This window comes from Phalacrocorax carbo, chromosome 4, assembly GCF_963921805.1.
Source record: "Phalacrocorax carbo chromosome 4, bPhaCar2.1, whole genome shotgun sequence".
Lineage (NCBI taxonomy): Eukaryota > Metazoa > Chordata > Aves > Suliformes > Phalacrocoracidae > Phalacrocorax > Phalacrocorax carbo.
The window spans coordinates 38877872-39022050 of record NC_087516.1 but is presented as its reverse complement, the minus strand read 5'-3'; positions in this window follow the sequence as shown (position 1 = coordinate 39022050).

Here is a 144179-nt window from a genome sequence, read left to right as displayed (position 1 = left end):
TTCCTCCTTTGCTGCAAAGGCACGGACTTCAAAACCAGATTCAACCATTGGACAACATTATCAAGCTTGCAAACATAGACAGTGAATAACAGGAATGTGGTCAGATCTGCAGGCTACAAACAATAAATAAATGAGAGGTTTTAAAAAGTAGAACAATGTGCAAGCCAAACCAAGCCAAAGCTCTTCATCCAACTAAAAATAGAACATACTTTAAAAAAAATCCAAACATGTAAAGGTAGAATGCAAGTAGACCAGAGAGAGCAACATTTGCTGCTTATCTGCTTTCTTCTCTTTTCAATTCTATCATGTATGGTGTTACATAACAAAAATCTCAAGTGAGACACTTGGCTTGCACCTAGCATTCTCTAAACTTCTGAGCTCTGAAAGGGCAATTGTCATTTCAGCTTTCTGCTACCTGCTTTGCAGCTTACTGCAGAGTTCAGGAGAAGATGGAGGAGCTGAGAAGCCCTGCTGCCTTACTGAAGCTACTCCGTTACTAAAGGAGGATTTACATGTGTTGGACCTTGGCAATATACTACTTCACAGGGATTGCATAGGCATTGTAAGTATTTTTTGACTCTGCCTAAGGGCATATCTCTACCCAGTCCTTCCTACCAGTGCTTGCACTTGCACCACTGGCTGCATGATCTCAGTATTCTCTGGTCTTGATCCTCCCACTTACGTGCTCTATGCAGAAAGAATGGAATACAATGTATCTAGGTGCTGTAAATATTATTTTTGTGCCTCTCCACTGATTTTGGGGCATACGTGGGAAGTTTGGGGGAATTTCATCTGTGGTGATGTTCTTCTTTGTACACTGTCAAAGACTCTCCCAATTATAGACCTGTCTTTGGGTGTAAGATGCAAGTATTGTGACTGGACTGACTGACTTCACAATAATATGTAAGCACAAATCTGCCTACTGTGCAAGTCTGAAAAAATTTAAATGATGGGAAAGTGATAGAACGTGTGGCTGGAAAGTGTCCGAGGGGCAGATTGGTTAATCCGTTCACAAACTGGTCAATGGAATTTGTTTACCTCAGGAGTTTTCACAGGGATTAATAAGTGCAGACAATTTCAGCTTTCAGTAACTTCCCATGTTAGCAGATGTCAGACAGCAGAACAGCCCAAATAGTTTGTAGACTAATTAATAGTCTCATGTTATTGAAATACTTTTCTCACTTTTCTAATTCACAGAGGTTACATGGATCGTAAAAATGTGCAAGGAAAAAATATCTCAGTTTTGTGTCATTGAGGGAGTGGTATGATTACCTGATGCCAATCAGAATTATAAACATAATATTATGTGATGTTTATTAATGAACATGAGAGGCAAAAAAATATTTTCAAAATGCCTTTTAGCTGGCGACTGTTAGTCAAGAATGTGTCATGATATAGGAGTAAGGAACAGGTTGGTGTGAGCATCTTAAGCTGAAATAATATTAAGAGAAGTAAAAACCTGAAATCATTCTCCATACCTGTCCCAAAGAAGCAAGTCTGGGCTGCTCTCTCCTTAAGTCATTTAACACATAACAACCACTTTAAATGTACCCTCTGTGGACTTTGTCTTCGTGTTCCTATGCTTCTCACTATATCAAATAGCAGCAACAACATGTACTTCAGTAAAGCTATTTGAATTCCCCCAATGAAAACTCATGTGCATCATGAACGTCTGTGGTGGAATCCAGTTGTGTCCCATTTGCTGTTCCCTCTGTCTGTTCTTACCAAGACAATGGAAAGATAAGGGGAGAGAACCACATACAACTTCTCCTTATTCATATCTTCCAACATAATACATTATGTTTGTTTTGAATTTTACCATTATGTTACATCATTTTTTCAAACCTAACGTTCGTCTTGTTCCTCTCTGCTTCCTTATTTTCCCTATCTACAGCACCTCAAGAATAAAATTTTCCTACACAGATAATTTAGAATTGCCATCTACAAAAGACAGTGGTTCAAGTACAGCAGAAATCTGTACATTAACTTTCTTCTTTTACTTCTCAGTGGGAAAAAAAATAGGAATCAATGGGAAATTCACACCAGGTTTACTATTTCCAAAATGCGTCCCTCTGATTTAAACATCTGTAGAAATAATAGTGTCCCTCTAGAAAGACCCAATAGGTTTCAAAATTTCTTTCAAATCTTCTTGACGTAGAAAAAAATTATGAGATTACAAAGAAAAATTCCACACAGGAGAGCTTTGGTGCTGCCACTGTTCTTGTAAGGCCAGAACAAATGCATTTCAGGAATTGCTCTAATCTGTCCTTTTTTGTAAAAAAAAAAATGTGGATCTTCCTAAAGTATTTTTTTTTAGTACTTATTCTCATTATTGTGTGATTCATTCATTCACAATAGGTTGTCTTATTCATGTACTGGATTAAAGTGTGTCGTGGGATAATTCTTATGTAGAAATAAAATATCAGTTTTTACTACAGTTGAGAAATTTCATATAGAATGAGTGCTCCACTGAATAAATTAAATCATTCAGGATTAATTCATTTTATCATAGTTTGCCCCTCTTCTTCTTTGATAATCATAAATAGATATATCTATGTACATAAGAAAAGAGAAGAAGACACAAGTAGCATGACCGATGTGCAAAACATGAAGAGGTACATAAGCAGATTTTTTTCCCTTATGTCCTCCACACAGTTAATTAGTATGACAAAAAAACAACTTCTTTTCTTTACAATTAAGAAGAAAAAGTCACTAAAAAGAAATGGGTATCTTAGATGAACTGCCTTCCTCTTTTCTGTTTGGACTGGAGCACTGAGAAAACAAAACCTGTGAGACAAAGAAACTTAGAAAATCTTTGTTAAATATAGTTTCTTTGTATTTTTTCAAGGCCTCCACTTTAACAGCATGGAATAAAAATTATCCAATTGTATTTGCCCACACAAGTGTGATGAGGTTTGATTTTTCTCCAGGTTACTCATACAGAAAAATGGGTGGCTCACATTCTGACCTGAAGTGGGACAAGTACACATTCAAATTCTTTTGAGCGGTGTTGAATTAGAATTATTTTCATCTTCCTATCTGTAAAAAAGGAGAGAAGTTTTCACACTGAAAAGCTAGGGAAAATCCATCATGGATCTTAAAAGAGTTTGGTGGTACCGTTTTGGGGATATGCTTGGTACTGACTGCACACAGACCTACGTGCTTATACACTCACAGGAACTTAAAATACCACCTTATGAATGAAGCACAACACCCTGTTGTCTGCCTTTCTGAGCCACACTTAGACATTTGGCTTAATTCCAAGACTGAATGGAAAGTAGTTCAGTGACAGCCAGGGGATTTTTGAGGAACTTGGCTTAGGTTTCGGGTTTGTTTTTTTTTTTCATTTTCTGAAGTTATATGTTATTTAGCGATAATAATAACTGAAAATGTTACTTAGCATGTTAAATTCCACAATTTTCCATGCTTCAGAATTAAAATGACAGAGATTTATTTACTGTTATGGGAGACCTGTTACTACTATTGTTGAGCATATTGGAGGAAAATAGTGAAAAGGTTCACAAATGAGTAACTCAAGAAAAAAAAAAAAACAAAAAAAAAAAAAAAAAACAAAAAAAACCACAGAAAACAGCTTTATATGTGCTAAATATATCTCGAGCAAACCAGGGTGACCAGAACACTTTTCCTTCTTTCTCTTGTGATTAAGGTGTCAAAGCAGCATGCGGTAAAGGAGGTCATACAGCAGTTAAGTACTCTTGTTATCAAAGCAAAATTTTAAGCAATATTTTCATATATTACATTGTAAAATAAACAATAATTCAGATTCCATTGATCTAGTAAAAAACATTGTTAGTTTGCATTTTTCAAGAAGCAAGTCACAAAATTACCAGCTTGTCATGAATTGTGAGGACTGGTAGTATACCTCAGAAACATACAATGACCTGAACGTATGTGTTGCACTTGGTCATACTTTTGGACTGGTAAAGAAGTTTTTACAGTTTGAAGACAAACACAGTGAACAGAAACTTGGGGAAGACATGGAAGTGGCTGAAACATGAAAGAATGAAAGCAAAGATCCCTTCAAATACCTGCAGTCTGTTATCTATTTTTGGTTTACTCCACACTTTCCTTTCTTCAGTTTTAGGTACCTGTTTGTAGATACTTGAAAGAGAGTTATCTTTAAGCAGAAACACTAAGAAAAAACATTTAAGGTATAAAAAATTACAAAATAATTATTTGTATTAATACCTCTCACAAACCATCAAAATGTTAGCATTTATCTCTACTTTGCATAGATACACTTCAGACAAATCTATGAAGCATTATGAACATTGACATTTTTCTCTGCCAAAGAGTTATTTCTTCACTGACTTATCGAAGCATCGTCTGTATTTGCTTTTGGTAAGAAAGAAATAAATATTGTTTCGTTAATGCACTGTAGCACCAGGACTCAAATTTTTTTGACAGCTCCTCTTTTAGCAGCATTTTGCTCTTTCCCTCACTTCTTCCTTTCCCTGGCCTCCCTGAAATCCTTAGATACCTTAAATCTCTACATCCCTAACTCATAACCTTGAAGGTAATAATGTATTGATCTCACATTCTCCCCTCCCCATCAAAAAAAGAGAGAGAAGGAACCCCACACACAGAGACACTATTCATTTATACCCTTACCCACATCCTGAAGGGACCCAGCCACACACACCTGCACAAACCTCTGAATTCTGGATTTCAGCAAGGACTCCTTCCCTGTCCATGCTCATTCCCTGTTTCGGCAGGGCTGGCTCAGAGAAGTCCCCATTCCTGCAGGTGCTCCCATCCATCCCCCAGTCTGTCCCAGCCCTGCTCATCTGCCCTGACCTATACTAGACAACTGGGTTCTTCACACCATCTCGAAGACATAGCTTAGGTGGTCAACCTTATGTGCCACGCTCGCACAGACCAGCTTGCTTTGCAGGGGTAAGGGAAAGTGTGAGGAGGTAGTAGACCTCTTCCCAACATTTTGTGTACATGCAGCCCTCACCAGCCACTGCCTTTGGTACCCTTGCCTCTTGTCCCCTCCAGGCTTCAAGAAAATGTCTTCCAGACTGCCAAAGAAGCCAGAACTTTCAGAGAGATCAGAAATGGGGGAAATAGAGAGGAAATGGGAGTGAGAAGGCAAAGGCTTTGCCTAATTTTCTTTCACTCTCTTAAGATTCATTCTGCATTTTCCAGAGGGCTCAAATTTAGTCTGAAAACTGCTGTGTAATATTATGTCTCCTGCTTTCTACAGGTCAGTGACACAGTATTAGCACTCAGATAAAAAAATTTCCAAACCAATAGCTTTTTCAAATGAATTGCTAACAAGGGTTGTAGGGAACTAATGAGACCTGACAGATTTTTTTTTATTTTTAAGCAAAAGGGATTTTAATTGAAACAGGAAACATTCCAAACCTGCTCATGTCATAGCCTTACTATAAACATATTATGAGAGTGAAGTGACAGCTGTTTTGTCAGCATTTATACTTAATACTGTCTTTAATGTCTCTGTTAAAAGATAGCTATTTTAACAGAATTGCCCCAGAATGAACATACGGTGCTGTTCTGTATTCTCACCAAAATTTTTAGCCAAAGTTTGGGGCCATGTAGATGAAAGCATTTAAAAAATGGCAGTTTCCTGAAAGGAGGAATCAAAAAAGAAAAAAAAAATATTTTCTTCCACTCACAGCTCCATTTCCTATTAAGAAAAAAACCAATATCCATCTGGACTAAATATCTTCTTTGCTTTTTTTCTAGTATGTTCCCAATGATTGATCATGTTATACCTGGTGCCCTCTTTTCTCTTCACTTTTCATCTACTGTACAGTTTGCAGTTCATAGGATTTACCCAAAAGAACTGGTGAAATAATTTTCCCCACATGTGCCTTGCCTGTACTTCAGATCTGCTTTTCCTTAAACCAGAACCTTCAGTGGTTTCAGCTACTTGGTGCCTGAAGTAGATTAATAAATGTTTATTAGGCTTGAATGGAGTTTTGGCACTGTAGGCAGGATTTCACTGAAAAACACTACTTCACTGAGCCCCAGATTTCTTGTTTTTCATAGCCTTTTCATGAGCTGGTCAGAAAGTTAATGTGTTAACCAGGCCTCCTCCTGTATGGCTCAGGAATGAGCTTTCCAGGATGTCACAGCTCCATAGCATGCCCCACAGTCCACTAGAGATTCTTCCATTTCCAGAACCTCAATATGATTGATAGCTTGTCTGATTTAGACGCCTGACACCGCACACTTAGAAAAGCTCTTCAAGAACTGCAAGCACCAGAGATGCCATGATTGCTTCATACAAGTGTCTTACAGAAATTTGTCAGCATCTCACCTTCCTATTTCCCTATTCACTTCTCTGTGACTATCAGAATGGTTTCATCCAGTCTAACAGTATATCCTTCAAAGAAAACCAGGTTGGCCTGGATGTTTGTTACCCCTGCAGATGCTGGTGTAAATCCAAATTTGATTATGTCAGTAGATACCTTTTATGTGCACTCCTGTGCTAGTGAAGATTAGGTTTGAACTCTCTCTAACAAAGACAATTCATTTGTGCCTTTGAACATTTTAATTTCTAAATCCTTGCCATATGGCCTAATTCTAATTCTTCCATGGACATGCATGTTGCACTTCTGCCACCCAGCTTTGATTGCAATTTTTCTTATCATTTGCCAAGTACAGCTTTGATTTCTGCATACAACATTGCTTGGTCAGGACATTCAAGCCTGTTATTATTTCCATTTCAAAGCACCTTCAGCAAAGTAGCAGCAGCAGCAGCAATTCATCTCTTCACAGGATGCCATCTCTGTCTGTAATGACTGTTTCATCAATGTCCAGGACAGAACATCTATAACCCTGATCAGTGTTTTTCTTTCCTTCTTCTTTCACTTTCTCCTGATCTTGAATTTTTGCTTCACACCTGAATTCATATTAAGGATATGGTTTTATTCTAAATGTCTTTGGTAAGCTACAGAATCTTGCTTGTTTTAATTCGACTTTCAATCATATAGGGATGTTACATAATATGATGAGTGGTACCAGTATGATTGTTTTTATCTGCTAAATGACCAAACAAATGTTACTTGTTTTAGAATAATTTTTCCCTACAAAAGGTATGAACACTAATGTCTTAAGCTGATAATACCACTAACCAGGTACAAGCAAAATTTTCCATAAATATAATATCGAATTCTTTTTTACTTCTAGTGGTTTGATCACTTTCCTTGTCATACACTTTATCAACATATTATATTGATTTGACATTGTGATGTTGTGTGATATTATGTTTTGATTACACACAATGATTAGTTTTTATTTATATATATTTACACATAACTTTTCTATTTTAATCAATAGAGGTTTGGTATAATAAACACACACTAGAATATTATTTTAAATGCTATTATCATCACTAATTTGTACTTATTTGGGGAAAAAAGTGCATTCATTGGCTCTGTCTTTGCAAAAATTGATATCACAGTTAAGAATTTTTTTAAAGGTGCTCTATTGAATATTAATATCCAAAGTGCAATGATTGTGAAAATATCCTATATATAGTGAACACAATAGTAAGGATTAGATCAACAAACTCTTTTATACTCTAAATCACTAGTACAGGAAGATTCTTAATCACGTTTTTGAGTTTAAGGATATTAAGACATCAATTACAATACCATAACAGTGTCAAAGTTTAATTGTATGCTTATTCTCTTTCCTGAAACAGAAATGTTTGCTAGTTCTTTGTTTGTTGTGGGATGGACCTTTTTGGAGAGCTAGCGGGAATATATATTGCATTTCCTAAGTTTGTAAGGATTTACAAGGTGCTCCACTGAAAGGAATGAGAAAACAAGGTGTAAGGAGACACAATGGGAGGGTCATTGAGAAATCTCAAAACACATCCACACAGATTTGTTCAGGGCAGCAATTTCATAGAATCATGTAATTATTTACGTTGGAAAAGACCTTCAAGATCATCAAGTCCAACAGTCGGCCTAACACTGCAAAGTCCACCACTAAACCATGTCCTAAGTGCCACATCCAAATGTCTTTTAAATACCTCCAGGGACGGTGACTCAACCACTTCACTGGGCAGCCTGTTCCAATGCTTGGTAACATTTTCAGTGAAGAAATTTTTCCAAATATCCAACCTAAACCTCCCCTAGTGCAACTTGAGGTCATTCCCTCTTGTCCTATCCCTTGGTAATTGGGAGAAGAGACCAACACCTACCTCACTACAACCTCCTTTCAGGTAGTTGTAGAGAGTGATAAGGTCTGCCCTGAGCCTCCTTTTCTCCAGGCTAAACAATCCCACTTCCCTCAACTGCTCCTCGTGACACTTGTTCTCCAGACCCTTCACCAGCTTTGTTGCCCTTCTTTGGACATGCTCCAGCACCAAAATGTCTTTCTTGTAGTGAGGGTGCCCAAAATTGAACACAATATTTGAGGTGCAGCCTACCAGCATAGAGAACATTCATCACTTCTGATGGCCTTCTTGGCCACCTCGGCACACTGTGGGCTCATACTCAGACAGCTATCAACCAACACCCCCAGGTCCTTTTCCTCCTGGGCAACTTTCCAATGAGTCTTCCTCAAGCTCGTACTGTTGCATAGGATTGTCATGATCCAAGTGCAGGACCCAGCTCTTAGCCTTGTTGAACCTCATACAACTGGTCTCAACCTATCAATGCAGCCTGTCTAGATCCCTCTGTAGAGCCTTCCTACCCTCAACACACTCCAACCCAGCTTGGTGTCATTTGCAAGCTTACCGAGGGTGCACTCAATCCCCTCATCCAGATCATTGATAAAGACATTAAACAGAACTGGACCCAACACTGAGCCCTGGGGAACACCACTTATGGCTGTCCACAAATTTAACTCCATTCACCACAACAATCTGGGCTCAGCCATCTAGAAGGTTTTTTTACCCAGCGAAGAGTACACCTGTCCAAACCATGAGCAGCCAATTTCTCCAGGAGAATGCTGTGGGAAATTGTGTCAAAGGCTTTACTAACCCTAGGTAGACAACATTCACAGCTTTTCCCTCATCCACTAAGTGGGTCGCCTTGTCATAGGAGATCAGTTTAGTCAAGCAGGACCTGCTTTTCCTAAACCCATGCTGACTGGGCCTGATCACCTGGTTGTCCTGTATGCCATGTGATGGCACTCAAGACGATCTGTTCCATAACTTTACCCAGCACCAAGGTCAGACTGACAGGCCTGTGGTTCCCTGGATCCTCCTTCCAGGCTTCCTTCCAGATGGGCATCACATTTGCTAACTTCCACTCAGCTGGGACCTCTCTGGTTAGCCAGCTGCTGCTAAATGATGGAAAGTGGCTTGGTGAGCACTTTTGCCAACTCCATCAGTACCCTTGGATGGATCCCATCCAGCCCCATAGACTTGTGTGTCTAAGTGGTATAGCACTACATTAGTGCTAAAGGTCCTACTTACGAGTTACTTTCCTTGTCAAATTGTCAGGCTTGCATTTGCAGATGTCACCTTGTGAGGATATCACAGTGTAGAATTCTTATGGGATAATTAATCAACACATTTCAATGTAATTAGTCATTGCAATATGACATATTAATGTATATTTATAATTGAAGTACTTGAACTACTGTCAGGTCAATACATGTCATCTACTATTTTTCAAACCATTCATAAGTTTCAAAAATGACGGTAGCAAAATGTTACTGCAAAGCAGAAAAATTATGATAATCAAGAAAAACTTTGTTAAGATCAAAAATGAGAAGTATAATATAATGTGATTTTTCAGGCTTTAAAACTATTCTGCATCAGTTATAAATATTCATTCTCACTAATTTAATTGATGGTCCAAAGAAAAACATAACCAGAAGTCTGGCCCAATCCTTGCTGAGAAGGATAACACAGTTAAGTAAAGAATCAATGTTTGTCGTATTTTAACATGATCAATGTAGGATTCACTACTAAAATGTCAGCATTTGCCAACAATTTTCACAGTTACCAAAGGTACTTCAGTTATTTGTCATTCTAAATAAAATTTAAAAAAATAAGATGTCTTATAACTGTTAGTAAATATTGACATCTTTATTGATGGCTATGGACAAAATCTTGTTCCTCTGAAGGTCAATAGAAATTACTTCTGTTAAGTTCAGTGAGACCAGATTTTCACTCCACGTATGTGACATTTCACATAACAGCCAAAATAAATTACTTCAGACTATAAAGCCCAAAACCTGAATAATATTTTTATGTGATGAATGTAATGTATAACAGATGAAATAGAAAAATGTTGACTAAAAAAAATCACCAGTTTTCATGTAGTACAACTACAAGGAAAGATTATTAAGTTGTGGGTAGTGAGAATTCACCATTAAACAAACTCCTGGCAAATAAAAACCCAGAAACTCATTTGATGATTCTGTAAACAAGAAAAATCTTACTAGAATCACGTTTGGTAATCTTTAAAGGAAAGGTAGAGGCATCATTTTGTGGAATTGCAGCTCTTGATCAAAATGCTATTTTAATCTATGTTCTCGTTCTGTAGAGAAAATAATATTTCACTCTATTTTTAACAGTGTTAGCATAAATGAAACAGTATGAATGAAGTTAAGCCATGCAACTGGTCATATAAACCCTTTTTATTAGGATGCTTGGTTTTTACTTTTAATATTTTCTAATTTTCTCTCTTGATTCTTTCCTTCTATTCAGAATTGCATTGCTGGTACATACTTTCACTCAATTTTTATGAAAAGAAATATTGCTACCCTAATCTATCCCTCAGAAAGGAAAAAAAAATCAACATTATTTCTGTACAACTCTCTCTTGAACTTGGGGACTTGTATTACATATTTGGCAGCAGAGCTGTAACAGATGCCATCTGTAAGGTCTTGAACCTCAAATTTTGGAATTTATGTCTTTCCAAAACAATAAAATGTTTGGTTTGTCACTACAGTTTCACACAGAGACTTTTTTAGCCAGTTTTTCAAGCAATAAACTAGATATTCTTTTTTATTCTGACATCCATCATCTTCATGTAAATCCTCTGCAGCCTGTTCTTTAATAGTTCTGTGCTATAAATTTGAATCCACTTCAAGCTTGTATTGATCTTTTTAAACATTTATTCCCAGGAACAATATTGAAACTCATACTGGAATGTCATGTTACAGCACTTAATAAGCCCTAATAAAGGGTTGAAAGGCCTCAGATCTCCTATCAGTTCTTTGGTTTTAAGTGTATATTTTACTAACCTGCATTCTAGTGTTTCCTACTTTATGTGAACATTGGACATAGGCCGCAGTACTATTTGAAACTGTAGTTTTACCATCTGGGCCTAATTTGTTCAGGAGTACAGGCAAAATGAAGCTGTTAAGAGTATGAGAGACAAGCTCAAAGCTTAATCTCTGTCAAGCAGTAGAGGTTGGTTGAAAAGCTCACCAGCTGGGGCTGCCACTTCCCTACCTTTTTCATCCCTCTGCACCTTCAAGAACTTGTCTCAAATTCATTCAGAGAGCTAGGAATTTACACAAGGCAAAAATGCTCCTTCCACAAGTCCTTCCCCTCATCTCCAGTTAGTTGTATTTGAAAGAGGTATCAGGTGTATGGTCACTTATTGTGCAGTCCGCTACTCTTACCAAATTATTTGTTTAGGAGCTCAAGCTGCTTATTACCCAACTCTTAATGTACCCATGTACATCTCAAATTATGGTTCCTGAGCAGAATTGCAGAAACCCCATCAAAAATTTATAAATCTGGCATTCAGTTTTTACCCTTGTACTTCAGGGCTGTACTTCAGGGCACAAGGTGATCTGTTATGAATCCCAAGAAATGGTAAGATTCTTCTAATTATGTTTCACTGGAACTGTTTAACAAGCAGATGGTGGATCCTTACTGAGTCAGGAATGCAACACTCATTGACCTCAGTAGTGGAAATAGTGGATTAAATTAACTTTTGAAATCCATACATCCCTTTTAAGATTCTGCATCTTATGCAAAAAATGCTTTCATTTTTGTAATGTTTTTGTAACGTATACTGACTGTAGAACTGAAATGTATTCTGATAGCCAAGAGGTTGTCATGCAATGCATTTAGAAGTACTACACAGCTCATGAAGTGATGAATGTTCTCTATGCTGGTAGGCTGCACCTCAAATATTGTGTTCAATTTTGGGCACCCTCACTACAAGAAAGACATTTTGGTGCTGGAGCATGTCCAAAGAAGGGCAACAAAGCTGGTGAAGAGTCTGGAGAACAAGTGTCACGAGGAGCAGTTGAGGGAAGTGGGATTGTTTAGCCTGGAGAAAAGGAGGCTCAGGGCAGACCTTATCACTCTCTACAACTACCTGAAAGGAGGTTGTAGTGAGGTAGGTGTTGGTCTCTTCTCCCAATTACCAAGGGATAGGACAAGAGGGAATGACCTCAAGTTGCACTAGGGGAGGTTTAGGTTGGATATTTGGAAAAATTTCTTCACTGAAAATGTTACCAAGCATTGGAACAGGCTGCCCAGTGAAGTGGTTGAGTCACCGTCCCTGGAGGTATTTAAAAGACATTTGGATGTGGCACTTAGGACATGGTTTAGTGGTGGACTTTGCAGTGTTAGGCCGACTGTTGGACTTGATGATCTTGAAGGTCTTTTCCAACCTTAATGATTCTATGATTCTATGCAGAAGAATACTTATGTAATGTTTATCATTCTGTGTACTATGCTGTTCTTATATTCTTCTACATCTGCATCTAAGCGAAGAACAGGTATATTTCTCTAAACAGACAAATGACATGCTTTCTTTCATGGTTTCTGGAACTACCCTGTTAGCATAGTGCTTTTATTTTCAGTTTTCAAAAATTCCTTTGAAAGAAAAGTATGTACCTGATCTGTGGCAAGGTAGGCTTAATATCAGAGTTCACTCTCAAGGGAATAGCTCCAGTAGAGAGATCACAATAGGCAAAGTCTTGGTAGAAAGTGCAGCTTCTTCGGCAATATTAAGAAAACCACTACTACTCTTAGTTTATTTGATCTTGGCCTGTAATTCATCATGTGTTTCTGCTGTTTCAGCATCTAGTCTCAAACATATTGTAAGCAGAGTTTGAATGAATTGGATATATTTGCTTGAAGAGAAGTTTTGCCAGCTGGTTTTCATACTGCAGCTGGGTCAAAATGCTTTGGCTTTCAAATAAGGACTGAAGTATCCACTGATTCTCCAAACCACATCCAACAGAAAGCAACAGCTGCTGAGTTTATCTACTAAACCATGGAGCAAGTGGCAATTAAACCACCAAATTCCAGGCATTCAACTGGAAAGTTAATGCACCAAAACTATGTTAGTATCCAAGAAAAGGAGACTTATACTGGAAAGGATATTGATAACTTTGGCATGTTGAGTTTATTTGAAAGTAAGAAAAATCACAAAAGACTTCATATTTCAACAAGGGTGGTTTTACAAATAGGAAACACTGGGTATTCATGGCTCTTCATGTTTCAGCTACATTATCCCTTTTATTATTCTCAATCTCTAGTATTTTAAAAAGAACTCGGCATTAATATTCTCAGCCAGAATTTCCCTGGAATTCATCTCCCATTTTCAGTGTCAGAATAAGAGGTCTGTTTTCAGAAGACTTCAGCAGATTGGATATCTAGCAGTTTTGAAAAATCAGACCATAAAAACCTAGCCTATAATAGCATTGGATCATTTCAAAATATTTTCCCAGAGGATGACTCCAAGCAATTGGAAATATGTGTCAACCATGTCAGAAGCCACTTACAAATATTTGATGTTGACTTCTATCATTACATTTCTGTAATTGGAGTAATAGTAAAGTAGAGACTGACAGTGAAAAGCCTAGGAGAGCAATACATTTAGTTAATTATTTTCTTTAGTAGTTGGAGAAAAAAAGATTGGAAATAAAAATAATTTATTTGCCATATAGCTACTGAAGATCAGATTCATATTACTTTGTCCACATTAAAGATACCTGTCTAGCTCCAGCGATAGGTGGTGAAGGAAGACCCACCATAGAGTAGATGCTGAACATAGTAAAAGCCACTCTGGAAAATGTTTCTTTCCCTGTCTTGATTACAGAAGGATCCTAGGCTCTGAGCTTATATTAGACATTTAATTTTCAGATGGATGATGTTAAAGAAAATAAACTGTCTGCTTGTGGGCAGGTTGCCCCTTTCTGTGTTTTGTTTTCCTTGTCTGTTCACAAAAGTGTCATGGAGTATAGTGAATTAACGTTTTAAAATGAACTGAGATTCATACATGAAAGTTGTTAATTAAATACAGAGTATTATTATTATTACACAACTATTACACATTATTATTATTGTTATTACACTACGTTTACATTAGTGTAATGCTTTGTACCCCACGTTACACAAAGACAACAAGGTCTGAGTTGCCTAGAAAGAATCACTGGATTGGGGATACTGTAATGTGTGATAACAGACAGAGCTAAAAGACAAACACCTGACAACATTCTGCAGACATGTTTGTCCTCTGTAAAGTGAGATGGCTACTGGCCTTTCTATACCACTGGTTTTTTCCTACTATGCACTTTTTTAGGAACTAGTTGCATATATATGAGTGCTAATGAAAAATTGTGCCATTTCAGCTATTCTCTTTTCCTAATCCTCATTTGACAAATTCAGAGTCCTCTGATTAATTTTTTTCCCAAAGCTCATACACAATGAGAAAATTATGGAGATTGGGGTATTTGAGTGGAATAGGTTCCAGTGGCGGTTAACACAGAACAATGTGGAAATATAAGGGAAGTTCTCTACTTTTATATTCAATTTCTGAATTTCTGTGATGACCTGAAATACCCTTTTCTACTTCTATCTGCTTCTTCTTAAGATTCAATCTGCTTTGAAAACAGCATTACTCTCACATCATTTGAACACCTCCACAGTCATAGCTTAAAACATTAAAAATCAAATGGAAGAGGGAAACTGGAAGAAAATGGGAGGAATGCATTGTATACATTCTGATCTCTTACGGAAAATCTTAGCTAAGCCTTTTCAAAAAAATCACATCCTTTTCTTAAAACGGAGAACTTTTCTATGCAAAGGAGTCATTCTGCCAGAGGGAGATGTGCAATATTATACAACCTTTACCTTCACTTGCTATGGTCAGCTGAAACTAAAAATTGCAAAAAGATGAAGTGCTCCATTAAATCTCTATTTTATTGTATAAGTGCCCTTATGAAATTGTGTGACTATACGGTAGCATTATATCAGGCTAGAATTAAGGCTTACAACAGACGTTAAACCGCAGCATTACAGTGACCAGATGTAAGGCTTATTTAAACCGGATTTTAGAGTGAAATATTTATGAACTGATTTAAATACTAATGAACAGACACTCCTACAGCTGTCACAGTAGCAGAATGATAAATGTGTTACGTAAGAATCTCTATGTCATATAGCTGACCATTTTTCAATAGTCATGGACACATGTTTCTTAATAATACAGACAGAAAATGGGCAATGAACTAGGCGAGCAGAAAGACAAACAATTGGAAAAGTTTCCTTCCCTTTCCCTCAGTGACCTTATTGGCTTCCCGATTCCTCTCCCTTTTTTGCGTGTCTTACAGAAATTCACAGTTCCATTTGTGGAGGTGTCAATACTATCAATAGGACTTATTCCTAGTTTCGGTCAAGGCTGCAGTTTCCTTATCCGCACTGCATGAATGTTAGTCTACTCACAATATCCATTGGGAATTCTTCCCTCTAAGAGGAAACAGTGGCACAGTGGACAGGAGAGCTGCCTGCTAATTGCTAACATCAATTTTTGCTACTTCTAAGAGGGACAGCCCTCCAAAATTCCCAAAAATCTTGCACTTGGCCAGCACCCTCATAACCCTTCATAGTGTGCCCCACTCTTCTCTACACATACCTGGGACGTCACCCTCTGCTTTTGCATTTCTCTGGCACACCTTAGTACTGCCTTACTGTTATTGCTGGCACTTAGTACTAAGAAACTTCAAGCCATAGTAATGATGCCTTAGGGTTAAAGGCAAGTCACCTGGGACACAGAATAGTCTCCAGTCTGCTTTTTATAAAGTTTTCAGGCAGCCAGTTTACTCCAGAGAGTGTTAGGAAATGAGACAGCCTGCCCCAGTTTTCTGTCAGATGCAGTGCACAAAGACAATATTGACATAGCAGTAGAGCAGCAAGAACAACAGAAAGTCTAGTACAACTGATCCAGCGGCTCTGCTGTAAATCTCATCTTTGATTATGTTCCACTGTGGTAGGAGTAGGTCAATAAGGCCAAGTCTCCTCTTTGTCTTTTACTGGTCTTGATCTTAATCTTACTACTCTATGTAAATACAAAAGTGATATTTTTCAGCTGCGAAAGTAAGTAGATACATTAAATGTAACATAAAGGATAACCCCTGTGTGCGAAATGATTTAGGGAAAAATTTCAATCAAACTTATCTTTTTTTTCTGCTGTCACCTTTTGAACATTCTAATTTAAGATCACAATTCTTGAATTATAAAATTAATATTTTTTCTTTCAAAATAATTGAATGTAATTAAAGAATTGGTTAAATATTACAACAGCTATTAAATGCTTCTTCAATTCTATGATGCATCCCAGTAAAAGAAACTAATGAGTTGGTAAAAATAGCAAAGTAAGCAAAAAAATTACAAAACATATGCATGATCTGTCAAAAGCGCTAGCAGACTAATTTAAAAATTTTAACTCACACCTGGTGTCAATGACAATATACTTATGTTTCTGAATAATTTATTTGTCATGTCCAGATCATTTCCATCATAAAAATAGCTACTTTATTAAATAATGAATATAGGTAGTTAAGAACATCATCATGAGGATAATTCTTAGTGATAGATATACTGGATAAAGACTGTTAAGGAACCCAAGTGCCTTCCTAAGAGGAAGGTAATATCCTTGCTTAAAGAAGGGTATGAAAGTGTTTTAATTACTTGATTTGAAATGTAGAGCAAGGTATTTTTATATTGATCATCACAGAGATTTTGAAATAGATTTTCATAGTGCACAGCACTGCACACACACTGTGTGCAGGTTGAGAGCAGCATGACCTTTGGGCAGATGTGATACTAAAGTCCAAATTTCCAAAAGGACGGTTTGTCTTCTGCACTCTCTCGTTTAGTAATCTTATGAAATTAATTAGTTTTATTGTTTAATAGAAGAGAGTGGCCTATGATCAACAAAGTGCTGGTTTTATCTTAATTCTTGATCCTTACTCTATTAATATAGAGATTTCCACGTTCCTAGTAACTCTGCTAACACTCTTGGAATAAATTTGACATGCCTTAAGATTCTGCTAATCTCACAGGTTGCATCAGTATCCTGAGAACATACTTTGTTTAGACATTGTGGAAATGCTGCATTCTCTTTTCCCTCCAGTCTATGCTATGAAAGCACTTTCTTCATGCTAATGTTTTGCTTTTAGCAGTTTTTTATCAGTTGGTAAGCAGACACGTCTTTGTGTAAAATGCAAATGTTCATACGCAAACATTTTAAGGCTCCTGTGTAACCACTTGCATGGTTGCAAAATGGATGTGTAGTAAAGTTTTATATTATTTTGGCTACTCCATTTACAGGTGTGAATGAGCATGCAAGGGGCTAAGCAGTGGAAATACAGCATCTGGTTTAGATACTCACAGACATAGAAATAGTCACTTTTATAAATCTTGATTTTATAAACCAGGTTTGTTCAATCTTTCTGATACATGCATATTTAGTGAGTTCTTATTAATTTCAAATTAGCTTCTTTTGTCTCATAAAGTGTTCTTGTAACCCATTTCAAATCAAAACTGCATGCAGACTTCTCTGAGCAAACCAGTCACCATCTTCTCTGCTAACTGCTGGAGTGAAAATAAATCTCGTGCTGGGAAAGATACTTTTGAATTTCTGTTGTTTTCAGGAAGAATGGTGATGATTCCTTAATCACTGTTGGAGAGGAAGGGGATAGAGTACAGTGTACCTGTGTGAAAAGGGTATAACTGAACAACAAAGATGAAAGGATACATCAGGAAGCTGAATGTCTCAGCTAAAGGAATATGGGAGGGAGGGAGGAACTAAACTTAGGAATGGAATAGTTTGAAGGATGTAAGAGGAGAACTGAAGACAGGGGAATAACAGAGAAAATAGAGGTAACTACTGAAGAACTAATTAACAGGAAACTGAAGAGCATGGAAAAAAGAAATGAGACATCCAGCTCCTGAAAGACCAAGGGATACTTCAGTGGAAGCCACTCAGGCTGAAGTGCTCCAATGTATTTATATTGCTTTATCTGCCAAGTATCCCAAAGCTATTCAGAGTGCACGCTGAACAGTGAATGTTTTGGCACCGATCCCCATCACAAATACCCATTTAGCACCCCCAAGGAAAACATCTCATCTTGTACATAGGGCATTCACATGCCTGTTTCTGTACCAGTCTTTGAGAAAGCTGTCGTCTGTCACCCACTTCATCCCAAAATTGGTATCAAACTCATGTATGTGGTTGTGGTACAGCAAGAGAGAATGCAAGGAGCTTTCAACAGAGGAATGGGAAAACCTGTCATCACTAAAGCAGGGTTTTGATTCTCATGGCAGAACTATCAGGCTGTCTTACATTTTTGCTGTACTCAGCCTCGTGTCAGTCAGTCAACAGCAGGCTGAGAATAGAACTGAATTGCAGGTACCATCCTGTCTAAGATCAGGCACACCCTGTCACAGTGGATTCATATCACCATCCAGTGGTGGAATTGCATCGTCGTTGCATGTAGGGCGGCCAGCAGTTGGCTTGTTCAATTAATGGCAGAAATGGCTATTTTTAGTTCTGTGAGACCTATGTGGTGGTTGGACACTTCAGACAACCAGAGAAATGTGGCAAGTTTTCCATTAGCAAATCTGTGTTATCCACCGCCTGTGAGAAGACACAAAGGGCTAGGCATTAGTTGGCTCACTTCCATCTGGTTGTCACCTAAGATGTCCCAGCAACTTTCACTGTTTTCCACAGAAATATTTCACCAAGCTGTCCCGAAATCATCAAAGCACACACACAGTGTCCACTAGAGAGGTCCACAATTGTTACAAGTTTAAGGGGCATGTAAGTTTTCAGCAGTTATGAACGGACAATTTATATAGAGTAGCATCAACCCTGTGGCTTTTTGAAAGAATTAGATATGTTCTGAAAATTTATTCAGTTCCTTGTGAGCCATGCTGTCACCTAATTCTGATTCAGTGATAGATGGCTGTCAAGGCAATTCAGTGGAAATGGATCTTGTAAAGGAACTGTCATAAGTAAGGCCATCAGCAGCTACACTGTTAATATCACCTCCCTTTCCAGATCCAAAACTATTTTCACCTATTCATGCTTATTAATGTGAATCTCAAATCCTCTTTATCACCTTTTTTACATCTCTTTCCCTCCTGTTTCAAATATATTACTCTGGTGTTCTAACTTCCTTTTATTTTTAAATTTATTCTGCTTCTATAACTATATGTCACAGCTTGGCCATGGAAACTCATTTTGGCTGTCTTAAAGGCCTAATATACACTCCATCTCTTAAGTGTCTGCATGCCCTATAATCTAGCTTTACTTCGCAATTTCACTTACACGCACACACACACACTTTCTCACAGCTTTTTGACATACGCTTAATTGTTATTTCTTTTCTGTAGGGACTATGGGCAAATTTCAGGTTTAGCAGATGCTCCTTATCCAGGGGAAAAGACAGGTGAAAACTCGCTTTCCAAAACAAAACATATTGCACTGCAGCAAGAAGTTCTGTTGGTCAGGTGCTTCATAGCTGGCCATCTTAAATATTAACTATTTATATGCCAAATATATAAAACTGTTGTAAGCCTGTACAAGGTTGTCTCCAGGTCACTGGGAGATAAATCTTTATCCTTCACCAAGTTACTAGAATAGGTTTAGGATGAAATTGCAGGGACAGCATATGCTGAAGGAATGGAACAACGAAGTCAAAACATGCTGCCATTTTATCCTTTTCTGTAGTTCAAACTATTTCAACCCCACATAATTAAAAGAAGTCTTGTCCCATAAGCAGTTAAACATTTATTAACAACTTCTGTGAGTGTTAGATTCTTATTTGTGAATATTTCCAGACTTAAATTCACTGAGTAATTATCTTTATTAAAATAAAACATTTGCTTTGTTTCTCATCTGTTTTTCCATAAGTATACCCAAAGCTTAGAAAACAAATTGCTTAAGTACTGCGCTATTATTATAAAATGGAAACACTGTAATTTCCATGAAAATCTTCTGCTATAATGCAAATTAAAGATTTCACCTGTTTTTTCTTTCAGTGTCAGACCTTATAACTTTTGGTATTTTTGGATGATGATGTACTAATGCTGGATATGAGTGAAATAATTTCATAATTTTATATGTCAGTAGGCTTAAGGGCAAATGTCTCTTGTCATCTTTTTCAATTCCTAAATGCTAGTTCTTAAGGAATATTATTTAACTCAACTTCTCTTAAGAGGAGTTATTCCACTATTAGCTAACCCCTTGAATTTAACACAAATTTAGCCCAGTGCACAAGCAGATCTGACAGTATGTAACACCATCCCAGCTGAATTCAATTCCACTTTTCTTTTATAATTCAGAAGTAGAATAACAGCTACTGCAGCTTCTTTATTGTCTAAGATTTGTGTGAGTTAACATAATCCCAACTGCAGAATCAGCTCCATCGAAGAAAAATTCATTGACTACTTCACTGTTTCCCAGCTGCTAGGTGAGGTGCCTCACCCATGAGTGTAAAAGACAGTCCATGAGACAGAAGGCACATACTTTATGAAATGGACATTATTAGGAATATCTAGAGAAAGCGAGCAATACGTGACAGATTTAGTTTTCCAGATTAAAATTTCAAAGATTATTGCAATGCTGAGATGTATATCAATCACTTAATTTTTCTTCCACTTAAAATGCATTTCTTGACATCTTGAAATAATTTGTTTTCTGAGTGAATATATTTCAAATATTCATGAATATATATGGCCTTTGGAAATATGTCATAAACTATTTAATTTTTTCCCCTACTTTATTCATTCATTACAAACTGGTTTGCAATGTCATTGGAAATCTCATGATCACCAAAAATGACAGGTCATAATCCTTGAGTCTGGTTGAATTATATTTAGCAAAGGACTAGAAGGTTGAAAGAGTCAAAGATAGTTCAGCACAAATAACAGAACTTTCTAGGTCTCCCAAGGTACCAAGCAGTTTGCCACTCCTTCACAAAGCAGGAGAACGTCTGAAGCTGCTCTAGTTTTAGAAACCTGTAATCATAGGCTCTTGAGAATCCACTCAGAATGTGGTTCTTCAGTCACAGACCTTTACACACATGCCCTCTTTACTAGGGAACTGTAAGGCACGGGTAGTGTGCAGCCCATTGAAGATGCCAGCAGAGACTCTGTTCCAGCAGAGAGTCCTTTTCTGGTCCTTTTGGGTTGGATTTTGATCTTTTTACAGTAGTGCAAAGGAATCATATCAGGATTAAAGACCTGCCTCATTCACTTTAGTGTGTCTTTATAGTTTACCACATTTCATCCTTCCCAAGTTAGTACAGGTGCCTAGGGCAGAAACTACATCTTGCTGCTCCATTATGTCATTTTCCTGTTCTTTCAGCTGTTCTGTGGTGTTGATATTGATTGCTGCCCCTGCCTGCTAATACCCTTTTTCTAGTTCTTTTAAATGGCTTTTTCTGTATACTAGCTGGTTTCCATTGACAGCTTCACTGAGAATGGGTATCCTATGTCTGAAGTGCCCATCCCAAATTCTTCCTTTCTGTTGTAGACATGGTGGTGATTTTTTAAAAGTCTTCATTAGTTACTGGTATTTTCTATATGTTGCTCAAAAAACTTTATTGATGCTTCTACCTGCAGTTGCCTGCTTTTCTCCTGAAACAGAAAACGTGCAAACATTGCGCATCTCATACATTAGCACTGGTGTAACATTTAAGGCATGTAATTCTTTTTTTTTCATGTTAGTGCTGGCTATCTTTTTTTCCTACCTATCACTTTCCTAATACTAACATCACTTCATTCTTAACAACTCCATCAGCTAGCGCACTGCAGAACAGGTATGTTAACTGTTCTGTTTTCTCTATATTTTTTCTCCCAGTGGGTTATTGGTGCTTAATCTGTGTGTTGCAAGATTTGTCTCTACTTAACTGATTTAGAGCTTGCTTGGTCTGTTACTCCTGTCACAATGTCTTTGTTTAAAACTTTTCAGGGATGTCACTTACTGGCATAACATCTTCTAGGCACTTGCCTCTGGTCTGCCTTTGCTTTTTTGCTTTTTTTTCTCCTTATTTTTTTAAAAGCCTATACACATCTTCATTAGTCACTCTGATGGTTAAGGGTGAGTTAGTCCTATCGAGGCTTTCTTTGAAACAATAGTACCAATTCTTTGTTGCCATTGTTGTTATGTCTACTTCAATTCAAAACATTTGTTTTCAGTTTTACAGTTCTGGTCATCTGACCCATGATTTTCGGAACTGAAAATAAATTCAGTTTTAGTTGGTAAGACCACAATGTATTTTATTTATCTTTCTTTCTCATTGTGTTGTCCCAAAAACTCTGGTCCGTTACACAGTGTGTGTCGCCCAATTTACACACAGAGTTGAGGTATTTTCCTTTATTACATAAATGCGCAGATATGGGTGCAGGGTACAAACCAGCACAGAGTTGACAGAAACTAACAGATATTTATGCACAAAATATTAACATATTTAATCATTTAGTACATATTCATTATTATTCTGTTAAATGGTTGTTTAAAATCCTTCGCCTACCATGTAAATATCTATTCATGCCCACTATGATTTTTGACCTTTTCTTCCTTAACCTTTAGGGTTGGCGAGTTTCTTGAGTGGTGGTCTTTGAGTCAGTGGTCTTGATCTCCCCCTGCCAGAAATACTTTTCCCCTAGTTTCACTTAAATTTGGCAATACCAAGCAGTCCTTCACAGGCCATTAACAAAGCAGACTATCATTCAGTTTGGGGATTTGTTGGGATACAGAGATATATGCCACAGTATTGTTAGGGTAAAGTGAGCTAAGCTAATCTTTATCAATATTAATTGCACAGCTTTGTTTTCTTACTCCACATACAATTTTTCCAGTATTCACTCATTTATTTTAACATTTGAGAATCTTCCTTTTAGAGGAGAAGCTATTTCTCATATTTTGCACATTCACAGTTTATCCTGTTCTAATATATGCTGTCTTTGCTGCAGCCTAACTCACACTGGGAATTGTGTTAAAAGTCACGTGCATGATGACAAGAAAATTGTTGGCTTTTCCTTACTACTCCCTCCACTGTAGAAAACATCTGGCCTTCTATTTAAAAAAAATAACTAGAGCACAAGCACAAACCAGGGTGTCTAAATAGTTTTCTGACCAGAGATGGCATACGTTGCTTTAGTTTTGACTATGGATGGACTTAGCTCCCCCTCCCCCACCCAAGGTGCCATAGGTGGGTGTCTGAGGTGTGTTCTGGCTTGGGGTATTTTTTCTAGTTTCAAACCAAGTCTCACCTTCCATTCTAGATAAAACCAGAAAGAAATACATGAATGGCTACCATATCTATTTCAAGAAAAACATTTCAGTAAGTTGCTTAAAAGGTTATGAAAATGTAATAATTTTACTATGACTGCAGAATTTTACATGAAGGGCAGGAGAGAATGGAAAAATTTCATGTACAATTAGTTTTGGATATTCTCTTCTTGAAATCGACTGAGTAAAATTATACTGACTTATCAAGAAGCTAAGGAACATGGTAATAAACATGAGTATAATGTCTAGTTAAGAATGAATTAAATACAACTTTGCTCTCTTCTAAATTAAATTCTGTAATTTCTCTGTGATAGAACTGGAGGGCATTCCATAAATTGTATTCTCCTACTCCTATGTACATAATAATAAAATTAGAATTTATCAGTTGTCAAATGAAAGAAAAAAACCTGAAAACCAAAACCAAACATTGTTCAAAACAAAATATAAAACTTTAATTAAAGAACTCAGCAGGTTAGGCCACTTTCATGGACAAGAAATGACATAAAGGAGCTTCTAACACTTCTTATTTAACCTCACAAAAGTGCCTCAAATATTAAAAATTGTTTTTGTTAAAAACACTTAGATGAATAAATGTTTGTGCCTAAGGGATACATTTTGTTACGGACTAGTTAAAAAATGTTTTTTATTAAATAATTTGTGACAAAGAGAAACTTTTTATTGCTTTTGTCTTTCTTACTGCTTTGCAAAACGGAACTGATTAATCTGAATTTTACAAGCAGTTAAAAATAAGAAATGAAATACAATTTGTTGTAAAGCAGTAATCTATTCATAATATAAAATAGCATTTAAAGCACTTACAATGAGAATATATTGAATTATTCATTGAAAACATTGTATCCTTTGAATTTGGCCTCTGAGTGTGGTTGCAAATTGTCAATGAGCACTCATGAATTTTACTAATGCACTTTGTTATTTAAAATTCTTTGATGGATTCTGCATATGAATATATTTATGCATATAGATTATTTGTGAACTCTCTGCTGTATTAATTTATTCAAAAGTTCATTGTGCAGATTTTTTTTTTTTTTTTTGCTTTGGTCATTTACAAACATTTGTTGTTGTCTTTTATTATTGTTGATCAACTTTATAAATCAATCACCATTTTGAAAGATTCAGAATCAAATTGAATCAATCCATAAACTTTCTGTCTTAACTTGAAGGAAATTACTTGCCTTCTCTGGTTTGTTTGTTTGCTTGTTTGTTTTAAAAATAAAGATAATATAACTTCTTTACTACACAGGGCTTACTTATGAGAGTGACAGAATACCAGTATAAAAACACTGTAACCATACTTGGGGTCAAGATGCCAAAGAAATGTACTGCAGCCTTTTCTTTTCCATTAGAAGATGGGAAGTAATATAAAGACGTAGCTCTAATATGGCAAAAAACTACACACACAAACATAAAAATATCCACAGAACTAAAAATTCCAAAGTGACGGTATTTCCTGGTATGTTTTGCCATTAACTTTTAGCTATTCTTTGGAAACTGAAGGCTGGAAGAAAGGAAAACATGAATACATGTCTTGTGAAATTTATTTCTATGAAATTTTCTTTTCATAAGACTCATACAGATTTGCACCACTTACGTGGCAGACAGTCATCAGCTTTTGTCTCTGTTTTCCAGTAGTGTGAATACATGGTCTCATGGACAAGATGATAATGGCGCTGCTAGAAGCCTACAGACTTTTTTTTTTCCTACCAACTTCATTAAATGAATGTGACTTTTTTTCTTTTTTTTTTATGCTATCACTAACCTTTTGCCACAGTCATTCATCACATACAGTTAAACCATTGCTGTCTGAAAAGGCTATGCTTTCCTAGCTTTCTCAGTTTCTTTGATTGTCATGCCAGCAGCAAACAGGGGACTGGGAACTTGCTATGTTATGTTAAGCAATGACCAAACAACAACATTCAACAGCATTCACTGAACTTGTGAAACTTTTCTTTTCTGTCACTACTCTCTGTATTTTCTGTCACAAATTTTAGGTGCATTATTTGTTCCAGTTGAAGAGTAAAATAATTTTTTTGTTAAAAACTGTCACCTAAATTTATGAATTAATAATTTACATATCTACTACACACGATGTAGTCATGATACTCTTTGTCTCATTAAGGGCTTAAGTTTCCAGGTTGATAAGAAACTTGATCAATGTAATGTGTGAAATATTTCACATATCTGCAGACAGCATTTCTTTAAACAATTCGCTTCTATGGTTGTCAACATCAGTATTATGTCAGATTATTGACACAGTGGTTTTGCTTTTTTGTCCTTTTGTTTTGTAGGAACACTGCATTTATCACACAATTAGCCTCTCTTTTGGGGTTCTGTCCCAGTTTTCAGGCTCATTCACAATGTAGATATTCACTTGCTGTCAGATCATATACATCGTCTTTGTTATTTGTACTTACCATTAGAAGTCACCACAAGAAAGATAAAGATAAAAAAACCTATTCATTTATGTCCTAGATAGACACAGCCAAGCCTCTGTGTTGCTTTTTCAGTACTGTATATACAACCATAGAATGGTTTGGGTTGGAAGGGACCTTCAGAGATCATCTAGTCCAACCCGTATAATATAAAACAATATTCATGGGGTTTTTTTATGTCATACTGCAGCCAACTACATGATATTTTAAGAATTCAGACCTTTTTGTTAGTGCAAAAACTGAGTACAGTATGAGTCCCAGTAAAAACCACTACCTATTTAGTCTACACAATTGCTCTAGTCACCGTAGAGGAATAAGTCCCCCCAGAGATGTTAATACAATGCCAATATAGATGTCTCTGATATGTGGATTGAATAAGCACTCTCTCCCTCCCCCATCATAAGAACATGGCTGAATTTAGGTAAGACAGAGCACATACATAGGATTTTCTGTCAACTTTCATTATATCATACGACAGCTATTGCAGTTTACTTTTGCCTGGCCTCTGTAACAAATGGACGGTCCCCTCACTTTCTGTTCAGTACACTGCTGCTGCAATGGGTAAAGACAGCTAGCTACCCTCCGTGGCTAAAAATGTTGAACTCCAAAGAAATGAGAGAATGTCATTTCCCAGCCACTGATTTATGACCGCCTTTAAATTTTTTCTGGTGCTGGGATGTTTACTAGAGTTTTTTTGTTTCTTGGTTGTTTTGGTTTTTAGGTTTTTTTACTGTAAAATTTCCAGGATACTGAAAATTACTGTGCTTTTACCAGAGGATCTTGGGTCAGTTTAGAATTACCTACATTATACCAATTTTAGGAATCAGAGCAGGAATAATGATTGCTGCACTCCTCCTTTATATACAATTCCATTTACCTGATTTTACTTTGCCTTCCTTCCCTCCACACTTAACACATCCACAATGACCTGGTGCCACAGTCACTGCAATTTAAATATTTAGATTTGTCAAACAGTGTTTTCTAGCCACTGAACTGAATCCTAACTGATGCATTTACTTTTCACAGCCATAAAATAAAACTTATAAAGTGTTTGCAGAAAAGATATTTGGTTGGGTTTTTTTTTCTGTGGAAATAGCAGCTTGAATCTTTTTCTATCAAGCAGTCTTTACTTAAAAGCAGAAAATAAAATTAAGAAATTAAACTACCCCTATGCTTCACAGAAGACTGCAATTTTATGGCCATTTAGCATTTTTTAACCTTTTTGTTTGTTTGTTTGTTTTTCTTGCCAAGTCTTTCCCTGAGCCACAGATGCCATTTCCTATTCAGCTGTTGCTCTGTTTCTTACAGACACCCTGCAGATCATATGGGTAACATTCCAACCCAAATTGGATCATTTGAGTAAGAAATAGCTTCTCAAAATCTGTTACTGTTTCCTTTGCATTCTTTACTTTATTCAGTTTGTTGGCTATTTTGTTAGTTGGGTTTTTTTTTTCTTTTTAACCTATAGTTCAGATGCTTAATACAGACTAATAAATATATTTGATTTTAAAACTTCAGTCTCAAAAATGTTGTTATATCTAAAATGCTAGCCAACATCCAGCCCAGCCCAGGCATTTCTAATTTTTATTGTTTCATGCATCATGCCATTGCAGTTGTTCATTGCTTTAGTTTTCATTGCTTTAGCTCATTGCAAAAAGGAAAAAATGAAGCAATATATCAAGACACTTTTTCTTTTTAAACAAACTGAATATTACCACTTTAATGTTCATTGTAAAGGAAAATCTTATACTTTCTCCCCCTCATAGTATTTAGGATTTAGAATCAATAGTTCCTTTTCATGTGGCCTGAAGACAATTTATTGGAACCTTTTAAAACTCTTTATGCTTTTTTCAATGCAAATAAATAATTCAGTGTGGTAGAAAGAAAGTGATTGAAATATTGCTGGCCAAGAGCTTCCAATTATCTTTCGGCAGGCTTGAAAACTGGACTCGTGCATACTGTTTTATCAATGAACCTTTAAACCCGGAGAAGTTTGATGTAAATAAAAACACCTTGGTTCTTCATGATTTTGTTTCTTTTACAGTGTGAAACAGGTTAGGAGAGAGATCTCCACCAGTACAAAATGAGGCCAAACATGGTGGTTTTGTTGTGGTGTTTCACAAAAGCCTACCTCTATATCGCACACACATACTTTTTCACACACCATTATTACAAGTATTCCCAGAGCTAAGTCGTAAACTTACAAACATAAGCGTATTTCTTATCAAAAAGATGTTTTTTTCTAGCCTTTCCTTTGATGATTCTGAGCCTGTCCACTTTTGTTGTCTGCTGGAAACCCTGGAGGGTTTCTGAAAGAGAACACAACGGAACTTTGGGGACCAGAGCAATTTGAAGGTTTGTTTTCCCTTATTTTTCTTGACTTTCTCTGAGCTTCTAAAGCAGTGAAGTTGTTCAAAGGCCTTACAGAAAATGCTGTGTCTCAGAAGACTCCTGCTGTGCTTTAATGGCGTAAATTTGTCATGATGGTGCCTGCAATTAGTGAACACAATCTAAAATGACCTAATTCTGTAAAACCGTCTGATATATATATATATATTTCTTAACAAGCTGACCTCTCATCTGTGAAAATCGTGTTGTACTCCAGTATGACACATATGCTGTTTATATTCTTCATTAGACTTTTAAGTGCAGTATTTTAACATGGGCACTTTATACTTGTATGGACATGCACCCTAGAAAGATGAATGAATCCTTGTGGTTCATTTCAGCTCTCTGGTCACTGCTCTGTCATGTAGTATCCCTGGGGTTCAAGTGTTTCCTTCTGGCAGAGTTCTGTAAATTGGAGAATCCTTACTCTCATCTGCTCATTTCTTTACTGTCATAACAATCCCATTTTATATTGAAAATTGGTCTACTCTGAAGCTTAAATATTGTTTTATACTTTTTATGGTTTCTATATTCCAAGTGAAAACTAAGATTTATGATGCCCTGGAGAGACCACTTGGTTTCAGTCCTTCAAAGAGAAATGTTACATTAAAGACAGTGTTGATACCCCTGCAGCGTATCAGGAATTTATTATGAAATATAAACTGCACAAGAAACAAGAGATAACAGTGAACATGGGCAAGGAACAGACATAGTAGATTTATTTTTTGTTTTAATGTTGAGTGTGAATATTTATGTGCAGTTTCTAAGCATAAAAAAATTTTTAATAGCTGAGCTGCTTTTGCCAAAAGTAACCCTCCAACTCATGTCAAGATCTCAAAGCACTCTGTGTATATCACAATTCAGGAAGCTGCTAAACACCTCCAGGGTGTCCATCAGCTGTCTTGCAACAGAAAGATTTGTCTTTCTTTTTTATATATAATGCTTTAATAAATTCCACTTAATAAATGCAGGACATTTTTTAGCATCACTGTAAGAAAAAGCAGCAAAGATTTTCGATCAGTTGATACTGTGTAGTTTATCTTTCTCCAACAAAGACAGCTGCTCATGAGCATTCTTTGATTAATATGAGAAATCCCTGATAGGGAGCTTTCATCTCTGGTATCCATTAAATTTCAGGGCCATGTAGTTGGAATTGTGTCTCATCATCTGAGGCTCAAATCTGGGCTTTCAGCACTGCATCTACAGATGGACAGTCAACAGGTGCCCAAATAAAAATATCAAGGAAAATGGAAAAAAATGGCCAGACTAGATCAAATTGGCAAGTGCATCTGAAAAATAACATGTCAAAGTTTAGAGAACAAGACTGGTAGGCGTCAGAAGAACAGCCACAGAGAGAACAATTGGACACATCCATGTAGCATTTTAGAAAGATTTGACATAGAGCAGGGATCACCAGCAGCTCATAAATGTTGATGAAGACAGTCAGCGAAACTGGATGACTGACAAGAACAGGCCAAACTATGTCTTCTGTAATTATTTGAAACAGTGACTCAGGCATATATGTAGGAAGATAACTGTCAATGAATTAAGAAAATGAACAATCTTTTTAAAAAAGTTCACGGCAGTCTAGACAGCAAAGAATGTTGAAAGGCAGTGTTACAAAAATTTAAAAAGACATAAAGTAAACAGACATTGTTTTTAATACTGTGGGGAAGAAAAAGAGGGGACTGTTATGTGGATATGATGTTTTAAAAGTATTATTACACTACTGGCTCTGTTTATAGTAAATTATTGTATTCACTAAACCTGTGTCTGCATTGAAAAACTTTCTGGAATCTCATAATTGCAACCTAAATCTATAAACTTTCACACCCTCTGAGACAGTATCTTCCAAAAATTAGGGTGCAGGGGCTGTTGATCAACACTAAAAGGTTGATCATGTATATCTGACAATTATTTTGATACTTCAGAGACATGTTTAAGGATTAATGATGACTGATATAGGAAACCTGAATGATGTGGCCAAATAATACCAGTCTGCCAGGATTTTTAACCTGTTATCCCTTTGCTATATAGCTATGAAATGTATGTTAATTCAACTTCCTCTTTTATAAAGAAATTGCTTTCCTACTACCATTATTTCATTTCTTTATTATAAGATTATAACTATACCTCTTTCAGATATAGTCATAATGTGTGGAGATTCTATACAAACAGAATCAGTCACCACCATATAAACAGATCCTCTGGCTTAAAGGAGTCCTCCAAAAGTCATAGAGATCTTCGCTGTTTGAACACTGACTAGGGCCCTTATACCAATACAATTATGCTCAGTGAATGAGAGTTCAATTTCATAAGTGACCTTAAAATAGTAGGCAAAGGATTAGTTATACAATCTGAAGAGATTGCATCCTTTTTTTTTCTCTAGCCTTGTTTCTCCCAAACATATCATAGTGAACCTCAACAAAACAGTGTGATGTTAAAGAACCTCAGCTGTGTTAAATACCTCTAATTATCAGCCTTGCAAATCCCTTGTATAATGATATACTGTCCTGAGATAATAGAAAAATACCCTGATGGAATCTGGTCACCAGCTTTTACTCCCAGGATCCCATTCTGACTTCCAGAGGCACTGTGAAAGTCTCCCATACTCCACTAGAGTGCAATTCTGACCAAATATTTCCATTATTTCAGGAGGAATTCTACACGCAGAGTGCCTGCAGAGTCAGGCTAATATTAGTATTTGTAGCAAGTAATTCACCACGATATTTAATTTCTCAAAATAAAGTTTATTTAGTCTCCCCATCAAAAGTACAAAAGGCAAACATGAAACAACCAGGCAAGACTGTCATAATTTCCCCACAGACTAGTGTACGGCTGTAACACAGAAGTATTTTCACACAAGAAAGAACAAGGACAGGACCTGGTGGAAGACAGTGGAGACCAAGTGACAAGTGGCATTCGTCAGGGGTCGGTATTGCGACCGGCGCTGTTTAACATCTTTGTCAGCAACATGGGCAGTGGGACTGAGGGCCCCCTCAGCAAGCTTGCCAACGACACCAAGCTCTGTGGTGCAGTCGACACGCTGGAGGGAAGGGGTGCCATCCAGAGGGACCTTGACAGGCTTGAGAGGTGGGTCCGTGCAAACCTCATGAAGTTCAGCAAGGCTAAGTACAAGGTCCTGCACATGGGTCAGGGCAATCCCAAGCACAAATACAGGCTGGGCGGAGAATGGATTGAGAGCAGCCCTGAGGAGAAGGACTTGGGGGTGTTGGTTGAGGAGAAGCTCAACATGAGCCAGCAATGTGCGCTTGCAGCCCACAAAGTCAACTGTATCCTGGGCTGAACCAAAACAAGCATGAGCAGCAGGTCGAGAGAGGTGATTCTCCTCCTCTGCACCACTCTCATGAGACCCCACCTGGAGTACTGCTTTCAGCTCTGGGTTCCCCAACATAAGAAGGACATGGACCTCTTAGAGCGAGTCCAGAGGAAGGCCACCAGGATGATCAGAGGGCTGGAGCACCTCTCCTATGAAGAAAGGCTGAGAGAGTTGGGGTGGTTCTGCATTCAGGAGAGAAGGCGCTGGGGGGACCTTATAGCAGCCTTCCGATACCTGAAGGGGGCCTACAAGGCAGCTGAGGAGGGACTTTTTACAAGGGCATGTAGTGACAGGCCAAGGGCTAATGGCTTTAAACTGAAAGAGGGGAGATTTAGGTTAGATATGAGGAAGAAATCCTTCACAGTGAGGGTGGTGAGGCACTGGAACAGGCTGCCCAGAGAAGCTGTGGATGCCCTAACCCTGGAAACATTCAAGGCCAGGTTGGATGGGGCATTGAGCAACCTGTTCTAGTGGAAGGTGTCCCTGCCCATGGCAGGGCGGTTGGAACTATATGATCTTTAAGGTCCCTTCCAATCCAAACCATTCTATGATTCTATGAGCTGGATAATGGTAACTCCACTTTTTTCAAATGCTGGAAGAAATCCCCTGAAAAACTTACATGGTTCTAGGATTTTGCTGTTTGTGTCTCTTCTGAGAAGCTGCTAGTTCCTGAAGAGCACAACAAAATCTCAATAACTATTCAAAACAAATATGCAGACTGGTAGTGGAATATTTCAATGGTTTTGCCACTAGCTGTCAATAAAGCAAGCATTCATATTTTACCGTTTAAGTCCTTACACGGTTCAGAATTTCACCTTAAACTGTTCTGATGCTTTTGCCAACATGCTCTTTGTTTCAGAGTATTTTAAGTAGCTATCTTTTTTTGTTGTTGTTGCACATTTGCAGATTTTCCTTTAATTTCACATCATAGTTAAATTCAGATACTACAGCAAGCACAGACATTTTGTTGGTTTAGGTTATTCATACAGCCATTCAACTGTTTGAGATTATGTTATCTTGTATGACCTTACTGCATCATATGACTCAATACTGTCTTAATAGCAGTTACAGGAATTTTCATTTAGTGAAGAAGTGCAGACTGTATTTCTTTTATTTGACTAAGCTGTTTCCTATTACTTATTGTACTCTCTTGACAGTAATAAATTTCATAATGGTTGCTAGAATTGAAATCAACTATTACACTATCTAGATGGAACAGTAAATCAATAATAGATGATATACAAATCATATCTAATAGCTGGAATGCAAGGGATTTTTGCCTTAAGGTGTCACACTCGGTAATTACTGTAATATTTATTGAAAAAATAGCAAAATGCTATAAAATCAATAATAAATTGGCATGAATATATGAAGACATTTTCATAAGCACAGAGAACAGAACTGGGAGGAGAAAAGGTTCTCTTATTATGTATGCACTTAGAGATCCTTATTTTTGAAAACCTGATTAATTAGTGTGCTTTATCACATACTTTGTCTTCTACATTTCTTTTGAAGCTCCCACTTTCAAAACCAGATAAAAATGGATTACAGCTTGGTGAAATACTCAAACAATAAGTGTTAACACTTGTATTTGAATAGATCTGGGTGTTTCATAATTTTGCTTAGGAGAAGTTTCTAATGTGATAATTTCCCGTGTATTCATTTTTTATGTTCCACTCAAAGAGAAATATAACTGCACAGTAAACCTTGACATCATGGTCAACATGTCTAGGAAATTAAATATTGGTATAGACACAATAAAAATTAAAGCTCAATTCTGATTCTGTGCTTCTTGTTGCACTTATTCTTATTGGGTAAATAGGAGATTGGAATTTATAAGTAATGCATAATCAAGCCTTAGGTTGCTTATTGAAAGATGATACCTAAGTGTAATCCACTTCTCACAAGTTCATATAAAACTAGCTTGAATCTTATTGAAAACTATTGAAAACGCGTTAATATCCTGTGAGGTTCTGTAGTTCACTGAAGTTTTAGTAGTCAAATGTGTATCTTTTCTCTGTTTGTCTTTTCTTTTATCTTCTTTTCTTCTCTTCTCTTCTCTTCTCTTCTATTTTATTTTATTTTATTTTATTTTATTTTATTTTATTTTATTTTATTTTATTTTATTTTATTTTATTTTATTTTATTTTATTTTATTTTCCCCTTCTTTTGTCTTCTTTCTTTTCTCTTCTTGCCTTTCCCCTTTGCCTTTGCCTTTGTCTCATCTTTCTTTGTCTTTTCTTTTTTTCTTCTCTTGTTTTGTCCTTTTTTTTTTTTTAATAACAGAAAGAGGCACAATACTCATTTCTGTATTTTCTTCAGATTTTAAGAATATAGATTTGAGAACAAAAAAGATCAATTAATAAGAAGTTAGCCAAGGTATCCAGGGAATAAAAAGTCATAGTTTTGATATCCTTGAAACATTTCCTTCTTCATCTGGCTAAGAATCACCCAGCCTCCCAGATTAGTTATCTGAACAAAATGAAATGAGGGTGGATATAAAGCCTCAACAGCTACCTGCTGTTGTCCAAATCCCTGTTTCTCTGCTGAGAAAGAAGAAGGAGGTGTGATGTTTATGATTTATTTCTGTGGCCAGTCAGAAACGCCATAGAAGTCAATAAAAACCTTTTGTTAGTAAAACCTAGAAGCTAGTTTTCTAAGGCACAGAAAGAGGAAGGAATATAATTTTTGCAAGAAAAGTCATGAGTTGAATCATTTTTGTTGGTATGCATCTTGGAGAGGTATTGAATGGTCTGTCCTGACATGTTTCAAAGATAAATAATTTTATTCTTCCTATTCTGTTCTAGGAGCCAGTGACTATTATCACATACTAGAATAAGGCAAATTAAAGCAGGAAAAGGCACCTGCAATTAAGCAAAGAGCAGAAGAAAGTCCTATTTTGCATCAGATTTATTAAAATATATCTAATTTACTCAGGTATGAAATGTGTGTAGAAATATATAAGTTCAATGACCAGTAATGACTTTGGGGTTTTTTTTTTGCTTCAGGAGGCAGTATCTGCTACATTGATTTTTAAAATAATACACAGACTATTTATTGCACAAGATAAAGAAATATATACCATTTCACAGACTTATTTCATTTGATCATTACCTTGTTACTTCTCTCAAAATATTTTATACTGAAACAATTTGTGTTCTGTGTATCATCATATACTAGATAAAGTCTCAGAAGTCTCTTTTCTTTGAATAATCTTCAGGCTGTACAGATGAAAGCTGAGCTTCACCTGGCAGAAGAAGCTTGGAATGCTTAAGTATACATTTCTGTACTTCAAGCATCATGAAAAGAATCTGCTTTTGCAAATTGTTTGCTTCATGATATAATGCACCAAATGGCTTGCTGAAAAATTGGACAAATTCCCGTTGAACAGCCACTATTCAAATTGATAGTGACAGCTCATTCTGAAAAAAAATGTTATTTTCAAATGATTGATATGAACTCAAAGGGGTGTGAAGAACTATAGTGTTCATATTGCTCATGAGCTGTTGACAGTTTGGCATATCTCTAATGCTGATTAGCAACAAGCCAGGACACTGCAGTTTGCATTCACATTAAGCTTACAGACCACGTTAAATTATTTGATTCACAGGAACACTTAATATACTAAAATATGCCAAAATTTTCAAAATCAAATTACTTTTGTATCAAGTATCTCCATATCTATGAGGACAGTACTGAGTGATAAAAAGATAGTAGAAGAATAATAGCAGATATTAATAAAATTGAGCAAGTGACCCTGATGATATTTAATTTTCTAGTGAACTGCAGATGTTTTTAGAGATATAATACAATGAAAAAAACATTTGAAAATGGAACTCTCAAAAACTTGTGTACATTGTTCACATTTGACCTGCAAATAGAGGAGCTGGTACTTGAGAATGCTTATCTAGTGTTTATACATTTCTCATTTCACCTGTGCAAATGTTAATGGTACTAGGCTTATTTTTTTAAAAGCCCTTTGTCTGACATCCTTTCTCTATGACAGTGTTGGTACAGGCAACTAAAAGAAAGTGTGAATATAACTTCCTTAGCAGGCCATTATTTCTCAGTTGGGCTCTGCAAAATGTCAGCATCAGGAAAGGCAGCTCTCACATCCACCCTACAAAAACTTCTGGGATTTCTGTGGCTGAAGGCCACTGTGCTGTATTCTTCTCAGATACCTCCTATTTATTAGCAGGTCACTACCATTATTTCACATTGCCTATACGCACCCCACAATATGATGATCATTTTCAACCTGCGTCTGAATTCCAGGCTATTCCACGCCTAAGTGCATACCAGAGAGACTCAAACATATTTCATTTTCGTAGATGCCAGTTTTTCTAATTCTCAGTCATATAGGAAAAGAAATGCAGAGAAAATGAGATGTTTCCCTAGGCTGAAGAAGATTCTCTTCCCTCTCTAAGCACCCGGCAGATAACAACCAACCCCCAAGAGTCAGATGATAAGCACAAGAACCTGCCACCAGATATTGAGAGAGTTCAGGAAGAGAATCATTATCTTGTCTTCTTAGATGCCAAGTGGTGAAGGCAACCATCTTTCCATCTGTCAAACTTTCCAAAAAAACCCCAAGTGTACTTCTGTATCCAGAGAGACAAGGAATGGATGCTAGGACAGTAAACTTGTGCACTTTCTGTAGGGAAAAAAGAAGTATGGTGGAGGAAAATGCAAGGGATGGTGGGCTTCTCCTCTTCTTGAACAGAACAAGCCAGTATCATAACCATGTTCTCAATGTCCCAAGTGAAAAATGGGCACCATATTAATTATCAGCTTTACATTCAGTACAGCAAGGTTTGGGGTTTTTGGGTTTTGCTTTTGTTAGGAGCATGAAATGTGGACTGATCTCTGTGCTGTGAAGCAAGGTACAAGCTGAAGCTGACCCACAGATTCAGCAAAAGGGGAAAGTTACAGAATAGGAATGTTCATTCACAGATCAAATTCAGGAACTAACATAAAAAGGATAGCAGGCAAGTTACATTGACCGAGGAGAAAGTTTAACTTGCATTTCCAGTATTTATGCAACAGGTAGCACAAGCTCTCACTGACCTTGGCAGAATTATATGGATAATATGATCACTAGAGTGAACTACCACAGAGTATTGTTCAATGTACTGTATTGTGTTTTCCTTTTCAACATTAGCTGTTTTATTGCTTCTCTGAATATTGTATAATTGAATGAATTTATACTTGTTGCCACTGCATACACAATGCATACACACAAAATCTTATCTTGGCTGAATTCCTTGACATAATGTCCCTCAGGTAGAATATAAGAGCAGTGGTGAGACACAGCAATCCCAGTTCTTATTAGTACTCTTCCATACTCCACTACCAAAGCAGAGCTTTGAGTTTATACTGACCTTCTACACCAATAGTTACATCTTGTATGAGCAGACCTGACTTTATTAACTTTATTGCATTACAATTCAAAGTACATAGTGCGCTCTGTCACTTCAGACTGTAGACCCAGCTTTAAAGGATATGTGAGTAGCAGTGCAGCTTTCATGAATTTTGTGGTGCAATATCTCCAAAAGCAGCAGGAACAAACTGTTAGGACAGGAGCAAAGAAACAGTAAGGCCAGACTCTTCCTACTTGGTTCAGTGTCTACAGTAATAAAGTCTGTCAGAAAGATATCATAGTAGTTATTACAAAATCATAGATTTATTAGTGAAGTGTTATTGCTTCTCCACAAGATGAGATCTAAATACCAAAGAAATAGCTAAAGCCATTCTAAAAATTCTCTTTTCCTCCATTTAATAATTGCCAAAATCTCTTTATGACAATGGAAGATAAGTAGTGGTAACAGGCAGGTTGATTCTCTGAGAGCACCTTCATGTTAAATCTAGATGCCTAAATAAATGTTTTGATCTCTCAGATCCCTCTGAACCTTCAATTTAATAGCCGATGTACAAGCGATAACATTCTGAATCTCTTGTTCACCTGGGGTTACCAGTTAAATGTATTGCTACACAGTGTGTATAGCGGTCCTAAGTCATGTAAACAACATAAGTATCATAATGATGATGGTTGTCACTTATAGGTCAATGTTTATTAACATTTGGTTTATGAGAATAAGTTACAAGATTAATTTATATAAGGTTTCCTGTGTATAGACACCAACTGTACACACAATGTGAATTTTGTTTCAGCCTAATCCATCTTTTAAAAATTTTTATCTTCTAATAAGGTGTGTTTATTTCAAAAAAGTCCAGTTAACTTACACTTTGCAGGTAGTATAGATTTTTTTTGCCTTCTGCAGATTCTTTCATTTTTCAGTAAGAAATCACTCTGCAACTTTTTTCAAAACTGAATGAAAACACACAAAAGCTGAAAATAAATACAGAAGACACCAAGAATGGCTGATAGCTAAATATACCACAGCTACTTTTATGTGTTGCTAAAAAAGCAACAAGGAAGAAGCAGAAGTCTTTTGACTGCCTTGAAGATATCTGATGCAGAAAAAAGCAAAAGAGGTAATACAAATGTCATTTCTGTATTTTCTAGTTTTATTTTTTTCTTCTATTTCCCAGGCAGTGGGAACCTTTTCTATAACATTTTGTGTTGAAGAGTCCACAGATAATATTTTAAGGCCTCATTTTTCTTTTTTTTTTTTTATTTTTACTTACTATCAAAATATTTTGGGGGTCAGTAGGAAACTAAATTAAGTACAAAAAACCACATGCCTACAACTTTTTAATGTTTTTCAAGTTTGCTCTAAAGAACGCAGTAAGAAACTTTGACATAACTTTCCCCTGCTTTGGTTGTTTATACCCTGCTTTCCACAGGATAAAAAACAAAACCAACCCCAAATTAAAAAAAAAAATCCTCCAGACCTTTTTTCTTAATTAATGAGACTGACACTTGTTTATTTACTTTATCATATTTCCTGGCTGGGGTGTGTTTTTGTTTGATTTGTCTGGTAGTAAAATCATATTAAGTTGAACATTTTTTTTTCATTTTTACTGAAAACTTAGTTGGTTCTTTTCAAAACAGTGAAAAAATAAGGCTTTTTATATTTATTTATAAGTCTTTTTATAGACATTTTAAAATAGAAAAAGGAAAATTGACTTCTCCTGACAAAAGAAAAAGATGCTTTGTTAGTGACAATTTTTTGAAGAGAACTACTTCAATGGAGACGAGATGTCTCAAGCTGACAGGTTAAAATTGTTTCTATGTTTGATTACATATAGTACATAGCAACATTATATTCTTTTAAATTATCACAAAATATTTATTTTAGTCTGAATGCTTTTGTGCCCTGTTATTTCATCTAGAATTGTCACAAACACACTAATTGCACATTTATCTAGGAAGTTACAATAAAAGAGCTTATAAATGATGACCAAAAACAGGTATGTTCCTATCTCAAGAAATCATGATTTCACTTTGTCTACCGTCCTACAGGGAAACTCAGGCATAGCTTGGAAGGAAGCCATTGCATTCTGCAGATGTGAGCTGTGTGTGGCTATAGTCACTGAATAGTCTAAGTGGAAAATGGAATTATTCAAATACTGTGAAAGCTAATATGCCTGACTGCCATCATATTACTTATTTAGATATAAATAATAAAATCATTTATAAAGAAATCTCAGCATATCCCTGCTACTGATTACCACACTGACAGTAAGAAGTAGTTATACTGTCTTCACTGAATTACAAGAAATACGTATGTAGTTGGGACAAATTTTTGCTCCCTTAAGTGCCCTCGAATATTGCTGAAGCCAAAGGGTATGTAACCCAATACCCACAGAAAGGACTTAGGTACATTAAGAGTACTTAAAGAGGAAAACCTTATGGTCTAAACATCCACAAGACCTGTAGTTTCCAGGTTTATCTAGTAATGTTTCTCAAGGACAGTATAGAATGATCCCTTCCCTGTCTTAAAAGCAGTTTTTGGAGAACTGTGATTTTCAAAGTAGGCAGTCTTCTTTCTTTCCCTCTGAAAGTCTGAGAAGTTAGCCTGGTCTGAATAAAACTACAACATCTGAAAAGCACTGAACTCTGGACAAAATATTGCAGCTAAAGATACCTGTGTTGAAAAAAACCAAAGTAGGAGGAACTATGTGGGTGCCATCTTCCTTTCTTGACACAAAATTCTAGTTAGAGAATTTGACCTGGTAGAAGACAACCTAGATTCACTGTTTTCCTTAGCTCTTGACAGTACAGATAGCTTCCATCTTCCCAGCTGCAATGCCTTCAGCTGCTCAGCAGCAGGGACCCTAGCTAACCTGCCTAAGTCTAGCAGAGGGGTTCTTGGTCTCGTTGTAAGAGTCTCGGCTTTTGGCCCTTCGAACAAGTGCATTTCAGTCTTTATCAAATGCTTATTTGATGAAAAAATTGCACAAACTATCTTGGGGGAGAAATCCAAATCCAAGTCTATCCTTCTCTCAGGTAAGTGCCCTACTAACTGAGCTAGAAAGTTATGGTCTGATGAGTCTTAAATTATTTCTGCACAGTGGCACAGCTTTGAGAGGAAAATTGCCTGAAGCCTAATCATTAGATAATCTCCTAGGAAATGACAGACTGTTTTTTTAACATCCTAACACAGAGAAGGGCATTGAAGTGTGTGTGAGAATGGCCTAACACCAGCTTGTTCTGCAAAAAGGTAAGTTGCTCTACCATTCCTCCAAATCTTTAAAAGAAAACAGTGACATTCTGCTTTCCTGTGAAAGGAACAGATTTACATCAAGCCCCATGAAGCTGTATGAATTCTGAGCTAATCTAACAACTCGTTACAAGGTCTTGCAAGGCAATAAAGTCAGCTGCAGGAAAGTGAAATTGAAAGCCTCCTCTACCTAACACCTGTTCATGTTTCCAGATAAGATAACTTAGACATTTGATGCACTGGCTGAGAATAAGAATTGCATTGTGAGGTCTCACAGCTCTCTGCATGAATGGTCCAGGGCACTTGGAAACCTAACCTGGATGTAGAGGTTCCTTTCTGAAAAATGGATGCCTGAGAGTCAGCTGATGCAGTGCTGAATTTCACAGAGACAAGCGGATAATTTAAAAACGTTGCTAGATGCTAAGCTCAGGTGACTTCCTTTTTAGCAAAATCTGGTTCTTCATTTCCTTGAAAGTATTTCCACCTGTTTTTCTAGTTCTTCTAACTTGAGTGGGACACTGAATTTATTTAAACCAATTATATTTTTAAGATAATGCTATTACATAATATTTTATTAGGCATCTTATCTACTTACAATAGGTAAATGAATGTATAGGTAGAGTTTCAATGTCCTCTGATTACAAAGCACCAGGATGAAATCAGAGACAGGAAGAGATCAAGTCTTTGATCTAGTAATTAATTAAGTGCTGTACTTTCAAAACACAATGTGACTTTGGTCACTTTTTTCCAAAGGTTTCTGAGCATTTTATGTTTTATTAAAGTAGTAGAGTATTTCAAGAGAAACAGAATATGAGTTAAAAATGTGCTTTTGGGAGAAGAAAATAAAGATCATGAACTACTGTATGGTTTGTTCTATCATCTCTCCTGAATCTATTCCAACTAGGGAATTCATTTCCAGGAGGACAAAACCCTGCAAGAGGGTTGGCATGCTACTTTGTACTTGCGAAATACATGTTTTGCCTTTTTGCTAGAAATTACACATATTAATGTTCCTGACTATATGCATATACATACAAAGACACACAGATATACTGAAAGAAAGGCATTTAATGAACAAAGGTTGGAAGTAAAATGGGGAAAAAGAAATCAGAGAAGTGCATTAAACTGATGCTGCCTAATTTAGCTCTTTTACAAATACAGCAACCAGGTTATTTTCAAAGCCTAAAATGAATGAGCAACTTAATTTTACAGATTACTTCAGTATTTATGCTCTTTGCATTTTCCTTTCTATTAGGAAGCTTTCCTGGATAAATCTGGCAAGAAGGTACTTTCTCACACACCTCATTTTATGGGTCCATGCCTCTAAGATAGGTGTTATCTTGTTGCCTTTTACACCCCTCCAGAATAACACATAGGTATGCTGTTTGGAGAGTGTTCCTACGTTCAACTTTAAGAATGCCACACCAAAGCAATGAAGCTCTCTCTTAACCATTTACCCTGGAAACTGTTTGCATACAAAAGCCATAAAGGAAAAAGCAGTAGAAAAAGCTTACACCAAGATTTAATTTGAAAATTTTTATTTTTCTTTCTTATTTTGTACCTTGCTGACAAACTGTACATGCTGGTCAAATGCAGAAGGTAAGGTTTAGGTTCGATGTATGTTCAAAATGTCTTTTATGCAGGTTCCATTTAAAGGAGATAATTTTAGGCTGAAAACCATAGTGGGGAAGGCATTGCTGTTTTTGTTATTTTAATATAGTTATTGCTTTGTATAGTGGTTTCTGGTGGTTCGCTCAAATGCAAACACATCTCCCCAGGATCATTAATCCTAACTTATCCAAGAAGCAGTTTTGACCTTTTCTTCTTGGTTTAGATATTATTGCAATTACTACAGTGTCTTTCCAGCTATGTGAAGATATTTCTTGAGACTTATTCAAATATTATTAAGCCGTTAATCTGCTAAAAATACAATAGCATTTCATAGCTAATAAGGCAAGAGTCAGCTCCTAGCATGAAAACTTTCCCTATGATAAGTTTTAATTTTATATAAACATAAATGGCAACCATACTTCAAGCAAACACAGGAAACATGCCTGTTGCTGATTACTGATTTGCAAATGAGACAAGATAAGATCATAAACATCAACACAGATATCAATCCTTTATGGTAATGAAAGGCTAGAAGTCCCTGGGGATGGCCAGAGCTATGAGAACTTTCCTCTGTAGTAAACATTTTTTAAAAAACCCTAACATTTCACCCCGAAGAAAAGAGATGACATGCAAGTATAGCCTAGAATATTACATATATTTCAAAAATTAATTTGAAAGAATCTGGAAAGACAGAACTGGGAAAAAAAAAGAGTTCACACTTGTTTTCTTCCACAGAGGTCCTTTTTTCCAAGGCCTGATTTTTGTTAATTTGTTGATTTCCTGAGTTTCAGAAAACTCCCCAGAATCCTCCCTTGTTCTTAGGCAATTTTCTTTCCATCATAACTGAGGCCTGTCTCTCTGCTGCATTATTCTCTCAGCACGGATGCTGCATCAACTTCGTGATTCCAACTCTATACTGTGCCGTACTCACACCTTTCTGTATTTTGAGCATTTTCTTTCCAAGCATATGTAGCTGCTCACAGCTGGAATTTCACCCTCTTTACACTTGATCCAACCACTCTTCCTACTTTTCTTATTCTGTGTTCCCATAATAAAAAAAAAAAAACAACCAAACAACTGGTAGCAACCATCATGACAACACAGGGATACAGTGAAATTGCCAAATCCAAAATCTAATCTATTTTAAGACCTATGTATTCTGTGACTAAGGAAATACAGTACAGTGTTGCGGAAATGGAAAGTAAAAACATTTTAGTCTATGCTAAAACAATATTTGCCCCCTTTTGTAGCTCAGCACATGAAATTATATATTGCTTAGAAGATATCTATTAGGAAGTATGAATTATATTTTAATTTTAACAAACTTTGCCTTAACACAAACAATTCAGAGAATGTTTAGATAGCACATGTAGAGACAGAAGTACTGAATGTTATAGCACAGAGGAGGTAATTCAAAAAGCTTTTGGAACTAGGTGGTTTTGGCATTGCCAAAATAATGAATGTTGGTTGCCTAGTGCAAGAATCCCCATTAAAATATCCGTGCCACTAGAAAAATAGTGCTATAACAATTCGGGATTATAACACAAGGAGGAGACAGTATGCATCGTTCTTAGAAATGGCTATTCATCTTTGTATTTCCTTCCTACTGCAGTCTTAGGTACATTTTATATACTCAAAATGGTAAAAAAAAAGTTTTTCTCTATTCTGTGGTAAATGTTCAGTCGGCACTGTCACCCACTGTGTACAATCACTGGTAATTTCATGCGTTATTATTTGTAACAGTGTGGTAGCATAGCAGTACACAAAGTTTTTCAACCAGTAGAACGTATTTAACACAATATACAAAACTTACTGTGAAGAATTCTTCTGTGTGTTTGCAATTCCACATTTTAGACCACACTAAAGTTTTACACAGCTTCCTAATGCTCATTTTTGGAGGTACCTCTCCTGCAAACTTGCTACTGAGGAAAGATACTGTGTATCTATCTCATCCTTTTCAAACTCTTGACAGGATTTCTTGAATAGGCATAGAATCACAGAATCACAGAATCACAGGTTGGAAGGGACCTCAGGGATCATCTAGTCCAACCTTTCAAGGAAAAGCACAGTCTGGACAAGATGGCCCAGCACCCTGTCCAGCCGAATCTTAAAGGTGTCCAATGCGGCCGAGTCAACCACTTCCCTGGGGAGATTATTCCGATGGGTGACTGTTCTCAATGTGAAAAATTTTCCTCTGGTGTCCAGTCGGAATCTCCTCAAGAGCAACTTGTGTCCATTCCCCCTTGTCCTTTCCATGTGACTCCGTGTGAAAAGGGAGTCTCCATCTTCTTTGTAGCTGCCCCTTAAGTGTACATGTGTGTACATGGTGATGAGGTCCCCTCTGAGCCTCCTTTTCTCAAGGCTGAACAAACACAGTTCTCCCAGCCTATCCTCATATGGCAGGCTTCCCAGTCCTTTGATCATCTTGGTGGCCCTTCTGTGGACCCCTTCCAGCCTGTCCACATCCTTTTTGTACAGCAGGGACCAGAACTGGATATGGTACTCCAGGTGTGGCCCAACAAGCGCTGAGTAGAGTGGGATAATGACTTCTTTCTCTCTGCTGGCGATGCCCTTTTTGATGCAGCCCAGCATCCTGTTGGCCTTCTTGGCCGCAGCAGCACACTGTTTGTTCATGTTGAGCTTCCTGTCCCACCGGACCCCAAGGTCCCTTTCCACAGAGCTGCTCTCCAGCCAGGTGGATCCCAGCATGTGCTGCACTCCTGGATTATGCATTCCCAGGTGCATGATCTTACACTTTTCCTTGTTGAACATAAGGTTCTTGCTGGCCCACTCCTCCAGCCTATCCAGATCTCCCTGCAGAGCAGCTCTCCCTTCTGCGGTGTCTACTTCCCCAATCAACTTGGTGTCATCAGCAAACTTCATCGGGCTACACTTGATGCCGTTGTCCAGATCACTTATAAAGATGTTGAATAACATTGGGCCCAATATGGATCCCTGGGGGACTCCACTAGTGACAGGTTGCCAGTTTGAGAAAGAGCTATTTACCACCACCCTTGGGGTGCGGCCTGTCAGCCAGTTCCCCACCCACTGCACAGACCACTTGTCTAGGCCATAACACATCAATTTCTTCAGGAGGAGACTATGGGGGACTGTATCAAAGGCCTTGGAGAAGTCCAGGTCAACAATGTCCACTGCCTGCCCCATGTCAACCAGGCAAGTCACTTTGTCATAGAAGGCCACCAGGTTTGTCAAGCACGATCTGCCCTTAGTGAAGCCATGTTGGCTTTTCCCAATCACATGCTTCAATTGACTTGTGATGGCCCCCAGGAAGATTCGTTCCATAACTTTCCCATGGATTGAAGTAAGGCTGAGGGGCCTATAGTTACTCAGATCCTCCCTCAAGCCCTTCTTGTAGATAGGGGTAACGCTTGCCTTCCTCCAGTCCTCTGGGACATCCCCCGTTCTCCATGACTTCTCAAAAGTTATGGAGAGCGGCCTTGCGATGATGTCAGCCAGCTCTCTCAACATCCTCGGGTGGATGGCGTCAGGGCCCATTGATTTGTGGGGGTCAAGTTGCTGTAGTAGTTCATATATGAACTCTTCCTTCACTGATGGTAGGTTGGTGTTTGGTTCAATTGGCAATTTCGTTCCCAAAGCCTGGGACCCTACAGTGCTGGTAAAGACAGAGGTGAAGGTGTTGAGGACCTCTGCCTTTTCTGCATCATTCGTGATTGATTCTCCTTTTCTTTTTAACAGTGGGCTTATGTTTTCCTTCTTTTTCTGCTTATGGTTGACATGTCTGAAGAACCCTTTCTTGTTATTTTTTATGTCTACAGCCAGTTTCAATTCAAATTGGGCTTTTGCTTTTCTGACTGCATCTCTGCACTCTCTGGCTATGCCCTTGTAGGTCTCAGCGGATAATCCTCCACTTCTCCATTTCTGGTGTGCTTCCCTTTTGGATTTGAGTAGACCCAGGATGTCATGGTTGAGCCACAGGGACCTCTTGCTCCGCTTACTTACTTTTCCTTTGTAGGGGATAAATTGGCTTTGTGCTTCCAATAGAGAGTTCTTGAAGTATTCCCAGCTCTCACTAGCTCCTTTGTATTCCATGGAAGCCTCCCATCGAATCCCTCCCAACTGAGCCCTGAGTGAACTGAAGTTTGCTCTTCTAAAATCAAGAATCCTTGTCTTAGAGCTGACCTTCAGCACACTCAGCAGGATCCTGATCATAACAGTCTGGTAGATCTAGGCAATATAAAACTGGGTTTTGAAGATATCTTGTGCATATGTAGCTGCATTGTCATGGTAGCCAACACACAGCTCATACACAGAGGTGAAATGTCATTGCTAACCTTTTTCAGTAACATTTGTTTCTAAGTAATCTTTAACAGGAAATCCCAAATAGTGTCACTATTCAAATATAAAGATAACACGGGAACTGCTGGCTGAGATAACTATTTTAATGATTATCTGAACATCATTTCTTAGCACTTTTAGTCACAGTTACTGTTGGGAAGTCAGGAAGCACAAAGATGAATGCTTGTTTGAATAAATTCCAATATATATCAACAGACTCTTCTGCTGCTCTGACAGGTATCATCTAGGCTAAGAAAGAAGCTATTTTGTAATATCTTACAAATAGAACATGCATACTGTATGGCATAGCCAAGCTATTATATTCATTAATAAATACTAATCTAGTAAATAAAAGTCCAAGCTTTAGACAGTTCTATCATGTTAGAAGCAGTGTGCCTTGTCTCTTCTTGATTTTTAAAATCTTAGTTAGATTGTTTCATTTCTTAGAGTTTTGTCCCTCTGTATCTTCAAAGCAACCAAAGAACCCACATCTGTGTGCGTCTCAGGGTTAGAAGCTTTTACTTAAAGGCCATCCTTGGAGTCTTAGTTTAGAAAAAACAAATCCTCTGTCTCCTTCTGCCTTAGTCTTGAGTTGTTTTCTGACCTGAAACATTTTTCTTTTCAAACAGCTACTGAATTGTCAGGCTAAGCTTTTATGAAACTCATGAAGTTGGATATATTTTATATTTACAGTGTAGAGGTTTCCAGATATACAGTACAGTACCTACTATTACACAGATAGTTAGAAAAAATGAGGTCTTATTACTTATAAATAAGAATAAAAGAAGGAAAATATACTAAGGGACGTGCTAATAAAATTAGGGAGTGCTAAAATTCTTTAAAAATAAACACAAGTTTGCACAAAATGGTCGATCTCTCTTGTTAGTGCATCACAGTGCTTGGATTTTAAGGCCACACTGACTGAGCAAGCTGATCACTGATGGAGGAAAAGGAAACAAGTACACTAAGTCATGTTCTGTGATAGCTGTCCACATGAAATTGTATACCTACATCAAAAATTCCTTAAAGGAGAATAAAAAACATTTTAAAAGTTACTTTTATTCCCTAATGCTCTCTCCTTTACTCAAAAATTTCAGTCTTTAGGAGCATATACAAAGAAGTGTGTTCAAAAGACATAAAATACAGAGTTACTGGGTCTAGGAACAGTAATAAATATAAAAAATGTGAAAAGAATAAGTATACAATAGTTAGGAACTCAAGATGCAGTGAGCTCTGCTATGATGAATAGACTTTTCTGAAAGGCTTTTCCATCTGAAAAAAAGGAGCTCCTTTTTAATAGGAGCATGCCAGATGGTTTAGCAGAACATCCATTAGTCAATCTGAGAGCAGAGTGTGTAATTTACTGCCTGTGATGCTAACGATAGTGCCTAGATCTATGGAAAAGGTCTGAATCATTTTTATACAGAAGCTTGGTGGGCACTGAATTCCAACTGAAGAAGGGGAGAGAAAGAAGTCTTGAGATTGATGGTGTGTATCATTTTGTTCTTTCAAGAGATGATATGACCAATGTGGCTCCATTGTACTAGACTTAATGAACCAATTTATGAATTAACAAGTTGCAGCGTGAAGAAGCAGTTACTAAAATAGCATGCGTTAATCAATGATTTAAGAAAACATTTGTGCATGTGTAGAGTTAGTTCCATTCATAAAGAGCAAATCATTGAGGCTGAGTTGGCTGAATAAAGAAATCCGTATCCTTATTTATATTTGAGTATTAACCTTCTCCAAGGTGCAGAAACAAGGAGCAAAACGAATGTAGGTACAATCTGTCAATCAAGTGATACTCAAAACCCAAATTAAGTATAGTCTTGTTCTAGTAACCCCACAATGTGTCATAGTAAAGTTACCTCCACATTATAGTTATTAAAGCTGCAACCCCCTTTCTCCTTACCCTCTTCATTCTATACCTCAGGACTAAAAAGAGGCAGAAGAGAAAGAAGGTATAGATGCCTTCCACCACCATTTGCAAAGGTTCCTGAACACTGTCATTTGGGATTTGGTTAGTCCCACGTCTGTTTTACAACTGTACAATAGTAGCTATAAGAATACCCAGGGTGGGGGGGAGGGAAGTGTAATTATTGATAATTCTGTTGAGTAATTCTGAGAGTGGGAGACTTACATATATGAACATATACCTTCTGCTGCTCTCTAGAAAATTAAGAAATCTGTCCTGCTTTAAACGCTGCAAATAATAAAATATAACAAAAGCTAAACTGTGGTTTAAAACATTTTAGTTCTTTGCAAAATTGGCAAATCATTGCAAAACATCATAGATATTTTCCCCTAATCATCAGTATTAAGTCAAAGCTCCTTTTTTTGCAAAAGCTTAGCTGAACATTATAGTCATACAATGAAAACTCAAAACTAAAACCCTATGTTATCTGTCTATTTCTACATATATGACTTCTGCTGAAGTGAATAAGCACTGTACTTACATAACTGATGAGGTAATTAAGAACCTGCTTCTTTTTTTTTTTTTTTTCTGTGCCTGCTGGTTAATTCTAAGATTAGTGTTCAGTTTAATGTTGAGCTTCATATAATGTTTCAATATCATGCTGTAGAGAAATTGTTGGAGTCCCGAACATTAAATCAATAGGTCTTCTGTCTTGTTCAAATAATCAAGTTTCCCTTAGGCAAGACCCATGCTGATCCCCAGTGTGAAACTCATTATGTTTCTTGTGGACTAAAATATGACATGTTATCTAATAAATTATTAATACCACAGGTTATAAATACAAAGGAATTTACTTAATGAAAAAAGAGTTCAATTTTTTACTGTCTTAGAATTCAGTTTAAGGTAAATGTTAACTTGGGACAATAAAAGCCATTTATATTAAAAAATAAAATAAAATAAAAAATCAGAAAGACCAGCCTGGATAATGGAAAATTACTTACAAGAAATATATGTAAAAAGTTAGACATGAAGACAGCAGTTGTGCATGCAGATTAAAATTTTTCTGTAAGAAAAGCAGGACAACAGAGAGAGGAATGGAAGGGATTACAGCTAGAGGCAAGCTCTCATGCTAAACACCAAATCTGGCAAACTGTCATGAGTAGTGCTTACCGCAATCAATAACTTTTGAAGAATCAGGCCCTAGCAGAGTAAATTATTACTTCAATTATGATTAAAATAGTACTTTAGGGAGAAAAGACTAGATTCTTCATATTATTGCTCCAAGTTGGAATACAATTAAAAGCCTGAATTTTGACAGTACTACTTGCTCTGAACTCTACTAAAACTGCACTATCATCCCTCAAGTTTTGTCTTAAATATATTTATTTCTGGAAAGTTTGAAGTGAATGAGATAAAGTATCATGGAGAGAAGAGGGTACAGAGAAGAAACTACCATTTAAGAAATGGGAAGATAATTCAAGGGAAGAAGCACTGCAGAAAGGTGATTGTCAATCAGAAAATAAGTAGCTGAAAAGGAAAGAAGCTTTATGATAGTGGACATGGATATAAAAACTGATTTGGTGTGGAAATGATCCTCTTCAAATACATCTAGGGACTGTTCATAATCAAAATCTGCTATAACACTTCTACTTCTTTTTGCATTCTATTTAAGAAGTAAAGAGAAAATTATCCATAGGGAACTATTGATTCTCTGTGGAAATGGATTCTTTTCCACAGGAAAGAACACACATCCTTAGCAAAAACAAAACTAAGGATAAAAGGAAAGAGGTCATAGAAAGATGTTCTATCAATGGGAGGCAAGGTCTTATCATTTTACCATTTGAAATCACTCAAATTTCTCATGCACCTTACAAATTCTACAAGATTTGCTGCCAGTGCTCAGTTCTTAAATGTGTTATGTGTTCAAAACATCCAAGGAATTATAGGAATGCTTATCATTTCATCAAATTAAAGTAAATGAAAGGAAAGCAAAATGAGAGGCTGGATATTCTCAGTGAAGCTGCAAACAGCCACACACACGAGCAGATTCTTTCAGTGCTTTTCCATGTGTCTCCACCTACCAAGCAATTATAAACCCAGTGTTAGTACTAGCCCAACAGCGATGCTCTTCATCATAGTCTCTGACATCCATTCTAAATTTGTGACCCTCATTTTCATACAAGGAGCCATAGTCAATGGATTTAAACTGTACTGTATGTTTTTAGTAGAAGGAAGTCTCACAACCTTTTTCCTCCCCTTGCTCCCCTCCTGTTAAGAACAACAGTAGACAATTCAAAGTTGCTACTAATTTTCCAATTAAATTGAATTATTTTATCTGAGTTCAAAAAAAAGGGTCATTTGGTACCACAGTGAGTGTGATACATGGTCTGTGATTCCTTTCACTTTATTTTTGTTTATCTTTAAAACAAAAAAGAATGTAGTATACAGTGTTTTGCTCTCAGAGACATGACTATGACATTCTCCTTATTATATAACACCTAACACCATGAATCCTGGGCTACATTACGGATTTAATAATAAAACACAGTTCTGTCAATTGTATGCATGAACAACCCCATTAAAGTCAATACAATTATTTAGACTGAATTTATACAGAAATACTTGAGGATGAGAGCCATAGACTGCAAATCCTATTGAACAGAAATCTCATGAAGGTTTGTTTTTGTTGCTGCCTTAATTGACCACTCGGCTTAAAAGTCAAGCTGGTAATACATACTACCACATTTCAAATAATAAACAAAGCATAGTCAAATCCCTGGCATTTCTATTTCTCCTCCATGAGCAAGACTCTAAAAGAGGACTTCTGCTGTAAGATTACCACTTTTCACTTAATATGAAACATAAAGTGTTTGACCTCAGCATGAAGGTTGCATTTGCAAACTGATGCAGGTCTTGAAAGTCCTGAAGAATGTTGCCTATGCTGAGTCGAAATGTTGCCTTCAGCTTCTGGTGATTATATGGTTATGTTTCTTGCTCACTGCTGATGTGCAACTTCTGATTGTTTTCTGTCCATTCTGTGAATTACTATACCACTATACAGAGATGCTGGTGAGTGTAACCTGATGTTGACACAGTCAAGGTAGATACTAGGTCCATGAGCTGACTTTTGCCCACTCTGTTAACAGTGAAGGAATTACTACTCCAATAAGATCTCATGTGCATTCTCATAGGCTATTGCCTATAGGACCTTGATGGAGCAGCAAAGATAGACCTGAAGACAAAATCAAAGCTGTAGTCACAGAGTCCCTTTAGAATATCTGCTAGTAGCAAGCAGAAACAAGGGGATAATTTATGACCAGAACAGAAGAAAAAGTAGTTTCCTTTATATATAAAGCTTTATTTTATTTTAATATTTCAGACCTTTTTTTCGGTATAATGAATTTTTGCCTTATCTTACGATAGCAATATTTCTTCATACCTTCATGAATATTTACAACTTTTACTATGATTTAATAGAGTGATTGCACTAGGATTGCAGCTAGACTCTGATCAGGATTATATAGGATCAATAGTAACAAGTTGCAAAAAAGAAATATTTTTCAGAATTTTACTCTATAACCTTATGAAATGCTTCAGAGAGAATCTACCTGCTTACTTTGATCTTCATTTTTTATTGTTTACATTAATTCAATTTCTTCACAAAAGCCATCTTTTAATATCAAGGCATCTTTAATTGGCTTTGAAAGTGTATTCTAATGGAATTTTCTCAGATAACCTTTCACAGTTTAAACAGGTTAAATTTTAATGTCATTTATGTTGGAAAGGTGTTCAAAATATTATGCTATTAAATATTTAATGACATCATTATGGAAAATTTAGCTATTTCCAAACTAGACTCAGGAGGCCAACGGTATCATTCCACACTAGGTCTAGAATTGTTAAACAGGTCTACTGAGATTTGTACTCTTCTTCAAAATTTAATAATGTGGTTTAGGTTGCTGCTAACTTTGCAAAATATAGTATTCTTGCACAGATGTGACTGTTAATTAAAAAGTCTCTTGTGAGTGTGAATGGGTTTCAGGGTGATGTTTTGTTCATGTTTGTAGCATTTAGGAAAATTTGGAGTATTCCAGTATTTGTGTATCCATAAACATAATGTACATAAAAGACTACAGTCAGTCCTAACTACTGCATAGAACTATAAGAAAATCATATTTACATGTAAGTGCCTTCAGCAACTTACATCTACAATACTGTTGTCACTAAAAGAATTCATCTATGATTCTTGTCAATCAAAGAGTTCAGTAATAACACTTGTACTATAACTCCAGTGAAGCACTCTTTTTTAAATATCTGCAGACTGTGTTTATCAAGTACCCCAAAGGGGAAACAAAAAAAGTTTATTTTGTGAGTGATTGAGAGTGCTTTAAACAAACATTCCCATTTTCAATAGGGGGTGGGAATGGGCAGGCTGTTAGCAGAAATCAAAAGAAGAACACAGCTGTTATACGCTACCCTCCATTTTCTCTGAAGTGAAGAAGTAGTAAAACACTTAAAATCATAATTTAGGAATGTGAGTTAAAAATATGTTGTCACCTAAATAATAGAAACTATAGCAGAATAGAGAAACAGAAGCCTTATACATTATAGTGATTGTGAGAGAAGAAGAGAGAGATGACACTAGTTTCTTACTTCATCACAATGCATCCTTTTAAAACACACTGGATTTTCTTCAAAACATACTTCAAAAGAACAATTCATTCCCTAGGTCCCACATAACTATGTCAAAAAATAACGCAAATGTCATATTTGTAAGTTATATGTAAGCATAATGTATGTATGTAAGTAATTTGTAAGTAATATGTAAGCATATTATAGTTAATTCCTTTCAAATTGCTCCCTTCAAAATTTACAAATAAAAACACCATAATAATAATATACTGTGTTAAATTTATCTAGATAAGTTCTCCTATTTATTGATTCTTCCAGATTGATCCACCGCTAAAAGATATAATTTTTATTCCGTTATTCTAAAAAAAAAATCCCCAAACAATATTTTAATCACTATTTGGGGGAGTATTAAAGTAACATAATGAAAAATATATAGAAGAAAACACAGAAGTCATGGGACTAAGGAACTTATAGTTATTTACAAGCAGTATTTCCCCCCTTTTGTATTTCTTTCTCTGTGAGGTGAACTTTGGATTTTAGAACATTTATATGTAAACAAAGTTTGAAGATTTAGAGAAATAAATAGTCAAATCAGTGAAAATATTTACCTGTACTTAATATGCTGCCAAGTAATATATATACTAAATAATTATATATTATCAACTGCAAATAAAAACAAAAGCCTAAGCAGTCTCTGAAAAAGTCAATTTCTGTTTCTATCTGAGAAACACTAGGATAAGGGAAATGAAAATTTTCTTCTTATACCTTAGCATAACTTAAATTACTATTTTAAAAATAATTATGATTCCTTCCCCCACATAACCTTTGTGAGTACAGAAATGAAGCAACTCAACCTTTTCAGAAGAAAATGTAACTGAGAAAGAATTGCTAACGTTAATTTTACTTTGCTATATGAAGACACAGATGTGTCGTCATATGTGGAAATACATATAATTCAGAAATTGATGGCATGGGCAAAAAATGTTCATACCTGTCTGTACAATTAGTGCACTATTTTCAGTGCTGGAAATCTCTTCCTTTTTCACTGGTTCAGCTGATCAGAAAATAACTGATTTTAAAAGATTAAAAAAACAATATGGCAATTGATCAGGGACGCATGAAGAGTGTTGAATAATTTTGAAGTATAGTGATAGAAAATAAGAGCACAGAATTAAAAGTGGGAATAATGAATAAATAAATAAAGTAGGCCATGCTATTTCAGACAACCAAAATTTGCCAGTCCAGACAACTACAAGCATGCATGAGAACAAAAAGATGGCATTGCTGATGTATAAAGCAGAAATATGGCTTTTGATTTGTAGTGTCTACAAGGGAAATTAAACGCTAAATGAGTAATCAAGGTTATACTTCTGGAAATATGAGGACAGATGTTAGACACTGAGTTACTGTGGAAAAAAGCACTTACTAGGTTTTAGCATGTAGCAAAACCAGAAATATATAGGAATCCAGTCCATGTGGCACATAGAAAGCTGATGAGGAAAACAAAGCCACAGAGTCTCCTGACAATAAACATAAAGGTATAAGCGAACTGGGGAAAATCTGGGAAGAAGTTTCAGACTGGGCAGGAGACTAGCTTCTGAAGAAACTCTGTCTTTGCCTTGTTTGCCCTCCTGCCCAAGAAGAAACACAGTAAGATAAAAATTTCTGCAGAGCAGTGTAAACAGAGTATGTTAGACTGAGCCCACTGTATGATAACATTAAAGTTTCAGTGCTGTGCTAGTTTTTGTTTTATTTATAAAAATATTTCTGAGATTTAAATTATTAAAAGCAGTAGAAACAAATTCAAAGGTATTTCCTTTTGACATTTTGGATAGATAGGAAAATTCTGCAGATGTAAAGAAAGGTAATATAGTTTTTTGATAGTGATTCTCAATTTTTTATCAAGTCCACAGGGAAAACTGCAATTGCTCCCAGCCCATTCTTCAGATGTTGATATACTGTAATTACTGCACAACTCGGTGCTAAAAAATAGGAAGTATAGCAAAAGACTATCTCATCAGAACCCTTAAGCAAATAGTTTCACCAAGCTTTTACAATAACGCTACCCAGTCCCCAAAAAATTACTGAATAAATGTATGTGTTCATTTAGACATATTTTTAGTTTAGTGAACTAGAAAATTCCTTTCCTGTAAGTAACAGTCCAGTAAAGCAGTGTAATTTATGGCATTTTCCAAATGCGTAAGATTGTTTTAGCAATGGTATTCTCAGTGAGCGAGCATGAATGATAAGGACTAAGATGCTAACTTCAGTTCTTTTAGGTAAAAGAATCAAAAGCTATATCAGGACATAAAAGGCCAGTGTTGATACATTTTCCTCAACACATAGGGCAGTACTGTACTAGAAGGAACAGCGCTACTGGGTTGACCAAAAGGAAAGTAACAAAAATGTGCCATTTGTTCCTTGGATATACTGTGTAGATGGCATTTCCCCACAGCACACGTGCTACATTTCACAGAGTGGCTTACACCTCACTGTGTGTCTGCACAGCTCCTATGATAAGCACTAAGGGTTTCTCCTGCTTCTGTCTTACTAGCTTAAGAGACATTTTTTCTTCCAGAGTTAACCATCACCTCAAAAGCGCTAAAAGCCGCTACCCCCAACATAGCTAAGTCGTCTAGCTTCCTGACCCTAATTCTTTTTGATGTAACACTCAACATTAACAGTATCATAATTAAAGCCTAACTGTATTTCTCTTGAAAACTTTATTTCAAGAATTTTATATAAATCTCCCTTTACCAGAATTATTTCTCTAAAGTAAGGTAATTTTCATTTCCTGTACCATCCAACTTGACATTCATACTTTCTCAGCTATTTCGCACAGTTATTGGGGAAATATATGCCCACATTTGAGAGCAGATAAGGAGCATTTCTGTATGTGAGGACTGCAAGTGTCGCTTTGCCTCCACCTCACTATCCAGCCACATGTAGAGATTCATAGTGGTCATTGGCTTAAAGAAATGTTTATCACACATTTTTAGCATTTTACAGATAACATCTTACAATTTGAAATCAGTCAATTCAAAGAAAGTAAAGGCGGAAATTCTTTTACAATTTTAAATTATAGTTCCCCACTGCTCCTCCCATGAACGCAGGTGTTTATTTCAATGGTACTGCTTTTGTAGAGTTCATCTGCCATCAGTCACCTGTGTTTGATTATTTCTGCTTTTAGGTCATCCTCTTTCACTCAGCTCTCTCTATAGCTCAGTAATATATTACAGTCTTTTCTCCCAGTATTGATCTTTCTGTTGCCATTCTTGCATTAATGTTATAAGACCGCACAGTAAATCAACACTGAGTCTAAAATTAGTGGTGAATACAACTAACATGTTAAGCAACTTTGTACTACATCACACTCATTTCTTAAGTTACCACTGATTTTTTGTGAGTACTGAGTATTCAACATAGATTTAGAACGCTGTTAGGAGCTACACAAGTGTATACGGTTTGAGAGTTGCCTTGCTGAGACCTGTGTCTTTCCCAGCGTGATGCTGCTGGAGCTAACATCAGCAGAGTTGTCTGAAATATCTTGACAGGAAAGGAAATTCTTACCATTGAGTCATTCTTCAGTAAAATTCTTATCCATACTACCATATGATAAAATGAATTAAGAAAGTGCGTTTTGGGGACTACGTGTTACAAATTTCAATTACCAGCAGCACTGGCTAAAATATTCTACAATGACAGTTTCTGCTGCCCTGTCCTCACACCCTTCCAGGATGGTTGGGTAAACTCCAGCATCCTAGATTCAAATTCTACTACGTTGCATTACTTTGGCCTTGCCAAGAATTGGCAAAACAGCAAACATAAATGACATAAACCAAAGCCGGCTTCCAGAATGCAACGGTGTCTCCCAGCCAACCAGAAATTACAGAATGCATTACTTTGGAATGCTGCTGTGCCTTATGAAAATCTTAAACTAAATTAATGAGCTGGGTTTTGTGCTTTCCAAACAGGACATTAGACCATTTCTGCAATTTTTCTTCCTTCTGTCTTCCGCTATAATCGCTGTCTTGCAGTGCTTCAGTCTGCCATTCTTCATCAAGAACAGCTTTTCAAGAACTTTTAACCGTTCTTTTGATAGTGGCAGTCTCATGTGAGATAAAGACAAAGCAGAGCTATATGTTATCATTATAATGTGGGTACTTGACTGAATGTCACTTGAACAGTTCCTCTACTGCCTGCATGAAGACATTCAATACAACAGCCTAAAATCATAGATCTCACTTCAGAGTTCTACAGAAAAGTCTAGAGGTAGATATGCAATTTCTCATACCTGCACTTTCCTCCTCTAGAGAAGCAAGGTTCACACTGCTTTATAATATTTCCCAGGGTCTTAGACATATCTTTCAGACAAGTTGTAAGTACAACTTGAACAAAATTGTAAAGCATAAATCATCTATGATCATCTAAAATTGTCATGTTATAGTGTATTACATGATTACATGCTCTTATAGATATCTGTTATACAATGAAAAAATTGATGTTTTGTGGCAATTAGCCAAAAGTAAATAGCACATACTTGGTGTGCTGTGATTAGTTTGTACTGGAAAGGAGGGACAGATGAAGAGGAAAAGCACCATCCTCTTGGGTTGAATGAACAACTGTTTGAAGAGGGAATGAAGCCAGTCTATATGACTGCCATTTCAGAGAACTGAAACAGCTGTTTGAGAAATCTTCTCCATCCTATTCAGTGAAGTAGGAAGATCAGCACCAAAGGTTCATTCAGCACCAAGAATCAGCAGGACAGTTAAACACTATAGTTCACTGGCAGGTTTACTGAATGATGAGGGAAATATTTTTAAGGTCTCAAGAAAAGTCATAGCCAAGGAACTTGGAAGAGTTCTTCATGTTTCACTGTGTCTGTATCAACCTCCTTTTTCCATCAGCTTGGATCCAAACATTACCCTTCTTTGTTCCAGTAGGCATAGCCAGCTGGTTTCTTGCACTTAAAAACCCAATGTAGAGAAAACTGAATGAGAACTACATATAAACAATTTCTTGATTTGCAGTGTCACATTTCTGAAACTGCTGACTAGTTATACATAACACAATTCCCTCCTGACCACATGTAACGTGATAGAAACCTGCGGCTCCTACAATAAACTGAGAGTCACTTCTTTTGTTTGAATTTATCTTTGTACAATCAGGAACAAGAAGGGCTAATTTTAAACACTCTCAAAATCAACGGGAAAGATCTATTACTAGTTTCAGTCAGCCTATATTAAATACTTGTTACCATATAAAAGTGGATGAAAAACTAAGTCTGAGCAACCTCTAAAATAATTGGACTATATGAATCACCTATTGTATGTGAGATAGAGCACAATTACAGTATATGGTTACACAGTACTTTAAACTCCTACTTGCATTTAAAATCTTTAAAATTTTACTGGATACATCTGTATTTACAAATTAAAAACCAAAGATACTAAACATGTGTTTAACACACATCATACAGAACACTTGTCAGTTTAAGGTTTGAAGACAATTTGAAGCATGTAATGAATTTATATCTGGGGTATGACATCCTGAGGCACAGTTAATGAGATTGTTTTATGTAAGGCTATCTGGTAATGTGATCATCTCTAATGAGATTACTCTGAAGTAATCCCTTTACAAATTAAATTAATGAATGATATACATTTGCAATGCAAGAATACAGAACCAAAATGTGCTCAAAACATTTTAAGGTTAATCTCAAAGGATTTCTCTATCCCTCTTAGGGCCAAGTTATTATGTACATAATAATGCATTGCATTAAATCAGAGGAGGCAAAAACCAAGGAGACCCACAGGAAATAAAATATTGCCAAGAACAGTATACTGTCTTTGTGAGTATCACGTCTTTTGAAAATGACAGCCAAATAATTAAACAGAAAATAGCTCCTGCCTGGAGCCCAGTACTGGATACCGCAGGTAAAAGAATCAAAGGGAATACAGAAATTTAGTATTGAATCTGCTGAGTTGGAGAGGAAAAGCAAGGGAAAATTATTTCCCAGCCTGCTGAATGAAAGACACATAAGGAGAAGAGAAAGTATCAAAAAAGTACATTGCAATGAGAGGTTGTATTCAGCTCTATCAATCAGAAATGGAGGTAGGTTGGAGCTTTAAAATGGAAAGTAAAATTGGAGGTAAGGGGGAATAGATATAGGTCATTACTGGTATAAACCTTTTGTCTATATGTTGTTTGCTGTTATGAAAAACGAACCCGGCCATATACTTGGCTGCTCTTCTTTCAGCCACTTGATTGTTGTGCTATTAGGAACTGCAGAAGAGATCAGGCACCCTATGGTAGGGATTTTGTGAAGACCTTGTGTTTATCTCATTGATAAGACCAAGCAATCATTAGGAGCCATAGCACAAAGTGTATCTCTTGTAAATTTTCCATAATAGCATTCAATGGTGCATTTAATTGCCACAAAGGCAGAAGCCAGCGTACTGTGAATACCCTGACTCGCCTCCAGTTTTGTCTTTCTGGGAAACATTTGGTAGCATTGTTGTTCTTCATTAAATAACTGCACAAGAGCATTTCTGCCTTGTTGGGTAATGCTTATTCTCTGCCTATTTCTGTCAGACTGATCCAAAAGTGTCTGGTACTAGAGACTTTTTTCCCCTAATAGTAGAGGTGTTTACCCAGCAAGTGAGTTAATTTACCCTCCACTTGAAGCACTTGAAATATCATTTAATCTGGCTTTGCAGAACTTAAACGTAAGTATTGGAGTGATCTGTATCACATAGCCGAAGTCAGACATCTAACAGAATATTTTGGTTGTCAGGTGCAGAATCCCCTTTCTTCTCCTTGTCTTCCTGCCAGCTGCCACAGAACACATGCTCTTCCCTATGCGGGCAAAAGTGCCAGTGGCAAGCAGGACCCCTGATATTTGGCATCCCATTCAAGAGTCTCTCTGTGTAGGTGTCATCCTCCTGCCATTGCAGTTAACTTTATCCTAGGTCGTCTGGTGAATGTTTGATCAGAGAACATTGTTTGGTACTACATAAAAATAGAAGATTTTAAAAATCCCCAAGTGAAAGAAAATGTAGTTAATAAAAGCAGCACAGGGTGACAGTAGAAAAGAATATATAGGAGATAGTACCTTTTTTATGTGCCAGCTTCCATAGAATTTGATGTGTTCAGTCACTCTAAAGGGCAGGCAGAAAAGGCTAACTGCAACACTGCAATTTGGGAAGCTGAGGATACTGTTCTACACATGAAGTGAAAGATTATGTTGAGGGAAAGTTGTGAAATCTGATTGTGACTCTGAGATTTGGGTTTTCAGATTGGGCAAGGAACTTCAAAGCTTTTGTCATTGTGGAATACCATCTGAAACAAGACAGTAGGCAAAGGATGTTGCTTTCACACATTGGCATTTGGTAAAGGGTTTCCAAAAGGAGACTAAAGCAACAGATTTTACCATGTAACCATGACACCAGAGAGGAAACATTAAAGTTAGTAAAAGCATTATAGTAAAAATGGAGTTAAATTAAATCACTTCAGACTGATGCCAGCCTGGTCCTGTGGATGGTCTGCCTGTCAAAGTACATTAGGTGTGCTCCTGGAATGTGTCCTCAAGTTTAATTTCTTCCCAGAAGAATCCAGCGCATGTGCTCTGCAGCTGCTGGGTGATGTGACACAAAGCATAGTAAGTGGGATGGTGGGGATATTTGCTTCATAACTGCATTCTTGATCTCAGCTAAAACATTAGTGCAGACACACCCCCAGGACTGCTGAGGAACGACCAGTTCAGTTGTTAGCTTCTTTTCTGATTTTAATGCATTAGTAGAAAAGGAAAAAAGCACAGCGTTACTTCTAGTACAGGCAAGTGACTGACTCTATCTTCCCCTGCAATTACAGGACTATTCTGAAGTCAGTTGTGCCTAAATGGTACATTAAGCAATGTTCAGATCTTTAAGGCTGACTCGTAAGCCAATTTCACATACGATTTTTTAAAGAGAATCTGTCAACAGTATTAATTTCAATTAAAGCAGAAAGATTATAAGAACCAAGGCAGAATTTTTCATGCCTGTAAAAGGATGTTTAATACGACAGGGTGGAATCTTCTCCCTGCATAGCAAAGGAACGCACTAGGCACAAACTCTGTTTTTCTAGAGCCTGTGGCATTAATAGTACTTGTCAGTCATGACTCTGCAGATGGTATCGGTATCAAGTGAAGTCAGTAATCTGTAGATCATGTAGATCACTCAGTCCTAGGCAATAGACTACTGAAGTAGTGGACTCTTTAGGATGTGGTAGAAAATGCTAGGACCTCTCTACCCAGCTTCCTTGTTTACTGCCCATTCTATAAGCGTGAAAACATGGTAGGCATGGTAAGTAACTACACTTCTTCTTAACAGAGAGCTTTCTCTATACAAACTAATTCAGCTTGCCACAAAGCAAAGTAGTTGCCTAAACCAATTACACTTTGGCTTAATTTCTGTCCCCTTGCAAAAATTCTAATAAAAAATATAAAACATAAATAAATAAATAAATAAATAAATAAATAAATAAATAAATAAATAAAAATATAAAACATAAAATATATCTGTGAAAGGCAAAACAATAAATGAATGGCTCTAAGTAATGATCAAGAATCATTTTCTGCTTGTCTGAGAAAATCCATGTCCAACCTGCATTATTGGGAACCCCCAAGAATGTGGTCCATCCAAGTATCATACGGGGTTAAATAATTACGGATATGTTTGGTGATATTTATGGCTACTTATATGGCCTTAAGAGTTCCTGCACTTATAGAGTGTCCAGAAACAGGAGTGTATCTCAGTTCTTATTGAGTGTTACAATAAAGCAGGCATGATTATAGGGCAAATGTATGTCCTACTGCAACTGGATGGCCATTCCAACAAGCTGGATATCTTCTAAACAAACAGAAAGGAAAGTATATGCCTACACTTCTTTAGAATGAATTCATGTTGACATTATAGGGGTTTAATCCCACTTGCAGATGTTTCTTCTTGGTAGAAACTGAAATCATGGAAGATGGCTTTTGTTACAATGTGCGACTTGACAATTGGAGCCACCAAACTTCTTGAATGTCAGGATGGTACAGCAGTCACCTAAATAGACACTTTACTGGCCCTTTACCTGCTAGATTTTTTAAGATGTGATAAAATTCTCCATTGTTGTACATACCATAACATTTACACTCATGGTTCCATCCAAAATATTACTTACCAGTAATATGGAAATCATGTACCTTGAGTGTGCCAAAAAATGATACTGTAAATGTAAAATGAAATAATATTGTTTTCTGCTATAGCTCCAGGTAGCATTCATGCCTTTAATACATGTTTAGCTAGATGTTCACCACTGCAGGATGACTTCTGTCTCATTCTTGTGCACACCCCTTTGACCTTGCAAGCTGGTTTTGAATTGCTGTCCCCAGAAAGTGTTTGGGAATGCCATCAGAGAGAACTAAAACAGAAATGTCACCAGCACACTGGACAGAGTGGAAGGTGTTAAGCCTTTCTTTAGGTTGTTAGTCACACAGTGTGTTACCTAAAGAGGTCACCCCACTACAGTCCTTCCTCCTCTCTGAATTTCAAAAACACATCCATGCTGGATTATTCTCTTCAGGACTCTTGGGAAGGACTCTGCCTCCCACTGTAACAAGATTAAGCTCATTCCATAACTGTCTGGACACTACCTTGGGATCTTGGCTGGATTCCTGCCATCCCAAAATCAAGATCAAGCACCTGCTGTGGCATTATGCAGTCTTGGCATATGCATCCCTTAAGAAAGGATATTGTGACATAACCACTGGAGCACAAAAGCCCTACTAACTTAAGGACCCACAGGGCTATTGCCATCTGTTTATTAATTAGGTGCACTAGGTCCTGATTGTTACACATGGAATGAACCAAGCTGTGGGTGGCTCAGTCCACCAGAATGCTATGGTTATAAGGAAAGGATTTTCAAGAAGTAGGAAATAAGTGTCCTTGTTTGAACTGCCCAGTACAATGTCTCCCAATGTTTTAAATCCAAATCGTTATTCCACCCCTCTGCTAAATGTGTCGGATAAGCCCACTGTTCCTGTCTTGCTATAAAACCTGTATTTCATACAGGAACACCCCACTATAGGGTAATTGATAGTTTCAACTTTCTTCCTCATATTTTCATGTTTGTATTCACCATGAGATGTCGGTGGGTTTTTTTGTTTTAATCAGTCCAGACCATCATTACCCACCATGCAGGAATCTCCTACTGAAACCAATCATTCAGCAAGCAAAAAGTAAAAACTCCCTAAGAGCATCTTTGGATATTTCAATATATATCATTATATATTTTTGGTTTGAAAGATCCCCAGCAAAGCCACAAACAACCTGTGTGTCTCTTCTGGTACACTGTAAAACTGACAGTGTGATTTTTGTTAGACTGATTATCATTAAATTTAAATTCCTTATATAAGCATATAATTCTCACAGTTCATGATATACCCATTTTGTATCTTATGTCTTCTATCCCTTGTAAGAGAGGATCTCCTACTGAAGAGGATGTATCTTGACTCTTGAGTCTTTTTAGGAGCACCCTTTAGTGCAACAGGAAGGCAGTGGGAATTTCCAGTTGGCCCTTCCTCTCTGTGTCCCTTCCATGTGGCCAGAAGGTAGATCACAGAATCATAGAATGCTTTGGGTTGGAGGGGACTATAGTCCAACCCCCTGTCATGGGCAGGCACACCTTTCACTAGTTATTGAGTATACCTCTAACGCACAGTAAGAGTTTAAGAATTGCCAGGTTCTATTAATACTTTAAATAGTAGAGTACTTCCTTACAGCACCCCACTAGATAAATAAATATGATTCTGCATTACAGTTGCATAATTCCCAAATATCAGCCCATCCAATAAAAATATTTCTGCATCTGACAAAATATCAGTAATATGGCAAATACTGCAGAAAACATATAAGTTACTGTAGAAATCCCTAGATAATTCCTTCAGAATGAAGGCAATTTTAATTATTTCAATGTAAATCCATTCTGACCTCTAAAAATGGGGTGGTTTAAGATTCTTAAAAGTATTTCTAACTACCACACTATACTATTTCATGTAGGACAGATTATTGAACAAACTGATCCATACTCTACCTACAGAGTATTTTTATTTTCAAGATATAAAACTCTTCCATGGACCCTTGAGCAAAACAGAAGGAATCTTGCAATGCAGCAAGTTTGAACTTCAAACCTCTATGGAAATGAATAATGCATATGGATTGTATGTACGGTTTTAAGCTTTAGAAATAATCTTTAGAAATACTACTATTTATGATAGAGGCGTTGCTTCAGAGCATTAATGTGAGTTAACGTGAGTCTATGGGAGTTAACATTTCTAAGGAAAGGGATGAGACAAATAAAGAAAAAGTGGTAATAGATAGGCTGAGAGTTTTTTTCCTTGTGATTGGAATAGGAGATATATGGAAATAAGGAACTTTAAACAAGTGGGAAAAAAGATATCCTGCTAATTCATCAGCTGCCCAACATGAGCATGAAGAAGTTTAAACTATCCAGTTAAAAGAAATAGTCAGCACGCACTCTAATTTTGAACCAGTAAATTACCAATAAGGAAACCAAATATAGGGTTTTTTTGTTTTCTGGAGATTTTTGCAGTGAAGGAGATAAAAGTACCCCAACAGATTTGAATAATGTCTTTTGTTGTAAAATGGATGCAACTGAAATACTTTCTAGTAAAACATGAAAGATGCTGTATTGTTGTCAATACATTGAAATTTAAATAATAAGTCTTTTTCAGGATTAACCCTCAGCCTCTCATTGCTCTATCTGGCAGGTGAAAGGGAATTTTTTGCAGAGAAAGGTTGCTGTACAAGCTGCTTGTTCAACAGCCTCTTTGTTCTAATATACATTTAATAAAAATATTAATGTTGGGGGTTTTTTTTGAATGTGAATCAGTGCATGCCGCTTTTAATCAATGTGAGACTTTTCAATTTGTAAAATAAATTCTGTTCAGGCACCATGACTGGGTACAAGGAATAAAGTCTGAAGTGCCCACAGTGTACAAAAAGCAATTGTCTCAGAGCTGTGCATTTCAGTAAGAACATGGCACTGGCTTCTTTTCTTGTGACGGAGTTATCTACCTGTAGATGATATTTTCACTTATCATGTTTGACCATGTACTTCTTATCTGTAACCCAACTACAAAAATCCATTAGTGCTCAAGATTTATTCCCTGTCTTAGACTTTTCCACAGACAATTGAAGGCTGTTCTGTGTCAAACAGTCGAACTTTCCAGTCTTTAAAGTACTGGGAGAAACATTTTTAACATCCAGCAAAGATTAATACTTAAAAGCTTTATATTGCCATACCATGATACGTTTGAGAATAATGTTGTAAATTTAAAGGTATATTCTACATCACAACATGCTTTAGGCAAACTTAAGGTATTCCTTTTACTTGTAACTATTTATGCAGTTATACATACATATAACCCCTTAGAGTTTTAAAATAGATTATTTTTAAAACATTGTCACCTTATAGCAAACTAATGATTCCAGAAAAGTACATTTGCAAACCTTCTGAATAAGGAAAGCAATTTTTAAAAGTGTATTGATTTGTCTAAAGTGTTAAATGACATAATAGCCATACACTAAAGCATTGAATAATTTAAGTAAATCAATGTTTTCAGAATTTCATACAAGTACAAACTGTCTTGGGCGATAAAATAAATCAATATAATAAAAAAAATTGAGTAGTATATAATGATGAATGTATGGGCTGATAATAACACAAGGTAAAAACTCATTTTATCATCGTAACAAACAACTTCCAGTCATCTTTTCTCTATTATTCCCATCAGAAAACATGATACTCTATAGCAAATTGATTTTAGCCCTTAAATAACTTTTTATTTGAAAGACACCTCGCTGAAGTATAAGTATAACCTTTTGCAAATTATCATCCTGGATATGGAATAGTTATGCAGATTTATTACTATTAAAGTTATTTCATACAGTTTATGGTTCCTAAACAATGACATATTCTGTAGACCTAAAGGAAGCATCACTTTTATTCTTGAATGACTGCCATAATGTTTTCTTTAATTACTATCTCCAGGGCAGAATGACACTCTTTCAGATGCTATAAATTTTAAGAATATGTTGTTGTTTTGGGTTTTTTTGTGAACAATAATCTATTTCTGGCTAACTCCCAGAAAGTTAAGAGTTAAAAAAAACAAAGAAGAAATGCATACATTTTAAAACTGTTCATAGCATTAAACATAAAAAGTGCATAAATTAATTTCAAAATTTAACAGATAGTATATATGTAGAACACAGTTGACGATTTTTTGTTACAACCGTATTTATGAAACCTATTAAATTCTTGCTAAGTGATAAAAAGTCTTAACAGAAACTTCTAATTATCACTTGCATAATACTGTATTCGTTCAGAGATTTGTAGATTCAAAAGTCTTCTAGAAATATTATGATGAACTTATACACCTCTTCATACAGGTGGACATGTTACCAGAATAGCCACGGTATCTTGCCTTTAAGAACCACATCCGAAACCATGAGAAAAACTGAATAGCTTATTCTGGGAAACCATCTGAAGGAGAAGAATATTTGTTTGACTGTTTGTTTGAAAAAAGGATCAATGAAGAAATTTTCAGTATTAATACTAGAAGTAAATATAAGATCTACATCAGCCATATTTTATATATTTGAATCCCAAGCCATATAGAAGATGTAAGAGGATTTCAAACTAAGTAATTTTTGTTCCAGCAAATTTTATTTTTATAAAAGTCTAATTCAAAATTTGTTTTACAAAAATCAATTTCATTCGGAAAAATTGAATGGTACTTTTAAATATAAATCATACTTTCTGCATCATCTCTCTGTTGATCTTATAGGATTTAGCAGTAGCTAGTCACATCAGTTTGAAGAAAGAGTGCTCTCTTTTAGCTTTGAACAGAGGGAAAAGAAATACTATATAAACATGAAATCTCTCTGCTTTTTATTCTAGTTCCGTGTTCCTTCATACAGTTCAGAGCAAATTTACATCAGTAAAGATGTTATATAAGAGGCAAGATTATGATTTTAGCTTGAAGGTGTTGGAATTTATATGAAATGCGCTATTTATAAAAACAAAATATCTACAGTTATTTTTATAAAATATACTTTTTAAGAAAATATCAAGAAAGATTATGTTAAGCCCGTATAACACAATGCTTTGCTCCATAGTTTATTTTCTATGAAGTACTATTCAAACTTTTTGTAACTTCTGAATAAGGAATTAACTGTATTTTTGAAGTTGTTTCTAGTCAGAACATCGTTATAATCTTTCCACAAAGTAGTATTAGTTATTTCTTATATTAAAATCTTCCTTAACTAAATATCTTATGATATGTATGATTTTGAAAGGTAGACGTAGTCTTTTTCTTTAGATATGTGATTGCAAACTTATTGCTGAAAGATCCTGTTATCTATTTTCCCTGAATGTCATTATATTTACTTGCTTCTCTAGAATATGTTAAGTTCTGAAAAGCATTTCTTGTTAGTTTTGGATTATTGCCAGCAAACTACCATTTTTCCATTTTCTTAGCTACTTCTGCACCCAGAGTTCATGTCATCATATGGTTATATATTGAGTTTCATGTAGTTATCTCACAAGGATTTAATATATGTATGCAAATATAGAACTCCATTTAAGAAAAGGTGGAAAGTGTGTTTATTGGACCCAATTGGCAGCAGAAACAATATTACACTTGTCAAAAAAATTAGGTACTTTTCCTAAAAAGGCAGCAGAAAAATGAAGATGCTTCAGAAGTGACAGATTATAGATCCTTCTTGCTTTATCTCATCATGTAATCCTTCATAAATCAATGTTTCACAGTCAGTTTTTAATAGAGATCCAACTGAACTTCATTGTTTAAAATAAAATTTTAAAGAGCTGTAAAAATCAAAACATCAGATTTTCCAAATTAGCACAGTCAGATGGCTTCCTTGGAGATCCACTGTTGTAGTCTTCAAAATATGTTTCTCTTCGACAATGGTGGCGCCAAACCTAAAGACTTATGACAGGACCGACAACTGTGAATGGTGAAGAGTGTTTCAAAGGAAAAATGGGCTGTGTTCCTTAGTTATTAATTTTCATTAATTCTTTTGTGTGTGTGTATATATATATATTAATTTTTTTTACTTTTTATGTATTTGTATTACAGCCTTAAAATGGCATTTGAGTTTATCTTTGTTAGAGAATTATCTGGATTAACCAGCCACAAATAGTGAGAAATTCGATCAAAAACATCAGTTTGGAATAGTCAAGAAGGACTCCATACAACAGCAGAAATTCACTTAAATTATTTGCTGAGAAATTCCCTGTTCAAGTGAAAGTACTTAGTAGTAGTAGAAGACTTAACATGGAAATTCAATGTTAATAAAAGAACATATAAAACCATTATATCTATTTTTCCTGGTTATATCTATTTGTCCCGGTTTCAGCTGGGGTAGAGTTAAATTTCTTTGTAGTAGCTAGTATGGGGCTGTGTTTTGGATTTGTGCTAGAAACAGTGGTGATAATGTGGAGATGTTTTAGTTGATGCTAAGTAGCGCTTACACTGGTCAAGGACTTTTTCAGCTCCCTGTGCTCTGCCGGGTGCACAAGAAGCTGGGAGGGGACGCAGCCGGGACAGCTGACCCCAACTGACCAGAGGGATATTCCATACCATATGACATCATGCTCAGTATATAAGGCTGGGGGAAGAAGAAGGAAGGGGGGACGTTTGGAGTAATGGCGTTTGTCTTCCCAAGTGACCGTTACACATGATGGAGCCCTGCTTTCCAGGAGATGGCTGAACACCTGCCTGCCTGTGGGAAGTAGTGAATTAATTCCTTGTTTTGCTTTGCTTGTGTGCACGGCTTCTGCTTTCCCTATTAAACTGTCTTTATCTCAAACCATGATTTGCCTCACTTCTACTCTTCCGATTCTCTCCCCCATCCCACCAGGGGGGAGTGAGTGAGCGGCTGCATGGGGCTTGGTTGCTGACTGGGGCTAAACCACAACAAAGCTTTATATCTATTTTTATATGCCCAGCCACACAGGCAAGAGTCAACTCTGCAAATAATTTTGATGAATATGACACAAATGGGATTATGTAATTTTACATGTATAATGTATGGGTAAATAACAGGGATGAGAATCTTCCTATTCTAGATGAAAGTCACTACACAGGAGCTCTTGTCTTCATAGTCCAGCTTGTACTACAGCTCCTGATGAAGACTGAATACCTTGGACAAAACAAGAGAAGTACATTCTGGCAAAGATCAGATTTGGAATATCCTGCTTCCTTCTTTAATTAAACCAACATGAAATTACCAAAATATCTGATGTACTTGGTGTACCTGTATATGATGCACTGATGTATCTACTATTTTTCTCAGACTACTATATGAAGCCTTCTTTACACTGAACTGAAGAAACTGATCCTCTGGACATTCAGGATAAAATTTTTTATGCACTTTACAAAGGGAGAAGTGTGCAAAGAAAAGAAACTTTCTGTGAGTTTCCTTCCATTTGATGAATTATCTGAATGTGCAGAATAGAGGTCCTAACTTGTTACGTTAATGCAATTGCTTGATTTCACAAATACACCTTTTTGCTCAAAGAGCAAACCTGTAGAGGGCAGTTAGTATTTCCTATAATTAATTTTCTGTGCAGAGGCTGAAAACTAGCACACCATGTACATGTTCCTGCTCTGTGTTAGGGAAAATTACCCCTTTGCATTTTCCTTCCGCTTCCAAGCCCAAACGCTTTTCTTCCATATTTCTCTTCAGCTTCAGTAACGTGTCCTGCTTCCCTACATTTCTATCCTGAACTGATCACTGCAGAAACTATTACTATAGCAAGGGGATACTGCTCTAATTCTGCCTCATTTCAGCCTCTTTTCTTGGTTCATGTTGGTACCTACTGGAACACAGACTGTGCAAAGGACAGTCAAAAACATCCAGAGTGAAAGGAATGAGCAGTACATGGTTTGATTACAAATAATCTGGAACTATAAGCTTAACTACTAAAATGTGAGTAAAATTCCCAGTTCATATAAAGTTGTGTGGGTCCATAGCCTTCCCACTGGGAATACAAGTTCCAAGGCGATATTTTAAAAAATTATAGTGGGCATATTTTTAAAATGTAACCCTTAATAAATATTCACTGATTTGGGCTTGAGTGAAAACACTGCCATATGTAAACTTCTATAATTACCAAATTTTCACTACTTTGTCATTTAGTTAAAATACCACTGAATTTTAGCCTTTGCCTCTGAACGACATGTTGACTTCCACTAGGAATATCCATTATGTTGATATCATTTTATATTTGACCCATAATTTTGGTATATACTGTCTGATACTTAAGTACTGTACAATAATACTCCTTCAGTTTTCAGCTATATATTTATCTATTAATATTAGAATTATTTTTGAAGCAGCATTTTGAATTTGAATTCTTTAAGTGGAGAACTCATAAGCCTCCACTGCTCCAGGAAACTCAAAATATACTAAAAGTTTTAGATTCTTCAGTTTACCAAGTCATTAATAAAAATGTGTACTAACTGGTGTTTGACCCTAAAATATCTACAGTGCTAAAATACAAAAATATTTCTAAATATTTTATTTTTCTTTTCTCAGATTTTTCCACCAAAGTTAACCCAGTTTTCAGATTCTGGATTTGGGTCTCAGAACTATGCTGAGTTACAGTCATGAATTTTCTGTGGAAGAAGTCTATTGATTATTATATTCATTCACTGCATGTTCAGGTGTGTCTAAAAGGTGGTGTCTGAACATGTGTTCACACAGTTGGGAATTGATCTAGGGAGTAATTAGATCAACTTCTCAGAGGGACAGGTGACGTTGGAGACTGACAATAGTATTGCTCGGTAGAAGTTTTGAATCTTTTAGCAGCTATAAAAAAGACGGGCTATTAAAAGCTGCACTAACAAAGAAAAATTCTGAGCCAAATAAAACCAGGAAAAGGCACAGCTGTTATTTTTTAAAACATACTGGTCCATGGATGAAGGAGGAATTTGTTGATTGCAAGATATAGATTTGCCTTTTTTTTTTTTTTAGCCTTTTCCTAGTCCCCGATCATCAATGTAAGTTGAGTATGTAGGATATTAAAGTTCCTGGATGTTAAGGAGGGTGAGAATTGTTAAAAAGGAGTGTCACTAAACTAAACCTTTGTAAATAAACCCAAGCTACCAGCAGCTGACAAAGACAATGGGAGAAATAGACCATGTTAGCGGCAAACATTCAAGAGGAAGCGTAAAGGAAATTCATGTTCAAAACTGTAAATATACACTCAATAAAGCACAGGTGTGAATTAGCATTTGCCCACTGAAATGTCTTTTTCTGCCGTAGACTGTAACTAACTATAACATTTACCATGAGTTCCTGTTCCCAGGTGATGGCATGAACAGTTGTCACACGTAGGGTTTCTGAAATCCTGAACTGAAACTTGGTGTATGAAAGAAGGTGGCAAGTGGAAGAGGAAAGGAGTTTTCCTAAAAAAGTGTAGCAGTTATGTGCTATTGCCAATAGGAGTGTTGCTCATCGTATTCCAGTATTTTGATAAGTTTTAAAGAAAGACTGTAGAAAAACAGATTAATATTAAATCATCTAAGTACATTCATATAATTAAAAGAAGAGACACTTGTAATAATTCCCAAGCAAGTAATGAAGGAAATAAGTATTTTTAAGATTACCTTTCCATGAATAAAAAAGGACTAATTTAGGGCAGGATCCTTTGTTGCTGCCTTAATCTGCAAAGAAATTCTGTGAACAATTCTTTGAATTTACTGTATAGAAAAACAAGCATATGAGGCATACCAAGAACACATTTAGTCTATAAAATGGCTTGTCTGTACATACATAGAGGTTGAACTACTTTTTCTGGTAGTACTCAATGATATTATTATAATCCTCAGGAAACAATTCTGATTTTTTTTTTAGTTCCAGATAGTCATCAGAAAAAAAAAAATCATTTTGTAATACATATAATTCATAGTTCTTTTACAACCAAATCTATCAGTGTCATTTAAGAATGGAAAGGAGGAAGGCAGGAAAATACCTTCCTTCAAGCTTAAACCTACGTTCCTATAACTAACCATTCATGTGGCTTTGAAACTTTGAGGCAGTACTCATGGATCTTGATCTGGCTGCACTGAAATGTAGGATGTGATCATTTTATGGTAATGAAAACTGGTTTAAAAAGTGATCACTAAGCAATGTGAGCAGTAATGTAATATTTCTTACACAAATAAAAGAAAATATTTATGAACCTTTATGCACTCATGATGTGACCAGTATCTACTGCATTTTAGAGAGTTTGCCACTTATTTTTCACAATCCCTTTACTTTTATTTTTTAATACAGAATCATTCATCAACTGGTTTGACTTTTGTGTTATTATCTTGGCTTTTCAATTCCGTTGCACATTCGAATATATTATCCTAGTTTGTTTTTTGTAACACAAATACTACCAAAAGCTTTTGGCTTTGTTTTCCAAACATAATCCCCTTAAATGCTTATCATGTCTTCTTGCGCGTATCTAATTTTTTTCTGCAGGTGATCATGGAAACAAAAAAGGCTCCATGTTACCAGCATAAAAACCTTCTGCCTTGCTTTTTGTTTGTTCCCTCATGCCTTCCTTACTTATTTATTGACTCTTTACTGAAGAGTTTTATGACTTAACATTATGAATATTTATTATGAGTTAGAAAAAGGGTTGTAAATTATGTTCTTTTCCTTAATCTTTTTTTGCTTCTCAGTTTTTTACATCAAAAGTTGAATGTGTCCCTTACGGCCTTCTTTTCAAATATATTATTACCAAGAGGATAAATATGCAAGAGCATACCTAGGTACTTTTTAGTTGCCTTTATTTTTACAGATTCCTATTTGTTGGTAGTCAAATGATAAAGACAAGCTAGGTGATTAATCTTTCCACTGTGGTAATCACATTGATTTAGTTCATATTCATGACATTTCATATTGTTAACAGTCAATGACCCCAAATTAATATAGGAACAGTTTTGGCAAACCAAAGCACAATCTGACAATGCATTTACAACTGTGGTTGTGTTCTTACTGTGCTGAGACTGAAATGTCAATTTTATTGGGAATGAGGGAATAGTGCATGTATAGGAGAAAAAAATTAACATATATGATTATACTTGAAAGTTAAACTATTGTTACTCAAAATCAGCATTCTAATCATAGTGCATACAACCACTGAGAAGAACAAATAAATACCAAACACATATAATTTAGGAATATGAGAAAAAGCATAGTACAAGTATAGAACACCTATCAAAAGCCATAAAATCAACCTTAAAGAATTAATGAAGCAGTGTGCTATCACTGATCTAATGATTTGCAACCATAAATCACACTAATGATGGTAATAGTTCTATTGCTCAGAGATAAACTTTCTAATTGAGATTTTGGAAGTTGAAAATGAAATCTTCACTTTACAAATCTGGTTTTAGGGCAATGAGTCAATCCCTTTGCAGCCAACAACTGTAGAATAGCTACAACTGATTTTTGTACATTTTACTGTGGCTGCTGGTTGAGAGCTGAGATCATGTACATAGTTTTTGTGTGCATTACACATCCATCTGTTCCTCCGTCTGGCAAAGAAAAAAAAAAAGAAAAAAGAAAATAGAAAAAAAAAAAAGCATATGAGTGCTTTATAAACTCTTTTCACCAATACACCAGTTGTTAGCTTCCTGCTGGTAGCCCTGGTATAAGCTTCATTGGGTAATTATTTTTCAAGCAGGAAAAAACGAACCCACATGTTCAGAGTAATTATTAGTTCAATTAACTATCCAGAAGCAGGTGATTCTTTTTCTTAGGATGCAGAAACAGAATTATAATATTTGTGTATCTTTAATGTAAGTATTTAGATAGCATCTGTGCAATTTCATACCTGCACGAATTTTTGTAACTGAAACAAAAATTTAATATTAATAGAAATTTTCTATATAGATAATAAATTATGAATGATCACATGAACTTTCCTAGATACTTTTTGTGTCAGGTGTAATATTAGCTCTGTTGTTATTTAGCATTTTCATTAATGAGTTGATGATGAGCAAACAGCAGAACTAAATTCACATATGGTATTAAACTGGGAAGTACCCTACACTTGACTGAGGACAACAGCAGGGACATGAGAAGTCATAGAAACACAGGCAGGAAATAACAAAACAGACGTAGAAAAGCACAGGCTAATTTATTTGGGGAAAAATAAAACAAAACCAGGACAGTATGACTGGGAGGAAGTGTGAAAGCTGGCATGCTGAAAGAGATTTAGGAGTAGTAGTGGACAGCAAACATGAAAATGAATCTTAGAGACAGAAATAATAAAGATGCACCTTATCAAGGGCTGCAGTAATCTACTTTCCTTCTTCAAACAGTTAATTCCCAGCAGATACCATGTTTCTCTCCACCTACTTGTTTCTATTTTTTGCATATTACTCTGAAGGACGAAGCAACATTATTGTCAGAATATATGTCCCCATAAGGCCTTGTCTTGACTGATGCATAAAGTTTTAAATGGCGTAAGCTTCATTTTGTGGGGTCTGCCCCAAATAACAGGAGAATGAGCCAGATAATTCACTGTAAGGAACAATGTGGTATCAACAAAGAGACGGCCTTATTAGCCTTCTCTGAAATCTACAGTTCTTCATTCAGCACTTCCCCATTTCAGAAACTTGAAAACACTATTAAGTTACAATTATTTTGCTCAGCTTTAAATCCCCTTTGAGATTCTTAACCTCAGAAAAAAATGTCTACTTTCTAATGTTTTATTTGGGTTGCACAATTATAGAAAGACACTCTGATGTGTTGCTGCGGCACAGTCAGAAAAGCTTCGATTCATGTGAGAGTTTCTCTTTTCAAAGCCTCTTCTTTCTAATTACTATAAAATTATTTAAGCCTGCCTATTTTGCACCTTAGTCACCAAGTGGTCAGCATTTCAAAACACATTTCCACCTCTTGGTATTTATTGAACATTTAACTTCTGTGTGATTATATGTAATATATTAATTGGCATTGTCTTCCTAATGCTGTATAGGGTAGAAAGCAGGTGCTCCAAATACATGATGCTTTTATGGTGCAACAATATTGAATTTATTCTATTCTATGCTGCCTATCAGGTAAAGGCATTGAACAGTTGATACATACCAAACCAAACACTGTCCTATATAGGAAACTTCTTTGTTTTGAAAAACAGGTGAGACAAAATACGACTACAGGACACAATTCCAATAGGATTTGTTCTACATTGGGAGAAGGGAGTTTCTTCATACATCTGTCAGTAAGAGAGAAAGATAGGAAAAGTCTGAATAAGGGATCTGGTGCAAGATGTCACAAATGTCCTATGTATTCTAAACCATCCAAATGCAAGCAACCTCTCATCCAGAAGGTGATTAGATATACAAGTATCTAACTGTGCCTATAATGGTAAACCATCTCTCTCTAAATGATGAGACACCACTTACCATGAACTAAAATTAACTTCCTATATATTTATAAGACTGGATTCACACCTATCTAATGTGAACAAATAACTCTATACATAATCACACCGATGAGTCTCTGAGCTGAACAAGTAAGATTCCAAAATCTCAGTGCAGACATGTGCTTGGCTAAAATGTGTGTAGGAAAGTCCAAGTGACTTCTAGCATAGCATTTAAACTAATTTGGCTACTAGATGAAGTTTAGCTATAGGACTGCACAGATTCATGTGAGATACTCTAGTAAGAAAGAACGGAACTTCAGCTCTAAGTGTCAATAACCTTTAACCACATGAAAAAAGGTGAAGGTGAAAATTTCTTCTCTGTTAATAAAAAATTCCATGGTGGAATGAGGAGATTGTCATTATTATTTAATTGGGATTTTAAAATATTATTTTTAACACAAATATACAATCTGAGATTGAACTTCTGGACTAATATGCATCCTGAACTAAAAAAAAAACCTCCTGTAATTTACTGATGCACCTCTCTTGCATTCTAAACTTTTCTAGAATGGGTATGCATGTACACACATTTGTATTTAGAAAAACATGGCTTTACTTATATATTCATCACCCTATTTTTCCATCTATTTGCTACCCTGAAAAAAAAACTAGGAAGAAAAAATGTGAAAAATAAAAACATCTTTCAGATAATCAGTTTCAAAAGGATTTTGAGAAGGTAGGCTTGGAGACGGAACCTTTGGAAATCAAAAGCTAACCGCTTGCAATGGCTTTAACAAAGATCTAAGATAAGGCCCAGTCTGTTGCTTTCCTTTCTCCACATATAGTTTAAAGGGCAAATGCACATAAGGGGAGAAGCAATGCACTTGTTTGGCACATCAATCTTTATTTCTGGCTGAGGTATGCCACTACACCTTAATGCGAATTCTCATTTGAGAGGTGTGCTATTCCAAGAACCTCTCTGTTTTTGTGGGTTCATTTGTTTTTCCAGAACTATTTCCCTTCTCATCATAAAATCTTGCTTTAGGAATTGAATCCTCTGATCTCCGGACTGAAGTTTTTATTCTGTTCATCACTGAAACTAGGTTGTTAATCTTTTGTTGCTATTTTAACTGTCTGTATCTTTGCAAGACTTCACTATGGACTGGTCTCTCCTAATGAGAAAAAAACGTTTTGTAAAAAGCTCACTTACAAGCCACAATCCTGTGACATGGCTTTTTTAGCTGACAAAGCCAGATTTGGTTCCAAGTCACCATTTGATGCTTTCCATGTTTTTAATAATCTGTACCTATAGCCTTGCTTTTTGCCCTCTGATCAAGTGCACCTGGAGACATAATTACCAATATTTCCAAAGTCACATAGAATGCGTGTGTGTGTCTGCACGTGCACATGAGAATGAGGGAAAGAGTGTGCATGTATAATTTCAATTTCATCTATTCATTTTTTGCTTCATCTTAAACAGATACTTTGCAGAAATACGGGAGGAGGTAACAATTTTCATTTTAAGTCCTCCAAAAACAGTCAAAAAGGGTAGCAAGTATTTCCTGCTAATCTGTTCAATTAATCTAGACTGAGATTTAGTTATCGTAGAATACAAATGGCAGCCACAGTGAGACCTCATCCTTGTTTTAATGAGCTGGTTATGGTACACTCCATATTTTGGGACCAGAATGGACAGACTGCTTTTGCTCTGATTCTTCTCAACTATGTAGCAGATTTCTCTGGCCAGTTTTGCCTGAGTCCGCATTTGTCTTGCAGTAGCACAGAGAACATATTCCTGCCATGATCTGTGCCCTGGGGAAAATTCAGTATGACTAGAACAGATGCCATCTCTTGTCAGAGAACAGTTAGCTCTTGCCTGAGCATGAGCTCTTCCTCTCCCGTCCATCCCCTCCCAACACACTCAACTGGCTGTTCAGTTGTAGGTTGATGAGCAGATACAACATCAACTGGTGGCCAAATTCCAGTCTTCATATACAGTACTTAGAGAGTAAAATCCTTAGCTTTGTAAGGGAACCTGAAGGAGACCCTTGTGAACAACGTCAAAGGAAAGGACCAAGACCAATTGGACTCAGAAGTTACACTTTCCTCTGCAGAGAAATTTGCCTCGGCTCAGGCCTTTGGCAAGGCAGGGGAGAGAAGTTTTTGTTGTTAGTGTCTATTGGACTTTGTTTCTTAGGGTGTCAATCTTCTGACTTCCAGAAATTTATTTTAAGCTCAGAGTGCCTTTTCAAAGTCTAGATTCTATGCATGGATTGAAACATGAAGAGTTTTAGAGTATAAAATACTAACAGCGTGAAGGAGAAAAAGATACTTAACTTTTGAAAAGTACCAATTACCTTGAGCATCCTTTTATTTCACAGGGAATCCTGAGTCTCTGAGATATTTCAAAAAGGAGGCTGTGTGGCTTTGGTGTAGGAGATAACTGGCGAAAATGGGCAATAATTTTAAATTTGAAGAAAAAAGAAAACAAATGCTTCCTGTTAGTTGGTGTCACTACAATATCTGTACAGTATTTTAATTGCCATGCTCTTCTTTTGACAAATGCTACACATCATACAGGCCACCCTGGTGAGGTTGACATTGAACATCATTAAAAAATTAAAGTTTATAATGCAATAGTGCACTTAAAAAAACCCATAAAATTGTATAATTTTGTAATTGCTTAAAAATCTAATTTCTGAATTCAAGCAATAGAACATTTTCTGTGATAAATTTCAAAGCATAAGTAGTGAAATATATTTCATTGGGTTTTTATCAGGAGATTTATCCATGGTTGTTATTATACATGCTTTGTTGTGATGCCTGAAGTATTAAATATTGCAGCTGGCAAGAAAATAATGTTTAAGAAGGCATTTAGAGAAGACTACCACATTAAAAATACCATTTTACCTTGATATTACTAGTGAGATGGCTTGACAGAAATGATATTTTTTTCTCCACTTTACAAAGCATTTATGGATTGCATTTAATTGTACTGCTTTGTGCCTACCTTGCACAGAAAGACGACATTCTTTCTCACAGGCTTACAATTATTAGCAATATGTGAGTGAATTGCCAACCTGGTGCATATTGTAAAGGGCACAGTTCCTGTTCCAAAGGACAAAAAGCCTCATCATTGTATTGTGCCTTTTAAACAAGCTTTCCATAGAAAATTGTCTGAGTGCACATAGAAGCAAAGCAAACTACCAATGAGATGACAATGAGGTTCTGTGGAATCAGCTCAGCTGGACCAGGGTCCCTCAGCTGGAAAGATCATGCTTCAGATTTCTTCAGATCCTGTGGAATTCTTCAAATGAACAACTGGGGAGAATACTGCAGGCAGTTCTTCCACAGCACAGCACATTGTAAAACAATACATGTTGGTGCCTGCAGTTTAGGAGTCAGTTCTGCAGTTGTCTTGATCTCTGCTTGCCATTAGGAACATACTTTTCACTTCAAGAATACTACCCAGAGAGTCTGTGAAACCTCCACCCTTGGAGCTTTTCAACATTCACATACACAAAGCTTCAGCTGACCTGCCTGTTGTTGGCAGTGCTCCCACTTCAGGAGGTAGGCTGGAATAGGAGACCCCAGATGTCCCTTCGAAACATTTACGGGATACCATAATCCTAAATTACCTGCCTGCCGGGGATCACCAGGGTAGGTGTGCTGTTCCAAGAAGACTGAAATACGTGATGCATTCTTTTTCTTTTAAATTAAAAAAAAAAAAAAAGCTTTTATTTCAATGGCTTTAGGAAAGTCCAAAACAGTCCCTGAGGCATAAATCTCACTAAAAACATTGAATCAAAATAAGGTTTATTTTGTAATTGCAGCAGATTACTCTTTCATTAGTGATAGATGTGCTTTACAGTTTATTACAGTGAAAGAGACATACATTTTAATAATATTTTCTCTTTATAATGGCAGTATTGCAGGATTAAAAAAGAATCATACCCCTGCCTACAAAGATGTTTTGCTGAACACAGATAAATGCAATGTCTCTTTAACTCAACAGATGAACATACTGAAACTGTAGTTCAAATGACTCTTTGAGCTATCTGAAAGGATTATCAACTCTATAACTCTAAACTCTTGGACATAACCATCTCTAACTCATATTGGCCAAAGTACATTAATTGTAGGGGAAATGGGCATAGATCCCATGAATCTGCCACTGTTTTATTATGTGATCCATCCACTCTTTACTTCATTGAAAGGAATAATATACTTTGACACAGAGATTATAGCAACAACTGTAATTTCATTCTAGATCAAAAAAGTAGCCTTAAGGGCAGATACTTCCTCCTACTCTCATACCCAAAATAAATAAATGTATACCCAATTGCATGCAGAATGATCTACATCTAGATGACACTCTTTACATCTTTATGTCAACTAAAGCCTTAAGCAACTTTTTAAAAAGCAACTGTCAGATATGTGATTTTTAAAAAAAAAAGTATTTCTTTTTCTTCTTGCTTTTTTGCCATTCTAAATTGATGAACCCACTTGGGTTCATTAGGAGTTCACTGGACAAATAAACTGCTTTAGATGAAGCTGAAGGTTGAAGGTTTTGCATCATGTTATGAATTTCATTGATAACGTGAAAGTTAGGGAAATAATTAACTCTACCTCTAGCCTACTCTGGCAAACAACAATTTTATTCTTTTATAGTGCAATAATTTCATTTTTTCTAATTAACTAGATTTAATATGAAATTTAAACTAGGACAGTAGCATTCATGCACGTGACCTACTGAATCCATTAAGATTAACTATTTCTAATTAAAAAAACTGTCCAAAATCGTACTAGCAACATTACAAATTGACAACATCTGGTAAATTAATGCAGACTGATATGACACTGATAATAAGATCAAGGTTATAGATTTTGACATAAGTCCTTTATAGAGAATAAAAATAATACCGTTTAATTTATTACTAAAATCTACTGTATCTTAATACCTTTTGAATTTTGCAAGAAGACTACCATGGTACAGCAGTGACTTTGAAAAGAATTATACCAAAATTGTCATAATGTTACAGACTTAACAATTTATCATGTACTATTGTAACTTGTCTTTATATGCAGATACAGTACAAACTTTATAAAAATAAATAATTGGTCATTTCCATTTTTATCCATATTTATTAAAATTCATAAAATTACTAGCTAGTAAATTAATTTTATTATGATCTAATTGTATTAACATTTGGCATACACTAGTAAGCTTTATAAATTATTTGGACTTAGCAGGAAAAGAGTAGTAATTCATTCTCAGACTTCAATATATTTTTTATGCTAAACAAGAGCTTGTATTTGATTGATTATGATGAGATTGAAAAACACAGTTTTATGACAGCACAAGTGACCATTTTATGACCATACTTTACTGGTGAGATTTTAGCATTAAATGAGAGGGAGAAAAAACCAAACACTTCATTTCCACCTGCTGGTATTAATGTTTACCTAACAAAAAAAACCAACCATAGCTAAAAATAAAAATCTTCTAGCTTTTCAAAGCTATGTTATTTTTAAAGGTTAATTTTCAAGAAAAAAAAGTCAATAAGTAGAAATACATTCAGCTGTGCTCATTAGGTTTATACTGTCACTTTTTGAGCAGAATGCTCAATAGGAAGTCCCTTCTTCCAGAGATCATTAACAGCATGACTACATGTTGTCAGTGTTGTTACTGTAAGGTTAAAATAATCCTTAACCTTTTTGGTTATTTAAGTAAATATAAATATTGAACACAAAACCAAGGTTTCCACCAAAAAAAGTAAATGAGCGTACTTGTACCAAAACCTAAAAAGTGTGGCATTCTGTTAAAATTCTATCCGTTTACAGGATACCTAGGGCTTTCAATATTTTCAGTGTACTCTTATGAGTAATAGTAGTGCATGTGATTTTTAAATGATTTAGTAGGAATCCAGAGAGACAGGAAAACAAAGCATGCAATTAGAGGTGGCAACTATCGATTAAAAATCCTTATCCAGTTCACTAAAAGAATGGAAAATGATAAATGACACGATTTTATCATTGGACAGAATGTCAAAAAAACATTGTTGTTTCTCATATATCTCTAGTGTGAACTTCTCTGGAGAAGCTCAATGTGTTTTCTGATGTCTGAGAAAGAGGAAAAATAATGTTATTAGTGTTTCTCAACAGAGGTGTCAGAAGGTAACATGAGGTATGAAAAAAGAGGAAACTAAAGGTACAGTTGAAAGATCCATCTGATTCTGCGACCTTCTTTATAATGGCCCCTTAAATCATATTTTAAAGAAAGAGAGTGGTGAGAGGATGGATTTTACAAAATTATTGCTAAATATTAATTATTTTATTCTATTTTACAATTTTCCTAAGAAAGTTATACAGTTCCAAGAATACAAATCTTAATAATTTCTTTTCATTGTCAAAATAAGAACTCAGGAGGCCAAATTAACCTCTGGCAGAGCTTTAATGAATGCAGTGAAATTACACAAGGGGTGATTTTAGCCTATAATATTTGATGGATTTCAAATTTTGGCAAAATAATTTCTCCCAAACCTCATTTTTTGGAATGCAGAGTGGAGGAAAAAGAATAACTCCAAAAACCCTACAAAGACAAGGGAATTAGGAAACGAACCAAAGTTTTGGGTTTTGGAGTATATTACAGCAAAGCAAACAGAACAAAAAATAAAGTATGCTCCTCAGTCCTGGTTTCTAAACAACAGCAACACAAAATGGCAAATGAAATGCAAAGGAGGCAAAAAATTCAGGTAAGTTACACAGAAGTCTGGATATAGTGATCCTCTACTCTAGACTGCTGTTAATCATGAGCAAATGCTTTGCAACCAAGCAGTAAAACCAGCATAGTGGTGCAATAATCCATACAACAGGTGAACTGTAAGTCTCTTATGCATAAGTGAATCAGCTCCAGACTAAAGGACAGTCAGAATATTTCTCTATGTCTAGCTTATTAACAGTGAATCAACCTTTTTTTTTCTGATTTTTTTAATATAACATATTAACTTCTGCATGACAAGAAACAATGCCAGAGCTGAGCATAACCTGCTTCATTTCCACTTCACCTAGTGCCAAAAAGCAGGCAGTCCCTGGAATGTACATGGACAATCCACTCTTCTGGCAACCTCACAGTCTAAAAACCACAACATACTATAAAAATATCTTAGTCAAGATTTACGTGGAATTAAATGAGTTTCTTGAGTGGACTGGCAGTGGTCTGGGAACTTCTGATTTGCTCAGCAGAGGAAGCAGTTCTTACATACTGTGCATCAAGCATGTCATTCTCTACATAGTTTGGTTTGGATTTTGGGGGGGTTTTTTGATCCTTAATCTTGATCTTTGATGCTGGAGAGAATGCAATCTGACACCACAATCAATGCAACTCAGCATACTGATTTGAAAAATAGTTGCTAGTGGTACTAAAGAAGCTAATGGAGGACTCAAAAGATCTAATTTTAGTTTTATATTCTGGCAGGTTTTTATGCATAATTTCAGTGAAGTGTCAGTATTTCTGTTATCCAACTGCAAAATAGAGATAATAATACTTCTCTGCATCTTTAGAGCATTATGCAAGATTCTGAAGTGCTACCACGCTAAAGAAAAGTACCTTAAACAGATTTGGACTCTTGTTTTTGACAGGTGCTGCTGTTAAGCAAATAGTATGGAAGCCTGGATATTGCCCAGCTTGGACCAAACTTTTATCCTCCTTCCACCAGCATTCAGAAAGAGGCAGGAACTCCATTTGCTTAAAGCTGCTTTGGTTTTCACCTGATTTATTTTGGCCCTTATGAGATGCACCACTTTTTATACCCATATCTGCTAAAATAGCCTCCTGGCATCTCTCAGTCTGTCAAAAATCAAGGCTCCAGTGACCATGAAGTACAGTGACCAACAGAAGACATGAGGGAAATTTATAAATTCTTTCTCGTATACCATGTCCAAATGCATTAATTCCTTTTAATTCATACCTAAACTATCCCCTTCTCTATTGACAGCAGAAAATCATCATAGCCTCTATATTCAGGGAGAGACTTGTATGACACTGTAGCAAGCCCTAGAAAGAAAGCATGTTAGAAACCAGTGTTCATTGTGCTTTCCGGCAAAAATTTCCAACATGATCTAGTCTAGCTTTTAACTGTATGTTAGTGATTTTAAGTGCATACAGGGGAAATGGTTATGGTACAGTGAAAGCTACCATCTCACATTTCCCAAATTTAAAGTTTTCATATGGCTTGTCAGGGGAAGGTTCCAGCAAGAAGAGGAAAGAAATGCAAATACTTCAAAAATTAATAAGTTGTTATACTGAAATCTTGAAGAATATTTCCTCCTTGTCATTACCTTTAGTACTTAACTAGGATCAGGAAGAGTTTTCACTGACATGGAACAGATTAAAATTAAACTATTTTCATTGTGGTTAGAAAAAAAATCAAGAAACAATGTTTTGCACCTCTAAAAATTAGTTTTTTAAAAGTACTAGGTTATATTTAAAAACAATTTATAAAAATATGCCATATGTGATATAGTCACGTAGTTATTATTTCAGTTATGCTGTTCAGTGTGGTTTACAAGGGCAGACCCTTAGAAGCTCAAATGTGGTTCATGGGCAAAGAAGCAGCACACACTATGCATAAGTACAGCCAAAACTTTATTGTTAGAATAACTGAAACCTTAAAAGTCTAGTCATTTTTAGTCCACATATAATTGGAACAGAAAAAGAAAGAATAATCATGCAGTTTAAATTGTTATACACACTTTTTTTGAGTTTCTACTCTTTTTCCTGGTGTTTTGTTCTCCATGCCTGTACTGCTCCATGCCACACTCTGTGTCTCCTCTTCTCAAGGGCCCAATATCATACCAGGCCTGTACATCTTTACACTACATCACTGTGTTATAAATACCTTATTCTACCTACAGCAACCACTTGTTACTGCTACCTCGGTAAAACTAACCGTAAACACTGCTAACGGCATCAAACTGTGTATGGCTGTAACATAGATAGCTAAAAAGTAAAAGAAATTAGCCTTAGACACCTGGTCAATTAGAAGAATTGTTGTCACAGCTAACCCATGTAAAATGAAGCTGTGGGCAGGTCAAGAAAGTTCAAATGGAGCAAGACTGACTGACACCAGTCCTGAGGCCTTGCCAACTGCGTATAAACCTTATGACCTATACCAAGCTATGGCAGTACTGTATTACCGGGTTACATGGCTAGACATTGGTGTTTTTTGGGGGCCTATGTCTCTCTTTTCTCTATGCTAGTTTATTAGAGAACTTGCATCACATCTCAAAATGGTAAATTAATTTTCTCTCTGTGTGTCCCCCAAGTACTGCAATGTTGATTTTGGTTTGTTGTTGTTTGGGATTTTTAAACCACCAGAATGAGTGTATACACTTGTCTATACCCTTGTCTTTCTTGTCTGTACAAGAAAGTTTTATCATCACTCTGTTTTGATCTTAAAGCCCAGGACAATAAGTTTAAAAGTCAAATTGTCTTAAGGGTACCAGAGGCATGTTTGCTGAATCTAAAAAAATAGTGTGACCAGTGTGACCAGAACATAAGTGCTACTCAATGCAACTTCGAAAGGAAATTTTCTGCCAGCAAGACCTTTAACGATTAATAAGAAATGTGAAGAAGGGAGGTGGCCATGAGATACTTTACAGAGACCTGGAAAATAACATCTCCTTCTTGAAAACTCAGGTCTCGTTAACTTCAGTGAAGTCTGCTTCATTAGCAGCAATTTTTACTTCCAATGATTATAGACTAGACAGTCATGATGGTCTGTATTTCGGAAAGAGGCAAACCAGTCACAAGTCACAATTTGGTGAGTTCTTAAGTTCTAAAAATAGGAATTCCACCACACAGAATCAGCAAGATTTCTGCTAACTTTTCTTACAAAATGAAACCTTAAATTAACTTTTCTCTCTTCCTTCACATCCTTATTCTCTCTTTTTTAATGAGTTTGTTACAACTAATGATTTTGTTATGGCTATTCTATACGTGGGATCTTTATGCCCCACTATGTCACAAAATGTTTCTCTAACTGTAGGTTGATATACCACCCTTTTCCCCCACAATCAAAACTCATTTGTGCTCATACTTTTTCAAGCCTAGAAATACAAGCAGACCACTGAAAGCCATCCTTTTTTTCTGCCGTCTAGTGTATTATGCCTAAAAAGCTTCTCTTTTAATCTCCCATAGCACCCAACAAATTTTATTTTGGACACCTTCCTCTTTCTGACTCTGTCATTTGATTATCACCTTTAAGTGTTGCTGGAAGAACTTTGTTTCAGAAACACAACCTAAGTAAAAGGCAATATCTGCTACTGAATTGAAGGTATTTTCTAATTCTGAAATATATACGCAAGGTAATCTCAATATATGCTTTCCTTTGTTCAAGGATAAGAAGCAAAAAACATATTGGGACAAGGAAAATAGCCTGGGAATATGTGTTAATATTGAGTCTTATTATATGTTTTTATTATTTCTAGTCTCCCAGGTGTGCACTGCCTCTTTCAGATAGAAAAAGTGACAGACCTCTGTCATTCGGATCTTACACTTTAAATTAAACATGGCAAAGTTTATACTGCATACTTGTGTTGGGAGACTCTATGGGGAAAAAAGAACATGAAGGTTAAAGCAGTGAGAAATTATGAGCTAAGAACTTTAAATTGTTCTTGTGAGCATATTGAAAAAATTTGGAAAAAGAGAGATCCTTCTTACTTATACCACAATACAGTAAAATATCCTAAGCATTAAAAAAGAGTAGACGTTTCAAAGGACATCATGGAAATATGGCATTGATAGCTTTCCAGTAGGACTAGCATTAACTTCTTAGTTTGGATACTTGAAGATTCTTTTACAATGCAGTAAGGAAAAGGGTGGCAAAACTGGATGGGCTTAGGTACAGTGGGCTGAAACTGAGGTATACGGTGTTGTGACATCTGTGTTTCTGATAGAGAATCCTCCTCACGTCAAAAAGGTTGCCTGTGATGAATGCTCCTTTCAGCCTATACAAAGTTTCTAAAGAACAGAAATCTGGAGCAGCATGCACAGGATCTGTCATACTGCTGTGCAGTTTAAATTGAGCAGCCAATTTATGGAGGATGTCATGGCAGTATAATAGGATCTCCTATAACAGGGCATCATTAAAGGTTATAAACTGGTATCTGCAACATTTGACTGTCTTTTTAGAAGTCTACAAGTAATTAATAAGATGTAGTTTAATTAATGTGGTTCATGTTAGAAATTTACATGTTTGCATTAAGGAATCATCTAAGATAATATATTAATGGCCCAAATTATCTTCTCAGGAGCGTGTGCAGTTATGTTGGCATAAACCTGGAAGACCTTGATTGGCCTGTCAATTTAACAACTATGACTTGCTGAAATATATTATGTTCAGTTATAATTTTTGTTAATGTTTTCCTATGTCTACTTAGATAATTCCCATGCATTCATTCTTAGTCTCTTTCACATAAAAACAAATGTTGTCCACAGTGTGACCAAAGGGATTGGGGGCAGAGGCTCCAACTGAATATGGATTGAGGAGAATACAGCTAATCCACTGAAAACAAGATTTTTGCTTCTTCCATAAATAAAGCCTTGTGAGACCTAATAATCCTTATTTCCTATAACCTTCTCTTTCCTGTGACTTTTGCAAACTTCGTGCAAATATGTCTTCCATTGCCATAACTCTGAGAAACAGTAAGAGTTCTTCACAAGAATGCTTTAGACCTCATTTTTATTTTCAAGTTTTATTATTCTCTTAATTTGGGTCTAACATTACAACAAAAGAGAAGTTACATATTTATCTCTACAGATAGAAGTTACTTTGGCCCATGTTTTTTTCTGGTAGGTACAAGTACCAAATATCCATTCCTCTGTCTCACTCAGCATCTTTTTTTAATAACACTGAGCAAGCCTCATACAAACAGTCCTTCATCTGTATTGATTGTAAACTAAACAAGTTTATTAACTAAATATAACAGAACAGAATTTTAAAAAGGCATTAGTGCCTCAGCATTATCTGGAGCCCATTTGACAAGTAGCTTTATAAACAAAACCCACAGCTGTATTGATCTGAAACTCAGAGGAGGGGAAAAGAGAGGTGAACGTATCTGAGATTTCAAGTAAAAAGATGAAAGAGAAAGGCTGGCTATCTACTGGAGAAGTATTAGTTGGGTACATACAGCCTGAGCCTTTCTACAAGCAAAGTTGTAATCTTTCCCAACCTTAACTGTAACAGAAGAAGAACAGAGGACTAGATCATCCTGCAAAACAACTTGCCATCTCTGGAAATGGGATCACCCATTCTTTCGATATTAATAATACCTCCGGTATAAACTCTTCCACTTTGCAAAGGAGACTCTTAAAGCTTGACATCTTACTATTAAATTTCCATCTAGCTTGAATTTAACAACTTGCAAACTGATAATTGAAATGATAATTTTAATACAATCAGAGTGTGAAAAATCTTTTGGCCAAATCCCCTTTTCAGAAATAAGAAAAATGCTTCAGTGAGGCCAAATCATCTTTATTTTGTTCTGATTTTGAGTTATGTTTGCTATGGGAGTGATTAAGGAAGGGAAAAGAAAAAAGGGCAGAAAAAATTGTCTTAACATAATTTTGGTTTTATTTTTTTAATTTTTAAAAAATCTTTACATTAAAAAATAATATATTTTGAGATTATTATTTAGAAATAATAATAAAATATAAATATAAATATATTTTATATTTATATATATAAATAAAATAATAATAAAATATAAAATATAAAATTAATAAAATACAATACGACCAATAAAAAATATAAAAGTCAAACTTTTCTAGTGATACTAAATATTAAAAACTAAGTGGGGTCTATAAAATGTTTCCTTCAGCTGCAAAAAGATTATTTTACTCAGGGGAAAAAAAAAAACAAAACAACAAAAAAAACCCACAAATCTTTGCATTAACCTGCAATCAATATTTAAAAACATTTGGAGCTACAGTGAGCTGAAGTCCACAAGACACAGTTATAAAAATCTGTCTTTATAAGAGGTACTGTTCTCATCTGAAACACGAGAGCTACAGGAGGTACTGCTTCTCCGTGTACTCTAATAGAGAATCAACTGTACTGCCAATTAAATTCTAACTTTCTATTTGAATTTGTGTGGCTTCATCTTCCTGCCAGCTGTCTTTGTTGTGCCCTTTCCTGCTAAATTAATGAATCTTTTATTTTCACCCTGTGAAAATATTTATGGACTGTAATCAAATCACCTCTTCATTTTGACAAGATAAATAGATGGGGCACTTTCAGTCTCTCCAAATCCATCAAACTAATGTCCATATGTCTCTTTATTTACCTTATTCATTCTTTTAATGGTAATCATCACAAATAGATTTCAATATTGGCCTGATCTATACCATGTATGTATAGTAAGCCAATATATAGTAAATATTTATGTATAAATATTTAGAGATAAAACCATGTAATTGCCTTCCTACTGCTATCCTGTTTGTACACCGAGGGATTGCATTAGGCCAAGCCTATGCGATGGGACACACAAAGTGTGACACACAAACAGTTTCACGTCCTCACTGACTCCTAATTTCAGTTTATGTATGTTGCTTTCCTCTCTGAAAGTAGGACCACCACTTCTGTGCATAGGTTTCCATTGTACTATTCCTCTGCTCGTGAATGTTTTCATTCAACTACTTTAGAAATGCACTTTGTTTGGTTTGGTTTTTTAATTAAAAAATTGTTTCATGAGGTGGCCAGTGACATTGCTGTGAATATCATGTCCCAAATAAGGTCTTGGTCAACAGGCAGTCACAGCCCAAAAACATCAAACTTCAAAATTACATTAACTCCTTCCTGGCCAACTCTCCTTAGATTTGGAGAAGAGTGTGTTAATCCCTGAAATGCCATGGCTGATAATCCAAAGAAGTTACAGAAAAAATATTTACACATCACTCAATTCACAGGAAACTCAAAATTATTAATGCAAACGCCTTTCTGAAGGTTGCTTACTGACATAATTTGCTGACATTTAAAATTACAAGCATAATACAGAATTGTCACTTTTTCCACAAAAAGATTTCAATTAGAAAATGCAGTAGGAGGGAGAGTGGAATCTCAGTAGGAAGAGATAATATGTGCTGCAATGTCTCGGAACAATAGAATCCAATCTCAATAGGAAGTCTTTATTTAGAACATCCTCCCTTTTATGTGAATGTCTTAAGAATGTTATTTAAATGTTTCCCTACAAAAGGAAAAAAAATTAAAATGTGCTAGATTGGGCAAACCTATTTACTCCATTCACACAAGGAGACTTGCTCCTCTGGACGCCAACAAAACTTCTCAGATATGAATGTCCAATGTGATGTAGTCCAGAATTAATTGATTTCTTTTTCTATGGTCACCTTAGTTTGCAAAGATGTACGTTTTGGATTAAAAAAAAAAAACAAAAACAAAAACAACCACCAAGTAAAATTCAGTGTTGTTGCATATTCTGCTGTAAATGATGAAACTCCACTGAAATCAAGGATCTTCTCTGGATTTTAATCAGGGTAGTTCTGGACTGGTGTAGCTGGCTTCCCATTTCCAAAAATGTTTGGTGGAAAATGGAAACCATCAGTGATAGAAATGACAGAAGAAACAAACAGAGCAACTGAGTAAACTTAAAGCAGCAAATTGACATCACATGAAAATCTCTCTCATCACCAGAACACATCAAAGCTTAAAATTTCAAAATACGTACAATATTTTCATCATGTAGGGAAATACTAATACTTATTTTATGAAGCAGCAGTTAAATGACATGCACTTAGGAGGCTAGGTAACACACCATTAACTGGAAATTATTGGCAGAACAAAATTTTCAACCTATTTCTCTAAAGTTTTGTTTGTCTCCAAAACCACTGGATTGTCACTGCAATACTGCTTTTTAGCTCTGTCTGAATGGAGAGGCAGAAATATACATAGTTGGGAACTGTGGCCTTTGTTTTTACTGAAACAATCTTTACTTCAAAATATTTCAAACTGTTCTAAAACATGGTAATTCATCTATTTAAATATGTAACTTTAGTAGGCCCTTCCACATTCTGTATTCAGATTCTTCTTCCTCATTTTTCTCCTTCCAGTGAGAAATAAATCCATGTGACAAGGAAATTTTCTGATGCTCTTTGGTATGTTTCTGTTTTTTCTCACCAGTATTTTGCTGCTTTCTTCAGGAAGACATGTTCTCTCATGCAAATATTAGCGTATTCTTCAGGAGAAAAAACAGAAGGAAGACATGATGAAGGTGAGGCATGGGACCAAAGAAGTGTGGGACCAAATCTCACTGGTTGGCTGGAGAAATACTTTCTGAACTCATGTAAATGGAACGTAGTTGGGAAGGCAATGTGACACTTCAAAAAGTTTACGTGATTTTGGATGACTGTCTTTAAATAAAATCAGCAAGGTGTCGATGTTTTTGAAAGTTTTATGAGCTTTTTTGTGGAGGGGTGTGGTTATGGTTTTCTTGGAAGAGTACATAGAGTCCATTGAAACTATTTTAGCTGAATTTTACAAACAGGTAGGATCCTGCAGGAATTTAGTTAAAAGCTCATTGGCTGACTTTTCTTTTTAAAGACTTTGGCAGATTTTTCATCATGCGCTGATACCTATTGTTTGGCAAACATTTCAGCAAGTGGTAATTACACCTCTGTTCAGTAGATCCTTTAAATATACGAAGACAGGAATGCCCACATCAGACTAGAAGTTTACATAGCCCATAATATTATGTTAGTCAATGGGTAATGTCCAGGAAAAAGTACAACAGGACAAGCATGTAATTATATTTCCCCAGAATATACTCTCAGCATCCAGCAGTTCACAGCTCAGTGATTCTGAACAACATGTCATCCTTTTTTTTATCTTGATAGATTCTTCTTCCATAATTTTAAGCTGTGGAGACTGCTAGCACCCACATGAAGCATCTTTACAGTTCAATCACATTATGTGAAGAACTCCCTCCTGTTGTTTATTTTTAACTTATCCCTTGCTAATTGCATTAAGAGCCACCTAGTTCCTGTATTGAACAGTCAATGAACAATACGTTCCTGTTCTCTTTCTCCAAGGCTTTCATGAGTTTCTAGCTCTCTATCATGCCCTCCCATGAATCATCTCTTTCTCCATATTGAAGGGTCTGAACCTATTTATTCAGTCCTCACAGGAAGCTCACTACATGTGATCCTTTTTACCTTTTTCTGTATCTTTCCCTTTATTTTTAAATTATTATTTCTGTCTCGTCTTTCAATATGGCACACATTAGTCAAGCTTCAATTGTACAATTAATTTATTCAGTGACATAATCATGTTTCCTGTTCGGCTTGATGCTTCCTTCAGTCCTTAGTATTACATCAGCTTTTTGGCTACTATTTAAAAAACAAGCCTATATTTTCATGTTCCAGTTCTTGACTGGCAAAGTATTCTGTGAGGTATCATTGAAAAAGTTAAAGTACATGTTCTTAATAAATTATTTATTTTAAATATATTAAAGAACTAATTAAAGCTTTTAATTGTGTATAATTCTTCTGTCACAAAACAAGTATTTAATATTTTCTCACTTTTCTAATATTTGCTCCTCTTTCTCCATAATATATTTTAATTAATCTCAAAACAACAGGTCAAAATTTAGCTAAATGAAATCACAAGATTATATTGTCTTTTGTTAACACTGAACATGTCTCACAAAAAAACCCAACCCAACAACTTATTAAATATATGGTACTTAGCTTGACAGTGCTACTTTAAAATTATGCATTTGGATTATTAAAAAAACATGCTAATAGATTTACTAAATACAAAATTAATTTCTTCTCGTTAAGGTTGTTCTCAGACATAAATGTTTAGAAGTTACACAAATGGTTATTTATTCATGCTCTTTTGTACAAACTTAGTTGAAAATACTTTTAAAAAGCCTTTAAAATGTTCAAAATTATTTAATCGCTGCATAAAGAAATGACAGTCTTTTTTATTTGATATGACAGTTATGGCACCTTAACTTAAAATGGTTGGTTTATTCCCAAGTGTGATCATTGTAAAGAAGGCCAGAAAAAAAACCCACACAGAGAATAAACCACAGGCAAAATGTTTAATCCGATACCGCTGGCTTCATCGTTAATTACCTCTCAAGGGGCTAGGATGTCAATAGATAGTGATCTGGTATCTTGGAGTCTTTGCTGTTAAATGCATGATCAATACTAAATAGAATTTTAACTGCCCATGATTTAATTAGGAGTGGTTCCTTTTATCCTGCATACAGTACCAGAATCTCACTCAATAAAGTACAGAGGAGGATTGCCGTGTTGGTTGTGTATTCACTACATTCTGGGACTTTCCAAAGAAATTGGGAAAGGACACTGTGTTGTTATGAATTTGCAGTTGGCTTATAACATGGAAGGAGTCAATCTTCTTCCCTTCACACTAAATTAATTGAGACTTTTGCAAGCACAGAAGACTGAGAACTACATTTCTATATCTTTAATACTTTGCAGCTCCGAGAAAGAAAATTCAAATGGTATTTTAAATGGAGGCAATTAATTTTAAATGGAGGCTAGATGAATTTTCAAGTGGAAATAACAAATCCCTTGAATATTCACCCACTTCCTGTGTCCAAATGGGCACTGGAAAATAAAATCACATTACTAACTGTCAAACATCAGGTCTTTTACTGTGTGTAGAACAAATGCAACTAAACAAGACATCTTCCTCATCCTGCCATATGACTTATCCAAATAGCCAGCCTGTTTCTGTAGGAGGTACATGTTACAACTAAGTAAAAAAGAAGCATAGAAGAGTTACAAAAGCAAACGTGACTATCACTTCAGAAAATTGATTAAGGGAGCAAGTACTACCAAGAGAAATCCATGGACTGCAGGACCAGGGAAAACAGAAATAAGTGTGTGAAGAATATGACAGCAAAAACATACTAACAAAGACTAATTACTAGAAAATTATGGTAATGCAGTTAATGAAGGAAGAAAATAGAAGAGTTCAACATATATTTCTGTTCTTTACTCAGAAGGAAACAGCATGATGAACCTTCACATCACACAAGGAAGATATAGTGCTTTCCAGTCCACTAGTAAGCAAAGAGGTATAAAACAATATCTACATGTTGTAAACATTTAATAATTATATACATTTCTAATAAATATTGGAATACCACTGAATTTCCAGCAGACTGAAGACTGATGGTGTTATACAACAATTTAAAAAAGAAGGAAAGTGATCCAAGTAACTGCAGGCTGCTACTCTTCCATCAAGTCTGAGGAAAAATGATTAAAAAGTTAATATGAGATTCAATTAACAAAGGTTTAAGGATAGGAACTTACTTAATCTTACACAACAAAGTTTTTTTCAAAAATAGATGACGTAAAACAAAGTTAACAGTTTGAGTTTTTTTAAAAAAGAATATTACAACATTAGCCAGTTTAAATAGGTGTAGAAATAAATAATGGACTGGGAATTCTACCATGCACTTAATATTCTCCTGATTTAAAAATAAGCACCATATAGCATTTCCGGAACATTAAAAACATGAAATTTGATAAGACCTGCTAACTGAAAAATCTTAAAAGTTATTGACAGTTATCTCAATGATAAATGATAATGATATGCTGAATCTGATATGCTACATCTTTTAAAATAAAATATAAACAACTTGAACTAACTAAAACCTGGAAGTTTTCTTTCATAGAAGTACCCACATTATATTTTATTTTGAACTGAATGAAGAAAAATATTTTTAAGAACCTAATTTTTAGGTTTGGAGTTGTTCTTGAGGTTTTACAATTTCAAAAATTGAATTTCAAAATTGTATTTTCTTTATATTTTTTATTTTTATAATTTTGTTCTTGAGACTACTTGCTAGTTAGTGCCGATTGAAACACCATATCTGTTTTAGACATCTAAATGGCTTTGTTTGTCCTGCATGAAGTAAACATTACTAATTTGGTAAACATTATGACAGAATATCGTTATTTCATTCCATGACAAACATGCTTTGATCTAGAAGATGATGTCTGTCATGTACAAGTAGCAACTGTCTCTTAGTACTAAAAAAGTAAAATGTTGGCCATTATGCCTCACCAGCACTCTCTCAGTTTTAAAAAGAAATTTCAGATTCACAAATTTCTCAAGTTAATGTTCCCTATAACAAAACCTCTTTTTTCACCTAATGTCATGTAAATAACTGTGACTTAGAGATATTTGTGTAGAAGGAAATTTATATTACTCTTTTCAACTGCTTCCAGTTTTACTGGGACTCCTTCCAGTTTTAACACAACCATTTCAAATTTCAACAACTAAAGACAAGGAATGGGCATCATGTTAACAGTTTAGTATTATGTTACTCAAGGCTATATTTCTGAAATGTATTTTTATGGATTTGGTATGATTATTTGGGGTTTGTGGTCTCTTAATCTTATAACAAGGCCTAAAAAGAACAATTGACCGTGATAGGAGTTTACAGAAATGGAAGCTGGAAATACAGCCAAATATTTTTAACATTATTCTTAATTAAGAAATATAACCACCTGTTAGACTAAATGGGGAATTTCTTCCTCTTTTGACAGTAAAACAGCATTTCTCTCTGAAGGTTTGGTTTTAGACAAGTACATGCTGTGGTTTTGTCAGATACACACATTTAATACAAGTGTAGATACAAGGGTAACTGTGATATTTAGGCCCCTATTATGACAAGAGATCACAAAATTATCTATAAACCTGCCTTTACAGTCTGGTCATTAATGGAATAAACACATCCGATTAAATAGGTATGCAGGAGTAGGAAATACAGGACTTTGTAGTAGAAAGGTATATAAGAATTTTCAACTTCTGGAGGTTAAACAAAAGGAAAGACAGAAAACAACAGACTTTGAACCAGAATGTGGCTGATTAATATTTTCTAAACCTTTTCTGAAGTATTGGAAAGCTTTTATTTTTGTATGTTTTTTCAAAGGAATGGCAAGAATTGCAACCTCTGGTTGCAGTACACACAGAGTATATTGTAGGGCTGCTATGAAGTTACCCTTACCAGGATTAAGTTATATGTAGAGGAAATTGCTTTTCCAGATAGCATTTTGGTGCATGCAGGAAACTATGCAGACCTTTTAAAGGAGTACTGAATTTCTTGACACCTTGCACAAATGAGAGATACAAAAAATATGGAGTAGTCTTTTTCTGCTACTCATCCTTTTACAGTTAGGAGAGGAGATAATTACTTCTGTAGTACAAGCGATTTTAAATGCCAATTTCAAAATCAGATAAGTCACTTAAGATGTCTATTTTGTTCAATTAACTATAATGGAAGCCTAAGATAATTCCCTATCTGCAAGGGTCAAAAGAGAGTTAAGAGGAACCCTACCCACTGTGTCTTCCTAAGGTAGCTGTTAGTGCTCCCTTACAAGAGTACAGGGATATACTACCTGCTAGAGATATGCTCTGCTCTTTAATTCTACATGCTGTCTCTCCATGTAAAATTCTGAAGTTATTTTTACTGGATGCTATTGAATATTTATAGAAAACAGCTGGTCTAATTCTATTGAGATTTTTCATGAGACTGTGTTCCTCACTTCATCTGTCACATTCCCTGTGGAGCTGAAACACTAGCGGCAAGCACTGAGCTCCATCTTGGTGGTTCTGGAGCACTAGGCACTATATTATTATTATGTTTTTAATAATATGTAGCATTTGGGAGTCCTAGTTATCACCACCTACTTCAAAACAGGAGGAGGAACTCTGTACTTCCAGTATACCGCTGCAGAGTTACTTCTTAGCTTTTTCCTAATCTGTCAGGGATTTGTGTGACCACTGCCTATAAATTCAGTATTACAGAAATAAAACCAAAACTAAAACCTAAAAAAAATCCAAACAAAAAACCTAAAGGCCTGTGCTCTTTACCATAATTCAAATTAAAATAAATAAAATATAATTTTAAAGAAATCACTAGTATTGTAACCTTTTCAGAGAAGACAAACAAATTTTACTGTGTATCACAAAGAACCATAATCTTTTAAATTGGTTGATTGCAATATTAGGGTTTAATGAGAAAAATATGTAGATTGCAGTAATCACTTCATGTGTAAACACATGTTATTTCTGTGTAGGTGCTGGTGTTTATCACTTTTTAGCAAAATTTTTTCATCACCAATAAAGGAATAATTACTTGCTAATAAAATCTTTGAGAGAACTTTGACCCTGGAAATCACTACTATTGTTGTAAAATTATGCTACCTACTTCCAGAATGTCACACCTGACCATTTTCCTTACAGATATATGGTCTGCCTGTTAGTAATGTTATTCCTGTCAAGAAAGCAGCACTGCATCTACATTAACAGCCTGCCCTCCAGGCCACTGATACCAGATGACACACCCTGGCAATTTTAAACAAAGTCAAAAATTTACTGTTAGCCTAAGCCTGAACAGTCTAACCATAGAGTTGTAGGTAGCCTTGTTACAATTATATTAACATTTACTGTTCAGATTGCCCAATTATTCAGGTCATTCCCAACAGCGGCTCAAAGAAATTTATATACACAAACTTTTTAATATTGACCCCTTTCTCCAATGTTTCATCCTCCCTGCACTCCTGGGTCCCAGGAAGGCTAGCAGGAACCACAAAAAAATCAAAGTCCCTTGCTCTTCTCTGAGAGGACTTTGCTCTTAACTATGGCTGGGGTGGCCTCTTCCTCCTCTTTTTCAGGAGGACTTTGGTGTTTCTGTCAACAGTTTCTTCTTCATCAGTTTTGAAGTCAGTGTCACTCAGAGTCGTCTTTTTACAGTTGCTAACACAGATGGCATAATTTATTTGGTAATTCCACGTTGTATCCAAATTTTTTATATGTGATATGGTTTACATTTCCTTGCTCTCTTCATTACAAAAAACACCACCAACCCACCCCCCCACGCCCCCCCCCAAAAAAAAACCAAAACAAACCCAAACAGTTCCAAAGTTTGCATGTCTTTAATGACACAGTACTGACCACTTTTTAGTTACTTGTATCCCTGGGACCCCTGACACTACCCTGTGCTTGCACTTTCATTTTGGGCTATCATTTCATGTTTGTATATTTGGAGATCCTACTTACAATCCCCTGCTTTTCTTCAACAGCTTTCAAGCTGTAGATTCCTAACAGCTTTTACTAGCACAACATCATCCTACATACATCCTTTCTTTGTAGTCATTAATAGTTCCCTCTACAAGAAATGATGCACTAGAAGATACACATACATAAACAAGCAGACAAGCCCACAGCGCTGTAATAAGCATTTGCTGCCAAAATCTGTTATCTCTGTTATATTATTAAAACTGCTCAACACCAGTAATTATGGCTATATACCTAATACCTATGACTCTATATCTAATGTGTAGATCGTGATATTCAAGACATTTTTAACATTTCTTGGATTTCATAACCTTAAAGAAGATGTGTACAGGAGGGTGCTGACTACAGCAATATAAAAGATTGTATAAGATTCATAGCTACATATGTTTCACTGGCAACCACCTGGTATCGACATACTGAAATAAATCACATTTTTCATTGGTGGAGTAATTATAAGTAGACTGCAAAGACTGTCTGAGAAAATCTTATCAAATCATAGAATCATATAAAACCATTTTAATGAAATGAACAAAATGTTAGTTGTATGTAGGAGATAAAATTCACTGCGACATGATTCTTGCTGATTGGTGGATAAAAATTTTATATACTCTAAGGACTGGCCTTTCTTAGAGGAGGGCCTACTCAAAACGAAATCCTTCCACGACAAATAGAGTACCAAACCCATTATAAAATTTATTATTTTATTATGGTCACACTTTTGAGAAAAAATAAGTTTTTTAAAAATGGAAATCATTTGAATTGACAACAGACTCACATGAACCAGAAAGCATTGCATTGCCAGCAATTTAAAAGAATACAATACAGCAATTTTTTTCAAAATAAGTAGGATTATGCTTGAGAACATGCAAAAGTTTGGAGGAGAACTCCAGAACAGAACAAAGTCCAGGAAGGAAATGCATGAAAATGCATGTTGAAGGCAAGAAAAAGAATGCACCAGTGAAAAGTAAAACTTTGTAATTTGTCAGTTTTTTTTATGGAAAGGTCAGAAATCAGCTTCTGAATACCAGATCAACAAATTCTGTATGTAGCCTTGTGAAAAGACCATGGAGAAACTTGAAACTGTATTTATACTTCTGTTTCTTTTGGGGCGGGGGGGAAGAAAACAGAAAGAAACCAAAAGATTTGTATTAAGGCTTGGCTTAAAGGCTGAATGATTTCATCAGAATAAAGTTATGTTGAGACACAACTAAAACAGAGATGGAGTATGTCCTGGTAGAAAGAAATGCAAATGAAAAACAAGAAGTAAGAAACTCTTAATGCTGATGTTTAGATGGCTGGTTTTATGCTAAAAAACCAATAAGTGCTCTGCAATAAGTGCCAATAGAGCTTTAAAAAAAATACATTCTGAATGATGCCAAAAATCTGAATGATTTTTCCAAATCCAAAAGACCTCAGTGTTCTTAATGCCATTCATGATATTTGATGAAAATGACTCATCCTGCACACAGCATTTTGTAATATGGTTATGAAGTAACCTCATTACAGCTTTGTAGGAAAAAAGCCTATTAGTTAGTCAGGTAAGAGAGGCTGGAAATCTAGAGCGGAAGCTATGGAGAATTTAACGAGCTTAAGCTGTTTGGGAATTCCATTGCAACAGAAGCAGAAATTTGTGGAATAGCTTCCACCTAAACAAGCCTGTTGAGGAAGCAGAAGTCAATATATAACAACTTCACTTCGAGGAAGGAGTGCTTATTACTGCAGCTAACAGAGTTTTAATTTACCTATTCTCAAAATTTTCCTGAAAGAACTGTTATTGATACTTGATTTGCAATAGATAGAACACATAAAACTCTATATGCCTGCTTCCCAAGATTCTGACAGACTCTGCTGATATTCCAAAATTTCCCCTTGGCTCTATTTCTTAAGAAATAATTATGACTTTTATCTATTTAATTAGTTTCCATTTTTATTACAAAATTAAGTATCCACTTGAATTAATTTGTTCTACTTTCAATATATTATCCGTTTCATGATCCTGCGACTTAACTTTGCAATTCTTTACTAATCAAAAGCCTAACAAGCCAAAATTCCAATGTCAGAAAAATATCCTGTGATTCATTTCCAGTCAGCAGAAAAGATAATAACATTTCTGGATAACAAACTTATGTTTCAGTCTACCAACAACTCAATTCACTAGCTCAAGGAATCTTCTTAAAAATACAAGCAGTGTATTGTGAGTGTTCAAAGTTAGTAGAACTTGGTAGAGTCTAAACATATTAAGAATATTTATGCCAGTAGGTATACATTCTTCCATATTTCAGTATAGACTGTTTTGTTGGCAAAACTTTCACAGTATTTCAAACTGCTGATAGTTTTAAAATTATTCTTCTGCTTTAAAGTACATGCAAAGGCAGCTTCCAGTATCCTTCATAAGTTTTACTTCGAAATAACACTTTTTTTACTGCAGCTGTTTTTGAAAAATACTGTTAATAAAAGCTTGCTTTACTTTTAATGGACTGTGCATCTGGTTTAACAGTCTGCCAGGCTCTTAATTCTTCAAGACAGAAGTAGTTTCAGTTTTTCCACTAATTAAAATTCTTGCATTTTGCTTGTTTTTTCCTGTGATGGCAATGAAAGAAATGCAAAGAATTCTTTGAAATGGGATGTACCCTGGAGTAATAACTATCATTCTATGAGTGTACTTCATCCAATGTTGAATCATCATAAATTACCAGAAGTTTAGCAATGATACTTTGGGGGGAAAAAAAAAAAAAGTATAGTTAAAGTATGAATATTTTTGTCAAGAGTTAGAGCCATACCTATAGCATCAAAACATACCTTGTTCATACTAAAAAATAATATACTTGTTAATGAATGCAGTACAAGCAACTAATTGCTCTCATATTGCACAAATAAGCTAAGTCTGCAAACCCACTTTCTTGTATAGTTTACAAAATTAATAGAAATAAGCAGACAAGGTAAAAGTGGGAGGGGACATCACTAAACAGTATCTTTAAGGAGTATGCACCACTTCAATATGTCACTTACTGTCTCATCTAATTTCTTCTTTATTTTTTAACACAGTCACGTATTTGTATAATTACACAAGTAAAAAAATCATTAATAAAGTGTGTTTACAGTGAGTTTAAGTGACAGACTTAAAGAGTTAAAGGGCAATTTAGTTACAAGGTTCACTGTTAGAGTTCCCTTTAGAAGATGACAGGAAGGTGAGAACAGGTAAAAAAAATGCAAAGATACATAGAAAATAAGATCCATACTGCAGAGCAGAATACTACAGTGAGCAATTCTGTGAGTCTGAAGGTATTAGGATTTAACAGAAGTTAAAGATGGTAAAATGTTATAAAATGATGTATTAGGAATAGAATTCCCAGGAAAAAAAAACATTTTTGTTTTTAATGCCTATGTCTACCATCACCAAAGCAGGAGCCTGTGACTGCTTTTTTTGCAGATGCAGAGAACAGAGCATATAGAACACAGTGGGTGACTGGACTATCTGGGAGGGGTATGTAACACAGCTAAGAAAGGAATGTCTAGAACAAACGAGAGATCATGTGATTTCAGGCCATCAAAAATATCAACTTTATGTAAAAAGATTTGTTTGCCTGTTTTACACCTTTCCTCATCATTCCTTTTTTTCTGAGAATGTACATTTTGCAAGACAAGTGCTTGCTACACTACTGAGCATAGTGAGGTGATGGGAATGGGAAAGGCCTCTATGTAATAACAGGACATGTTCTAAAATATCTTTCATTTTTAAAAAAGATTTAAAGTCCCACAGTACGTACCACATATAGACATAGTATCATGATATACAATAAGATTTTTTTATAAATAGGAAGAGGCAGAAAGACTTAAAATACCTTAGTTGTTTTACTATTCCCATGTTTGAATACCTTCCCTACAAAAGAAATAATTTACACAGCAATTTCGATGGGAAACCAAATCAAAATACCAAAGTCTTAACATAAAACTACAGAAAGCATTCTTTCTGCAATGACTTTTAGAGGTGGCAGGAATTCTAGGCTAGACTTGCAAGTATTAAACAATAGAGGAATAAAGTTAGTAAAATATTTGAAAGAAATTCTGTAAAAAATCTGATGTTTTTCAAGATAGAGTGACAGCTATTTAAGGAAAACTTGAGAAAAGTCTTAAAAGGTCTTAAAGTTGATGGTGTGTGAAGGGGGTGTACAATGAGCTGTGAACATCCCAAGTCGTTCACCAGAGGAGTATCATATCAATGGTATCTTCTTCCTCACTTTAAGATTGCTTAGAGTCACTTTCATATGTTTGCTAACATGCTCTATGGCTTGCTCTTTTCCAGTCTGCAAGCCCATGTTGTATCTGAATTTACTATGTATGGTGCATTTTACCTATTTGGATACTTGCATGAGTCGTGGTGGTTTTTAAATCTCTTTGTGACCTTTAAACCGATTTTACACAGCTCTTAATGGTGCATCTCTTTGATAACTAGTAATGTCCATTGGACAGGGACTAGACCATACTGGCCTAATGTCCAGTATTAACTGGTGCCTGTACTTTTAAAGTTCCTGCAGTCAGCTCGTGCCTGTACTTCTCGATGCTGTGTTATATTCTAGGGTCATAGACAGTTTTTGTTACACAAAGTAAATACTTGCTATTATTGTCTGTTGGTTACAAAATATATGTAAAAAGGCATTCTGTGCCTGGCAAAATTATGGAGAAGATTATTCTGGGAGTTATTGAAAAACACCTGAAAAACAACACAGTCATTGGTCCTAGCCAGCACAGGTTCACAAGGGGAAAGTCCTGCTTAACAAACTTAATTTCCTTTTACGACAAGGTTACCCACCTGGTTGACCAAGGGAAGCCAGTTGGTGTAATCTTTTTGGATTTCAGTAGAGCTTTCAATACTGTCTCTCACAGTATCCTCCTGGACCAAATGTCCAGCACACAGCTGGATAAACACATAATGCAGTGGGTGAGCAATTGGCTGATGGGTCAGGCTCAAAGGGTCATAGTAAATGGGGTTACATCAGGTTGGTGGCCAGTGACTAGCGGGGCTCTGCAGGGATCAATTTTGGGGCCAGTACTCTTTAATGTCTTCATAAATGATGTGGATGCAGGACTTGAAGGAATACTAATTAAGTTTGCTGACAACACAAAGTTGGGAGGAGCTGTTGACACTCTCAAGGGCAGAGGGCCCCTGCAGAGGGATCTGGACAGACTGGAGGGCTGAGCAATCACCAACCATATCAAGTTTAACAAGGGCAAGTGCCGGATTTTGCACCTGGGGCACGGCAGCCCCGTATATACATACAGACCAGGGAATGAGAGAGGGACCTGGGGGTTCTGGTTGATGGCAAGTTGAACATGAGCCACCAGTGTGCCCTGGCAGCCAAGAGGGCCAACCAAGTCCTGGGGGCATCCGGCACTGCATTGCAGATGGTCGAGGGAGGGGATTGTCCCGCTCTGCTCCGCGCTGGTGCGGCCTCACCTCGAGTACTGGGTGTGGTTTTGGGCACCACAGTGCATTAAGGATATAAAGCTACTCGAGAGTGTCCAGAGGAGGGCCACGAAGCTGGTGAAGGGTTTAGAGGAGAAACTGTATGAGAAGCGGCTAAAGTCACTTGGTTTGTTCAGCCTGGAGAAGAGGAGACTGAGGGGAGACCTCATGGCGGTCTGCAGCTTCCTCACAAGGGGAGGAGGAGGGGCAGGCGCTGATCTCCTCTCCCTGGTGACCGATGACAGGACCCAAGGGAACAGCAGGAAGGTGTGCCAGGGGTGGGTTAGGCTGGATATAAGGAAAAGGTTCTTCACCCAGAGGGTGTTGGAGCACTGGAACAGGCTCCCCAGGGAGGCAGTCATAGCACCAAGCCTGACGATATTCAAGAAGCACTTGGACAGCACCCTCATAGATATGGTGTGAATTTGGGGATTGTCCTTTGCAGGGACAGGAGTTGAACTTGATGATCCTTGTGGGTCCCTTCCAACTCAGGATGTTCTATGATTCTATGATCACGCCACAAAGTTATACCAAAGTAAGCAAAAGCTAAAACAAAGTCTGTAATAATCACTTGGTCATTAGATCATGGCTATTATAAGCTAAAACACAGCTCCAAGGTGCTCCAGACAAGTCCTGATGCATTTGAAGCCTGTGTTGTTAGCTTAACACAAATCCTGTAAGCCTGTCACAATTGTACCTCAATATTCCCTGGGTTACAAGATTCTGCTTGCGCACTTGTCAAAATAGCAAAGGTCACTAACAGTGAAGGAAGTAACAGGAACAAGAAGAGAAACACCAGCAGCCTGTTCTATTCAGGAATTGGCTCTCAATACTGATAGTCTCACCTAATACTATATTGTTTTACACTCAGAAATGTGACTGCAACTGAATGTGAAGAAATTTATTTCATAAAAAATTTTAAAAAGGAAAAAATTCTGATAAAGTTGTTTCTCAGGTCAGCAAAAGCTATAAACCAACAGAAAAGATTATTTTTACTGATTATTTTGCACTGTCACATAGACACAATTATAACAGATGAATGATTTATAATAATGTTGCTACTTCATATATATGCCTGAAATTAATACAGTGGGCTTTAAGACACCATCACAGTGAACCTACCAAACTGACTTTTCAGCTGAAGTAATTTAAGACTTACTCAAATGAAAAGTGGATCAAAGCTTTGTAGGGTAAGTGAATAAAACATTACAAAGATTCATCGGAAGGATTTAGCCAGAAATGGTTTAATTCTTAGAAACTAGTAGAGTTTCAGGAACTCTGAGATAATTAGTCTAACAGCAAAGAATGTATTATAATCTTATTCTTACAAAAGATAATTTTCCTTTGAGAGTTTTATTACATCATCTAAAGAATATTAATCTCTTCATATATTTACACCTCAAGATTTGTTTTTTAATCTGACAATTTCAAAACTGACCTTTCTGTTCATAAAAAAAGTACTTCCCACATATACACTTATTATTTGTTCCATCCTGAATGCACTTTCCTTTAGTCAGCTCACCAGCTAACTCTTTTTAGGGTTAGATATCATTTCCTAAGAAAGAACACCATTCTTTGAAACTTTAACACTAACGTTAGCTAAACACAGCTCCTTTCAGTGCTTTCTAGAACTTATACATCTTTGCAAAGGACTGTTAACTTTGACATGTGAGTTTCCTTTCATTCCAACCAGTTTTAGGATGATTGGGACTACTCACTAGGAAAATACTGCTCTAAAGTAAAAGCATACTCTCCAAACCTTGTCAGTCATACTTTGCAGAGAAATGACTGGGTGCTAGTAACTTCCCCTGCATATGGCACCTTCTGACTCCTCATGTCAGAGTTGTGGACAATGTTTCAGTGCTCCGGATACCTGTAAACACTCTTCAGTATTCATAAGCATGAAACAAGGCTGGGAAATGACACATTAGGCTTTTCCCCATCTTTTACCTGTTCAGTTCACTGCTTTTCTGTCTTTTGTTGCTGTCTTAAGTCTGTTTCTATTTTCTGCTTCATCTTAAGCCTCCTGAATCCTTATTGTTGTTCAACTTACATTTAAAATTGCTTCATTTGTTAAGACAGTGGAAACTCATCTATTCTTTTTTCAAATGACTATATGATATTATCATATTCTCATACTCTAGAACATACAATGCTGTCATTATCCTCACCTATATAATACTGATCTTCTAAAGTAATTTCAAATGTATGTGCAATAATTTTCCTCCTACCGTAAGAACTTGTTTATTCATACAATACCATACCTTCAAAGACATGCGGGTGATTGAATTTGTTGTGAATCATTTATAAATCTAAAGTAAAGCCAGAGTTGCAATGCAATACATATGAATGTTATCTCTGTGTACACAGGACTCAAGCAAGAAACACCAAAACAACAAAGGCCTATGGTACTAAATAACATGGATTTTCTGCCATGGCAGCATTAACAGCATTGCCTTGTCAGAGCTGGCAATAGTTTAATCATAAAACGGTGACATTTCTGGTGGCAACCAATTTCCTCCAAAACTCAAAGTTTTGTTGATTGGCAGGACTGGAGTGCTGGTTAAAGTGAGGGTAGACTAAAGCTAAAGACAACAGCAGCAATAATAATTGAAAACTCCAAACATAATCTAGGGTAATTTTTGAAACAGCAGTTAAAGGTTAAAAAAAATCCCAAACAATATAATGGTTAAACTAAATGCAGCCCTAGCTGGAAGGCTGCTATAAGGTCTCCCTGGCGCCTTTTCTTCTCCAGGCTGAACAACCCCAGCTCTCTCAGAAGATGTGCTCCAGCCCTCTGATCATCTTGGTGGCCCTCCTCTGGACTTGCTCCAACAGGTCCCTGTCCTTCTCATCTTGGGAGCCCCTGAGCTGAACGCAGTACTCCATGTGGGGTCTCACGAGGCTTTGATCAAAGCTTTGACAAGGAAGATGTACAGTGTGGCACTTCATGTACTGCAGAAAGTTAGTCCCACAAACTCAGAGGACTGTCCTTTCAGAAAACTATAATATGCGTATCATATGTATTTTCTAAGGAAAAACAACAGAAATGTCTGTAAAGGAATAAGCAACTGTCAATTTGGCTATGTAAAATATTACTTTCCTGTAGTCTACCAAGACATGAAAATAAATGCTGGTGGGGGTTTTTTTGTTGGGTTTTTAATTTGGGGGTTTTTCTTTTGTTTGGTTGGTTTGGGTTTTGTTTTGTTTTTATTAAATAGCATGGTTAAAAACCTTACCAGTCAGAACTTACATTTGATTTGCACAAGATCTCTGTTAGACAATAATTTGGTATCATCAACAGCACATGAGAAAAGAGAACGAATGATGAATTCTAAAGTGGTTTGGGTGCTGAAAATGTATCCTTTTTTCTGGTATTCAGAGACATAACTCATTTTTGTATGAAGCATTTGATTACAGCTCCTGGTTTTTGGCAGGTTTTTATTCATAATGGTACATTTTATGTGTGAAATTAATAACATGAGTTGTCATGGATAAACAAGTGTGATCACATAAGCAAAATGAACCAAGCTGCTAAAATGGCTGGTAAGTGAAAGTAAACAATGAATGAAAGGAAGAATCTTTGCAGGAGTTAAAAATAAATGATGTGAAAGCCTTTAGAAAGCAATATAGCTCATATTCAGCAACCTGAAAAACCGTTTGATCAAAAAACCCAGCACTAAGATATCGGGTCCGTTATTAGGTGTTCTAAACTAGTTTCACAATCAGTCAGAAAATTCATCATTCTGTTTATCTGCTCCTGCAGGATCTTCTTTCTTCGTAAAAAAAATGCTTTTAGTCATTTGGGACACTGTTTTCTCAGGTACCTAGGAAATGCAGAACAGAATGCAACTCAGACACACATCCTGCATGTGTGCTTCCACCACAATTCCACTTAATAGGACTAGTTCCATGATTTAGACCACATGTCTCAATAAAGGAACAGACTTTGAAGCAAAGGACCATGACTCTTGAGCACCTTGAGTACCTAGTACATTATGGAAGTTTTGGGAATATTTATCCAAATACTTATTTAGAAGGAAGATAAGACATTTTTGATGCTACGGGTTACCATATAACTCAGACAAAGTCATCACTTCACCATTCTGCAAGACATAAGCAGAAACATACTAAAAAGAATTATATAGAACATGCCTGTGTACATAATCAAGACACACAGCTATTTAATTTATTTATTTTAGAACACAATAACTCGTGCTCTCTTTGATTTTAGGAGGAAACACAGACTAGCAGGAGCAGAAAAAAAACCCTTAGAGGCATAAAGGAAAAAGTCAGTTAGTGGAGCTTGACTCACAATGCTAGCAATGAAATTTGATTATTAAAGAAAACATATGCATGCGAGATAAAAAATTCATCTAATGCGAAAACCAGCTTAAGTCTTTCAAGCTACTTACAGAAATGTTAATCATAAATGGCTCAAAATTATTTTCAAAAAGCCTAAAATTTTTCATTAACTCTACAGCCATCATTTTCCCCCAAGGTCAGTTGTTCTCATGTTAATAATTTATTGACAACTTCTAACCATGGAAACCAGATTAGTGCTCCTTAGTTATTTTTTCATGAAGGAAAAAAAAAATAATAATAATGGCCATTTGCTTTCAGTATAAACCAAACTCAAAGATGAGTTTCTGAAAAAGGAAATGAATGTGCAATAAGAATCATGATGCCTATAAAGTATTTATGAAAAGAAATTTAACCCACAAATTAAGAGCTAATGGGTCAAATATTGCTAAGCTTTTTCAGGTGAGTAATATAATCTATTTCAGTGCAACTCATACAAGTAGAGCTATACAATTTGACTAAAATGAAACCTTAAGCAACATCCGTAACAGCACTAATGTGTGATAGATGTTCACCACAGCAGCAATTAAATACTCTGAAGATCATCTAGTACTTTGAATATCTGCTTTCTGACTAGAAAACAAATGTGTTCATTTTTGTAGTCTGCTTTGGTTTTTTTCCCAATCGCTGATCCAATTGTAAAGGCTTCACTTGTGTGGCTAATTTCAGTATAAATAGTCTCCCTGCTCTCTTCACCTCTATAATTACTTGCTAGGATAGAAAGCTTTTTCTGTGGATCTAACATCAGTCCCAAAAGGTTGCCATCTTGTCCACATTTGATGTGAGGTGTGAATTAGAGACAGTTACCTGTAGCATACTCCTAGATATAAATCCAATCATATTTTTGCCTCAAAACAGCCAGGTGTTTTATCCTTTGGTACTTGTAATTTCCCAGAGATTTTGCTGTGATTTAATTATTTACTGTCATTATAATTTCATTGTATTCTTTGATATAAAACAGGGTCAAGCCTCTGATCAATAAGTCTGTAGTCAAGCTTCTTGCTCTACCTGCTTCTGCTTCAAAATATAGGGTAAAAATTAGTTTAGGGAGTTTTAACTTGTTTTGAGGCCATTGTCACTCTTCTTACCACAAGTTAGACCCAGTTTCCTGTAGAGCTACTCATGTAATGGTTCTATTATACTTATTTAATTTAATTTTTGTTTATGTACAGTTCAGGAGTATTTTGAGCAATGTCACACTGTTATAATTTCAGTGAAATTAGTTGTTGAGGATTTTGAAAGCCTAACTTAAATTCTGAAAGGATTATGTTACAATAACTGCTAATTTCAAGTTTGCTGATTTGGGAATGTTCAGGTCTATGTAGAATATTCATTTAAAGACAACCATGAAACTGTTCAGATTATATTACCAGTCACTTCTAAACTACAAGAAGTGTTCTCCCCAGTCGGTTGCAGCTGCATTTTTCATTAATGAAAGTTCTCAAAACCTAACAGGCTACAAAAATATTCTGATATGTGCCAAGTTTAAAGCAGTTGCTCCTGTAAGAAAAGCATGAAAGCAGAGTGGAACTTCAGGCAATGTGCACAAAATGTAGGCTTGTAGCAGGACAGGTAGAATTGGTTCTCCAGAGGTTAGACTGATGCTTCTACATGGTCATTTGTTCCCTGGATAAACTAAATAAATCTATTACTACCAAATGTCATCTAGCTCAAATAGTCATCTCGTTCTATAGAGAGGCAAGAATCACATTCTGCACACAGAAACAAGAGCAACAAAAAAAATCCACCAAAAAAAAAAAAAAAGAAACAACCAAAACAAACCCCAGAAACAAAATACCAAAACCTGGTACTTTCCAATATATTTGGAGAATCAGCACTTCAGGCCATAGTTAACTGGTAACTGACCTTAGTATTCAGAGTGTTTCTTAAATAGCTTAAATACTACAGCATCTAGTGCACTCACTCTTATTTATTTTCCTCGTGACTTTTATCAAAACTATTCATTACTGTAATATAAACCAGAAAGCTATATATAATAGCAAATCAGGCTCTCGCATTAATTCAATGCCTGTGAATTCTTTAGGACAAATACAATGCCTTTAGTTTTTCCTCACTTTATTGATACTCTTTCATAGGTGGAAAGTATAATCTACAGAATTTGTGCATAAAGCAAAATTTAAAAGAAGAAGCCCCCTGTAACAAGTGTGGATAGTTCTCTTTTTAAGAAAAGCTGTGACCTCTGAGAGATAAACATTACTTCTATGAAGCAATTATTTTCTTACACCTCAGCCTGTGTGTGTTTTCAACTTCCTCTTAAGCCTGCATGTTTGTCAGTGCCAAGGTGTCTGTGCAAAACCAACTAAAAGTATGAGGTTTGTTCAATTTCATGAAAATACACTGTCCTCTCATAAAGATACCAACATTTTTTAAAATTGCTTTTAAGACTATGCTGACTTTTTTTTTATTTTAGCATATACAACATTTTAGCCAATATCTAATACACACACATACCTACACGTTCTGTGAACTTTGATGTCTGTATTTACCTAAATAATATTGAAGTCAAATAGACATGAAACATTTTACGATTAATTTTCCTTTACTGCAATGAAAGCCTATGACATCTTGTTGTGAATTCAAAATATTGCTATCATTCTGCATTTGGTTTATCCATGCATGACAGTTTTTGATAAGATGGCTGTGAGTATCAAGCTGACAGGTGCATTCATCCCAAAGTGCTGACTGAGACCTCTTAGACACAGAGAGTATTTGAGAGGCAGCTCATGCAATAAGAAGTCTGGGAACACAGGACATGGCAGGAAGAGGAGTCAGAATTCCTTTTTCTGCACTGCTGGTTTAGTCCTGTTCATCAGTGGCATACCAGGCTTGCACTGAGCTAAGCCTTTGAGGCCTGAAGATACAATCACCCAATTCAGACATCACACAAGTATGTGATGCCCAAATGTTTCCATTTAATAGGCTTTAACAAATGGTTCAGAAATAACTTCATCAAGTAAGAGGTTATGGAAACTGCTTCGAGTTGAATTTCCCATCTCCCTAGCTCAGGGCCCCAATACTTTTGTTTAATAATGCAGTAAGAGCCTTCATGATCAAAGAATGTCAAACTGCAACGAACCAAACGGATGTCAGTCTGATAATACTGAAAGAGTCACTTACAGTTTGGTACTCTAGGGGAACAGGTAATTAATGTCTGAAACAAAATTTTTGAGAAGACAAGGAATGCATGTGTCATTAGGATTCTTAACCCTCTTTGGATTTTGTAAAACTAACAAATAGCTTTTAAAAATTTCTAATATTGGCTCACAGTGAGGTTTGTTTATTTATTTATTTTAAATCAGACTTTCAAGGTGGTGTTGCATTTGAACTTTCAGAGGAACAAGCATTTAATAGGACTGCATGTGCTTTATTGTGTATGCACTTTGTGTACTTTAATGGAACAGATAACCTGTTTAGTGGGCATAACTGATTACCCAAGGTCAGAACATGTAATAGCCACAGGGAGCATTCAGTGATGTCAAGAAATGCTTCTTTTAAAATAATGAATACTTATAACAAAGATTGAAATTACCACGGTAAAAACTTCCTGCATTAACTAGAATGATCTCCTTACATGTCAATTTCTGCATTTTGTATCATTCAAAACAAAAGTATTTCTCTACCCCGTGTCCCATAAACAAAAATATGAGGAATAAACAACAGGTAATCATGGACAGGGGAAGTTTTGGGCAAAGTACAAACAGATTCTAGTGGGACTGGAACCACAGGAAAAAATGTGGAGGGAAAAAGTAACCTGTAATATTCAGAATATGAAAAATCTACTGCTATCAACTTTCTGTAACAGAGCAATAATTCTGTGTAATCCTCTAAAGATCCATATGAACATTATGTATTTATCTCATACCTACATATCTGCAAGGAGCAAATAAATTTTTTTCAGAGTTGCTGAGCTGCAGCTCTCCATGATCTATAATTGGATTAATAAATATATTCATTCATGAATGATTAGTCACAAGCTGAAGTCACAGAGCTGAAACCCAGCCCCCCAACCACCCATAAAAACATTCTTATATTACTACATACAGACAAAGTATTCAAAAGGTGTCAGGTGGTTGTAAATTTCTATTTTACACATATACATCTTATCACATGCTAATTTTATTTTTCCCCTTGTACAAGATCCCACCACCTGAAGAAAGAAACAGATCTATATAAATATGATTCATAGGATAACACTCTGCTTTTCATCCTAAATTTTAGATACAAGTTATTTCTGTTTCATGGAGAAAAGCCAGCTTTTACTTTTTTTCCTCCTTTATTTACTCTGCACTTTTGTGAAAAATTTCAAAAGTCTTTTTTTTTTTTTTTTTTTTTTTTGTCATAGCAGAATTTTACTTGAGCTGGGCAGAATCTGAGAAAAGTAAACATAGAAAGGTTATTGTCACTCTTTCACTCTTTTTGGAGACATTCATAAATCTAATGCTGGCCTCTTAAATGAATAATGAAAACTGCTCCTGAATGCAAAGATTATAAATTGAGGTTCTTCTTTTCATTAAGAAAATGGTTTAAAAATACTCTGGTGAAATGTGCAGCTTTTCTTTGTATATGGTTTCATTATAGAAACAATATCAGCGTAGGATTTTTATTTTATTAGTTTTACAAGGCCTTTTACTCAAAATGATTTATTAAAATCTACAGCACAAAAAAAAAAAAAAAAGACTGCAATCTGTGACTTAAAGAGATAGAGAGGAAGGTGTCCTAATCTTTTCATTAGATGCTCAGAAAGAAGTTATTGAATGATTACAGCAGTCAGGAAGTGCACTGTAAGTATTGTTAACAGAATTAATCTTTAAAGTATTTATGAACAAGTGAACTTAGGTGTCTTACAAATGAACAGACAGCCCTAAATTAGAGTTGGAATTTTCTAGAGAGATCTGAAGAGAACATATCTGAATTAAATCTGGTCCATGTTTACGGTCATGGCGTACCAGCATTGAGTTAATGGTTTGCTCTTCTGGGCTGAAGTCAGGACACATGACCCTGCCACTACTAGGCACTACGTTACTGATTAGCGTTGCTTCTTGCACAACAGCCAGTGCAATTCAGCTCATGATCTGTGATGAAAGGAAGTTGAGTCAGCCTTCTTGAAGACAAACACAAGAGACACCTATAGGATTTCATTCCTGCTGTTTTCTTAATGTAGATGACAATTTCAGCTATCCAAGACAACCAGCCCTTCAGAGGCTTGGGCTGAATTGAAATAAAGTGTTTTGACTGAAGCACAGTTCATTGTTATGTGATGGAAGTGTGAGACTATATACATCAAGACGGTGGCTCTGTTGAGACAAACACTGTACACATCTCAGTATTATTCTGTTTGGTTGTTGCTGGGCTTCATTTGTTTTAAACTGGCTATAGTCATTGACTGCCTGCCCATTTGCAACCAGTGTGCAATGCACCTCTGGAGCACGATCCAATTAAGTTTAATCCAAGACAAATCTAGTTCATATGTTTCAAGACAATGCCATAATGTGAAACAACGCACAAAAAGTAAGAAAAATCAGGAAATCTGCTTGTAAAGTGCTCTCTGAACACCAAAGGAGATGCATTCTTCCCACTTAATGGAGACATCCATTCTCTTACTTCACAAAGGCATTTCTTTGTTGCATGCTAGTCTTACGTTGTACAACTAGAATGAGTTAGTAAGTACCAACCCACAGTTCTCATTGCCAGCTTCCTAAGGACAGTACTAAGTTCATCACAGAAACAAAAGGAAAAGAAACAAAAAGGAAAGAAACAAATCTGGCATTCTCGTTTTTCAAAATAATTTGTGGAGTTATTTTCCAACTTTCTCAGCTCATGAACATCCCTAAATGCCTGACACACATTCAGATCAGTGAGAACTGGGCACACAGATTCTTTTGCCAAGGGCTGAAATGGAAATCTGTGCAGACTGTTATGACAGAATGGATACAAGTGCCAGAGTCACACCAATGTCACAGAGACTCTGGTTTGTTTTCAGATTAAAACAAAAACTTTGGCTGGAAGTTTGGTGCTCACCAAAAACAAACAAGCCTATGTAATCACTGCCTGACACATGCTAAACCCTGCTGAAGAATTATGTCATAGAACTGTCTTCTAACCACAGAGGAAAAAGTGTCTTAAGACAATGGTTTACATCCAATGTTTTTAATTTATATAAATACTTACAGCTTTTCTGGTTCTGGAAAATAGCATGTTCCTATTGCATAAACTCTTACTGTTGCTGTTCTAGTGATGCCTTTCACACTCTACCTAAAGCTGATCTCTCTCTCCACTTCACTTTTCACCTTCCAGCACATGCCTTTGCCCAAATCTATCCCTGTTCCTATGTATTCCAAATTCCAAAAGCTAGTTGTCTTCTCTTCCTTCTATAGTTTTCCTTAGGCACCTGCTTTTTACACCTATCCACTGACCTCAAGGGTTTAAAACAGTTGGTTCCCTCCACAGTCTTTATTAGGATTTTTTCCTCTCCTCTTATGAGAGAGAGATTTGCCAACAGGTCTAGTAATCAACATTAGGAAAAGCAAGTATTGTTAATAAATGCAACATGCTCATTCTGTCTTCCCACCCCCCTCAAACAGAGCTCAAAATGCTCAGGAAAAACAGGAATTGTACCATACTCTAACACCCACTCCCAAAATCATAAAACATGTTCACATTTAAGCTGTTACTAGCATGACATTTTCTGTTGCTGTGGGTGTCAGAAGAAAACACTGGAAAGTGTCTGAATCCCTCCTCTAAAATCTGAAGCTGCATGCTTTCAAACAAAGATTTGTAGAAATAAATACATACATACATACAATATACATATCCCAGACACCATAAGGGTTTCCCTCTACCTCTCTCAGATACAGAATAATCATTCAGTACTACATCCTGTAAATACAATTCTTTATCCTACCTGACAAAGACTACAGAATGTTTACAGTTTTAATTTATGACTGCTATTTTTTAAGCTACATAAAATGTTTTTATAATGCAAGCAGTTAGGTAACTTACACTATAGACAAAGTGTAACCCACAGCCCCCGAGCTAAGCTCTCTGACCCCAGCGCTACTTTGGTGCAGCACAGCTGCGTGACCTTGGCTCAGACTTACTGAGAAGGTTGTTGTTGAGCTCTGAGAGTACATGAATGGGAGCCACATGAAATAAGTAATAACACAGGCAGAAGAGAAATTGTTACAATGACAATAGTTGGCAGCTCAGGGAATCATGAGGTAAAAACAAGACATGGAAAATATAACACCTCAAGGAAAAAGCAGGGAACTTGAACGTGGCAGATCAGTAAGATCAAAGGTCAGACATTTCTAGGATTACGGGAGGTGACACTCCACAACGGACTGATCACTCACTGGCCAGCAGACATTACTCAGAAGTCTCAGAGATGATAGGTACATTAATGCTTAACCTGGTACCATACCTATCCACCGTATGTATTAGCCACACACGCAACTGCTGGTGTTTTTAAGCTGTGTATACCCTCCTTGCACAGGTCTCTTATGTGCAGTGGACAAAAGTGCATGCCTACAGAAAAGTGTCTCAGTAGGAAGGGCTACAGAACTGGTAGAGAAGGATTACAGCCCAGGTTCTTTGGGCTGAAAGCTAGACACTTCAGAATTAGAATAATGCAACTTTAAGGAAGTTCATGTTTTGGCAGCCTTCCTGCTCTTGTGCAGTATTATACAGCAATTTCCCTCGGTGAAATTACCAATCTCTACTGTCTTAAATCAAGACTTACTGGAGAAAGGATATAAAGTAAAAAAAAATCAATGTAAATACAAGCTAAGCAGATTAAAACATGTCTGCTAGATGCTGTGAGGAGTTTTGCTAGAAAGAAAAAATAGCATAATCATCTTGTGTTGACTTAAGCATGATTTAAATTCTTGAATTTCAAACATCCTTTATTGCACTCACAAAAGTGAGTCCCTCTAGATGCTGACAAGCCATTAGGCTGCCATGCTTTCCTCTCTTGGATTAAATATGGAAAATGGCTGAACACCAATCCTCCTCTAACTTAAGTATCACTCAATCAAATTGCGCTCAAAAATTATTGAATTTGATTTATCACTGTTCTCTTCAATCTTAACAGAGATTTTCTTGCAATATTGTATTCTGTTCTTTGTACCAAGCTCTTTGCTGAGATGTAGCCTTGTTTTGATAGGTGGTGATGGTTTCACCTCATTCAGCAAGATAGGGTTTTACCATTTTTTAAATGTCTAATCACTTCTAAAATATTAGCACGCACAGTCCATTTAAAGAAACAAAACAAAACCAAGCATTTTCTTCTTGTCTCCCAAAAGAAGTGTGTTCCCTGGACTGCTGAAATAAAATATGTCTAGGCTAAATGATTCACCAAGCCCTACGACATCTTAACACTCAGATAACATTGATTAAATGTTTTCACTGGTTATCTCCAGGTGAGAAAGATCTCAACACATCTAACAATTCTAGTTCTAACTTCTTAATCCTAAAAGTGCTCTTTATGCAGGAATCCTGGATAGGTAGCTGGGAAAGAAATCATTTAAGGCATATCTTTTCAGTGCATTTACAAGCTGTTTGAACACAGATTTTCCAATATCTGACCACAAGGTAGAATTAATGTTCTTAGTAACAAAAAGCAGATGGATATATTTCGTATTTTCTAAACTTTTTGAGTAGGAAATTAAATTAGGGAAATAAAAAAAAAATGCAAGAAGCTTTTTTTTTTTTTTGAGCCTCAAGCTGGAAAAGAATGGAGCTCTGTTTTTATAGAAACATAATTCTGTCAAATTATGTCAAAAAAAGTCTCAATATTTTACAGTTTCCACATAATGTTTTACTAACTAGTGAAATAAAAATATACACAAAAGTTTATTGTTTCTGTGCTAAACATAACAAGGTTTTAACAAAATTACTTTCTGGCTTTACTAAATAAGAATTAATTTACTTCAGAATTGTATAGGAAGAGGAAGACTTATTGACTCCAGACAATTTCTGGACACTTCTACATATTTTTCATGTTTCATTAGGACATTCATTAATATAGAATACATAATCAGTCCAGAAGCATGTTGGTAGTGCTTCTTACTGAAGAAAGCTGCAATACTATTAACAGTTCCATAATAAAAGCTCCCAATAATTAGTGCAAAACAATTAGGAGGCACTTAAGTTTAACACTTACCTGGTCTATATCTCCTCTTTTTGAGTTTGGCTTTCTACCAGAACTAATGTGTTTGATAAACATGGACTAATTATTTAATTGGGAAGTCCCCTACATAATGTGCCCTTTGGAAGTCAATTTAATTAATGCCAATTAAAACTCCTGACTGAAAGCTATAACAGTTTGCTTATTTTATGCCACCTTTGTCACTAAAGCTTATGGCAGGAAAATAAGCAAACATTAAGCAGCTGCCTAATGCCTCTTTGCAAGTGTAGAACTCCAGAAAGGTCACAAGGCCATGTCAGTATGTGTGTATCTGTATGTTTGTGTGGGTTATGCACACATGTGCATAACTATGTATGTATGTACGTATATATACATGCACAAATATAAAGCATTTTGTCAGACTGAGAGTTCCTGCAAACTAGAAGACCTGAAAGTCCAGAGTTCTTAAATTAAAGAGGTCTTCATCTTCATCTTCATCTTCCTTCTTTTCTTTCTTTATTTTATTAATAACGTATTTTATCTATAAAGTAAGGACATTTGTCAGGAAGAATCACTCTATGTCTTCTTTTAATTGTTGTTCTTTTAAAGTGGTAAAAGGTTTAAGTAGCAGAAACAAACTGTGGTGACATTGTTAGTTATAAACTTATTTCCTCTGACCCAACTGCTATTTATACAAGGTGAAGTGAGTCAAACAAGACAGTTTATACACAAAAATAAGGATTTGAATCTGTGCTTCTTCACACCCCAGACAAGACCTAACTCTGAAGCTATTGTTTGTTCTGAACATGGGATTCTTGCTAAAAGGAAGCAGAGGCATGGATTAGGGAGTTCCTTAAAAATAGGAAATGTTTCATTTTAATCTAGAGCTAAAACCACCATTTTAATGTTACCCAGGGAAAAAAAAATCTGGATACCCTTATTCTTCAATGATACTCAATAACCATCTGTAGACTATATATTGAAACCTCACTGCTCTTAGCTGTGTAGTATTCCACAAATACTTTGTTCTAACTCATCATCCTTATTTATACAAATGTCACTTCAATTATTTTGGCTATTTGAAGCATACATGAAGATATTTATAAATTAAGCTTGATCCATATTTAAAATATCTTTTCCTTATCAGAGCTGTATAATTGTCCTTACTGGTGGTAAGAATTCAGGCCCTGTAAGAATGCACAGAACAAGATCTTGTTTAGTACAGACCCGTAGAGTACAGACTTACAACTAATTACACACATACTAAATATCTAATTTCCATAGCTCTTAACATTAAGACACTTCAACTTTTTCAGCTAGGTTATCTGGAGGTGGGAAGAACAGGAGCCTGTATTAACAAGAAAAAATGTATGTATATTGCCCCTACAAAGGGAGTTTTTAGAGACACTTCAACTACGTAGCAGACTTCAGCCAAAAAAAGTATTAGAAAATTTGTCCATGATCTTAAATAATATTTGTCCATGGATTTAAATAATTGCATTTCTTCTTGATGTGGTAGCTATGCTCAGCTCTATCTTTTTCCTTGTCTTGAAAGTAAAGGAGTGACTCAGTCATCCTGCCTAGACAATTATCCAAGGCATCTAAATTAGAACGAAAAGGCACCATCAGCTCCCTCCCCCACTTTATTGGAAATAGATAAATACCTCTAACAGTTAATAGAGATCTTAAATGGGCCTCATTGTTTATATATATTCCAGCCTCTTTCCATTAATTATACAAGAAGTAGGGTCTTAATTTAGGTAGCTACATCAAAGCCCTAAAATTGAATGTAATGAATCACGACTTAAGAGTCCCTTCGCTACAGTGGAAAGAATGATAAACAGTTTCTTACAAAAAAAAATCCGTGCTGTAAAACACTAATAAACAAAGGTGGTCTTTCTCAGCCTTGGTTTGCTCAGTGCCTTACATAAGTAGACAGCACTTCAGGGCACGGTTTAGGAGACATGGTAGTGTTGGGTTGACAGTTGGACTTGATGATCCTAGAAGTCTTTTCCAAACTTTATGATTCTATGATTCGATGGTTCTATAACAATGTCTACATGTATACATAACAATGTCTGTATTTTGTATCATGTTATGTTAGGGCCAGAAGGAGGATCCAGGGTACTACAGACCTGTCAGTCTGACCTCGGTGCTGGGGAAGGTTATGGAGCAGTTCATCTAGAGTGAGCTCACCAGGTAAATGCAAGACAACCAGGGGATCAGGCCCAGCCAGCATGGCTTCATGAAAGGAAGGTCCTGCCTGACCAGCCTGATGTCCTTCTATGAGCAGGTGACCCACCTAGTGTATGAGGGAAAGGCTGTGGATGTTGTCTGCCTGGACTTTAGCAAAGCCTTTGACACTGTCTCCCATGGCATCCTTCTAGAGAAGCTGGCGGCTCATTGCTTGGACAAATGCACTCTGCGCTGGGTTAAAAACTGTCTCAATGGCCGAGCCCAGATTGTTGTGGTGAATGGAGCTAAATCCAGTTGGCGGCCGGTCATGAGCAGGGTTCCCCAGTGCTCAGTGTTGGGGCCAGTCTTGTTTAACATCTTTATTAATGATCTGGATGAGGGGATCAAGTGCACCCTCAGGAAGTTTGCAGATGACACCAAGTTGGGCAGGAGGTTGATCTGCTTGAGTGTAGGAAGGCTCTACAGAGAGACAGTATAAGAAAGTCATTATAAGAAAGTATAAGTATTATATGTATTATAAGAAAGTATAAGAAAGACATTGAGTTGCTGGAGAGTGTCCAGAGAAGGGCAATGAAGCTGGTGAAGTGTCTGGAGAACAAGTGTCATGAGGAGCAGTTGAGGGAAGTGGGGTTGTTTAGTCTGGAGAAAAGGAGGCTGAGGGGAAACCTTAGCTCTCTACAACTACCTGAAAGGAGGTTGTAGTGAGGTGGGTGTTGGTCTCTTCTCCCAAGTTACTAGAGATAGAATGAGAGGAAATAACTTCAAGTTGTGCCAGGGGGGGTTTAGACTGGATATTAGAAAAAATTTATTCACTGCAAGAGTGCTCAGACATTGGAACAGGCTGCCTACCATCCCTGGAGGTATTTAAAAGACATGTAGACATGGCACTTAGGGACATGGTTTAGGAGGCATGGTAGTGTTGGGTTGATGGTTGGACTTGATGATCCTAGAGGTCTTTTCCTACCTTGATGATTCTATGATGCTTCTATGATTCTATGTTATTAAACTGAAAGGGAAAATATATAGGCAAAAATATACTTACTGATTGTCATAATTGGGGCATTCCATTGTTAATGTTTCAATTTGAATGGCACTTTCTCTCAAATATCTGAAGTTTGAGAGGTAAGAATATGGAAGTAAAGTTTTCTTCCCCACTCAGCAATAACATTAATGAGCTTGTCAACTACTAGATAGCAGGCAAAGTTTTCTGTAACAGTAGCATCTACTGTATTTTGTTGTACAAACAAAAGAGGAAGCAATAGTCTTTCATAGTAAGAAAAGCATAATAAAAGCAGATACATAGATGCAATCTTAGGTCAAATAACATTATAAACTTACATTGCTAATCCTGCTTCTATTTCTATTCATATGACCTGATAAACTTTATAATTTTTTGTTCATCATGTTCATTCTGCTAGGGTGATCGCTCCCTCTTCCCTTTTAATTTTTCTAGTGTTTCATTCTTTGATGTACTGTCTTTCAAGCCTCCCCTTCTATTGTGTTCCTACTGCCTCTCTGTTCCTTGAAACCCTGTTCTTCATCCACTGTAGCTTAACCAGAACTCAGAGTAATGCTGAAAAGCAGGACTCAAAATACTAATGATGGTCAAGAGGTTACTGTCTTTTCCTTTGTCTTCAAATTTTAAGACTTGCTTAAACTTTATTTAACATGTATCTAAATAAGTAATCAAAAGTAAATCACCATTTACTACCTTTAAAATGTTCCCAAAGTGGAACATTTCAAAATGGAATAATTTAAAAGTAGAATCATAAATATATGTTAGAATTATAAATATATGATGATGCACAGAAATATGTGCCAAATAATTTTAAATAGAAATATCAACTAATATTTTCCATCCTATGCTCTCTGTCCAACACAGGAACAATACAAGGTTTGTCCTAATGCAATAGATGCTGGGTTTTGTTTTTATTTTTTAACTCAAAAAGTATTATTTAGAAGATGTGATGAGATATTTAAAGAATAAAAAGATTTCAAAATACAGCTAAGTAATTAAAATATTAAGTTATTTAATTTTAAAAATTAAATAAGTTTAGAAAATAATTACATAAAACTATGTAGTTTAATTAAGCTCAGCTTTTTCTAGATTGTCTGACACTAAAGGAAAATACAAACCACAAGAAATAATAAAACCTCAGTGATGGATTTCTTTTTATATGCACACTTCTGCAACACAACTATTACTGTTTGTGACTCTTTGTGCCCTATATTCCCTTATAACAGCATTACTCACAGGCTTAGCTGCTCTCCTATTTTTTCCTTGACCTTCAATCTGTACAAGCACTGTTGTCATTTCTTTATTATTATCTGCTCCTATCTTTATCCCCTTGGCCAAGCCCTGGCCAGATTGCTCATTTTTATCATTGCTTTGTTTTCTTTCCTAGCTTTGGACATATCATTATAAAGGGGATAATTCTACTTATACTCAGTATGTAAGGAATTAAAAAATGGTAACACAGCCCTGTAGGTACAACTGTAGGTAGTTTATTTCCTCATTTCCCTTTCCGTCCCTCGAAATATGTGGATAAGAAGCTAAACATTAGCCTGTACCAAGGATTGAGTTTCAATCTTCTAGAAAAAAACCAAGACTGTGGTAAAAGCATAAAACTGGGACTCAAACAAACAGGACTCCGTTCTGAATACTGCCACATCCTTCCTAATCAGTGGTGAACAAAGAGCTACCTGCATTCATATTCCTGTGTAAAATGGACATGACTTTTGTGTCTGGATCTTGTGACTCATTTCTGTAAATTAGTTTATCAGGTAGAAAGTGATAGCACCACATACAGAATGAAAAAGGCTTTATGAATGCTTGAACCAAAGGTTGTGGGAAAAGTCAAGAGTGGGAAATGGAAAAGAGTGGGAAATGGAAACGGCAAACTTGGCTGGCCAGGAGACTAGAGAGTGAACACTGTGTTTCATTTAAAGGCAACAGAAACAGCATAAGGTAGGATGCATTTTCGGGCCTGTTTTACAAGCATGATGGGGGTAAAGGCCAGTCTAGATGTAGCTGAAGGAAGGGACGAACAACCTGAAGACTGACATTACTTGGTATATTTCACAGTGTAGTATCTTGATTTTTTTTCTGAGAATAAAGGGGTTTTTTTAACTCCATCCTTTCTTTTTGACCTAGTTGTGGTGATGAAGGTGATGTATTAATGACAGCAGTATAGTGTCTCAGACACTAAATAATTAAAAAATAACTTTTTAAGAAAAGTAGTAAAAGAAAAGCTTGACCCTAGATTGCAGCAATCAGGTATGCAAAGCCTGGAATGAAGAAGCAGCAGTCCTCTATTAACATCTCAACTTTTACCATCATGAAGATATGAATAATAGTGACAAGCTATTTGGCTTATTTCCTATGTAGAAAACCATTCTTATATTACAGGTGATGACCTCTGCAATGGACATTACATCCTATGACATTTCAGACATTACAGTTCTTTGACAATATCTTTAAAAGAGTAAGGCCAATGAAGCCCAGAGAGATTTAGGAATTTAATTCTCACAGAAAATTACTGATACTTTTAATTACTTTTTCTAATTCCTTCTCATCATGTATGGTCTTAGCTTTCCTTTGCATAGAAGCATTTCTGAGTCTCCATTTAAGAGTGTTTTATTAATTTGTTTTAGAAAAGGCAGATTTGTATCCAGCCATATACTCTATTTCCTATGAAGTAAATACCCAGAAACAGTGACCTGGGTGGATCTAATCAGCAACATATGATCTCTTGTTCAGAGAGACCCTAAAACTACCATCATGTTCATTAACTTTTCCACTTTTGTGCTTGATCGAATTCACTGTGGTGCTCCTGGAACTGTTTTATTTATGGTTTATGCACAGCACCAAGAACTGCTTTCTTGCTACAGCAGTGACTAGAAGTTTATCAAACACCAAGCTTGCTTTATGTCAATATTCCCCTAATCTGCTATTCCTACAGTTGCCAGCAGGGCAAGTTTTGACAACCTCCTTGTCATGGTTTAACCCCAGCCAGCAACTAAGCACCACACAGCTGCTCTCTCATTCCACCCCCTCAGTGGGATAGGGGAGAGAATCACAAGAGTAAAAGTGAAAAAAAATCATGGGTTGAGGTACAGACAGCTTAATAGGAAAAGCAAAAGCCATGCACGCCAGCAAAGCAAAACAAAGAATTTGTTCACTACTTCCCATGGGCAGGCAGGTGTTCAGACATCTCCAGGAAAGCAGGGCTCCATCACACGCTAGGGTTACTTAGGAAGATAAATAGAACCACTCCAAATGTCCCCCCATCCCTCCCTCTTCCCCCAGATTTTTATTACTGAGCATGACGCCATATGGTATGGAATATCCCTCTGGTCAGTTGGGGTCAGCTGTCCCAGCTGTGTCCCCTCCCAGCTTCTTGTGCCCTCCCAGCCCACTTGCTGGTGGGGTGGGGTGAGGAGCAGAAAAGGCCTTGGCTCTGTGTAAGCGCTGCTCAGCAGTAATGAAAACATTCCTGTGTTATCAACACTGTTTTCAGCACAAATCCAAACCATAGCCCCATACTAGCTACTGTGAAGAAAATCAACTCTATCCCAGCCAAAACTAGCACACAAATTTTGCAGAAGTGCTGTAACACAGTGGCATTTTTGAGTGTGCTACACCTGAATTTTTTATGAAACAATATATAGAATTTGACTCCAACTGTTTTGTCTACAAAAAATAGAATTTCTCAAATACTGTTGTGGTTTTGCAATGTAAAATAGCTATCTAGATCATCCATGGTAACTTTCAGGTAAGAAGTTATGTTTCTATTCTTAGTATTTTGGAAATCTCTTGGACATCTGGTTCAGCAAGCTGCAATGGCATAGAGTCCTGCTGGCTATCATTTGTCACTTCTATTGCTTCTGCTAAAATTAAAATTGGCTTTTACTACTTTTCCACATGTTCCTTCTGATGATGGGGCTGTTCTGAGTAAATGAAGTCACCAGAAAGCTTTATCACATCTCTGTTTTCCATAGTATTTATAGTTTGCACTTTCTGTATCAAATGGCTAGTTTTATACATTCTCTAAAGTACAATACTTTTCTTTATTTAAACTATTTAAAAGCAAAGTTTGCTAAAATTTAATGAGCACTCCTTTTTGTGATCTATTGTTGTCTACTAGAATTTGAGTTAGAATTATTTGGAATTCATTTTGCCTTTATTTTACATGTCATTATTTAGGCTCCCACCTTCTATAGCAACACTAACGTCTGGAGCACTGTTTGCTTTAGTTCCCTTCCAATTCAGGCAACAGCTGATTAGTCAAGCCTCTGAAAGTACATCTTTCTTAACACCCTGTCTACTTTGAGCTTAAGTTACATATCTATATCTAAAAACTCAACTAGATAAAAAGATATAATTAATATGTTTCTTATAGGAATTTAGTTATCAGTTATCACTCCTAATCTCTTCCTTCAAGGTGACTTAAATCTGTTCTTGTTGGTTTAAATCAAATTAGAATAGTGCTACTTCTGGCCTGAACTAGAACATCCAGGCAAACTTCTGCAATGGTTTAAATAAACACTTTACATTCAAGTCTTCATGGAAATGGTGCAAATATTCTCACAGTCTCTAAGACAACTCAAGAGATAAAGCTTTCAGGACTTCAGGACTCTCTAATAGCAGTCATAAGGAATATTAAAAATCTCTTCTTTATAGATTTCATAAATATGCCTCTTCCTTTTATATGTATTGTACCTCTTATAACAAGAACATCCTGTAGATGAGAACAATTTTGTAAAAGAAGAGCCTGCTTGATAATCAAATATACTCAAATGATAACACGACTAAATTCTCAGCTTCAAAATATATTTTAATAGAGTATCTACGTTATCAAATATGGTTCTGTTTACATTTAAGGAAACTTCACATTTTAATCTGCTTAAAAGCAAATAAAGATTCTAGCTGTGGACACCATTCTGTGCTCCACATGATCAGTCACTATATCGATTGTTAGAAATGGGCACAGCATGTCAGCCTTTGTTTTTTTTCCTAAGAGCAGTTTATTCAGACTTAGGTTGCAGTAATGCACTATTGATAATTGTTGTCCGATTCAATTTTTCTTCTTTATTTCCCTTTACCCAATAATTCTCATGATGTTTAAGGGTACAGTATATTTATCTTCACATGCAATCTTATTAACTGAAGTGCTAAAACTAATAATCATTTACTTCTCTAGATCTCATTATAAATCTGTTTTGAACTTTTCAGCACCATTTCAGCCTGTAGCTACATCAGTGATATTTCAGATCACAGCTTCCCCGCTTCAAAGTAAACATTTGTAAGAGTAGGTAAAAATCCTCTATGAGGGTGTAAAGATTGTTCTTTGGAAGAACATCATTACTTGGCAATTTGTCAGTGGACAAATGAAAAACTCAGAAGATGGAAAGCTAGAGACACTGCTGACACTGAATAGGAAGATGAAAAGTAAGGAGGATAACACAAAATTGTCACTTGGTAAAAGATGCCAGAAGAAGCTTCAACATTGTTTAAATTGAATAGTTGGACTTCAGGAGCACAACTGTTGTCTACAAAAGACGAAGATGCCACAGGAAAAGCATGTACTATCCATGCCCAGAGGACAAGCTATGGATCCTTCTGCCTCCTGTAAAAATACTGAATCGGGGAAAAAAAAAAAAAACCACACCAAAAAACTTCCAAAACCAAAGCACTGCTTTCCAGTCTGCAGCACAGTCTGCATTCTGCCTTCTGTGCTAGTTTTGGCTGGGATAGAGTTGATTTTCTTCACAGTAGCTAGTATGGGGCTATGGTTTGGATTTGTGCTGAAAACAGTGTTGATAACACAGGAATGTTTTCATTACTGCTGAGCAGCGCTTACACAGAGCCAAGGCCTTTTCTGCTCCTCACCCCACCCCACCAGCAAGTGGGCTGGGAGGGCACAAGAAGCTGGGAGGGGACACAGCTGGGACAGCTGACCCCAACTGACCAGAGGGATATTCCATACCATATGGCGTCATGCTCAGTAATAAAAATCTGGGGGAAGAGGGAGGGATGGGGGGACATTTGGAGTGGTTCTATTTATCTTCCTAAGTAACCCTAGCGTGTGATGGAGCCCTGCTTTCCTGGAGATGTCTGAACACCTGCCTGCCCATGGGAAGTAGTGAACAAATTCTTTGTTTTGCTTTGCTGGCGTGCATGGCTTTTGCTTTTCCTATTAAGCTGTCTGTACCTCAACCCATGATTTTTTTTCACTTTTACTCTTGTGATTCTCTCCCCTATCCCACTGAGGGAGGGAATGAGAGAGCAGCTGTGTGGTGCTTGCTTCTGGCTGGGGTTAAACTAAGGGATCATCCTATTCTGCCTATATTTACTAAAAATCTGCTATATGAAGACTAGAAAATAGAGATAAATCCATCAATAGATAGATATATACATATTAGGTAGATAGAATGAGTAGCAAATACTGCAGAGTCAGGCACGTGGTGCTGTTTGTCATTGCATAAACAGAACAAAACGTGTTCACAAATCCTACTTTTGGTGGAAGCACCAGCTAAACAGATGAAGGATGAAATAACTTCCCTTTTTTTGGGGGGGGGTGTGGGGTGTGGGGGAGGTGAGTGGGGACAGGAGGTATAACACACAGCTGTTCTTACCTGGGTTGTGTGTGATATTATTATATTGCCCTTTTTGTGCTAAATCTACAGACAGGCAACTTCTTGCCTTCTAGTCCTATCAGCGCAGCACAACTATGATGAACTCTACTCTCACATTCCATTTTGTAATGCAGCCTATAAAAAAGCATATGCACTACTTATGTAAGGTGTATGTGACTGGAGTGAATATCATTGGCCTGGAGACTAAATCTAGATCAACCAATACCAAAGTTCACTTGTACGTTTGCATTTCTGACACCATATACTGGGGCTGTGCAAATTAATCCAATTGGGACTGGTGCTAATAAAAGAGTGATCTTAATTCATGTTAGGCTCATGATACCTGCAACACCACTGGAATTTCTCATTATGGAGTTCCTGCTATTATGATAATCTTCAGTAAACTCTATATTAAACTTGGTTGCTTTATTTCTCAGTGTACCTAATCTGCATTTTATTTCAAGTCAAGGTTTTCCTTTTGATCATGCCCACATGCGACAATGGCTGTGATTTTGCAGCACAGAAATTGAGCTCCTTTTGGAATCAATACTCTTTCAGGTGAGTACACTGACACGTGTGCTCCAGAAGCCCTTGACATGCTTCAACCTCTGGAACTAAAATAGAATTTAGCCTGCAGAACTAAAATAGAGCTAATCCAAAGTATATCTTGCCATATCCCCTCCAACATATAGCTGTTGTGAATGGGAGGTCCTCATCACCAAGTTTGTCTCTCCATAGATCTCATTCTATTGCACTACCCTATGTGCTAATGTAGATACAACCTCACTTTATTTAACTAACCAAAAGCTTTCTGCAGTAATGTTTTAGGTTGTCCATTAGCTGTTTTATCACAGAATCACAGAATGGTAGGGGTTGGAAGGGACCTCTGGAGATCATCTTGTCCAACCCCCCTGCTGACGCGGAAGTCACGGACACAGCACACGACCAATATGATCAAGCAAATGCCAGTTTATTACAGACACAGCACGGTTAATATAGCTCTTTAACCACCTTATTACACACAAGCCTATTGTTATTTGGTCAGTATGGCCTTGGGCTTTATCATAAAGATAGCCACTAGCAGCATCGGCAGCTCCCGAATGTGGATTGCCTTTGTTTTGCTAAACTGTAACGAGACACTCCCGCCGATGGTATGGGATATGGCCCCTGTTGACAGAGCAGCGCCTGTGGCCAACCTTGGAATATGCAACTTATTAGGAAGATGTAATGCCCTCCTGCACGTCCCCACAGTAAGTTTGTACAATGCCACTTTGTAAGTCTTGGAAAATACAAAATCACATTTGTTAGTAATAGCTACATACATTGGTTTTAACTTGCAACATCCTTGAGGCCTTCTTGTTCACAGGCAGATTAAGTCCACACACTCTGAGTCTGGATTGTTCACTACGTGTCCTTGGCTTTCCAGATATCCCACAACCCCCTGCTTGAGCAGGCACACCTAGAGCAGGGGGCACAGGACTGCATCCAGGCAGTTTTTAAATATTTCCAGGGAAGGAGACTCCACAACCTCCCTGGGCAGCCTGTGCCCCTGCTCTGTCACCCTCACAGGAAAGAAGTTTTTTCTTATGTTCAAGTGTAACTTCCTGTGCTCCAATTTAGACCCATTGCCCCTTGTCCCGTCATTGGGCACTACTGAAAAGAGTCTGGCCCCATCCTCTTGACACCCGTCCTTCAGATGTTTATAAGTATGGACAAGATCCCCCCTCAGTCTTCTCTTCTCCAGGCTAAACAAACCCAGGTCTCTCAGCCTTTCCTCATAAAGGAGATGCTCCAGCCCCCTGATCATCTTCGTAGCTCTCCGCTGGACTTGCTCAAGCAGTTCCCTGTCCTTCTTAAACTGGGGGCCCGAAACTGGACACAGTACTCCAAATGTGGCGTCACTAGGGCAGAGTAGAAGGGGAGGATAACCTCTCTTGATCTGCTGGCCACGCTCCTTTTAACACACCCCACGATACTGTTGGCCTTCTTGGCCACAAGGGCACAGTGATGGCTCATGGTCAGCTTGTTGTCCACCAGCACTCCCAGGTCCTTCTCAACAGAGCCACTTTCCAGCAAGTCAACCCCCGAGCTGTACAGGTGCATGGGGTTGTTCCTCCCCAGGTGTAGGACTTCACAGTTGCTTTTGCTGAATTTCGTTAAGTTCTCCTCAGCACAGCTCTCCAGTCTGTTCAGATCTCGCTGAATGGCAGCACAGCCTTCTGGTGTATCAGCCACTCCTCCCAGCTTCGTATTGTCAGCGAACTGGCTGAGGGTACACTCTGACCCTTAGTCCAGGTCATTGACGAACATATTGAACAGGCCTGGACCCAGCACAGACCCCTGGGGAGCACCGCTAGTTATGGGCCTCCAACCAGACTCTGCCTCTTTGATCACAATACCCTGAGCTCTGTATCTTCCCACTATGACTCTTTCTCTTTAGGTATCTGGAGTTTGCCAAATACTGTTTTTTTCCAAGATTTGGAAAAAAGTTAATTGATATATAAACTAACTTCAAATATGCTGTTGGCACTCCTAAAAAGAATAGATACCACCTCCCCACTCCGGGAAACTCAGCAGAACCAGAAAAAGCTTTTTCAAATACCAGCAAATAACTTCACTGAAAAGGGACTAATGTTCATGTCTAAAATCAAATAGATTCTTAAAGATCTGAAACATATTAAACAATATGAATAAACTAACTTTTAGAAAAATACAAGAGCAGTGAAAAGGTAAAATATTTTATTGTAGTTGATCACAGGAAACTTAGTACATATTCAGTTCCATTATGGTAGATGAAAGATGTTAATGTACTGTTGAAACATCCATTGTATTATGAAACAAAAAGACAAATCATATATTTAAAAATGCCAAGTAGGAACACTATACAATTTTAAAATGGAAATAAAAGAAAGTAAGCTTTATAGACTATCTACAGAAGTAGAAGTACATGTAGAAACCCTAAAGTTATGACAGAAATAAATATTGCCAAAACTATTCTGAAAGAGAACAAAATGCTGTTTCTTGTGGCTTACAGCTGAATTCCAACATTACAAGGTATCAGCATTGCTTGGATTCTTTAAGTGCCTGATTAGATAATATATATTTATTTTATGTAAGTATAGTATATATAGTATACAGATAATATTTAGTATATATAGTATATATATAAGTATATGTGGAATAATTGCTAGAGGTGACTTAGAAATTAACCTTATGTTTTTAGCAAAGGTACAGCATTGAAGAAGCTGTCAGGGTGAAGTGCAGCTGATATGTGAGGAATCCATTCCACGGAAGTTCCCTAGTAACCACAGATGTCGGCAATGCTAGGAGAACTTGGCGTACTGACTCTAGGAGGAGTTGTCTGGAGGGTGGAGTGTGTGGAGGCATCGCAGCCAGGCTCTGTGATAAATGGGAACTCAAGGCACCATGGAGCTGGTACGCTGCATATTTGCCACCCTTGGCCAACAGCCTGTCATACTTTGACAAAAAATGCTGTCCTTTTGGTGAACTTTGCTCATTATAATATCATTATAATACCAAAACACACCTCCATCCCAAAAGTTACCTGCCTCTAAGGTACGACCACCCCTCACTGGGCACGCGCTTCAAATTTCTTCTAGTCTATGCTTTTAAAAGTAAAGCGAGGAAATTCTGCACCAATCATAATAAAGGTATGTATGGCTAGAGTCACTCAAGCTCCACCTGAAAGCTAAAAAATAGTATAAAATGTGTGAAGAGAAAGAGGGTGTTGGGGAAGATACCTCTCTGACATCTGGGACCAGTTGACGGGCTGAGCCTCTCTTCCCCCGCATTGGGACGCCTTTGGGCAAGACTGGAAATCTCTTAGAGTCACTTTAAATCTCTAACGTATTAGAGTTGCTTTGCTTCATATTAGAGTTGCTTCATATTTGTTTAGCATACTTGTAGCCTAGCAGTGTGCTCATAACTTTGGTATTTATGTATGTCTTGTAACCAGCAATCTTATCACTGGTAATCCAAAGAACCTCTGTATCTGTTGCTTTAATAAAATGAACTATTCATTAATCTAGCCATGATCGTTCTCATAGAACGCGACCGGCCTGGGCATCTGCCAAATTAGTTACTAACAACAAATACCCTGATGAGTGGTTACTTCTCCAACCCTTAGAAAATAAACCGTTGACAACGTCTGACACTAAGACTGGACTTAGCTGCACGTAGACTCTTCTCGGAGGAGTTTAGAAAGCAAGGGAGCCTTGTCTGAACCTCATGACTCAATGGTAGGGTCTGTCCCTAGCCACTTCTCAGACTCTTACTGTTAACACAACAGTATATAAGTATAATTGTGCATAAATTACATAACTACATCAATTTTGGCCTTGGGAAAGGATAAGCGGGTTTAGAAAAAGGCAGAAACAGGATAAAGGTAGCACCCATGAAGTGAGAGAACAGGATCAGCAGAACTTGAATTTTGACACTCAGCAGGCCCTTGTTCCATCCAAGCATTTGTAAATTATGTCAGTAACTCAGGCATGAGCTATACCTCTAAATATCAATAGAATTATGCATGACCTGATGATTATAAAACTTTGAAGCTATCAGTTCTTGGATAGGAAAGGCTCCTGGAAGCAGTGCACAGAGAATTTTCTCCGAAACTGAACACTGAATAAGCTTTTAGAATGTTTTTTGCTCCTGTTGCATTTCTTTATATTGTTTCCTTATTTTCTTCCCATATTGTCTAGGCAGTCCAGCGTTTAAGCCTTTTTACTTTGTAATAGAATTGAGAGAATAATGTTCCTTAACCTGACTGTTAGCCCTTCTATTTTTATTTATTGTACTTTAATAGAGAACCATTTTACAGCCTGTAAATCTGAAGTAATTTGGTACTTTATATGTCAAAATCCAAAAAGGGAACTTCTTGATTTTGAATTGTTAACCTTCCTTTTTCTTACATCCCAGTGGTGTTTTTTTGTGGAATCCTATTTTCTGTTGAAAGTTACTGAAATTAAAAGCAGATATTGTAAGATTTTTTATGCATTTATCCTACTGTTCCTACATGCCTAAATTTTTGTAAATACTTACCAATTTATTTTAAGACAAATAGGAAAGACTGTAATTATTTACAGCTGCAGTTAAAATTGTGGGAATTAAAAAATGCAATATAACAGTGTTGTGCAGACTGGCCCCAGGAAGCAGAAAAAAACACCAAGATACTAGAAGCTCAAAGATTCACTTTGTGTGAAAACAGTGTGTTATCAACATTATTCTCATACTAAATCCAAAACACAGCACTATACCAGCTACCAGCAAGAAAATTAACTCCATCCCAGCCAAAACCAGGACACATGTAAATCTATATTATATTATGGAAATAAACCATAAGAAGACTCAAGCATGTTAAGCTTGAATATATATATATATGCGCTACCCAAAATTAAGCCTTAAACCTTGTGAATCGAAATCAAGTTGTAGTTTTGACAAAGATTTTGCCCACATTCTAAGGTGATATAGATGCACTGGTAATTAAGTTCTCTTTCCATGTATTTATGGAAATTTAGGCAAGTTTAAGATGTACTGATTGGCTGCATATCTAACCACATTGAAAGAATACATTTAACAAAACAATACAAGTTTGAGAGTAGTCAGAGAGAAAGGTGAAAAAAATTCTGGTGAATAAGAAAGCTTGAAGATAAAGGTAGTATTTAATAGTATGCAGTGTCTAAAAAAAAACCCCAAACATCTGGCACCAAAATAAACCTAGGTGCAAGTATGACGACACTTTTAGAGCCATTGAATATTAGGTATAGAAATGTGAGTTTTGGAGACTTTCAGCAAACTTACAGTATAACAATACTAGAAGCAATCTGTTTAGTGAAACGGATTTTTAAAATACTTATTTGCCTTTTTCTGCTAAAATATGCAGTTTTCTTGGCAAACAGTTACCTGAGGATTTTATACTTTTAAAAGTGGTGCAAGGAACTCACCTTGCAGAGTACTTCCAGTGCCAGAAATCTATATAAAAATGGTTCCAAATCACTGATTTTCCACCAGAGATGCAGCAATATTTATTTTTATATATTTTTATATCTATATGTATACATATATGTGATCGATCAAAACAAAGTGACTAGGTTTCACAGGAATAAACATAGATGTTGGGGGAACTGCTGACATAAGTTTTTATGGTACTGGATACAAAAATTTGAGTCAGAATACATCAATGGTACACTGAGTTTGTGACAAAAGTTATTTTGTGTCAGTAACACACTGCTACTAGAATATTCTACTAAATGTGAAATCATGAGTAGGAAGGAGAAAAAACAGATGCAAAACGTAATACATTTTCCAGCTCTGTTTTTGATTCGGCATATCCTATCACACACTTTGCACACTGCAGATACCCTCATGTGGAGTTACATAGCTGCTACTTATTAAATTTCTTCTATCCTCTTCACTTGCTCCTTGTTTTCTCCCACAATTCTTATTGCAAGGAAATTGCTCATTTATGTTTAGATACAGCTGGATGCAAAATAGACTCATGTTCTGAACATACCTGTATAATTTTTCTCCCCTCTTCACCCTTTTTTTAAAGGCTTAGACCGCTGTCAGAATGATGAAGGCCTTAGGTACAGTATCCATGCTGCCCAGAATTTTTTTCAGCAAATAAAAAGTGACACCTGTTATTGTTGTCATTGGTAGAGGTCTGGTGAAGGAGATTTAAGGAAAAAATAATACAAGGTTATTCTATTTTCCCATTGGGATGTTTGTTCTCTTCGTGATTCTCAGTATTATCATTCTGAAGAAAGATGTAGTTTGCTATTTGCATACCTAAAAAGCTACATCTATGACTTCTGAATGCTGAGTAATAGAAGTCTAGACCCTAAAAGGGGAGGAAAAAAAATCACTATTCCAAAAAGACAAAAAATAACCAAACCTCCTTACTGAATATTTTTTGTGACGGATTGTCATCTACAAGTTTATTTGAAGCTGCCTAGCACAGTCAGATGTTGCTTGTTTTTCTCAGCAAGAATAGCAGCAAAATCAGCAAAGGAGGTAAATTCATATTCGAGTGCAAACATCTTAGTCAGCTGAGATATCTGTATTTTTTAGAATGGTGAACTTTGCCTCCTATGGTATAATGGATCTATAAGTAAAATACAGGTGTGAGCACTGCAGCAGTAATGGCCAGGAATGAGTGGGAATATCATGGCACCTAAGGGCTCTGAAGTAGCAACACTCAAACAAATCCTTCCATGCAGTGTAAAGTAACTAACTGACAATCACCTCATTTGAGTGTTTACTTAGCCACTGAATTATACTGAGGTGTGCTGTGTTTGCATTTCTATCCCAAGACTAGAAAAATCAAAAATTCTTCTAGTTAAAGCTGATTCCTTCTCCAGTGTTTCATTCTTTAACCTTCTTGTTCAAAATCTCACTCAGTGGCAACATCCTTCCCATCCACACTACTTCTTCACCACCATTTTGCAAGTCCTGTATTTCTGTTAGCCTTTTTACATATAACTTTCCATTCATCCAACTGCCATATCAGTAAAATTTTATAGCACTTATCATCAAGGTAGTTGTTTTCTTTGAGCTATAGCCTGAAAATTTGCTTGAAGAAATGTCGAGCTATTATTTGACATACATTTGATCACAGACTCAAGGACAAAGAATTTCCAGGCTTACATCCAAACTATATCCTGTTTGCAAGTAAACCGCATTTTCTTGTATATCCTGTCGTGGTCAATCAGAATTGATAGTCCATCTCTGATGTGGATATACTCAGCTTCTCGAACTGCCACTTGACATATTCAGTGAGCTGATATTCTTGCACAATATGCACATAATTGTATGGCTACGACTGTCCAAATGGCACACAGATACCATTGAAATACCTCACACTGAAATTGTGTTGTGTTTCAAAATACTGATAAGCATGCCATTTTCCTGAAATCTACTGCAGTTCATATATTACTTTGTGTAAGCATCTTGCTTTTGAGGCCCCTCAAAATACAGTGATTTCCACTGCTGGTAAGATCCCATGTGTTATACAAAAGATATACTGTGATTTTGTCTTTTTTTTTTTTTTTGCTTAATTTGTCAAATTATGAAATGACATAGGCAGATTAATGAGCCCTTCCTAAACAAAGCCCAATGAAATATTTAAATCCTTCCTCAGTGCTTAGACTGGGACTTGTGATCAATAAAAACTATTGCCTTGGGATGAGTTTTACCATGATTACTGACAAATTGATTGTTAATCTACTGTTCTTATGCAAAAAGGAGATCAACAGAAAAATGTCTGGAAGCTAACTGCAGGAGATTATCTATTCCACCTATTATGCACAATCAAATATATCTGTCAAAAATGTTGCTAAATTTCTGCAAAAAAATCATTGTTGAAAAACATTCTTCCATCTCCTTTGAAAACCATCACGAATTATTTTCTCTTCTTATTCCATCTAATCATTTTTTACTAAAAAAAACCAAAACCAAACAAAAAAAAACCCCACCAATATCCTCTTCCCCAAAAAGCAACAAACTGATTTCCTCTTCTTTCATTTGTAGGAAAAACAGTTAATTAGCCTTCCCAGAACACTGGGGGAGTTATCACATATCCCATCCCAGACCTAACCTTTAAAGAGAAAAAAAATTGTTTCTTTCTTCATACCTCATATTTTAAAGTTTTAAAATTAATGTCACACTTCTCTGGTGGAATTGCTGCAGCTTGTCCGCCTCTCACTTCCAAACCAGGCAGTATTTCAGTAAAGGCCTAACTATCTCTTACCAGAGTAGAATCTCCTCTATCTTCTACACTAAACTACCTTTCAGTGAGAAATGTCTCTTTTGCAACTGCAGAATAATATTGACTCAAATTACATGGCTTGCTATATTATCTAGTCTGCTGCCTTTTTAGTTGCTACCCATTTTGCATCTTTTTTTGTGTGAGTGTGTGTGTGTATGTACCATTTTGCATTTATCCTTGCCAAGTTTCTTTTTTTTCTTTTTTAGTTAATTCTCTAGATTAATTAAAATCACTTAAGTTAAACCACTTAATACTATGTTCCAGTGTTTCCATTCATCCTTCTTTAGTGCAAGGACAGGTTTTATAAGCACACATACATATATATAGTTTTATAAGCATAAGAAGACAGTGTCTATTTCATCAAGTTTTTCCTGTCCTGCAGCTTAGGAGTATTTTGAAATATTTAAGATAAGGGCACACAAGAAGAATATGCTGAGAGGGTGTCATAGTGTCATATAAATTTTCTAACAGGAGCTATCAAAGACAGTCCTAAGTTACTAAATCTATTCTTTTGCATTACTTAGTTCCCTTACACGACATTCCAAGGAAGGCCTAGTTTCAGCCAACATTCATAAAGCTTCAGTGTATCCTGAAGGTAAAGCAGTCCTTTGTTACAAGTCACTGTCAAAGTAGAAGCTGCCAGTCCTCTACCTTACATCAGTCATCCAGAATGCCTTCATTTTCAGTGGGTGAATTTGGATTCCATTTTAATTTTAACGCATTTCCCCAATCGACAAACAGTGTGCCATATAGGCAAGATAGTTGGGGAAACACCTGACAGGATTTAGATACGAGATTCACTCTATCTAATGCACCATGGGCATATTCAGGGGAAGATCATCAAAGCATCAAGATTTAATGTGGAACTCCAGACATCCATGAACAGAAAGTGCAGCAACCAAGGAATGACAATCTAAACTTTTCCTCTTAAGTGGTCTAAGTTCTGCAATGATTTGTTGATATGTGCATGTTCAGGTACCTACTGCCTGGGATGCAAAGGCTATTTACAGTCCTGTGTTAGATAACCAACTAACATTATAGGTTCCTTTGATCATTCTGTCATCATGCACATTAAATCAAGTCTTGCACAAAACATAACTGGAATCCCAACTTCCAGATACTGAGTATGTGTCTTATTAAGTGAGTAGTCAATATTCCCTAAGAATAAGTGAAACACGTATTTGCAAGTTGCAATCCTTTCTAAATAGCTTTGAGTCTAGGCCTAGGCCTCTACAAATCTTTTGCCTTTTATTTGTGACTAGACTCATTCAATAAATTTTACAGGTTTTTGTCAGCTTGTCATGAACATTTTTTGGCTCCCTATTGTTAAAAACAGCAGTTCTTTAGAATGGATGCAGGCCTGCTTTGGGTTCATTTAAAAAAAAGAAATCCCAAATCATCTGCATTCATTCAAATACAAAACAGTAGTTTCAGTGAAATTAAAGATCACTCTAAGTGATCTTAAGTGAAGATCACTGCCAGCCTAAAATATTCCTCTTTTCAGATGACAGTGTTCTTTGATGAGCAAATCAAAACTTTCCTATTTGAAATAAGAAAAATAATAACAATGAATCTAATCACTAGAAAACTGTCAGACACCTTCAGGCAGACAACTAATGTACAGAGAAAAGAGAAATCTATCCATCTTTGTCAGGATGGGAAACGAATCATCCTCCCAACCCTCTGTACAGGTTATTTTCCTTGCATCTCCAAAATGATGGAAAAGCCATATGAGACTAAAATACAAAGTATATTCTACGTGATACAGTCCTTAGGCATATGTGGTCCTTCAATATAAAAAAAACCTTCCATATATTATCCAAAATGAAGAGCTTGCCATGCTGCAAATATAATAAAGGAAAGGGTTGCTAATGCAATATAATAAACAATTTCATTTTCTTTTCCCTAGAATCTCAGCATAAGTTTTGACTAATACACATATAAGAACTCTGCATTTTGAAAAAGCATTATATATTGTTTGCAATGTCCAAATAAAATGGACCCAGAGGTTCTCATAATGTCTGGAAAGAGAATGAAGCACAGCTTATCATCAGAACGACAATATTTAATACATATAAAACACTCTAAAGTAGTGCTTGACATTCTCCAAGAAAGAGCAAAAAGAAACGCTGTTAATCTGAAAGTCTGCTGACAGCGACACAGGAACTTCCCATTTTATTGCTGCTACTTAAAGCTCACAAAGCACACTGAGTTATAACATAAAACAACTCTGAACATCAGTGCACACATAGGTACCTCCCCTCTTGCTCACCTCTAGCAATTTTTGGTTAGAGATAGGAGCATGGCCTCATGAAGTTACACTTCAAAACAGTATGTCATTTAGCATCTTTGAACTTTCAGAAAAACAGGAACATACTCCAGAGCTCACAGTTACTTATGAAAAAGCAATCCAAAACTTCTGTGGAAAGTGATTCAGCTACTGGGATCAGTATTTAAAGAAAACTAGAAATCCACTCTCAGGATCTCCATACAACACTCAGTGTGTCCAAGCACTACTTCTTCATTTTACTCAATTCTGTCTCTGATTTCTCTTTAGCAGAAACAAAATCTGCTATTTAATCAGTCCGTTAACTATTTGACCAAGTTTTTATAAAAAACATAATGCTCATAATAAATTCTTCCTTCTCATTAGTGTCATAAAACCACACAGTGGTCTACCAAATATTCTCTTAACAGAAAATAACTAAAGCTTGAATAGCAGTTCCCTCTGTGGAGAATGCTATAGGTCTTGGAACCAATCTGTTGATGCTACATTAATCAGTTGCAAGTCCTTTCTTTGTGATTTGCCCTTGGTTCTGATTGACTCAGGTCTTAGAAGGTGACGGAATGCCATTTGTTAGATAACTTCCTCCCAGTGAAATTCTTTGTACAGTGTCAGCAACAGTAGTTGAGCTATACTACTTCTGGGTGATTTGGGGTCTGCATATGAATCACTCTGTATGTAAGTAAAAATAAAGAGCAGCCTTAATAAAATTAAGATCTTCTTTTTTCACCTATTCCTTTAACCCAAATTCACACACTATTTAGAAAGCACGTAGATGACAGGATGAATAAGATATTCTTAACCAGCCATGACTAAACGTTCATCTTTTTAATATGTTTTTACAACTCTCAGGGTGCTCAGGTTTTGCCAGTAAATTAAACAAAGCCTTCCTGAGCTCATTTCTTCACAACTGTTGATAGTAGCAATGGAAGAAGAAATGGTTCTGTTTACATGCCCATAAAGATGTTCATCTACTTGTTTATTTTTTGCTTCCCACTATGTCAGACACTGAATTAAACATTATCAAACAGTTTAGGTAATGTAAATTCGATGAGTAAGAGTTTAAGATATTTTTTTTATTACATTTACAATTTATTTGATTTATCTACTGTGATATGTTCTATTTCCACATTTTGATAACTGAATTTGATTTGGTAAATTCAGTCTTACTTACAATGTTTAGACTACAAACACATGGGAAGATTATCAGTAAACAAACCCGACCAGTCAGAAAGTTCTTCAGGATTAATTAGAACTTAAAATTCATATATTAAAGTTTGATAAACACTTTTACAAATTTTTACTACAGTTTGCACACCATGAAGAAATTTCAAAAATATTTTACAAATAGTACTCAAGTTCTTTTAAAAATAATAAAATCCAGCTAATTTTTTTTTATTTTATAGGCTGAACTACAGAGGTAAAAGGGATTTTGCCTTCAAAATTTTGGTTTTATACACTTCTACGTTCACAGAAACCAATGTGGGAGAATTTTTGTATTTCTCAAGGTAGCAGAAGTTAAATTTCCTAAGGATGCATATAATTGTGATTCCACTGATTCTTACTAAAGCAGAATATCTGGACCTAACCTTTTCATATGTTTTCTTGTAATATGTACAGAACACACAAAAAGGAAAATATCAACGAATTCTGGAAAACAGGCTACAGACCTATAGGATGAGAAGTTATATAAAGAAATCTGAAAGAGTAAAAAGGAGAAAAATTGAAAATAGTTCTAAAAAAGGTCAGATACTTAATCCACAAGACAGTGGTTTAGCATTTGGTTCCATTAACCTTGACGAGATTAATTAATTGGTTAAGCGTTAGGGGAATTAAATTAAGGGAACAGCTCATCTCAACATTTAAAATGAGGCTAAATAGTGTAAATAAATTGTAGGTTTTAATAGGATTCTCTAAAATTAAAAATAGCTATATTTATTCCTACAAAAAGAATAAGTATGTGTTTCAGCAACAAGAGAATTAATAAAGGAGGGAGCTGTTTTTCTTCTTTTAGTATTATAAATTACTCCTAAAAATGTTAAAACCTGATCCAGGTTTCAAAGGTTTTGACATAAGCATTTTCTACTTTAAATTTAATTAAGTACCTCAAGAGTGAGTTTAAAATTTGTACAAATTTAGGGAAATTCTACAAGAAGAATGCTGAGTATGACTTTTACTCCAATTATTGCAATCACGACTAAATGTGGAGGATTTAGCACAGATTATTTATGTACCAGAGCATTATAGACCTGACATGTGGAAGAGTTCTGTGCAGTATGGTTTCCTATGCCACTGTACCTCACCAGGGGAGACTAAGCACTGATGCAAGCTGCAGCATTTAGTAGACCTTTCTTTTTACTCTATAAAATCATATTTTATATATATTCATATATTATATTCATATTTTTCTTACTATATATGCTATGAAAAGGGTGTGCAATGTTCATACAGGCTGTTTCTAAAGCCTCAGCATCATTGGAGCTGGGCATGGATTTTCTTTCCTGAAATCTTTCCAATATCTAGGTAAGATAACCAAATTAAAACCCAATAAATTTTGAAAACTTTGAAATGTGTTTTTTGCAGTTACTTTTTTATTCTACCTTCCTTGCTGTTTAATCATGTCAGTCTGACATGAAACAAAGTTACCCCAAAAAACACTGCAGTGGGTAACTCAGTAGGCTGCTGTAGCAGAAGGAGGTTTTCTCTGTTGCTTTCGATTTGCATCCAAATAACCTTTATCATGGTTTACTGTTTTGTGTTTCTTCCGCAAAGGTGCCATAAAGAGAAAAAGTTCCAATACCAATGCCAGAACCTCCACTCTAGTCCAACCTAGAGCACCACAAGCAGGTGGTTGCCTGTGTCCCTTAAACTACCATGGAGACAATTTGGGATAATTTCAGTAAGTATGACCTGGTAAAAAAAGAAGAAAAGGATGAAAAATATATCTGGATGAGAGTAGAAAGAAAAGAACACAAGACAATTTGATTAATTCACAATGCCATATGACTGTATAAAACAAGCTTTTATTCAAGGAAATGTTCAATTTAGTTTGTATTGTTTCTGCTCTTTCTAATGTAATTAAGGACATTCATTTGAAGTTATGCTTATTAAGCTATTTTTTAAAAAAATCTATACACTTTGAAAATAATGTCTGTATTTTCTACGAAAGTTTCTTTTGAACTAGAAATGTTATTTGTAACAGGAAGAATGAGGAAATGTCAAAAGACTTACTTCAAATCATGGACATTTCTGTTCTTACAGACAGAAATGGCTAACCAAAACAAATGCAGTGGACAGTTTAAATGAGCGATTAAATACCTGATTATTTACCTTAATCCATAGTTTTGTCTGAACATGTTCTTAACTCAAGAACGTTTCTTTTAAAAATGTATCTTTCCTGCTGTCTAGTGTGTCTCAGTTTAAATTAACTTTATGTCTTAAAGTGAAAATAAATATGCAGAATTTCATACACCTAAGTGATTGATGGGGGTTTTTTTTCAAGCCCTGCTGTTAAAAAAGAACTATTTTGAGATTGTACAGTTAATATCATCTTTTGTGACTTTTTTAAAATAGGTACTTTTGTTTTTAAGAGGAAAACTGTATTAGACTTAATTAGATGAAGAAATACAACTTATGCTAGTGAGCTATGCATAAGTCAGTTACTTATGATTGCAAATACGTCTTTTTTCAGGTATTCATTTAAAGTCTTCTTGAGATGGATTTTTGGTTGTTGAGAAATATCTGAAATATACAGTTTGGGGTTTTCAAAATCTCCGTTACTAAGGCCCATCTCTTTTTAAAATGGCATTCCAAAATCAAATTTGGCTACCAGTATCCATTTTTTGACAACTATATATTTGAGGCAGAAATTCCAGGTTCTGTAGTGTAACTGGAAGTAGTATGTTGGTCTACTGAAACCTACTTCTGTAATCTTAAGTCACTGAGTCTAATATTCACTATGTATTTATTTGAGTTAACTCGAATAAAATGATTTGTGCTCATAAATGAGATATTTTGTCATGAGTTTTATAGTGTTTGAGCACTTGTAAACATGCTCATTTTGAAAACAGTTCTACTGAAAATTACACTAAATCACCTCTAACAATACGAGTTCAAAAGCAACTGTGTAAGTCTGTCTGTTGCTTATACAGTACCTCTTATTGCTTTGGAGGCTACTTAGACTGGTCAGACCTAAGACTGTTAAGTTGCAATACATCTATTGCTCCAAGGTTACGCTGGGTACGTGTTATTTCACAGACGAACACAGGCATGTGTTTAAGTTCCATCCTTAGATGGCCTGTGGAAAGCTTACTTACATTTGACTTCTTGGACTGTGCTTTTTCTGTCAACTACTGCTCCTGTAGCACTGCCTCACTGCTTTCTTTCGTATCATGTCTTATCAGTATATATTCCCTCCTGATGGGAGGGAATAAAGACAAGGGAGCTAGGCTGTTTTCTTGGTAGCACCCACTGACAGGACAAGAAGCAATGGGCACAAATGAAAAAATATTAAATCTCATCTTAACAATAGAAAGCTCTTTTTTACTCTGAGGGTGACAAAGCACTGGTGTAGGTTGCCCAGACAGCAACTGGACATGGTTCTGGGCAACCAGCTCTAGGTGACTCTACTTTAGTAGGGGGGTTGGACTTAGATGATCTCAATAGGTCCCTTCCAACCTAAACTATTCTATGAATCTATGAATCTATAATTATTGAAACCATTTCATCTGTTGTTTAAGCAGGGCCCTTTACTGAGATCTTGCATCATCTTCAGAGAAGAAAAGCATATCTAAGACCACTTGAGTTCTAGCCACTGTACAAACAATTAATATAAAAGAAAGAAAATAAAAGAAAATTGGGAGAGATGTCTGGTCTTATCTTGCCAGTCAAAATACGAAGTGTCACAGCTACTTTAGAGTAAAATGTCTTATTTGTTCTTGATTTACAATCAATGGAAGAGCAGGACAGCTCCATCCTAGTAACAGAAATGTATCTTCAACAGGAAAAAAATGTTCTAGTGAAGGAGCACATCCACTTCTTCCCTTTGGCAGGAATGGGTTCTAGTTAAACTACAAGGCACTATCTCCTCTCTCAGAAGAACGTGTCTAATGCTTTCTTTCCTTCAAAGTCAGAAGACTGTCTAATCTAAAAGCTGGAAACTTATGACACTATAGGTAACCAAACCCACTTCACAACAGGAGGAAGAGACACCAGACAAGACAGTACAAAATAGAATGTCTGAGAGAGAGTTTAATGGCCATGGCTACTGAGAGAGTCAGGACCATATGGCTGGGTGTGTGCTAGTAAATAAAGCATGTCTGGGTACACTCCAGGACGCTGAGGCCAACTGGCACAGCCCAGCCTATGTCTATGCTACCAAACGTTCAGGCTCCAAAAGAAGGAAGATGCTTACTAGGAATGGCCCTTGAAAATTCTACTGAAACATTTGTGAGAGTGCTAAGTTGTTGCAGGCACCATTTAATTTACTGGTATAGGTGTAGTCTGTATTTTCGAGGGATATTATCATTCTGTATGACAGTCCTGTATCAGCCAATATAAAGTAGGAGGAAATTCACCACAAAATCATTTTACCTCATGGTCCAGAGAAGCCAACATGCCTATGTTGTGGTTTAACCCCAGCCAGCAACTAAGCACCAAGCAGCCACTTGCTCACTCCCCCCAGAGAATTGGAAGAGTAACAGTGAGAGAACTCATGGGCTGAGATAAGAACAGTTTAATAATTAAAATAAAATTACATAATAATAGCAATAATAATAGCAATAATGATAATTATAATAATGGTAATAATGTTGATAAAGATGATAATGATAATAATGATAATTATAATGATAATAATAATGATGATGATGATAATAATAATAATAATAATAATAATGATGTAATGAAAAGGAAAATAACAAGAGAGAGAGAAGTGAAACCCAGGGAAAAAACAAGTGATGCAATTACTCACCACCCGTTGACCGACACACCACCAGTCCCTGAGCCACAATCGCTTCCCCTCCCCAGCCAACTCCCTGTACTTAATATGCTGAGCAAGACATCATATGGTATGAAATATCCCTTTGGCCAGTTTGGATCAGCTCTCTGGGCTGTGCCCCCTCCCCTCCCAGCTTCTTGTGCACCCAGCAGAGCATGGGAAGATGAAAAGTCCTTGACTAGTGTAAGCACTACCCAGCAACAACTAAAAAGCATCAGTGTGTTATCAACTTTATTCTCATACTAAATCCAAACCACAGCACTAAAGCAGCTACCAGAAAGAAAATTAACTCTATCCCAGCTGAAACGAGGACAGCCTACAGAATCCATAGATTCAGAAGCTGATTGAACTACAGCTGTATTTGCATCACTGCACAGGAGAAAAATCATGTCTAATGCACCTATATACAAATCACAAATATGTCATACACTACCCTTGCTCTAGGACCTATTAAGAAGGTGCCAGGTTAGTTTTGCCTTATTGCAACACGAGTCTATTTTATAGTCCTCACCATCCAAAGAAGTCCAATCATTCTTTCCATTTTCTTTCATACTTCTCTATTTCTGTAAACATGTAATTATTGTTTTCACTTATTACTGAAGTATTTTTCTTCTCTCTGAGCTCCTGCTAGGCCACACTCATTACTCATTATGTCTTTAATATTTTCCTTTCTCCCAGCCAAGATGGTAGCATCATAACAATTAGCAAGCTGCTTAAAGAGCGTAGTTTTATTGCCACAAAAAGATATGGAAAAAAATGGCAAAATGTTTCTGGCCCACTGCTTGATTCATATACATAGCTTTTAGCCAAAATGTAGAAATATGAGGCAAATCTGCCAACTACAAAATGTAGAAATATGAGGCAAATCTGCCAGC